The 144179-nt window shown below is 39.9% G+C and overlaps 2 protein-coding genes across 7 annotated transcripts in view; one reads left to right on the forward strand and one right to left on the reverse strand.

The window, feature by feature from the left end:
• myo18ab (myosin XVIIIA b) overlaps window positions 1-19857 on the forward strand; it is a 308092-nt gene extending 288235 nt beyond the window's left edge. For 4 of the 6 annotated variants that reach the window (XM_060848328.1, XM_060848329.1, XM_060848331.1 and 1 more), the window contains 6 exons: window positions 445-630; window positions 2209-2348; window positions 2998-3042; window positions 9486-9608; window positions 10151-11535; window positions 17868-17959. In XM_060848328.1, coding sequence (XP_060704311.1) covers window positions 445-630; window positions 2209-2348; window positions 2998-3042; window positions 9486-9608; window positions 10151-11534 — 1878 coding nt within the window. In that variant the 3' untranslated portion in view covers window position 11535; window positions 17868-17959. Of the gene's footprint in view, window positions 1-444; window positions 631-2208; window positions 2349-2997; window positions 3043-9485; window positions 9609-10150; window positions 11536-17867 lie in introns of all 6 variants that reach the window. The other 2 variants (XM_060848332.1, XM_060848330.1) reach the window with 2 other exon arrangements.
• Window positions 19858-35577: 15720 nt separating this feature from the next.
• Window positions 35578-94959, reverse strand: pipox (pipecolic acid oxidase). The gene is made up of 9 exons (XM_060847940.1): window positions 94548-94959; window positions 94199-94394; window positions 79285-79433; window positions 67979-68192; window positions 62065-62247; window positions 51152-51301; window positions 46690-46845; window positions 44441-44516; window positions 35578-37033 (listed from the first exon to the last, which is right to left on the reverse strand). Exons 2-9 carry the CDS (start codon window positions 94319-94321, stop codon window positions 36903-36905), a joined length of 1182 nt encoding a protein of 393 aa, XP_060703923.1. The 5' UTR covers window positions 94322-94394; window positions 94548-94959; the 3' UTR covers window positions 35578-36902.
• Between the last annotated feature and the right edge of the window lie 49220 nt (window positions 94960-144179).

Raw genomic sequence — 144179 nt, forward strand, 5'->3', positions numbered from 1 at the left:
AAAATCTATTAATGGCAGTTCCTATTTCCATGGAAAATTATCAGTGGTTGCATTACCAGAATCCTCATTCTGTTTTCTAGTTACCTTTGTTACAGTCTTTATATCTGAATGCCAAGGTACCATTTTCTAGAATACTCCTGTCTAGGTTCATACCCAGTAAGGCCGCTGAGAACTAGGGAGCGAGGTAAAACTGGCTAAATCTAATTTTTTAAATGTTTTTTTTATTTATTTATTTATTTATTTATTTATTTATTTATATATATATATATATATATATATAAACTGTGTTTAATTAAGATTTTCCCTCATCTTAACTAGAAAAATAAAATTCCTGAAGGTTTGAATGATTAGAGCTGTAATAGAATAGTTTTTATTCCCAGACATGAAAAGATGCTAAGAATATCTCTTTTTGTAGCTGCTTATATTTTTACTGTTGTTGCACAGACCCTGGTTAGTCGTCTCAAGGAAAACTTGGAAAAGCTGGGAGAAGAGAGAGATCAGAGGGCGGCTGCTGAAAATCGGGAAAAGGAGCAAAATAAACGATTGCAGCGGCAGCACAGGGATCTAAAGGAAGAACTGGGAGAAGTTAGCAAGAAAGAAGCTGAAGCCAGCCGCAAAAAACATGAGCTGGTATGGGAACATCTATTCCTCTGTAGGACAGCTGCTTGTCTATTCATTATTTTCTTAATAATATAAAGTAGTATTGCTGAGACTGTATTTTTGCAAAAAATAGTGATTTTTTTAAAATAACTGTCAAAATGCTATGTTCATTAGTAGTTTCTATATTTGAAGAATGTAAATTTTTAGCAATGCAATGCCTGGAGTTTTACTATTAAACAATATTAACAAAGCTATAGTTTAATTAAGTTACTTCTAAACTGAAAAGGAAACAATATGTGTATTTACACGAGTGGGCATAAATTTTGCAGAGCTATCTCCTATGAGTTCTAGTTAGTTTCCAGATACATGGGCAACTGTGCATTTACAGTCACTAAATCATGCAATTAAATGTACTGAAATTAAATCTATTCTGGTTTTATGTATATACATCAGAATTATTCCTTGTACGAAAAGGCGCTATTATGCATATTGAAAGGGGGAGAAAAAAAAACATTTGCAGGTGCTATCACCTTGCTAGGGCTATTGTTTTTTTTTGTTTGTAACATCATAGTAAGCTTGGATATATCTCTTTTGGCTAAAGAGAAAATTTGCTGCCTATTCTAAATGGCAATTTTTGATGTCAACCTAAATTATGAGTGAATTTGAATGACCCAACCTTGGTGATCAGAATCATAGAAAATGTAGAATCATAGAAAACATAGAAACAGAAAGTAAGAGTAGGCCATTTAGCCATTGAAACTCCCCCCATGTTCATGGCTGATCAACTCTGTGCCTTGTTCCTGCTTTCTCCTCATACCCTTTTGATCCCTTTAGCTCTAAGAAATTCATATAACTCTTCCGTGAAACATTCAACATTATAGCCGCAGTGCTTTCTGTGGCAGAGAATTGCACAAGCTCTCCTCCCTGGGTGAAAAATCTTTCCTCATTGACCTGAGTGGCCTACCCCATATACTTAAACTGTGACTGTCATTCTGAACTACCCTGGTCATCAGGAGCATCATTCCTGCGTTTACCAGGTTTAGGTCTGTTAGAATGTTTTGTTTCCATGAGATTCCCCCTCATTCTTCTAAATTCCAGAGAATATGGTCGTAACCGATCACTCTGTCATCCCAGAAACCACTCTGGTATATCTTCGTTGCACTTGCTCCGTAGCCATAATATCCTTCCTCAGACGAGGCCAAAACAGCACACAATATTCCACGTGTGATCTCATCAAAGTCCTGTGCAACTGGAGCAAGACAGCCCTGCTGCTGTAATAGAATCCTCTCGCTTTGAAGTTCAACATACCATCTGCTTTCTTCACTCCTGCTGCACCTGCATGCTTACTTTCAGTGGCTGGTGTACAAGGACACTCAGGTTTCATTGTACCCCTCTTCTTCTCAATCTATCACGTACAGATGACAATCTGCCTCTCTGTTTTTGCTAACCTCACATTTATTCTCAATATGCTTCAAATGCCATGAAGCCCAAGCCCTGTTGTATTCATGTGCACTTTGAAGACACTTATAGGTAGTAGGTAAGAAGGATTGTAAGTTTTTCCCTATTTAAAGATATTTTATCAATCCATCGCTTGGGTTTCTTTCACAGGAAATGGATATTGAAAGTCTTGAAGCTGCAAATCAGAGCCTACAGTCTGACCTTAAACTTGCTTTTAAAAGAATAGGAGATTTGCAAGCAGCAATTGAAGATGAAATGGAGAGTGATGAAAATGAAGATCTTATCAACAGGTATTTTGCCTGTCTCAAGTATGTTTTAAAGTTTCGTTTTCATATCTACCTAGGCAAAGGTTGTTTCAAAGATGCAAATATGTGTAAACAGCATTAAAAATATGACCTTTCTGCAATTGTCTGCTGTGACGTTTTGGGCAGACTTTTGTTTTAACACACACACGCAATATCTTTAGCCTCAGAACAATATTGTAGACAACCTTTCAATCATGCTTGGCTGCATGATTAAAACATCTCTCACGCTTAAAATTACAGGTGAAACTATAAGCTGTTTCTACTAGCAGTGTTGTGCTGTATTATTTCATAGTGTTGCTGTGAGAAGTTCAGGAAACAGTTTTCAGAGGTGTATATGGTAGGTGCTATTAATTTAGTCAATTTAGAGAAGTAGTGTCTTAGATATTCATGTGTATTTTTCTTTAGCTTGGAGTTTCAAATTTGTTTTATCTTTAAAATATTAGATGTAGTTTTTAAAACAAAGACCGTTTTATTTGAGCTATTGTTTGCAGAAAGTTTGTCTTCATTTTCTTTTTGCATTTGTCAATTTGTTTGTAATAGCATTTATGTACACTCTTTGTGTATCAAGTTATCTCCCCTTCTGCACCACAGACTTGTTTATTTTTGGGCATTTTGTGCTTACTTTTATTTACAGTTTGCAAGATATGGTGGCAAAGTATCAGAGAAGAAAGAATAAAATGTGAGAACCCTACCTGAATGACATATCCAAATCTAACCTCAGCATGAAGTTAACCTTGTTTCTTCTTGCATGACATCCGTTTAAAGCAGAAGCGTGCATGTGTCTATGAACCAAAATAATTCTACCAAATGCGATTCCTACCCTTTTCGAGAAGTGGTATCAGTTAGGCTAATTTATTTGGATTATACAATACTATAATTGTCAATATCAAGGACATCAGCTTGTGAAAAACAGTAGAACAATGAAGTTGAATGTACTTCTAACAGTGATACAAAGAGTATCTGTACCATGAACAATATTAATGCCAATATAAAACACTTTACAGAATTATAAAAAAGTATGCAGTTTTTAATAGGTTGTCAACGACATCATTAATTGAGTGCATCAATTACGTTTTCCCAATGGTGCTTGTAACTAAGTTTTTAAAACTGCAGTGACTAATAGGAATTCCAGTGCCATTATGCATGATACATACAATTTATTTTGCCTGGATATAGTATTTGTGCAGTAGGTACAGTTTCACAGTACATACTATAATTCTGCATTCTTTTATTCACACACAGGATGTGACCATAGTGTCATACAGCATGGAAAAGACCATTCAGTCCAACTAGTTTATGCTGACATGTTCCCAAACGTTCCCTGCACTTGGCCCATTACCCCTGCAAATCTTTCCTACTCATGTACTTATCCAAATGTTTTTTAAACATTGTAACTACACCTGCATCTACTACTTTCTCTGGCAGTTCAATCCATACATAAATCACTCTGTATAAAAAAAAGTTGTCCCTCATGTCTTTTTTTTAGATCTTTCTCCTCACCTTAAAACTATGCTCCCTAGTTTTGAACTCACCCACATTAGGGAAAAGACCTTTGCTATCCATTTTATCTATGCCCCTCATGATTTCTAAACCTTTCTAACATCATCCCTCAACCTTCTACGCTCCAGTGAAAAAAGTTCGCAGCCTATTTTTATAATTCAAACTCTCCATTCCCAGCCACATCCTGGTGAATATTTACTGAACCCTCTCAAGTTTAATAATTCCCTTCGTATAAGAGGGAAATTAGTGATTGTGTGTGGAATGAACTTCCAGGGGAAGTGGTGGATGCGTGTTCAGTTACAACATTCAAATTAAGTAATAATACTTTGGCTAAGTACACAAAGAAATGTTTGGAGGGATGTGGGTAGACAGGTGGGAATAGTTCCGCTTGGGATTATGGTCGGCATGGACTAGTTGGACCAAAAGGTCTGTTACCATGCTCAATGGCTCTATAACTGCACACAGTACTCCAGACGAGGATACTCACTAACGTCCTGTACAATCTCAAAATGATGTCCCAACTCCTATGCTAATAAGTCTGAGCAATGAAGACAAGTGTACTAAACATCATCACCACCACCTTGTCTACCTATATGCAAATTCCAAAGAATTACTTACCTGAACCCCTAGGTGTCTCTGTTTTACAACATTACACAAGGCTCTACTTTTAACTGCATAAGTCCTGCCCTTGTTTGTATTACCATAATGCAACACCTTGCATTTATCCAAATTAGACTCTGTAGAGTCCATCTGCCACTTCTCAATCTTAACCCTATTGATCAAGATCTGTTTGTAATCTTAGATAACCTTCTTCAGTGTTCATTCACTACACCGCCAGTTTTGGTGTCACCCCAAATGGCCTTACTTCCACTCCTATGTCTTATGGTCTTAAATTATGCCTGCTATATTCTCATCCAAATGGACATAGACTCAGAGAGACCATACAGCATGGAAACAGAATCTTCAGTCCAACTCGTCCATGACCTGATATCCTAAATAAATCTAGTCCCGTTTGCCAGCATTTGGCCCATATCCCTCAAAACCCTTCCTATTCACATACCTATCCACATGCCTTTTAAATGTTGTAATTGTACCAGCCTCCACCACTTCCTCTGGCAGCTCATTCCATACACATACCACACTCTGCATGAAAAGCTTGCCTCTTGGGTTCCTTTTTATATCTCTTTCCTCTTGCCTTAAACCTATACCCTCTAATTTTGGAGGCCCCCATGCAACACCTTGTCTATTTACCCTATCCTTGCCCTTCATGATTTTATACATCTCCGTAAATTCACCTCTCAGCCCCTGACACTCCAGGCAAAATAGCCCCAGTCTACTCAGCCTCTCCCTACAGCACAAACCCTCCAACCCTGGCAACATCCTTGTAAATCTTTTCTGAATTCTTGGATGTTTCACAATGCCTTATATCCTCTTCATAACCTACTTTTCATTGACCTTAGCAAATTTAGCTACGATATCTTCCATCCCTTCGTGCAAGTCATTTATACAAATTACAAGATCTTGAAACCTGAGTATTAATCCCTGTGCCCACGTACTGATATCATGCATATAGAAAATGACCACTTATGCCTATTGTTTCATGGGAGCCAATCTTCTTTCTCTGCCAGTATATTGCCCCCTTCACTACAAGGTTTTATTCTATGCAATGATCTTTGATGTGGCACCTTATGAAATAAGTTGTGAAAATTTAAGTACAGTACATCCACCATCCACCACCATTTTCCCGAACAGATATTAACTGGCCTGTAGTTTCATGCTTTCTGTCACTTTCCCTTTTTGAATAAAGGAGTTGCATTTGCTAAATTGCAATCTAATGAAATCTTCCCAACATCTAGGGAATTTTGGAGAAGTAAATTCAATGCACCAACAATCTCACTAGCCATTTCTTTCAAGACATTTCAATAAAATCCATCAGGATCCCAGAAATTGTTAGCTAAAGCCTCCAATAATTTGCACTTTTTAGTGAATGTAATTTGCTGGAGTACCTCCCTCAATTCCATTTCCTGATTGACCGCTTTCTCCAGTGTTACCTTGTATCCTCCGTCATAAAGACCGATACAAAAAAGCCGTTCAATTCATCTGCTATGTCCAAATACTGGTCTTGGTTTCACTTCTGTCTCTTTAAATGTAAAATTCAATCTTTTTTTTTTGGTCGCTACCACCTAGGGGCATCTTTGCCATAAGGTCATTCATTAGTTACTCCAGTCTTGTTGTATTGTATAACATTAGATCCAGTTTAGTTTGCTATCTGGTCAGCTCAAAAATATGTTGAAATAAGAAATATCCTGAAAACATTCCAGACTTCTGGTCTGGGCTACCTTTGCCCATCTGCTGTTTCCAGCCTATATGTACATTACAGTCCCTCCATGACTATCAGCCTACCTTTCTGATAAATAAACACAATTTTGGAGAATCTCAGCAGATCTGGCAATTCATGTGGAGAGATAGACAGTTGATGTTTCGAGCCCAGTTACAGATTCATACAGCACGGAAACAGATCCTTCAGCCCAAAATCATTTATGTAAATGAGAGACTCATCCCCCATTGGGTTAAGTGCCCCAGTTAAGTGTCAGCCACTTTGCTGGTAGTCTGGAGTCACATGCAGGGCAGACTAGGTGAAGACGACAGTTACCTTCCCTAAAGGATGCAAGGAAACTTCTTTGAACAAATGACAATGGTTTTATGGTCATCATTACACTCTTAATTCCAAATTTATTTTATTATTGAGTTCAAATTCCACCATCTGCCATGGCATACTTTGAACCTAGGTCTCCAAATCATTTCCTGGGATCTCTGGATTACTAATCCAGTGTCAATATTGTCCATCCCACTACACCATTGTCTCCCTATGAAACAATGCAATTGGAACATAATACCATGCCACTGACAGCATTTGTTTCCTTTCTGCCTGTGATCAGTATATTTTGTATGTGAGGTATTTCTTACTGTTAGAGTAATTGTCCCACTTTGAAGAATTTCAGCAGCAAGTTTTTTGAGTTTTAAACTAAAGACGGTTATATCTCATACTTGCCCCAGAGGTTTCAAAATGCATCATCACTTCCTCAACCCATCCGATCAGTCATCCCAAGAATGGATACAAATTAAGAAGACAGCAATATAATTACAGTTCATAATTTTCTCAGTCTTATCTGGAGCAAGCCTGTAGTTTCTTAGATGAGTTGCTCCTTTGGTTAGAGTGAAGGTCTTGGAAAGCAGACCAAATTGTGAAGCTGTCATTGAATTATACAGTTGTAGTTCACTGCATGACATTCAAGAAGGTTTGGAAGCTTGATAAATGCAGAGGAATATCACTCCTAATCAAAGATGGTATTGATGTGATAGTTAGAGATAACTTAGTTCAGGAGATCAGGATGTAGAATTATTTCAGGTGTACATTAGGAATATTACAGGGGGAAAAAAATCACTTTACGGTGTGATCCACAAAGCCCATAACAGTAATCACCGTGTAGGGAGAGGTATACAAGAAATATGTTGTGCACGTGGTAAAGGGATTGCAATAATGAGGTGATTTCAATTCTTACATTAACTGGAAAAATCAGATTATAAATAGTAACCTTGATGAAGAGTTTATAGAATGCTTTCAAGATTAGTTTCTTAGAGCAGTATATTCTGGAAGTGACCAGAGAGCAAGCTATAATTGGCTTAATATTGCAAAATGTGACAAGATTAAGTAATGACCTCAAAAAAAAACATCTAGGGAGAAAAGATCATAATCTGACTGGATTTTACATCCAGTTTGAAAATGAGTCTAAGATTAGAATTTTAAACAAGTAAAGTATGCGTTCATATTCAAAATTTCTTCCTTACCACAACCATGTTCTCAGCAATAAGATACAAATGAACTAGTTTAACAGTTATCTGCACTTAAAACTCCTCTTCCTTTGCTGTGCAAATTTTAGGCGTGACTTTTGTATGCACTCTATTTTAGGTGTCTTCAAAACTAATTGTCAAAATTGAAAGTTGAACCCAAGAAATAACTTGAAAATGATGATGAGCACTGGAAGTAACCAAATGATATCCTCAACTGTTACTAGTATTATTTTTCCAGAAATCTTTCATGTCAGGAAGTAGAGTGTGAGCAGGGCTATATGTTTAAATGTCAGAAATTTTATTGTGGTTGAGCATATTATCACAAATGCCACAAAACAAACTAAAATCATAAATGATGGCATTGGAATTTTACACTCCGTGTATCTGAGCTGCTGAAGTAGAAATAACCCAAAATTCAGCTTTGGCTTGTGATAAGCTATATGGATAATCGATCTCTGGATTAAAGTGGGCAACCTCACCCAGGTTATCTGTTCCAAATGGTTATTCGAGAAGAAGTGACTATAGCCCTACTGAACAATACATCTTCCTCAGAGACTACTGATGATGGTTTAATCCTAAGGATAACAATATTTCAAGCAAGGGCAAAAGTTGAAGAATCTTTCATGGTAACCTCCGCCAATGCAGAAGTTTAAACCATTCTATTGGTATCATTCTGCATCGCAAGTCAGCTGTTCAGACAGCTGGGCTAACTGCATCGTGTAGTTATTCGGTGACCTCTGCTGGACATGACCATGTGGACCTTGGTTGAGTACAGAACTTGGCTCAGCATTCATGCCCTAACACCCAAAAAACATGGCAACATTAGTATCATGGTTGACAAATGAATTCTCTGTGGAGAGCAGAAGTTAATACTTCAAGTCCAGTATGACTAGTCTTCAGAACTGGAGAATTTTGATTTCAGTTCTAAAGAAGAGTCATGTCAAACTCAAAAATTAACCCTCGAGTCATGAATGACAGTGTTTCAAGAGGGGAAAGGATAAAACATATTAAACAAAAATAGGTGCATAATATGAATGCTAACACGGCTGGAAGTTTATAGCTAAAATTTCATTAGTAGGGAAACAAATAATTGTGATCTGTTGTTTATAGTGATGAACTTTATGATTTTAAATATAACTGCTATTATAAGTTGTTGTCTTATTAGTAGTATGTTATTATCCTTTAAAGAGGCAGCATCATAACGTCAGCACTATATCATAGCGTGGTACCAGAAGATATAAAGGTCTCAAACTCCATCTTAATTTGGGCACTTTACAGCATAAGACTCTGACGGAATGACACTACTTTTCATAACCAAATATCCTAATACTAGCCCAGACACTTCTGTATCCGTGAATCTAAAATTTGTACATAAAGGAGCAGTAATAAACATCTGTTAGATTCTTCAATATCATGTTACCCACACCTAGTTCTTATGTTATGGTAGATAACACAAACATTGCTGTGTTGGTCACAAATACTTTGCTCGAGGCAAAGCCCAACCCTCTCATAACTATTAATGGGCCTGTTACCTTGGCTAACTGCATCTGCAAATTAAAAGTTAAAATATGACATGTTAAATAATGCAGAAAGCTACTAACCACTGCTGTGTGCTGGAAAGTAGCACAAGCAATATATATTTATAATTTGGACACCTTCTTACTGTGAGTGTTATATTCTCCCTTTTCTTTTGATGTGAATGCACTATCAAGCCTCAAAGGGAGATACATAAACATTAAAACATGTTTTTCACTGCATGTCTTGGAACAGTGAGGGTGATTCAGACACGGATTCTGAAGTTGATGAACGTGTCGATGACGTCAAATCCTGGCTGTCAAAGAACAAGGGCTCAGCCAAAACATATTCAGATGACGGAAGCCTAAAAAGTTCAAGGTTAGTAGAAAATCTGAATTAATTCAATAGTTTTTTTTGTAAATGGTAAATGCTTTCAACACCAACATTTAAGTAAATATGTATTAACTTGTATTATTTTAGCAGAATATAAAGTTGAATATTGATATAATTTAAAAATTATATTGCCGACCAATATTTTAATCTTAACCATTTTATATCTGTCAGTAAGTAATACTCCTTTTATGTATAATGACAAAGTTTAAAAGATACTTTATGGAAATTGCTCTGAATTGCTCTGAAATTGCTAACTTATTTACTTACTTGGACATATTTTCTTCAGTCACAGGTGGGACATTGGACACTCCTTAAAACCTTTATGCACATTTCCTTCTCCCTTGTCTCATAAATTGAGCTCATCACAACCATTTACTTCAAAGCTATTTTCATGTGCCTTTTGCTTTTATTTCCCCTTTTATTGTCTATTACTACCGTTGGTGTTTAATTTTTGTACAATATACATACTTTCTTTTATGATTAATTTGATTTTCTTTCTCTTTGTTTCCTGTTTGTCTATTAACCAGATTTTCTCTTAGTTTGGACCTGAAGGAGGGAAAGGAAGGGAAAGACTTAAAAGAAGGGAAGGAAGTGGAGGACGTTAGACCAGTTTCTGTAATGAGTTCTCTCAGCTATCGTAAAAGAGGGAATATGAAGGATTCTCTTAGTGGTAAAAGCAGTAATGATCCCCTTCTGACAGCACTCAGTAAGGAACGATCAACGTCACCAGATAGGTCTTTTCGAAGAATAAAGAAAACCACCAGTACAGACAATTTGAATGACAATGTCTCTGTTACTTCTTGGAAAAAGTCCCAAGGTGTCGAAGACTTGGATGATAAGGGATCTGTTATTTCTCAGGCATATTCAGAGGCCACAAATCGAGCTAGAAAAGGACTGGACAGGAGATGGGCCATGAATAGTCCTGACTTTGACAAAGCTTCTGCTGTATCAGTTCCTGTAAGTCGTATTTCAACATGGCGAGGCTTGGAAGCTGAGGATGATATCAAATCATCTGTGAGTTTTGCTATAAACAGTCCTTCATCTAGCCTGAGACGAAGTCTTTCAAGACTTGATGACAATCAGACTGACTTATTCAGTCCGGTTAGCCCATTGCTCAGCCGTAAGTCAGAAGTAGGAATGCAAAGTCCTACACTTAGTGGTCGTACAGCTTCAAGATTATCTTTCACTAAAAGTAGATTTGGTGAGATGGATGATGATGATGCTGCTGTCAGTGTAGTACAAAGTGAAAGATCATCATATAGTCAGCAATCTGTAGGGCGCAGCTTTAGTGTTCCTGCCAGACCTAGATCTTCTGCTTCAGATGATATGCAACTGGATAGTTCTAATATAAAACCTGTGGGCCACAGGAATTATTTGGATCCTGATTTAGAAGCTGCCATTAATGAAGTTCTGAATTATAAACCAGTTACATTCAAAAGAACAAGTCTAGACCCAGACACTGAAGAGGATGAGGAAAAAGTAAGTAAACAGCCATCCATCCCGTTAAGATCCTCTTCCTCTCTAGATTTCAGTAAGCCACAAAGTAAGAAAAGCAAAAAGAGCAGAAGTTTAGATTCTGAATCATCTGAATCAGAAAGTGAGCAAAGAAAGAAAGTTTCCAAGAAACACTCTAAGAAGTCTAAGAAGAAATCAAAGAAAAAGGAAAGTGACTCTGAGTCATCTGAATCTTCGTCAAGTTCCTCCACTTCAGGGTCCACAGTTTCATATCGAAGCATCAATAGTATCAAACGAGGTGCAAAAAAGAGAGAATCTAATTCAGAAGATGAATTGGATAAAGGAAGCAAAGCTGAGAAGTCTGGAAAGAAAACAAAGAAAAGCAGCAAAAATAAAATGAAGCAAGTAGACAGTGTGATGATGAAGTACTTATACAGACCAGAAAGTGACGAGTAAAGTAGGTCCATCTGAATTCTGCTTGGAATGTAGCATTGAAAATGCATGACTATTTTTACTTCACTTCTCTTAACTGAAACTTACTAATTGAAAAATTACGCAGTTTATACTTTAATCTCAAGCATGCTGTACTCTGTAGCAGTAATAATGTAATGCAGAACAGAACCGAGTGGTACATTGAATTGGGTATAGGACAGTATAGAAATTACAGCCTCCTTTATGGAATAAGTGTTGTTCTGGCAACTAAAAGTTCTAATGTTAAAGATGGTTTTGATTGTTCAATGGGCAAGGGTACAGCAAAAACCTAGCTATAATTTGGTTCAAGTTGATCATCTCACTTGTAGAGACTACTGAATGGCTGGTGTGGGAAATGGGAGAAATAAAAGTCTCATAGTGGAGGATGTTCTTCAGAGTTCAGGGCAAAATTAAGGGTCTTTGCATTAGTGTGCACATATGGAATTGCTTCATGTTGATTTTAACTGAAAAATGTGTTGCTGGAAAAGCGCAGCAGGTCAGGCAGCATCGAAGGAGCAGGAAAATCGACGTTTCGGGCATAAGCCCTTCTTCAGGAATGAGGCAGGTGTGCCAAGCAGGTTAAGATAAAAGGTAGGGAGGAGGGACTTGGGGGAGGGGCATTGGGAATGCGATAGGTGGAAGGAGGTTAAGGTGAGGATGATAGGCCGGAGAGGGGGTGGGGGCGGAGAGGTCGGGAAGAAGATTGCAGGTCAAGAAAGCGGTGCTGAGTCCGAGGGTTAGGACTGAGATAAGGTGGAGGGTGGGGAAATGAGGAAGCTGGAGAAATCTGCATTCATCCCTTGTGGTTGGAGGGTTCCTAGGCAGAAGATAAGGCGCTTTTCCTCCAGGCGTCGTCTTGCCATGGTCTAGCGATGGAGGAGGCCAAGGACCTGCATGTCCTTGGCAGAGTGGGAGGGGGAGTTAAAGTGATCAGCCACAGGGCGGTTGGGTTGGTTGGTGCGGGTGTCCCAGAGGTGTTCTCTGAAACATTCTGCAAGTAGGCGGCCTAATCTCCCCAATGTAGAGGAGGCCACATCGGGTGCAGCGGATGCAGTCAATGATGTGTGTGGAGGTGCAGGTGAATTTGTGACGGATATGGAAGGATCTCTTGAGGCCTTGGAGGAAAGTGAGGGGAGAGGTGTGGGCGCAAGTTTTGCATTTCTTGCAGTTGCAGGGGAAGGTGGCAGGAGTGGAGGTTGGGTTGGTGGGGGTGTGGGCCTGACGAGGGAGTGGTCTTTCCAGAAAGGAGAGGTCCTTGACCTCTTCCATCGCTAGACCATGGCCACACGACGTCTGGAGGAAGAGTGCCTTATCTACCTAAAGACCACTCCCTCTACGACTCCCTTGTCCGATCCATTCTCCCCACTAACCCAACCTCCACTCCCGGCACCTTCCCCTGCAACCGCAAGAAATGCAAAACTTGCGCCCACGCCTCCCCCCTCATTTCCCTCCAAGTCCTCAAGGGATCCTTCCATATCCGTCACAAATTCACCTGCACCTCCACACACATCATTTACTGCATCCGTTGCACCCGATGTGGCCTCTTCTACGTTTGAAGAGACAGGCCGCCTACTTGCGGAACATTTCAGAGAACACCTCTGGGACACCCGCACCAACCAACCCCAACCGCCCTGTGGCTGAACGCTTTAGCTCCCCCTCCCACTCCGCCAAGGACATGCAGGTCCTTGGCCTCCTCCATCGCCAGACCATGACAACACGACACCTGGAAGAAGAGCGCCTCATCTTCCACGGATTTCTCCAGCTTCCTCATTTCCCCTCCCCCCACCTTATCTCAGTCCCAACTTTTGGACTCAGCACCGCCTTCTTGACCTGCAATCTTCTTCCCGACTTCTCCGCCCCCACCCCCTCTCCGGCCTATCACCCTCGCCTTAACCTCCTTCCACCTCTCGCATTCCTAACGCCCCTCCCCCAAGTCCCTCCTCCCTACCTTTTATCTTAGCCTGCTTGGCACACCTTCCTCATTCCTGAGGCTTATGCCCGAAACGTCGATTCGCCTGCTCCTTGGATGATGCCTGACCTGCTGCGCTTTTCCAGCAACACATTTTTCAGCTCTGATCTCCAGCATCTGCAGTCCTTACTTTCTCCATGTTGATTTTAAGTCAAGTAGTTACAGCCAGGCAGTAAACAGGTGAGTTTGGGACAACTAGTCATTCTCTTACCCCCATCTGATTTTGCTTGCCATTTTTGTCAGTGCCAAACAGAGAAATACCTGACCATAGACACTCTAGTTATTGCCACAATTGAAGTGTTACTCTTTTCTGCCTCTAAAACAGACAGTGGGCTAACATGAAATGTAAAATTAATTGCATGTTGGGTGAATTCTTTTTCAATCAATACTAATCTTTTATTCCATGATGTAACATGCATAATACTAATCAATATTTTCTATATTGCATTCATGCTTCTTATTAAAAATAATATGTAATCACTGTATCATAAATCCTGAAAACAGGATAAGAACGGATGGCTGGTAGATATACCACTTTTAAAAAAAGGAATAGATCTAGCATTTGATACTAGGAGTCTAAGATAAGCTGCAGGGCATCATCAGCAGCAGATTTGTATTCAATCACAACCTGCAGTCTCACGGTCTGGCATTTCTCCCACTCTACTCATACCATCAAGCCAAAGGATCAAGCTTGGTTCAATGAGAACTGAAGGAGGACATGCTAAAAGCAGCAACGTACAAGACACTAGTTACTTGCAAGCCAGAAGGCATTAGGAACATAAGAATTAATAGCAGGAGTAGGGCATTCATCCCCTCAAGCCAGCCCGCCATTCTATAAGATCATGGCTGATCTGTCCCAGGCCTGAACTTCAATTCTTGTCAACTTCCCATAGCTCTCAACTCCTCATTTTCAAAAATCTATGTAGTTAATCCTTAAATACTTTCTGTGAAATAGCCTTCACAAATCTCTGGGGCAGAAAATTCTAAACATCCACTAAACAGCCAGTTGTTGACACAGCTAAACAATCCCACAACCAGTGGATCAGTTCTGCAGTCCTGCTAGTCATCTGGTCATGGATGATGATGTATAATTAAACAACTCACTGGGAGGAGATTCCACAAATATCCCCAACATCAGTGATGGGGGGGGTTCAGTACATCAGAGCAGAAAGATAAGGCTGTAACATTTGCAACATGCTTAAGCCAGATATTTTGAGTGGATGATAGATAGGAACAGGCATGGGTCATTCAGACAATCGAGCCTGCCTCTCCATTCATTTTCCTCATGGATGATCGGTGTCACCCCATCACCATAGCCCAATACACCAATGGAAATCAGAAATATATCAATCTCTACTTTAGACATACTCAAAGATTTGAGTGTCCACAGTAGTCTGTAGAGAATTCAGAAGATTCACAGCCTTCTGGATAAAATAACTTATCATCATTTCTGATCTAAGCTATCTATTGCACTTACTTTTAAGCCGTGTCCCCTGGTTTTAGATTCTGAAAACGGGGAGTCTTATTAATTGAATCCACCCTGTCTATCCCTTTTAAGTATTTTGTAAATTTCAATGAGATCACTTCTCATTCTTCAAAACTGTAAATATAGGCCCAAATTACCCAATCTCTATAATTGACTGTTCAGCAATCTTAGGAACAAATCTGATGGATGTTCATTGCACTCTGTGGCGATAGTAAGTTTCCTGAGATAATACAATCAAAACTACACAGTACTACAGTTGAGATCTATCCAATTGCTTATATAATTGAAGCAAGACAACTCTGGGTTACTCATATCCTCTTGCAATACAGGCTGACATTCCCTTTGTTTCCTAATTCCTTGCTGCAATTGCATATTAGCCGTCAGTGATTCGTTGGGTCCCTTTGTGCACCACACTTCCTGATCTTAACTATTTAAGAAATACTCTATACATTGGTTTCTGCTACCAAAGTGGATAACCTCTTTGCCCATAATATCTTTCCATATTATACTATCATGTTTTTGCCCATTCACTGAACCTGTCGAAATTCTTGTGAAGTGCCTTTACATTTTCCTCACAACACTCATTCCCACTTAGCTTTGTATTATTCACAAATTTGGGAATATTACATTTGGCCCACATCTCTAAATCATTGGTGTAGATTGTAAATGCTAGAAACGAAGTACCAATTCTTTGGTATTCCACAGTTGCAGCCTGTCAATGCAAGAATGACCCATTTATTCCTTCCTTCTGTTTTCTGTACCTTAGCCAATCATTAACCCTTGTCAGTGCCAAATTCATATTCTATTCTCCCTTCCTTCAGCAGTTTATTGTCCCTTTATCATATTCTGTAAATTTTCCGATTCACATGAACTTTCTTTTGTTAGCATCCTCTGGGGGTCTCCACCTTCACAGATGATTACCTTTTGTGCCATGTGTTTTAATCTTTCTAACCAGCCTCCCTGGGAGACATTACCAAAAGCCTTCTGAAAATTTAATTATACTGTATCCATTTTATTAAATTTGTTAGTAACCTCTTCAAAAAGAAAATTTCCAACTTGATTTCTCATTGACAAATCTGTGCTGACTATGGGGACAACCAAGTGATGGAGCGGCGCTCCAAAAGCTCGTGCTTCCAAATAAACCTGTTCAACTATAACCTGGTGTGTTTTTAAACAATTTTATCCACCCTAGTCCAACACCGGCACATCCAAGTCATTATGCCCAATCTGATCATTATAAACCTGATACCTATTTTCTCATCTGTAATAAATTCCACTATCTTTCCTATTACTGACGTAAGGCTAACAAGTCTGTAGTTCCTTGTTTTCTCTCTGGTTTCTTTCTTACATAGTGTGGTGACATTTGCTACCTTCCATAATCTATAGAATTTTAGAAGGTAATCGCCAATGCATTGACTATCTGTACAGCCTCCACCTTCAATACTGTAGGATGAAAACTTTCAGCTCTTGGAGATTTCTCAACTTTCAGCCCCTTTTTAATTTCTCCAGTACAGTCATCTTACTAATGCTAATTTCTTTCAACTTTTCATTCTCCCTAGCCACTTAGATCTGTACTTCTGGGAAATTTCTTGTAATTTCCTCCGTGAAATCAGAGACACAGTAATAATTTAGTTTCTCTGCTATTTCTTTATTCCCCATTATAAACTCTCCTGACATTTCCTTTAATAAACCGACATTTATTTTAGCCTAATGTTTCTTTTTTTACATACTTGCAGAAGCTTTTTCAGTCCATTTTTGTATAATTTTCTAGATTAAATTCATATTCTATTCTCCCTTCCTTCATCAGTTTATTGGCCCTTTATCATATTCTATAAATTTTCCGATTCGCATGAACTTTCTTTTGTTAGCCTCCTCTGGGGGTCTCCACCTTCACAGATGATTGTCTTCAGTCAATCTCATTCGTTCCATTGTTGGTTGAGATCTATTACTTTCAGGTGAGCAGTCTTTCTAGAAGTTCACTAAAGAAAATCTTCTCTAACGAGAGAATTTAACATTGCCCCTTGACTTTCAATGGCATTAATCCTGAATCACACCACCGCTTTCTCAAACGAAACTAGGATGCACAATAAATGTGGGCACAGCCAGTGAAAATCCCATTTTCTAATGGATAATAAGACAAAGTTGCCTCCAAGGCTTTGGGCCATGAGCTGGAAAATAACGTTAGGATAGTTAGATCTTTGTGACCAGCAGGGACATGATGGGCTGTATGGCCTCCTACTGACTGTAAATGTCCATGAATATCACCTGTAATTTCCTTGGCTCTAGCAAGCAAAATTTGCTCATTCTTCACATTGATGTCAGATGAAGTCCACTGCATAGCAAAACTTCGATTTGGAGAAAAGAAAAATGTAAATTCATCTCTCTCAATATTTGAACCAATCTAATCTTTGATCATGGTTGACCCTCATTGATAATCTCTAACTCAATAATGTCCTCTGCACTCAGGATTTTGTAGAAGGATTGATTGGAAATAATAGCTGCTGCTGGCATTTCTTTCATTAATTGTCAGCGAGAAAGAAAATTACTACTGCTTTGTTATAGTATTATTCCTGAACAAACTGTTTAAATGTATGTTGTTTGCTGGTATCAAAACAAATCTAACTATTTTAACTTGATATTTCCACTGCAGTTGTAGCATCTATGCAAAATAAACCTGAGAAGACGATCTAATTCTCCACTATTCTGGAGTCATCAGACCTTAGTCTGATCTAATTTCTGGGTGTTTCTTCAAAGCAAAAGCTTTTGCATTGATGCTAACATTCTAAATACAATATAAAAAATTGTAATTTTTGGTTAAATTATTGTGTTTATAATATAACGTTCTTTTCCATTCCTTTCACAGCCCTCCATTGTATCGTCGACACGTCACTGTCATGAATTCTGATGATGAGATGGGCAATATTGAAGATACCCTGAAGTCCAGGATATCAACCAGGCGACCACTAAACAATAGTGGCAGTGACACCAAAATTGTGGAATCCAATGCATAGCGAAAAGTGTAACTGTTATCTACAGGTTCCTACTTACCAAAAAAGCTCAGCACATGACATTTGAATTTCTTGGGATATTACTGTGGTGATGTTGGGTTTGATAACACAATAAAATTGGAAGTGGGATGAATGAAATACATAATGTCCTGATGCTTTGTCACCTTGGTAATAGTCTTGCATGGTATTGATAGGCTATGTTAATTTGAAATTTAAATTCACTACAAAGTGTACAATGATTGGTATTTCTTACAAGTATGGAATTTCCTGTTCTCATCTGCATAATTTGAAAGCCTGTAATATTTCAGGGTTTGCTTTCTTCTCTTGATTTGTTTTCTATTGCTATGGCTAATCTTTCTTATCAGCACTGCTTTCGAAATCTAATTCAAACTGACATCTCTGGTTGCGGTCTAAGGCGACCACTGACTTTTTCATGCAGTTATTTTTACCTGAGCCAAAGATTCATTTTTTTTTATTTCTCAATTCTAGACTGGAAAATTGACACAGATAAGAGCAAAAATACCAGAACTCTTTGGCTTCAGACTTTTTCTCAAATGATGTGTGTGTGCATATGTTAATACTTTTTGAAAATAAACAAATTTGGTGTTGATAGTTCACTAATGCCTATTCTTGCACAATCTGTTTACTTTGTATCTTGAAGCTCAAATAGTAGGATGTGTTTAATATCATATACCCTGCATTAGCTCTTCAAAACAAATAGTTTAAAAAAAAAAGTTGTATATGTAATCTTCTGTAGTCAAGATTTATAATCTAAAGGGACAAAGCGTAATTAGGAAAGGAGGGTATTGGAAAAAGCCAACCCTTTAGAAACAAAGTTTTGAGTTATTTTTATGTATACACTTGCTATTTATGTTTTGTTATCTCTTCACCATTGTGTTTGGTTATTCAATGGAAAAAGTGATAGTCCTTAATGTCAAAGAACCTGCTGCCATTTAATCTTGATTAAATCAAAATACAAAGTGAAATAAATAAATTGGATTAGTTTGCTTGAACATGATAACAGTGTGGAAATAATTTGGGAAGTTGCAAGGTCTGTAAATTCAAATGGCTGTGACTCTTAAAATACATAAATCATTTTCTGTCTTTGAAGTTTTCCAGATCACTCTGGAACAACCAAAAATGGTTGTTTTTGATCTTGGATATTTTAATTAAAAAATAGACATTAGTATTATTGTTTATTGTTCAAAATTAATGACGATTTAAATCCAGGCTGGAACTTCAAAATAAAATCATTTTTAAAAATTACATACACCCTCATTTTTTATCAAATTGCATGGATCATTTAAGTGACTCCCTGGAATATTAAGATATTTCTTTATAAAGTAATTACAGGCGCTATTCTGAGAGTTCTCCTCGAATACTCATTGACTTATTATGCCATAAGTGTTTGATATGAAGTATAAATGAAGACCTACTTTCCAGTATATAACTGTGCACTTTTCAAGAATGCAGACTATGTACCTCTTTACTCAGTACAGGTAATAGCAAACAGATTGCAGTTTTGCAAGGTTTATTAATATTTGTAATATGTTATTAAAATGGTACAATTTTATTCAGTTAGTCATAATATAGCACTGATGTATAAAGTTATGCAGTTAATTGGCAAATGGGATTATTGTGATATCAAAAGTTCTGCAGTGTAGCTTCAAAGATTTCTAATAGTGTAATGGAAACAGCTTTAACAGATGAATATGTGTCTAAGAGAAGATGGATTGAAATTGCTTTGAAAGATTGCAAACTTGGGAAAAAAAATATTGTCCTCTATTAAATGTACTTTTTGTTGACTATTTATGTGGCAAAATAAACTTATTGGTTGTCTTACAAGTTCCCAAATTATTTTCTTCTTTATGACAATTGTAGCACAGAATAAACAGAAAAATGACTTCAGTCTCATTTTTGTTTTCAGGTATGTTTTCTCCTAATTTAAGTTCTTAAGTAAATTCAAGTTAATTTACAGATCTTACCACAAGGAGCAGTGATGATTCATTGGTTACCTGCTAAATATATGTCATATTTTCAGTAAATCATGTTGAAAATGATTCTATTTTTTAAAAATTATATCCTTCATGATTGCAGCTATTAATTAATTTTCCTCAATGCAATTATATCTATTAAGTACTTCATTGAGGTTACATACATCTGAAAAGTGGGTTGTTCTCTGCATTCAGTAATAGTTAAAGTTTGAGAAATTAAGCTTAGTATTTGGATATTTTGTGCAATAGGAATTATAGACTTTGTACCAGGTGTTAATGGATAACTCCAACACCTTCTAATTCATTTAGTACAATAAATGTTTGTATTATTAAATGCATTTTATCATTAATCAAACATAAATAGGTGGTTCACAAATTTTCCCATCAAACAGAAGCTGAGAATGCTGCTTTTGTGACTGACTGAAGTAATATAATTCAATTTTTTGCCTGGGTTGTTTGCCTGTCTCAGTCTGAGGACAAATGTGATGATAGTGTAGTTTAGTGAGTTTAGAAATTAAATTGGAAAAAGTTTTGAAGAATGTGCCTATCAGTAAGTCAGTTGTGGTTACCACCAATCAAGTGTTTTTAATTGAGAGTTCCATCAACCTTTGATGTGCAGCTTTCAATTTGAAATTGAAATTCCTGCTTTATGGGCTGAATTCTTGGAGATTTATGGAATTCTAACAAAGGGTATCAGAAAAATTGGGAAAAGAATGAAAGGTTTTGAAAAATTCAACACTCCATTTGAACTTCAGACTCTCGTTGTGTAAACTGTTTCATAGCCAATTTGTGCCCAGCAACATTCTAGAAATAACGACCATTTTAATCTGTTTATATTTTTAATGATGTAGAACAGAGGGCAGGGCACTAGTAAAACTCCCTTCTCTTACCAATATACAATCGGAGGTTTACTATCCACCAGAAATGGGAGTCTACCTTCATTAAAATCTCATTTGAATTACAGCATCTCCAATTATATGCAATTATTCAATAACACTGCTATGGAGTGTTGGAGTGGAGTAAGTGTTTCTGAAATACTGTGAGATGCAGATTCTTGCTATTCCTTGAGTAGAAAATTGTAGGAATCAAGATTAGCTCAAGCTTTATTTAGTGGCTCCTCAATACTTCTAGAACAATGGTGATGGTGTCCTGGTTCTAGAACAGCGTGACCTTTATAATAGATACATAAACCTTGCTGTGATGACGCACCTATCCTTTTGGCAGTTTAAGAGAGTTATTTTGACATATAAATGATCAAGCATGAAAGGAGGCACAACTTGGTTGTTTTGGATTCATAAGCAATCAGATAAATATGGAGTTGTTTTTTATTTAGTGCTTCATGTGACGTGAGTGTCACTGACAAGGTTATCATTTGATACCCATCCCTTAATTGTTATTGAGAAGCTAGTGATAAATTGTTGCTTTGAAATACTGCAGTCCATGTGGTGATGGTACTACCACAGTATCATGACTCAGATTTTGAAGCAGTCCATGTTCAAATACCTGAAAACCTGAACATTATTCAGGCTTGGGTTGAAAAGGGGCAAGCAACATTTGTTCAATACAAATGCAAGACAATGACCATATCCAAAAAGGCAATCTAACCATTGCCCTTTGACATTCAATGGTGTTGCCATCACTGAAATTCAACTGTTAACAGCCTGAACATTACCATTGACCCCAGGACCTGAACTGGACTAGCCAAAGACAAGAGCAGGTCACAGGCTATGAGGAAGTAACTTGAAACGTGACTCTGAAAAGCCTGTCCACATCTACAATATCCAAGTCACAAATGTAATGGAATACTTGAAAATAAGTGAAATCTAACTAGCACTTCTGACCTTATCCATTCCCCTTCTTCTGACAATGATAGGGTTGCTCTTGTCCTTACTTTCCACCCCACTAGTCTTTGCATTCAAAGGATCTTCCTATTCCATTTCTGCTACCTCCAACATGATGCTGCTACCAAAACCATCTTCCTGTTCTCTCCACATTCAGCATTCCACAAGAACATTCCCTCTGTGCAACCCTAGTTTAGTCCTCATTCCCCAAGGCACCTTTTCATGCAAGGGGTGACCTTATAGAGGTTTATAAAATCTTGACAGGCATGGATAGGATAAATAGACACAGTCTCTTCCCTCGGGTGGGGCAGTCCAGAACTAGAGTGCATAGGTTTAGGGTGAGAGAGGAAAGATATAAAAAGACCTAAGGGGCACCTTTTTCACACAGGGTGATACATGTATGGAATGAGCTGCCAGAGGAAGTGGTGGAGGTTAGTATCATAGCAACATTTAAAAGGCATCTGGATGTGTATACGAATAGGGAAGGGTTGGGAGGGATATGGGCTAGGTGCTGGAAGGTGAGACTAGATTGGGTTGGGATATCGGATTGGCATAGACGAGTTGGACCAAAGGATCTGTTTCCATGATGTACATCTCTCTGACTATGAATGATTGCAGAAGGTATAACATTTGTCCATACTCCTTACCCCACTCCTCAATGTCCAAGATCCCAAATGCATTTTCCAGGTGAAGCAACATTTGACTTGTAATTACTTCAATCTCATCGACTGTATTCACTGGTCGTAATGTGGTCTCCTATAACATTGGTGAGACCAAATAGGTTGGAATGACAAGCCCCAACCTCTCCATCCACTCCCACCACTACCAATAGCCATGTTGCGTTTGGGTCTTGTTTACTTTGCACTTTATTAGAGAGTTCCACTTCTCTCACTTTCAAACTTAATTAACACCCATTTTACGTATTTTCTTTTTACTCCACTATTAACAGTCCTTTTGTCTTTTCCTGTAGGTCCCTAAATCCTCTGCCATCTTGCTGCTCCTCTGCCTCTGTCTAAATTATTTTTTTAAAATTCCGATACCTTTCAGTTCTGAAGAAGAGTCATACTGGATTTGAAATGTAAAGTCTGTTTCTCTCTCCACTGATGCTGGCAGACCTGCTGAGTTTCTCCAGCATTCTCTATTTGTTATGGCATATTCCCCATTTGCCTGGATGAGTGCAGCTTCAATAGCACTCAAGAAACTTGTCATCATCCAGGACAAAAATCACAAATATCTACTCCCTCCATTATCTATACACATTTGTAATAATGTACACCATCTATAAGATGCATTACAGAAAATCACAAATGCTCCTTCAACAACACCTTTTGAACCCACAACCATGTCCATGTAGAAGGACGAGAGCAGCAGATACATGAGACCACCATCACCAGCATGTTCCTATCCTGGCTTGGAAATCTATCGCAGTTCTTCTGGAGTCATTGGGTCAAAGTCCTGGAATTACCTCCCTAACAGCATTGTGAAACTACTGGTAGCACATGGATCACAGTGGTTCAAGAAGACAGCTCACCACCACCTTTCCAAGGGATGGAACTAAATGCTGACCAGCAATGCCTGCATCCTCTGGATTTTTTTACAAAATAGTATGAAAATATATTTACATTTGAGAAGAAATGGTTTTATGAGTTGTAAGCTGCCATGGTAGGATATATAGGTATCTTGAATACATTATAGAACCTCAAAGTGACTCTTGTTGAATATGAGTGCTTGACTCTTTTATAACAGCCAAAACCAAAAAGGAAAGTACATTCATTTGCAGTAGTGAATGGAGCATCTCAGCAACTTCATTATGGTGTAATTTACACAGAGTAAAAGGTAAATAACCACTTCTCTTAAAGTACTCAAGCACTTCAATCTGTCCTTATGCTGTCATATATGGAGATTTCTTTTTAATCCTCATGTCAGAATTCATTGGTATTCCATGTGTTTGTAACTTCAAATGAGCACAAACTCTGTTTTCCTTTATGGGAACTTCCAATGCTCCAGTAGCAACTATCAAGAATGATTCTTTTTACTGTCATTTTTGTGATTGCATAATTTACATTAGTCATTTTCTATTAAGGCATAAGGTCCCAAATATGCGTATAACTTTTGCTAACTGTGAGGCAGGCAGATTTATTCTTTAGATAGAATGACTTAGAGTGGAAATATGAGTTTTGTGTTTGTATGTAGAACTCCTTTTTTATCTTAGCATCAAGGAAGAAATGCTGGCCAAAATCATTGGAGTTTTTTTTATTGATGGAGATAAAAAGCAAGTCAACAACTTTTATGGATTTTATTACATTGACAAATTCAGTGATATTAAACACCTCTGATAAATGCGGAGGATCATTCAAAATATGCCAAAGATTTGATCTGGGTTGTTTTGATGTATGTTGAGTGCTGTTATGGAGTAAATTTTTAGATTAAAAATGTGTATTTTTTGAGTCCTATTTCTTCAAAGTCCAAAAATTCTAATTACAAATATTAGCATTTAATGTTTTGTACTAAATCTGACTTGACACTTAAAAACAAATTAAGTATGTAATTTCACAAACTGTCTCCTAAAACGTAAGTTGCATGATCAAACACGGACAGTATTTTGCTATGCAATTATCTACTAATATGCATATACTCAAGGTTTTATTGATTTTTGGAAGTATTGCAATGGTCAGTTGAAAATGCCAAAATTTACTTCATCAGGATTGTAACTCTAGGTTGTTTATCTTTAGGTATCCACTCTTCTGTGTTTCTCTGACAATGCACTTCTAAAGCTGAGAAAGAGAGATGTTCATTTCCTATCCTACTGCTAGAAGATGCTGCACGTCAACCAGCAGCATGCTCGAGAGTGACTGAGAGGCATGTAATTTTCACTGCATTGTCAGATGAACCCTGACCACTACTCAGCAGATTTCTATACAGGACAGCTGAATTCAGGAGCTCAGCAGGATGGCAGTTGAACTTTCTTCCTCCCTTGAGTATACAGTTGAATATCAGTGCTGAGTCAGTGATAACATAAACCTCTGGTGTATATATAGCACATAGAAGTAAAGTTCACAATTAATTGTTTGTTAATATGAATTAAAAAACTGATGTAGAGAAATAATTACTGATTCTAAAAGCCTATGGTTCAATTTTAGTGTTTGAAAGCTGCACAATTTTGTTATTTGCAAATGAAACAGAAGTTTTCCCCATTTTGAATAAGATTTCCAGAGAAAGAAAATGTAAACATAGAAATTGATACATCACCCCTTCCATACAGTGAGCTGTTTGCAGGCATCAGGCAAAGGATTGGGGATGAGGCAGTTACAAGACATAGCTACAATAACACATTGAGTCAGGAATTACAGAAGATGATAGACAACAAGAATGAGAGAGGTGGGAAGTCATTTAATCTCATAAAGTCGCCAAACCTTTTCTAAGAGCTGATCAATGTGAATAGAGGGAAGAACTGTTATGAAAAAAAAGACAACATTACCATGGAACATGGAATGTGAGAGAACTGACTAAATTTAGAAATTTAGTTGTAGGATGCATGAACCAGAGACTTGCCAGATTTCACATTGTGTCACAAAACACTGTTTCATAGTTTGGTGACACCTAGTTCTATGTCAATACTTGACAAAATTGCAAGGGTTCAACTTATGGGGGAGTGATCTTGCAGTGCAGTGGTGGTGCCCCCACCCATGATCCAGAAAGGCTATGTTCCACTCCCAATTTGGGTTTATGTTGTAAGTTATATTTATTGACTCAACACCGCAAAATATATCCATGTTATGAATGGCAAGATTCAAATCTCACTAGTGAGTGGCCCATTTTCCTACATTAGCATCTTTTTTCCTACTCGTGCTCCATTTAATTGCAGTTTGCTACTCTGCCAAGTGGCAAAGAGAAATTGCATGGCAATGATTCCTGACAAAAGTGAACAGGTACCTGGGGGCTCCAACTCACTGTTTGCTCCTCTGATCCTCCATCTTGGCCAGCATGTTCTATGGGTAGTGACTGCCTGCTGCCTCTGCCCATGGAGGTTGGCATCAGAAGTCAACCTCACCACATCATCATGGCACATCTCTGATTTACTTAGAATACAGTATGCACTTAAATGTTGTATTTTGGAGTCACTGACTCATTGTAATGTTTCCAGTAGTCTGCTTATTGTGTAGGAACAGTCGCCCATCTTATGCATCAGAGGTAGGGTGTACTTCCTTTGCTTGCTGTTGTGGCATTTCCTCCTTTCGCACATCTTTGGATGCTAACATCTCTACCTTGACCTGCCCTGCCCTTTTTGAGTTTACCTGCTCATTTTGAGTTTACCTGCTTCACAATACTTCTGCCTTGTTTTGCTTTTTAGTACAGGCACAAAACCAGGCAGTGTTTCAAAGTTGGCGAAAGTGAGAACTGCAGATGTTGGAGATCAGAGTCAAGATTAGAGTGGTGCTGGAAAAGCACAGCAGGTCAGGCAGCATCTGAGCAGGAAAATCGACGTTTTAGGGTGGCACAGTGGTTAGCACTGCTGCCTCACAGCGCCAGAGACCCGGGTTCATTTCCCGCCTCAGGTGACTGATTGTGTAGAGTTTGCACATTCTCCCCGTGTCAGCGTGGGTTTCCTCCCACAGTCCAAAGATGTGCAGGTCAGGTGAATTGGTCATGGTAAACTGCCCGTACTGTTAGGTGAAGGGGTAAATATAGGGGTATGGGTGGGTTGTGCTTCGGAGGGTCGGTGTGGACTTGTTGGGCCAAAGGGCCTGTTTCCACGCTGTAAGTAATCCAATCTAAAAAATTTTCAGGCAAAAGCCCTTCATCAGGAAAGTTGCCAGCAGTGATCATTAAGGGGGAGGATATGTTGCCATACAGCACTCCACATGTAAGTAACACGTACAGCATGTGGAAACAGTTCACGTGGCAAATGCTTCAACTAAATGACTTTTCAAAGTCTAAGGGGATTAGTCTGCAGTCAAGTGAAGGTGACCTGTCATCAGGAGATCACATCACAGTCAATCAAGGACAGCATCTAGTTTCACACCAAAGGCTTGGACAGAGTCAGTCATCCACTTGGAAGGATTATGTTCAAGGGTTCGGTGTCATTACAATGTGGAGAGTAGGCAATGGTCGGTCCTGCAAATCCAGTGCATTCAGTCAAGAGATTAGTCCAAGACTTGGTCATTAATAGGTCATGGTCGTTTTTCCAAGTCAGTGAGAGGAATGGGTCATGGTCAGTCCTGGCATCTATTTATTGGAAGTCCCCATGGGATTTAGGTGCCACCATTGTGGTAGGGTAGTTGAGAAAGTCAAGTTTTGGAGATGGTATGCTGGGATTCATAGGAGACAATAATTGTGATCAAGGCAACTCTGCATACAAGAATGCAGTGGAAGATGTCTGTTATTGCATTGGTGGTAGGGAGATGGAGGGTATTTATTGGTCACCAATACCTTGGCTTTGACAGGGGGACAGTGCATGGCTTAGCTGTAGACAAGGGCTCAGCAGCTATATTGGGTGATGAACACTTAATTGAAGGTGTTGGGTGAGAATATGTGGAAGCTCAGAACTGATGGGATTGTCATGGAAAGTAAGAAAGGAAGCAACGCAAAGCTTTATGACATCCATTTATATTAATGAGTAGTTGGCTTCCACCCCAATCTGAATTGCAAATATGCAATGGAAGTGAAACATAGCTACCACTGAATCCTAGGTGGATGGAGTAAGTGTTCTGAGGAAGGATCACCAGATGTTAACTCTGATTTCTCTTCACAGATGCTGCCAGACATGCTGAGCTTTTCCAGCGACTTGTGTTTTTTTCCTGTCTGAGCAGTAGTTAGTACTTCTGCTGAGCAAAAACTCATGTGTGGAATGCTATAAAACTGTGGTACAGAATGAATGATGCAAGTTGTAGAGAAGTGTTTGAGAAAAATTGCTAAGCCTTTCAAAGAGAAAACTCTATGAAAGTCCCTAAAATTAACACTTGGCCAATTTGTGGTATTTCTTAAAAAGTGAGTGACATTTGGGTGTCCTTGTTCATGAATCGCTGAAAGTTAAAGTGCAAGTACAGTCAAGATTTAAGAAGGCAAATGGCATATTGGTCTGTATTACTGTAGGATTTCAGTGTAGGCCAAAAGTGCTTTTCTTCAATTATATGGAGCTGTGGTGAAACCACGCTAAGAGTACTGTGTGTAGTTCTAGTCCAACAGGTTTAATTGGAAGCACACTAGCTTTCGAAACGTCGCTCCTTCATCAGGTGGTAGTCAGTGAAGGAGCAACGCTCTGAAAGCTAGTGTGCTTCCAATTAAACCTGTTGGACTATAACCTGGTGTTGTGATTTTTAACTTTGTACACCCTAGTTCAACACCGGTATCTCCAAATCGTGTGTACTTCTGGTCTCCTTACCTAAGGAAAGATGTACTTGTCAAAGAGGGAGTGCAATAAAATTTGCACAGACGGAGGGATTGTCCTATGAGGAAAGATGAAATAGACTGGGGCTGCTATATTCTCTGGAGTTTAGAAGAATGAGAGGTAATCTCATTCAAAGAAAAGAATCCTTCCAGGGATTGACAGGATGTTTACGCAGCCTCACTGGGAGTGGTGGAGGGGAGGATGGTTTGGTTTTGATTTATAGCTAGGAGACCTAGTCACAGAATAAGTGCAGTGCATTTATGAGGAATTTTTTTTTGCTTAAATAGTACTGAATCCTTGGAATTCTCCACCCTACATGGCTGGGGAGATTCCATCAATGAATGTTTTCAAGACTGATAACTCTTGATGTTTCTAATTTGTAAAAAGCTATAGGGATAATGCAGGAAAATGGTGTTGAAGGAGAAGATCAGCCATTAACTCATTGAATGGCAAAGTGAGCTTGAAGGGTTGGATGACCCACTCCTGTTATTTTGTGTATCCTTATGTTCTTACAGAGCTGCAAGCCTCTCCCGATGGAGGTGGAAGTCTTAATTTAGGCAATTAACATTGTATCGGCATGAAATGGTTTTTAGCAACCACATTTTTGAAGATGGGCCCCTGACTGTTGGGGGAGGTGAGGGTGGGAGAGTCAGGGGATAATGCCCTGTAAAACACCAGGCACATGTTTTTGGCATTGGTCATTTTAGCAAAATTTAGGCATGCTGGGAGTCTCCAATTTTACACAGTATCATTTCGATGCAATATTTTAGGAATATATATCAGCAATATAGCTGATAAAAATAGTGTAGTCTATCCAAAACAACCACAGCATTCTACTGAACAAAAAGTAACTTGAGTCTAACTCAACTTGAGTTGTGTTTTTTTTGCCAATTGTGGTAGCCATAGAATCGAAGAATTGATTACCCACTTTTATTCTAAAATTAAATATCTGGATTCCTGGGCATGTTGTTATGCTAAGCATCCTTTGAAATATATATCGCCTGTTGCCAGGCCAGAATGTGTTTTGAATTAAGAAAAATGCATTTTTAGTTGTAAGATATTAATTGAAACATTTATAGATCAATTAATAAATCTAAGGACCAACTAGTTTTTTTGAAAATAATCAACAGATCAGTGATTACAAATTCTTGTTTATATTGTGCAAGTTTGGGAAAAGATTCTTTTAGGTGAAGTAAAAATAAAATTAGTATTTTATCTACAATCTTGTCTAGTGAAATCATTGCCATTTACTGTGGAAGATAGAAGGTCAGGGTCTGATGTTTTAAAGCAGTGTGGAGCACATCTGTCAATATGTGAGCTGGAACTATTGAGTTTGAGCTTTAATTTGCTGGACGTGCAACACAAAGCTAATTCCCCTAATGAACATACTGATTTTATCTAATGGAATCAAACATAATAGAAAAGCAAATTAGGTCAGGTTTAGAAGTAAGGAGAAAATTAAATATTTACCTGCCCTATTCATTGACCACGAAAAAACATAAATTATGTGATTATACACATGAAAAACAGACAATGACTGCCTTTATTATCAATCAAGCATCAGAATTTGTGAAATTCTCTTCATTAAATCTTGCAGCAGACTGGCAAGTTATTTCCACAAACTAGAGTTTGTAGTGATTTTTAATCACATTTCATCAATATTGCTATTAGAATTAGCTAGTATTTATGTTGCAACATAGTCTGTTACAACCATCATGTGTTTGATGCATTTGAAAGAAAGAGGTTGCATTAAAAATTTGCCTTTCATGTCCTCGGAATGTCTGAAACTACCTCACAAAAAGTATTTTGAAGTGTTGTCACTTCAGGAAGTTTGGTAGCTATTGCCAGACAGCCAAATCTCAAAGCTGTAGTGAGTTAAATACTGTCAGGTAACCCAAAATAAGGCAAAGTATTGTGGACGCTTGAAATAAAACAAAAAGAAATGCTGGAAATACTCAACAGGTCAGGCAGAACCTCTGGAGAGAAACAGTCAGAATGTCTGCCTACAAGTACTGCCTGACTTGCTGAGTAGATCTAGCATTTTCTGTTTTTATTTCATATTGCCAGCATCCACAGTGCTTTACTTTAATAATCTGTTTTTGGTGTTTCCCCCAAGGAATAATAATCATCCAAGGAAGCAGTAGAACTCCCTCTTTAAATTGGCAGCATTGGTACGTGTGTGTGTGCGCGCGCGAATACTCTCCCTTGAGAGGTTTAGCAGTTCATTCAGAACCAGCACCTCCAACTGAGTATCATCTACTCAAATCTTTGGAATGTAGCTTGAAACCCTAAGCAGCTGACTTACGTGGGAATATAATTGAGCTGCAACTATCATCCTCCTGGATGAGGAGTTCCTGCTGAACTACCCCTCCCGACCCCAATGGATGCTCTGGTCTGTTACAGAAATCCAAAATCTGCCCCATCTGAGATCAGCCATGGGATTACAGCTGGAAGTTTGACAGTTAATGTTAGAGAATATATTTCTGTACTCAGTGCCTTGTCTTTCATTGTTTGTTTGTGCTGGAATTCCTGTCAATCACAGTCTTCTGGATTTTTCTTGGGGCAAACAGATGGTGGAAGTAAGAAAATTGTAGTTACATAGCGCCAATATTTTTTTTTAAAACTGCAAAACATTTTGACTGGAGGATATCGCCGATTTGCATATGAGGACGGGTTCTTGTGGCAAACTTGCTTATTTGTACAGTGTTCTTTCAAATTATCACTGGCATTGCACATTGGTTTGCAAAACAGCATGCTGAGTTATGGAATGGTGGGTTCCAAAACACCCCTACGCTACTGAGTGACAAATGTCCGATCTGTTGCCGGGAGGAGATACTGAGCAAAAAGCTTATCCCGGTAGGGGGGTGAGAGTCAAAGGAAGCTCAATCCCGATTTCATGGGATTTCTTTTCCAGTTGACTGCAGCCAGTTTAAAACCCACGCTTGCTGGACAAAACGAAATGATTCTGTGATTTAGTGAACAAAATTAATTCAAAAAAGTCTCAAACAACTCCTTTTTGTTGGAGTTGACATTAAGTGGTTGCAGCAGTGATTTGACCTCCTTCGCACCAGTTTCACCGCCCATTGTTCAATTGCGGAATGAGATACTTTGCAGCCGTTTCAGCAATTTTGAACAAAGAAAATCAAAATTTAGAAAGGCTTTTGGCAGTTTCCCTGCAAGGTTTAGCAATTTTATTCAGCAACGCTTTTCACTGAATGGATTTTTAAAACTAGATAGAAACAAAACTAAATAATTTGTACAAACATTCGATTAGATTCCCCTACAGTGTGGAAACAGGCCCACCGAAGCGCACCCACCCAGACCCATTCCCCTACACCTAACACGACGGGCAATTTAGCATGCGGACTATGGGAGGAAACCAGGGCACCCGGAGAAAACCCATGCAGACACGGGGAGAATGTGCAAACTCCACACAGACAGTCGCCTGAGGCGGGAATTGAAATCGGGCCTCTGGCGCTGTGAGGCAGCAGTGCTAACTACTCCAGCAGCATTAGTTTTTTTTGTCATTTGTCGATGCTTTCTTCTGCATGAACGCCAGACACTTAAATTTTCGATAGTTCCCCACCCCATCAAGTCATTGTCTATTTGAAAGCAGGAACGCTATACTGTATGCACCAGCAGAACACTACCGTAAAGTTCATTGTTACCACTGAACCCCTGAAAGAAATGAATGAAAACTGGTCTGAGATGCACCAGTTTACATTAGGTTTCCATTGAACACGCATGGAGACATTGGGAAAACAAGTTCTACAATAGTGAATCAGTGATCTCACTTGGACTTCTGGAGGGCGACAAGCAAACCTGAATCCTCACTCTTTCAGCAAAGTCAGCATTTTAATCAATCTGATCATGTATATTCAAATCTGGTTCTATTTTAAAAGAAAACACTGACAGTTTTTGTCATCAAGGTGAGAAATGCTGATTAAGAGACATTTTTGATAACTGCAGGTCTATGTCCTTGCATCACTCTGCAAATAAAGGAGGTAAAAATAAGATTTTGTCAGAGCTTTACAACATGGAAAGAGGATTTTCAGCCCATTAAAGCCAAAAGAACTGCAGATACTGTAAATCAGACAAAAATAGAAATTGCTGTATAGAACTAGTTTTGAGGAAGGATCACTTGACCTGATACGTTAACTCTGATTTCTCTCCACAGATGCTGCCAGATCTGCTGAGCTTTTCCAATTTCTATTTTTGTCTCTTTAGCAAATCATGTCTGTACAGGTCATTAAACACCGATCTATTCTAAGTCAAGATCAGAGTGGTGCTGGAAAAGCACAGCCGGTCAGGCAGCATCTGAGGAGCAGGAAAATCGACATTTCGGGCAAAAGCCCTTCATCAGGAATGAGCACCTCTCTAATCTTGACTGTAATCTGCAGTTGCAAATGTGTTGCTGGTCAAAGCACAGCAGGCCAGGCAGCATCTCAGGAATAGAGAATTCGACGTTTCGAGCATAAGCCCTTCATCAGGAATAAGAGAGAGAGCCAAGCAGGCCAAGATAAAAGGAAGGGAGGAGGGACTAGGGGGAGGGGCGATGGAGGTGCGATAGGTGGAAGGAGGTCAAGGTGAGGGTGATAGGCCGGAGTGGGGTGGGGGCGGAGAGGTCAGGAAGAGGATTGCAGGTTAGGAGGGCGGTGCTGAGTTGAGGGAACCGACTGAGACAAGGTGGGGGGAGGGGAAATGAGGAAACTGGAGAAATCTGAATTCATACCTTGTGGTTGGAGGGTTCCCAGGCGGAAGATGAGGCGCTCCTCCTCCAGCCGTCGTGTTGTTGTGTTCTGCCGGTGGAGGAGTCCAAGGACCTGCATGTCCTCGGTGGAGTGGGAGGGAGAGTTAAAGTGTTGAGCCACGGGGTGATTGGGTTGGTTGGTTCGGGCGGCCCGGAGGTGTTCTCTGAAGCGTTCCGCAAGTAAGCGGCCTGTCTCACCAATATAGAGGAGGCCACATCGGGTGCAGCGGATGCAATAGATGATGTGTGTGGAGGTACAGGTGAACTTGTGGCGGATATGGAAGGATCCCTTGGGGCCTTGGAGGGAAGTGAGTGTGGAGGTGTGGGCGCAAGTTTTACATTTCCTGCAGTTGCAGGGGAAGGTGCCGGGGGTGGAGGTTGGGTTGGTGGGGGGTGTGGATCTGACGAGGGAGTCACGAAGGGAGTGGTCCTTGCGGAATGCTGATAGGGGAGGGGAGGGAAATATATCCTTGGTGGTGGGGTCCGTTTGGAGGTGGCGGAAATGGCGGCGGATGATACGTTGTATGCGGAGATTGGTGGGGTGGTAGGTGAGAACCAGTGGGGTTCTGTCTTGGTGGCGGTTGGAGGAGCGGGGCTCAAGGGCGGAGGAGCGGGAAGTGGAGGAGATGCGGTGGAGGGCATCGTCGATCACGTCTGGGGGGAATCTGCGGTCCTTGAAGAAGGAGGCCATCTGGGCTGTGCGGTGTTGGAATTGGTCCTCCTGGGAGCAGATGCGGCGGAGACGAAGGAATTGGGAATATGGGATGGCGTTTTTACAGGGGGCAGGGTGGGAGGAGGTGTAGTCCAGGTAGCTGTGGGAGTCAGTCGGTTTATAATAGATGTCTGTGTTGAGTCGGTCGCCCGAGATAGAAATGGAAGGGTCTAGGAAGGGGAGGGAGGAGTCTGAGACAGTCCAGGTGAATTTCAGGTCGGGATGGAAGGTGTTAGTAAAGTTGATGAACTGTTCAACCTCCTCGTGGGAGCACGAGGCAGCGCCGATACAGTCATCGATGTAGCGGAGGAAAAGGTGGGGGGTGGTGCCAGTGTAGTTGCGGAAGATGGACTGTTCCACATATCCTACGAAGAGGCAGGCATAGCTGGGGCCCATGCGGGTGCCCATATCCGCCGCCCCAAGGGATCCTTCCATATCCACCACAAGTTCACCTGTACCTCCACACACATCATCTATTGCATCCGCTGCACCCGATGTGGCCTCCTCTATATTGGTGAGACAGGCCGCTTACTTGCGGAACGCTTCAGAGAACACCTCCGGGCCGCTCGAACCAACCAACCCAATCACCCCGTGGCTCAACACTTTTAACTCTCCCTCCCACTCCACCGAGGACATGCAGGTCCTTGGACTCCTCCACCGGCAGAACACAACAACACGACGGCTGGAGGAGGAGCGCCTCATCTTCCGCCTGGGAACCCTCCAACCACAAGGTATGAATTCAGATTTCTCCAGTTTCCTCATTTCCCCTCCCCCCACCTTGTCTCAGTCGGTTCCCTCAACTCAGCACCGCCCTCCTAACCTGCAATCCTCTTCCTGACCTCTCCGCCCCCACCCCACTCCGGCCTATCACCCTCACCTTGACCTCCTTCCACCTATCGCACCTCCATCGCCCCTCCCCCTAGTCCCTCCTCCCTACCTTTTATCTTGGCCTGCTTGGCTCTCTCTCTTATTCCTGATGAAGGGCTTATGCTCGAAACGTTGAATTCTCTATTCCTGACATGCTGCCTGGCCTGCTGTGCTTTGACCAGCAACACATTTGCAGCTGTGATCTCCAGCATCTGCAGACCTCATTTTTTACTGTAATCTGCAGTACCCACTTTTGCCAAATCCATCTATTTTCTAAACCTATTTTCCAGCACTTGACCTGTAGCCTTGTATACCATATTGTTTCTGGTGTTGATCTAAATAATACTTAAATGTTTTGAGGGGTCTCCCCTCTACCATCCTTTTAGGCAATACATTCCAAATACCCACAACTCTTTCCTGAAATCCCATCTAAACTCCTGCTCCTTACCGTAAAAGTGTGCCCCCTGATTATTAACTCCTCTACTGACAGAATAAGTTTCTTCCTATCTATAGCCCTTGTTACATCTAAATCAGGCTCCCCTACAGTCTGTTTTACTCGAAGGAAAACAAACTTAGGCCATTTAGTCTCTCTCCATAGCTGAATCTTCCCAGCCCAGCTCAGCCCACATCCTGGTGGATCTCTTCTGCACCCCCTCTAATGCAATCACATCCTTCCTATAAGTTTGGCATGCAGTCCTTTTGGGACAACATTAAACATTTTTGATTTTGTTACTTGCTATTTATTTCACTAAACCCTTAATAATTTTAAATCTCTCTATCTTAATCTCTGTTTCAGTGGTGTTAATGATTCCTCAGTTCGTCTTTATCATTAAAATTTCTCATCTTTGGTGTCATAATACCGAATCTTCTGCAACTCTCCAGCAAGAATCTTTTTGAAGTAGTATACTCAAAATATTCCAACTGCTGATTAGTGAATGTTTTTAACAAATGTTTATCAAGCTTTATATACACCATATTTAAATGATTACTTTTATTTACATAATCCGTAGTTATACAAACTATTGAATAAATGCATTCATATGGTTCCAGAATAGTTATATCCAAGCTACAAAGTTCTTGTTCCCTCATAGAAATGTAATTTCAGTGTACATTACTAAACGAGAGTAATAGAGATGCTTTGTGAAATCAAATTTCTTGTCAGAGCAAAAGTGAGCCTGGCCAGACTTCTAGATTGGAAAAAGCTTTTCTCGTGGACCTACTATTTAACTTTGTAATACCAAAGCTCCTTCAGAGAACACACATTTCCTTTTTGTTTCCAAATTTTATAGTTCAAACTCAGAGGCAACTGAAGAGGAGGCTTTTGTGTAGGAGATGTTCTTCAGTTTCATTGTGAATGAGGGCAGAGTACATATTTTCCCATTCATCTAAATCAAAGAAATTCTATTTAAACTTTCATGCACACCAACAAAAAATCTTTTCTTGTCCACTAAACTATATTTGAAACTAGAATGAAAAATCTATGCATTACACATGCATTTCTAGATCATGCTTCTTCACAAAGTTAATTATTTTACAATCTATAGGGATAATTTTCCACCAATATGTGCTTCTAATTAACTTAAGGAGTCATACATTTGTATAATTCTAGGTTTCAATTGACCAAACTATCTGCCTAAGAGTAAGAAGTTTCTAATTGATTTAAGCAATTAGACCCTACCACCTTAAAAGGGACAGGAATATACAGATAGCTTGATTTTTGGCACAATAATACATTCTAATATAGGATGTAATAATTCCGAATTAGAATTCTAATAATTCTTAAAAAAAATCCTCTGACCCATTGAGTAGCACAATAATAAAAACTAGGAGTGTCAGGGAAAATAAAGAGAAAAGGATAATCTGCTTAAGTATCTGTTGCTAAACTGAAGTTTCAGAATTTGAAAGAATTGGTAGAGAATTAGTAGAGTTCAATTTCAGCTGCTGCAGTTAATTATCTTTTATACACAGTACCCTGGCCTTTAAGTCAGTCTGTTGACTACAGCTGATTCTTATCAAGACTTTAGCTTAAGAAGGTTTTCATCAGCAGTGAAGCTCTTGTGTCCTTTTCCTCTGAACAATAAAATGCCCATAAACAATAGTGACATGACCAGCTCTCAGTTATCTTCTTTCAGAAAATAGGTAAATTCTAATTTAATGCAATCTTTATAGGATAAAAAGCTGTGGGTGTTCTTTGTGTTATGAAGGTGTTGGAAGAAACTGTATTAAATTTCTGTCCCCCAACCCAAGCATTATTATTTTCATTGATCAAAAAATTGTAGATGTCATATTCTTCGAACATAAAGTATTGTTCAAATCGTCATATCCTGGCTCTGCTGCCTTACAACAAAGACTTCAGATTTAATCCAAAACGATGCATTTTGAAAGGAGAAAGGTTGTAGGATGGTCTTTTTCCCAGGCTGAGTTCACAGAGGATTTTTCCAACCACTGGGGCAAGCTTGAAACCATGACCTAAAATAATAAATTAAATATACTTGTTATGATTTACTTTCTTCAAAATCTACGTAATGAATATAACTTATTCCCAAGAATGACACTAATTTTTACAGAGTTAACGCTAAATCAATTTTTCCAGAAGCCTTCTTTAACTCACTTAAAACTTAACTGTGGCATGGTGGCTCAGTGGTTAGCACTGCTGGTTCACAGCACGAGGGATCCATTTCAATTCCAGCCTTAGGTGCCTGTTTGTGTGGAGTTTGCATTATCCATGTGTGGGTTTCCTCCGGGTGCTCTGATTTCCTCCCATAATCCAAGTGTGCAGCTTGGGTGGATTGACCATGCTAAATTGCCCATGGTGTTTAGAGATGTTAGGTGGATTAGCCCTGGGAAATGTAGGGTTACAGAGATAGGGTAGGGGGATGAGTCTGGTTGGGATGCTGTTTGGAGAGTTGGTGTGGACTTGTTGGGCCAAAAGGCCTGTTTCTACACTGTAGGGATTCTATTATATTCTCAAGGAAATAAACCCAATGTAGATGCCATTCTGAATAATCAGCTTTTCTGATTTATGCATGTTCCTGATTTCTGGAGAGCTCTTACGGCACAGTAGTAATTCCACTACCTCTGGGCCAGAAGGCACTTACACTGGAAGTATGTAATGACATTTCCAAACAGGTTGATTAAGACCTTAGCTGCCATTCTGGAGTGAGTATACTTACTGGTTAGAGCTGCTTGCCATCTTCCAATTCCAGTAGACCCACCTTCGGAACTCTTGCTTTACTTCCTGTCTAGAGTTATCCAAAGTTCAGCATTCCAGAGCAGAGCAGAGGAAAGAATTTGTGACCAGATATTTATGTTTGGAGTTTGGAGGCAGACAGGAGGTGATTGAGTGGATGGGAGAAGGATGATAGATCAGCCAGGAGCTTTGTGTTTGTATTATCTACTGTCTTCCTTCAAAGATTTTACTTTAAAGTATTGGCTCATCTCAAAATCCTTTTGAAGAAATGCTGGTGTGTAATGTCTCAGTCAATTGCTGTCAAATGTTGTATTATGCCCACTATTGATAAATGAGTATCCCTGATAATTATCACCCTTACTATTCTAAACCCTCTTAACTCGCTGTAAATAACATCATTGTGGATTTTGAGGATTAAAAAGATACTGGCTCAATTATTCCATTGGTTAGTCATTATTCCAGCATTAATGAGGTACACATGGGGAAGTTATGGAATCCACATCATAGCAGATTTCCAAGCAATTGCCCTGGAAATTTTATTTTCCATTGGGGAATTTCTCAATGTCCGAGACTGTCTGCAAGTCTTCATTCAAATCAGAATTTGGATGGTTCTGACAAAGTTAATAGTTACTCAGGATAATTAAATATAGTTTAACCCCCGAGGAACTATTCAATTGATTCCACACTTACTTCACACGCACATTCCAACACAACTTCCTCCAGACCTGAAACTCCAACTCCACCTGAAACAGTCCTCTCTATCCAGGATTCCACATGCTGTCCTGATCAGAGCCCAACTGCCCCATTCATCTGCTCCAGATCCAATCACCCCCCTTTATCCACTCTGGACCTGACCCCACATTTTCCTTTCCCTCGCTTCTTATCTGATCTGCTTCTAACTGCCTACTCTCTCCCAAATGGGAACCAATCCACACCCTTCCCTTGCCACGGTACTAGTCCTGACATCCACCATCCCAATCTTGCTGAACCAGATGCCTCTGATTCACCCTAACCTACCCTGCTACAAGAACGGCATTATCATGTGAAAAAGGACATATTTGCAGAGCTACAAGCAAAATAGGGGAGAGTGTAACTGAGTGAACTGCTCTTACAGGCGCAGAAACGATGGGCTGAAAGGCTTCCATTTTGCCTGTGGCCATTCATCGATTCTATTCCACCATTCAATAAACTCATGGCCAGTCTATGTTGTAATTCCTGCTGTCGCTCCATTTTCCATTAAATATTTGGCTAGTAATAAATTATTGATAGAGTTTAAAAATAATTGTTACTATTTTGCATTTGTGCAAGCCTTTGTTTCATAACCTTTATTCTGAATGGCTTGGCTCTGATGTGAAGATTATCTCCCTTCCCGAGCATCTCCTCAGTAACAGATGTTTCTGCATAACCCATCAATTCTTTTAATCTGTAGGTAATGAAGGTTTCTATTCATTCTTATAGTGCAGTGTAAATTCCTTATATTCTATAAGTTAAAACACAAGTTGTTCCTTATCACACTTTCTTCAGGTTAAAGGGGTTGCCGTGGGTACCCAAATGGGCCCCAGTTATGCCTGACTCTTTGTGGGGTACGTGGAACATTCCTTGTTCCAGTCCTATTCCAGCCTCCAACCCCAATTCTTTCTCCAGTACATCGATGACATCAGTACGGCTTTCCCCGTTCATCTGGAATTGGAAACATTTAACAATTTCCATCCCGCTCTCACCTTCACTTGCTCCATCTCGCACTCCTCCCTTCCCTTCCTCAACATCTCTATTTCCATTTCTGAGGATAGGCTGGCCACTGACACACTACTACCCTCTGGCTCCCACAGTTACCTTGGCTATACATCCTCTCACTCTGCAGCCTGTAAAGACTCTATTCCATTCTCCCAGTTCCTCTGTCTCTGTCACATCTGTTTGGATGATGCCAACTTCAACAAGGGGACCCTCCAAAACATCCACCATCTTCCTCAACCAAGGATTCCCCAGTACTGTAGTTGACAGAGCCCTCAGCAGCACTTCAGCTCTCACCCCTGCTCTTCCTTCCCACAACAGCAATAGGGTCTCCCTTGTCCTCACCTACGAACCAGTATCCACTTCCAGAGGATCAATCGCTGCCATTTCTGCTGCCTCCAGACACACATTCCCCTCCCCTTCCCTCCCTTGTCAGCATTCTACAGGGACCATTCCCTCCAGGACACCCTGGTCCACTCCTTAACTCCCAACACTGCCCCCCACAGCCCATGGTACTTTCCCCTGCAACCGCAAAAAGTGTAACACCTGCCCGTTTACCTCCTGAGTAGCCAAGGGCCCAGACACATGTTCCAGGTGAAGCAGCGCTTTACCTGTATTTCACTTGATCCATTGTAATTGCTGGTCACAATGTGGTCTCCTCTACATTGAGGAAATGAAGCATAGGCTGGGTGACAGCTTTGCAGAACACCCACATTCTGTCTGCCAAAAAAGACCCAGAGCTTCCAGATGCCTGTGTCTTTAACTCACACGCACACACACACTTAGTCTCACACATAGGGATTTGTTTTGTCTCGTTTTTGGTTGCAGTGGTCACCCCGCTGACAGTGCAAGCTGATTGTCAGCAAACATTGGGCTTTGGCCTTCATCAGTTATACGTCATACAATGTAGTGAATCACTGGTTGTGCAGAAACAGCTCGCTGGTTTAATGAGGACCAACTTGGACAGATTACCTTGCCATTTTTGATCCTCAGGTCTATATGGGAGGTAGGTGGAGGCTAATGCATTAGCTCAAGGGAGACAACACTTTCTTCTCCCAGCCCCCAACCACTCCACCTACCTTGGACTCACAACAAGCTAACCTTAAGAGAAGATGCATCCTTTTTAGATGCAGGCTTCCTGTGATCCATTTTAAGTCCCACATGTCTGCTACTGCAGCAGGTAAACATGAGCAAGCACATAATGAATTCTCTGGAGTGAAAAAGAAACATGGAGTTCACCCTCCTAATGCAAATTTACAATGTGTCAAATGGCTGTTTAAGGTGACAGGAAGGGGTGCCAGAGTTTGGAATAATTACATCAGAGCTGTACAGCACAGAAACTGATCTTTCGGTCCAACTCATCCATACTGACCAGATATCCTAAATTAATCTAGTCCAATCTGCCAGCTTTTGACCCAAATCCCTCTAAGCCCTTCCTATTCATGTATCCATCCAGATGCCTTTTAAATGCTGTAATTGTACCAGCCTCCACTATTTCATCTGGCAATTCATTCCATACACGCACCACCCTCTGCATAAAGCAGTTGCCCCTGAGGTCCCGGTTTAATCTTTCCCCTCTCACCTTGAACCTATGCCCTCTAGATTTGGAATCCCCTACCTTGGGAAAAAGATCTGGGCCATTCACCCCATCCACGCTTCTCATGATTTTACAAACTTCTAGAAAATCACCCCTCAGCCTCAGACACGCCAGGGAAAAATAGCCCCAGTCTATTCAGCCTCTCCTTATAGCTCAAACCCTCCAACCCCAGCAACATCCTTGTAACTCTTTTCTGAACCCTCTCATGTCTGAGTAAGCTAATATTGATTTGGATGTTTTCCAGGCACCTGGAAAAAGGCTAAAAGAACCAGGGAACTGCTTTATCTCTGCTCTGCCATCCTGACTAATGCACCCTTTCCTAAAACTGAGCTCTCTAAGGAAAAGCCATTCTAATATTACACACAACATCCCCTCAGGGGTGTGCTCATAAACATCAAGTTCCCAAAGTAATACATTATGCATGAAATACCATCCTAGTTGGACAATTCATCACAATCAATTGTGTAATCCTACAAATTGAGCATTCTATGAATTTCACTGCTCCTGAGTGAAATAAATCCACACAGGCTGGTATCGTATCACCAAGTCATCCTTATCGAGCTCCATCAGAGCCAGGTGTCCGAGTGAACGGGATGGTTGACACACCTGTTCTTATCTGTCAGCCAGGGAGGACAACACACACTTCCCCCACATAGACCTGAGGACCAATACTGGCAAGGTAATCTGTCCAAATTGGTCCTCATTAAACCAGTGAGCTGCTTCTGCACAGCCAGTGATTCACTACATCATCTGAAATATAACTGATGAAGGCCAAAGCCCAATGTTTGCTGACCTTAGAATGCACTGTCAGTGGGGTGACCACCGCAACCAAAACAAGACAAAACAAATCCCTAGGTGTGAGACTGGAACAGTCCCAATCAGAAAACTCCTATTTTCTGGCTGACCTCGTTACAATCACTACACTGCATTCGGTTAATCAGTGTTTTTATGCCAAAACATTTTGAATTGCAATCTAACCTTGGTTAGATGAGGTGGTAGTGGCACAGTAGTTATTTCTAATTAGCTAGCTAACCCACTGGTGTCAAGGGTTCAATTCCCACAAGGTAGTTGGTGGTACGTTAAATTTAACTCATGAAACTGGAATTATAAGGTCGTCTCTTTATTGGTAGCCATGGAATTATCATCTGTTTTTGTAAAACAAAATCTGATTATTTATTGCCCTTCAGGAAAGGAAATCTGCCATCCTTACCTGGTCTGGCCTACACGTGACTCCTGACACACAGCAATGTGATTGGCCCTCAGCTGTCTACTGACCTGGCCCAGCAAGTCACACAATTTCGGGGTAATTAGAGATGCTAATTAAATGCTGCCTTTGCCAGTGAGGCCTATGTGAAGTAAGAATAGAATGTTGTTGCTGGTTTATGGCAGTTCTATGTTTTTTAAAATTCAGTCCTAAATGTTGCAGTATGAACGAAGCCATGAGTCTTTCTAATGGGTCCATTTCTCCACTGTGCAGTTTAGTCACATTCATGCTGATGAGTGGCTAAGCAGCAGTGTGTAAACCAAAATCAAAGTGGTTCTTCCAAACTCTCTTAGGCTTTCGTGAAATTGGTTTACAATTTATTTCGACTAAAGACCTGAACATCCACATTCTTAAGTGACATTTCTATTGCCTACATGGAATTTCCACCTGACTGCATCAACTCAGAAAGTTTCCACTAGCTTATAGGATTCACTGTCACCAGCACAAGGTTTTTCCACATTGACATGTCGATCTTCCAGTTTTGAGAGATTTCCAGGTCTAATTAAACACCCAAAGTCCACACAAACTGCTACATTCAAGCAAAAGTGTAAACTGTCCATCTAAATATCAGGTAGCAACATCTGATGACAGGCAACTGAAGTATCGTTAACTTAGATTCAAAGTAATGATCTGCACTGGATGCATGAAAATCCGTCGGATAGGTTTCAGTCGCAGCTATAAAACAGGTTGAATTGGCCATGTAGAGGTCATATTGGTCCAAATTATACTGGGTAATGTCTCGTTGGAATGTAATTTATGGTCACTTCTTTAAATGCCTATAAAATTTGTCAAAGCCATGGTCACAATTTCTTTAATGGTCATTTGTTACTTCCCAATGCAGTGTAATTTATAAATCCATTAGGCAGGTTGTTGGTCAGCACAGGAACAAAATATATTCTTACATATAGTAATTGTGCTGGTCTCAGCTGGCAGAGCCCTGATTGACATAAGGAAATAGCCTGGACGGGAAATCTTCAATCAAAAGTAGATTTTACTTTCGCAATGCTTTTACCTTTATTTAAATTATAAATTGGCTGCAGATTGGATTTGTAGCTTGAGGGCTTATTCAGTATTTGGCTTATCACAACAAAATGGATGTTACTAAATTAGAACTAGCTACAGGAACAGCCAATAAATTATACTTGGCTGTGATCAATTACTTCTAGATGGTTTGCTGATAAGAGACTGTTTGTGTGACATTAAGGAAGGGAGTTGAAAAAGACTGTAAACCAAATTCTGGATAAATCCTGGTTAGCTTCAATAAATAATCACCAATCTGAACTACATATTTAATGCATTGACACATGGCTTCCAAGCAATGTCAGGAGTGCAAGTAAGTCAGGCCAACCCTGTCACAATAATTCCAGCACAACAGGGGAGAGATAATAAAATTTCTGCCTGAGTTCTCCAGGCTAGTTTTCCAGTGTTTCTTTTCAACAGTATCATTAGCAAGATCACCAGCAAGGGTTTTGACTGATAACTTGTGTCCCATGAACATCTGGCCTGAAGGAATTTGAGGCTCAAATGGCAACGCACAATTCACACGAGTTTGAATAAGATTTGAGAATCTACGTTGGGCAGTTGCGATGCTGTCACTTTGACTTAATGGGAGTCTATGACAGATTGAAAGAAAAATCATGGCCACAATTTGTCAACTTTGGCCACCTTCTCTTCAACTTTATTATGCCTCCTTTTACATAGTCTTCCTAAGAGCTACTAGCTACTTCAGAAGTACTTTTAATACATATAGTTTCAGTAATATTTTAGTTCATGTGTGTACAGCATCTATTTTATTCCATCCTTGACACCCAACTAGACAATCCTCAGAGCTCTGAATTTTTCTTCAAATTAAAAGTATTTACAATATCTGTAAAATAATTCTTTTTTAAAAATTGTGAACTGCAACCAGAGATCTATTCTGTAAAAGTTGACTTTTATCAAAATTAAAAAAGGTAAGTCTTTCATGCTTTAAGACATATTGGCAATGAAAAGATTCACAATATTGATTTTTTGCAATTCAGTACAAGGAAATCATACCAAAGAGAATGTGATTTTATAAGATAAGCCGTCAGTTCATAGTGTAACGGTACCAACCTGAGAATCCAGCTCCAATGATGATGTTGCTGTGCTCTGGGTGATAATCCAGAATGAAGTCCGAATCCGGGGTAACCTATTAAATGAAAATGTGAAGATTATAGTGTGAAAAACAAAACCTCAGGTGTCATTTCTCCATTGGGCCTAACTTGACCAAAAATGCTTGTAAATAGAGGAGTCTATTTGAATGAAGCACGGATCAGTGCAGTTGAAGGCCAGGGTGAATGGAAAACCATCCAGTCCCATCCAACAAGAGGCTGTGGTTTTACCTCTCTGGTCCTTGCTGCGTGTTTGTTGTCAGCCCTTTAAACCTGTAGCAAGTACTAGCTGCCCAAAAGGCCAAATGGGGGTGAGAGTGCAGGCAGCATCGGACACCATCAGTTCGGACTGTGCCAGCAGGTTAAAAAGGCACTGAGATGATACCTAGGTTTCCTTGTGGCATCAAGGGGAATATATTCCTAGCCCAGAGAAACCAAATAGCATGGCATGAAGATGTCTGACCTCTGCAGATGCTGGCTCCGCTTTTCAATGTCCAGAGTCAGGCAGAGCAGCAGCAACAGGTTCCCTGCATAGTTCTGAGGTGAAAATTGCAGTCAAGTGCAAATAATGTAATCGGAATAGCTAGACCCTGCTGTAAATGTTGGGACCCATGGGAAGGCAATGGGACCAGTGCAAACAAATCATCCACAGCATTTGCCTACCTGGCTGCCTGCCCAGTAGAATGAGGAGTTGTGAGGGGGGTGAATGTTAACACTCCTCAACCTGCACTGCCTCTCCTACCATCCCACATCTTGCTTACATTTGAAAAGGCACATTTTTCAGCCATCCGATGAAGCGTGCATTTTAAAAAGTCGTTTCAAAACATTTTACATCAAGCCACATTTCTATTGTTAGAGGATTTCAGAATAAGGTTGAATTCATTTCCAGACGCAAGTCAGGTTATTTATGAGCTTTGCAAACAGGGGCTGACTCAGAAACACTGAACAAAAAGACTTTCAAAAAAGGAAACTGTCAGCAAATTGAGTTTGTAAACTAAATGGGTCCACAAGAAGCAGGAATGTTGATAACTGTGGAAAGTCAACCCTTAATACAGTGATTCCTTCAGGCTTTTCTATGAATAAATTATTATTGTTTGCCTTGAGAATGTGTTTATTTGACAAAAAATTATAGCCCCATGCAGGAAAATATTACCCTTGAAACAAACAGTCCATCTGAGTTACAATTCTCCCTCACCATCATAAATTAAGTGAGTAACATAGACCTACTGTATAACATTATGGTTCACATAGGCTCAATCAAATGATTTTTCTTTTTGCTGAAGTTGAATCAATATTTCAGTTTTGTATTAGCTCGCATCTGACAATTCATGCTGTACTGATAAAACTGAAATAGAGCATAGAATCAGCTCGGGGAAATATCCCTCAATTCTGCTTTATGTGGTGACTATAATATAATGCCATGGATAATAACATGATAGTGAAGGAATGTCAGAAACCATAAAATGAAGTGCAAGATGATTTTAAATACCTTCCGAAACCTGAGGTTAAATTATAGACCTTTCCTTACCTGATTCCATCTGTTACGTAATACTTTCATTGTGTTGAGACTATATTATAATGTAATAAGGGCTATGAGCAATTGTCAAGTTAATATTAAATTGATTAAAGGCTTGGAGAAACTGATAACATAACCAGTTCAGAAAAACGTTTCAATTAAATTGCAAGGAATGTACAGGAGATTGTCTTAGAGGTATAGGAAATATACTAAAGGGAATTAGGATTCTAGCATATATGGTATTTTGTTCTCATATGCCGCAGGTATTTATATGACTGAGGATTAAATTAATATACACTCACAATTCTTTAGTATATTTAGAGAAGATATTAAATAGAAAATATGCTTTAGGCTACTAAATATAATTGCTGTTTTAATACAATATTAAAAGTAACTAAAATATTATTTTTTCAGGAGTAATAAGGTAGGATGTACATGTAGATCTTGAAGGTACTAACATTTTATGTGCCAATTTTATTCAAAGCCCCTTTGATGAAAGTTTCAACACAGCCTAAAATACCGGAAACCGGTTTTACAGAGGAGTGATTCTGAAGAGATATTAATATTTATGAGGAATTATTCTTTCTTTCACAACTCAAAGAAAATAGATCCTAAGAAATCAAAGGGAACCAGATTTCCAGTATAGCTTTTAAAGCCTTTCTAGTTACATGAAGGCCAGGAGAATGATACGTTACTGTATACATGCAGTATTCAACAATCGCAGGCTTTGGATCCACGCCAGGAAACTCTTTAGACAAAAAGGTGCTCAGAATGTTCACATCCTGAGAAGGCTGCTGAAATACGATATCACGTTCATCTGGGTCAGCATCACTGCCACTGTGGTAGCAGACCTAAAAAGGGAATTTTTGTTCAAGATCATCTGCCATCTGTTATAGAGTACATTCTAGACATACACATGTTCTCACACACTCACTTTCTTATACACACATGTCCAGAAAAGCATATTCCTCATTCAAACCTAGGCACAATTTATGCCACATTATTAATTTATTTCTGCAATGTATTCACATGTATTATAAATTAGGTTGGAGCTACACTAACACATTTCCCTTTTGGCCATTAACGTTAGAAGGAGGAGATGACCTTTTATCTCGTAAGCACTGGCAATGTAGAATTACATTTTATTCTTTATGTCTCCCAATGTATTGTGTTCCCATTATGACTCACAATAGACTGCAAAAGCACAGCTATGTATCAAAAGAATCACATGCAATCATGTTTAAGAAAACAAATAAGATCTATGTTAAAAATCACACAACAGCAGGTTATAGTCCAACAGATTTAACCGGAAGCACTAGGTTTTGGAGTGCTGCTCCTCCCTCAGGTGGTTAGATCAAATAAGATCTAATTATTTTGCCCCCTGGCCTTACAAAATTGATGGGAAAAACAATCCAAACTGAACTCTTGTCAAATTAATACCACATTGCTGCAATTTGACCCTTCAGACTTCATGTTGGGGAGGTAGATATCTCAAAGCAACTTTTCACCTGTCATTCCCTATCACCATGCAGAACCCTGCTCATTGCCACAAAGGTACAAAACCAGCAAAGTCTTCTGTCTGCAGACTACCCACATTTAAATAAGATTTTCATTGCTTTAGGCTGGGAGTGGTATTTCCTTTCAACAGGTTTTTTTTAATTGAGGATGGATTACCCCATCCCCAGTGGAAGGGGACTTACAGATAATTGCATAAAACAATGACAGTCCCTCTAGAGGATAGACATGGTTGTTGCAATTTATTCCAGTACCAAGGCTAAGTGCTCATCAAGTCACTGCCAGATCAAAATGTGATCTTTTCAAGCCTAAGGCTATCTTCAGAATTCAGGACATTAGACTCCACAGAAAAGAGATTTTAACCATTTCCTGGCAATCTCTTCAAAATATTTTTATTCTTTTGTATTATGAAAATGATTTGTATTCCTTTTCGATATCTGATTGTCAAGTTGTCTCTCCAACCTAAGTGATAGAGTAAGGGTATCCTTTATGCCCTCTGTATAATGAAATGGATTATAAAGACTGAGCGCCTTGGCATTATTCTTGCAGTTTAGGTGATGTTCCTCACTACATGTTTCTTCACTGCTTGTACATATAAAAAATCTTCTACAATAGGCCGAATTCCAATCGCAGAATAGTTTTAATTCTTTCACAGGAAATGGATGTTACAGGCAAGGTCAGCACTTGTTGCCCATCCCTAATTGCATAGTCAGTAGTGACATTTTTATATCCCACACCAATTACATTTATTGCTTTTCAGAGTGAAGCAGTCAAGTTAATGTCCCAGTATGAAAAAAAAGACCTGTGCTGTGAAATTAGTTGAGACTACCTAACTCTCTTCCATTCAGGATCCTTGCAGCTAGCTGTCTGAGGACTTTTGTTGGTCTGCTTTGGATTTAAGCATTAATTCCAAAATAAAAAACACTCAAAGCCACTGTCTTTAATGATATAAAGAAATCTTTTCACTAGAAATTCATGAACATTTTACTACTGACATTAATTTGTGTATAGATTTTGCATAACATTGACACATGTATATAATTGCATGAATCACTCCTATAATGGTGGTATTCAGTGAGTCCAGATCGTATAAATCATACATGAATACGTTATTCAGCCTCTTGAGCCTGTCTCCTATTTGATAGAATCTAAGCTGAACTGCTTAAGGCTTCAACTCCATTTTCCCATCTATAACATTTGACTCCTTTTCCAGTCATGAATCTATCCAACTCAGCATTAAAAATATTTAATGTTCCTAATTCCACTTCAAAAACAAGTAGGCTTCAGGTGCATTACCTGAGGTTAGGTGCTGAAAATAATTGAAAGCCCACTTTAAAGTAATGAATCCTATTCTTGTTTTTGTCTGATTCTTGGTGTATTATGTATGGCTAGATTACAAAATGCATAACAATATGGGAAGCAGAGTCATGTGGGTGAGAGTTTAGCAAATAGGTTTTAGGACACCCAAACTGAGGCCATACAACATCATCCTCGTGGGTGGGATGTGTAACAGAAGCATGACAAGTCTTGTGCGTTTGTTTCCATTACGAAGGCAAACTGAAAAATTTATCATTGCACAGAAGGCTGACCGGAAGCTGGTAAAACTGTGACAAAGGAGAGGAATATTTTGCAGATGGTAATTATGAATACATATAAGACCTTAAACAATATTTTTGCATATATTTATTTTTCCATCTATGAGAAGACAATGTCAAATCTCTGCTGAAAATATCCATGGCTTTGAATTTAAAACTGCCTTTTCTTACTTTGATAATAAATGTGTGTCCAGGCTTTTGACATTGCCCTATTTTACAGGTGAACATTACTTGTTAATTTACAGTATGTATTAATATTCCTGCTCCTCAATTTATAATTTCTCTACTGCATTATTTTAACTCATGGGATATGGCCTTTGGCTGGGCCAGCATTTACTCCCCATCCTCAGTTGCTCTTAAGGTGATGGTCAGCTGTCTTCTTGAACTGCTGCAGTTCACGCACACAAGGCTATTAGCAGAGGAATACCAGGGTTTTGACCCAGTGATAGTGAAGGATATGATATCTTTCACAGTAAGGACAGTCAATGGCTTGGAGGGAAACTTGCACATGGTAGTGTTCCCATGTATAAGCTGCCTTTGTTCTTCGACATGGTAGTAGTCCTGGGTTTGAAAAATGCTGCTTAAGGATTCTTGTGATTTTTCTGTAGTGCCTCCTATGGATGGTAGACACAGCTGCTACTGAGCATTGGTGATGGAGGGAGTGGATGTTTGTGGATGTGGTGCTAATCAAGTGAGATACTTTGCCCTGGATGGTGTCAAGCTTCATCAGTGTTGTTGGAGTTGCATTCATTCAGGTAATATTCCATTATCCTCCAGATTTGTGCAGTGTAGAGGGAGACAGGCTTTGGGGAGTCAGGAACAACATTCCCTCTGAGCTGTGAGGCTGGCAGGTTCTGCACATGCCAATTGGAATACTGATGCATTGGCTTCTGAAACCAAAAGGCACTGCTGTACACTGAGTCAGGAGCCACATGCAGTGGCAGGAAAAATTATAGGGAATGTGTGTTAGGAGGTGAGTTACATGCTGCAAGATACCTAACCTTGGACCTGCTCTTGTAACCGCTATTTATATGGCTAGTCTACCTCATTTAGTCATGGAGTGACAAAGTCATACGACACGGAAACAGACCCTTCAGTCCATCTCATCCATGCCAACCACGTTTGTCAAGAGCCCCACTTCCCTGCACTTGGCTCATATTCCTTGAAACTTTTCCTATTCATGTGCCTGTCCAAATGTATTTTATTTGTAACTGGATCTTCATCCACCACAGAGGGTCAATGGTAACCCTCAGCATATTGCCAGTGGGGGATTTAGGGATAGTAATGCCATTGAATGTCAAGGGGCAGTGGTTAAATTTTCTCCTGCTGGAAAAGTGGTACAATTTCTTTCATGAATTTCTAAGAAGACTGTTCACCTGAAAATAATAAACCTCATATACCTGATTGTTTAATCCTTTTATATCTATGAAAGCACATGCACAACTTCCAAAAATATCCTTTTAAATCCCTTCACTATGTAGACTACTGTACTGTGGATCAAAATAAACATGCTTAAATTATCCAAAAACACACAAAAGAATCTTTAAAAGAATCCCTAAATATTTGATAACAGCAGGCATAATATTGTGATTCTCACTCATGAGAGAAATCAATATAATGACTGAAGTCTTGCAATAAACACTATATAACAAATGACCAGATCAAGTACCCATTTCTCTCTTCTCTGTTGTCTATACAGATAACACATGAAGTAGTGAACATATGGATTATCTATGCTATGGACACACATTTTCATCCATTCAAGTTTTAATATAATGAAATTTGTTCCTATTTTCTATTCCCTGCAGCTGTATAATTATTATTAACATAATTTGTGGAGAATCTGTCAGCCCAATCAATCAATCTCAGAGTGATGATCAAAAGTTGACTATAACTTCAATTGCCATTCAGAAAAACTTCCATTTATATAATGTCAATTGCATGATAAAATATCCAAAAGATGTTTCACAGGAATGTTATAAAAGCAAAATAATACAGAGCCACATTTGTACTTGCAGAATAAAGAACCTAATCTCCACATCCATACCTTCATAAGTCCCGGATATTCATTGGAAGGAAGACCATAGATATGATGTTCAATGGAGTCAGAAATTTTTATAAAGCAAGGATGTCCCTTCTGAATTCCATATGTTCCAAGGACTTTCTCCTTCCAGTAACAAACCACGATCCTCAGTGTCTAACAAAGGTTGTCAATTCAACAGGTAAACAGGTAAAAGATTAATTCAGACAATGAAAAATAAATGCACCTGTGAAGCACATGATATTCCAGCAAAGCAATGGGCAGTATTTCACACAAGTGAGAGGCCACTAACTCAGCAGTGGCAAAAAGCGAGGGAGTAATTGAGGTCTATTATAGTATATACACTCTGTCATGTAGCAATATTGCCAGACTTATGTAACTTGTTGCATCCTTAATTAAAGGTCACCCCAGAGAGGCAAGCACATCTTAAAGCTATTAATAGTCAGCTGCTTCGATGGCTGAACTGAGAGCAATGGTCTACAGATGCTGGAAATCAGTGTCAAAAGGTGTGATGCTGGAAAAGCACAGCAGGTCAGGCAGCATCCGAGGAACAGGAGAAATGACGTTTTGGGCATTCCTGATGCAGGGCTTATGCTCGAAACACTGACTCTCCTGCTCCTCAGATGCTGCCTGACCTGCTGTGCTTTTCCAGCACTACACGTTTTGACTCTGAACAGAGAGTAGTGCCTTTTAAAAGTAAATTTTTCAATTAACTCAAACATTACAACTTACACTGATGTAAACTAGTGAAGATGGATGGATTTAGCTGGCCTCCTCCATCCTTTCCTTGTGAAAATCCCCTGTTTTAAAGGACAATGGTAGCTCTCTACTGATAACATCTCCACTGGCCAGGCAGGGCGTGGTGTTGAGATACCGTGTACTAGTCTTTTCTCCACTCAAAGGACAGAATCCTGGAGGGGTCTGAGTGATGTCAGCTTTGGCAAAATGTGTAGCATAATCAGGCAATAAGTGTGGAGGCCCATCTTAATAGAGTCATAGAGATGTACAGTATGGAAACAGACCTTTTGGTCCAACCTGTCCACCTCAACCCGTCTTTTATACTTTTCACAGTTGCCATGACAATATGCTCACCAAGCAGTGGAGGGTTATAATTGACAGGCATTAAGACTTGTTAAATGACTTATTAATACCATGACTCAGCTCATTAATATCCAGCCTTCCATCTTATCAAACAAGCTCGATATTGAGAACATATGACATGGAAACCAGACCAAATAGCTGGCGGATTCAGCTCCCCACTTGCTTCGTACAACGTCCATGTTGGAGAGCGGGCACCGACATCTCAGGGCATGCTCCCACATCTACAGACACCAGCACCCAACAAATGCCAGCCTCTAAAGAACCCTCATCGTACATCTCCGACCCATTTACAGGACTCTTCTGTATTGCAGTGCTGCATCTCAAGCTGCACTGGCAACTCCCATTGTAACCCTGCTGTAAGGACATTGTGCTCTGGGTCACACTCATGGACTGGACCAGGCTGTATATCTGATGTGTTCACTTGCTCTCATTGCATTCACAAACTCTGAGCCTACCTGATACTCCCATCCCCCATGCCTGGCAGTGCCTTGCCCCCTTAGCCAGTGATATCAGGTTCAAATTACTGCTGTTTTGCTTAGTCATTCAGCACAGACACAAAGCCAAGCATCTTTGCATCGTTGTCAGCAGAGCTCAGTCAGGTCAAAGTGATAGCCGCCAGTCAGGAGTTCCCAGCACACTACATCAAGGGCTGCATCTGATGAGTCCAGGTCAACTGGGGTTGGTCAGAGACAGGATCTTCTCCTCAATCATGGTTAGGAGTTGAATGGCAGGGCAGCACATCACTGCCTTGACTCTTCCTGCCCCATCGTAGGTATGATGGAAAATGAAAGTGGGTGGCACAGTGTACCAGGTGAGTGAGTAAGCAACTTAGAGGGTGTGCCGGGTTAAGATCTTAGGTGTTGGAGTGGAAAGATCCCACCCATTCAGGCTGCTTCTATTGTTCCAAGGCCTCACAAGCTGTTCACTTTATTGGCTTTGGAGCAGACTGCTGTCTCAATTTGTCTTCATTAAAGAAAAAGGACAAAATGCACTTCTTCAAGCCATAGTATCATCACAGGGGCAGGGTACGTACTGAATGAAGCAAGTTCAATAAGACACCACCGTGAGAACTCACTATGCCTCGTCTTAACCCTCCAAAAAGCTCAACTCAATGCAGACTCAGAAAAGAAAAAGTAAGGCTCAGCCCACAGTCGTTTCTACAGCTGTTGGAGCTCTGGTTGGCTTGTAGGCTGCTAATATTTCTGGCAAGACAAGGGCGGTTTGTGAAAGCTGGGACATCACAACACAGAACTGGGTGGGAGGGTGAACCATGAGGAGGATAGATAGATGCTTCAGCGTGATTTGGACAAGTTGAGTCAGTGGGTAAATGAATGGGGAGACGCAGTATAATGTGGATAGATGTGAGGTTATCCACTTTGGTTGCAAAAACAGGACAGCAGTTTATTACCTGAAGGGTGAGAGATTGGACAAGGAGGGAGGTGTAATGAGACCTTTCATTGAGAGTAAGCCTGCAGGTGCAGCAGGGGGTGAAGACCACACACGGTACGTTAGCCTTCATTACAAGAGGCATTCAATACAGGAACAGGGATATCTTGCTGCAATTGTACATGACTTGGTGAAACCACCCGTGGAGTACTGTGTACGGTGCAGAACTCCAGGAAGGATGTTCTGGCTATGGAGGGAGTACAATAAAGATTTCCCAGACTGATTCCTGGGATAGCTGGTCTGATGTTTGAAGAGAGACTGGATCAGTTAGGACAATATTCACTGAGGTTTAGAAGAATGTGTTGGGGGAGCAATCTCATAGAATCCTATAAACAGTCTAATAGGATTTAACATGGTAAACTCAGAGGGGCTGTTCGCAGTCATTGAAGCAGAGTTGCAGCCTAAGAATATGGAGTAGGACATTCAGGATGGAAATAAGGAGAGATGTTTTCACCCAGAAAGTGGTAAGCACGTGTAATTCTCTGCCACAGAAAGCAGTTGAGGCTAAAGTGTTAAATTCTTTCCAGAAGGAGTTAGATTTAGTTCTATGGGCTAAAGGAATCAAAGGGAGAGAGCAAGAGGAGGATACTGAGATGGATGATCAGCCATGATCATGTTGAATAGTGGAACAGGCTTGAAGGGCTGAATGGCCTACTCCTGCTCTGATTTTCCATGTTTCTATCTTTGTGGATCTTGGATGGTTTTAAATCTCCTAAATTAGATCACCAAACACCAACAACAAAACCCTCATCAAACTGGCATTAAACCTGGGACCTTCAATATTAGAGTGGCGCTGGAAAAGCACAGCAGGTCAGGCAGCATCCAAGGAACAGGAAAACAGACATTGCGGGCAAAAGCCCTTCATCAGAAATTTTGCCCAAAATGTCAATTTTCCTTCTCCTCAGATGCCTGACCTGCTGTGCTTTTCCAGCACCACTCTAGCATTGGCTAGACCTGTTGAATGATTTGGGATAGTCACAAAATTGTTTCATTCTCCACGTTTCTGGGCTTTAAGCATTAAATAATGGCAGCCTTCTGGCAAGATATATTAATACAGTGATATGCTACACTATAAAGTAATGGAGCATAGGAACATCTGTTGTTTCCCTAATATGATAAAGCCTTGATTTGGAGCTGCATTATTAAATGGAGTACAGTACTGAAAACAGGAGCTTCTCCAGATGGAGAAAGATGGAGTTCAGTCATCCGTAATTCCCAGATCACTTTGGGAACAGTTTTGTGAGACACTGGAGAGCAATTTGCAGAACAGCCAGTGGCTTGAAAAATAATCATACAGTTGAAGGCGTGCCTATCTCTGCACAAGAAACATAACATAGCTGTACCCCTAGAAGGATCTCCAGCAGTTCTCGGTGAACATGTAGTCATCAGAAATAGGAACAGGAGGAAGCCAAAATCTCCTTATCCTACATCAACCTCACTTTTCCAACCTATACCTAGATCCCACTATTCCTTTGACTATCAAAAATCTATTGATATCACTCATAGGTATATTCCATGACACAGCATGTCCCTTTGAAGTTGAGAATTCCAAAGACTTACACCATGAAGACATTTTTCTACAGGTCTATCCCAAATGGCCAATGCCTTAACCTAAGATGATGAATCTCCAGCCAAGGTGAAGAACATCAATATCCATTCCGATCAGCCATGAAGAACATGAAGGTAGATGTATATGTGAAAATGACTGGCAACTCACATGAGAAACAAACTGTGTAAATCCTGATATGTTGTCTAATCCTTCTCCCCAGGACAATACTAATAATAACACATTTTTCTAGTTCTCTTCCAAAATAAAACAGCTTTGCTGAATAAAAACTGATTCTTTTGCACGGTCTCTCCCCCATCCTTTGCAGCATTTGTAACAGTATCAGTCTGTAAATCACAAAAAGGATTTACAATCCAGTCCCTCTTAATCTCTGTTGAAGGCTCCTGCACAGAGGAGATAGTCCTTTCAGAGAAATAGTGTTTCAAATGTAATCACATATGTTTCCTCAAAAAATGAAAAATATTGCCTCCATTTGTCATATGTGCAAAAATCTATGGCCTACACGACTGCTTTAAAAGAAAACTAATGACTTCAATAAATATCTCAATATTAATGTGATTTTCCCCCATAAATATTTTAAAACTGAAAGCACCATTTCACAGGTTAATCAGTGAGATCAACATAAAGAGTGTTAAAGAGTGAGCGTGTGGGAGGCAGAGGGATGGAAAAAGCAGAAGAGGAAATTCAGCCTTTTAATCTTCTCCAGAGCACTCCCACGCCTGTCTGAATGAAAGCTATAATTGCAAATGGCCGTCCTATTATTCAAGAATCCAAGAAGCTTTGACTGGTGGACAAATGTGTGAGGTCATGAGGAGGAATGTAGGTTGGGATTATCCCAGAGCCTAAACAATGTGGGCTCTGGCAAGAACCTTGGGAGAATTGATTGAGAATTCAAGCAATTCTTGACGCCAGGATCATCACGTTTCACAACCAACTTCCAGATCGCGAGGTGACATTCTCACTTGTGAGCAGTGAAAGGCCTATTAGCGTGGATTGTTGCTTATTATCCCCCTCGTACTACTGAACCTTGCCTTATTAATATTCAGGCTCCCACTGTCTGACCGACCATGTTGATATGGAACACTGGGTCTTCCCAACGTACCCATCAGTGTGTACCCAACGACTCCAGCATTTTGCTTGCTCCTCCAGCCTTCCATCATGGTTACCTGGCACCAGCATCTCAGGGCACCCTCCACTGGCAGCAGCTGCACACTTTGCTTGTCCACGGACAGCAGTACTGGACCCATGCCAACCTTTTCACATCATCATGGGCACATCTGGATTCAATGCAGTACCCTTCTGCACTGCCATGCTCCAGACCGACAACTATCACTGCATTGCTACTACACCAACACAGGGTGCAGGGGCTGGCATCCAGCTCACAGACTGCAACTGGACTAGGCAACATGGGGCAGCACGGTGGCTCCGTGGTTAGCTCTGCTGCCTCACAGCACCAGGGACTCAGGTTCAATTCCAGCCTCGGGCAACTGTCTGTGTGGAGTTTGCACATTCTCCCCATGTCTACGTGGGTTTACTCCAGGTGCTCTGGTTTCCTCCCACAATCTAAAAATATGCATGTTAGGTGGATTGGCTATGCTAAATTGCCAATAATGTTAGGTACATTAGTTAGTGGTAAATATAGGGTAGGGGAATGGGTCTGGTTGGGTGTAGACTTGTTGGGCCGAAGGGCCTGTTTCCACACTGTAGGGATCCTAATCTAAACATCTCTGAGCCGCTTGCTTGCCCTCTTAGCACTCTCTCAGCATCCAGCTCAATGCTTGCAGCATCCCTGCCTTGCCTTCCCCCCCCCCTCAGTCTCACTTTAAAGATTCTAGTCTTTCTGTATTGCCTTGCAGTTTAGCACAGACACAAATCCAGGCAACTTGTCCTGGTTGTCACCAGTGATCAGTCAAATGGTTGGATATGTTACTGTACAGCACAGTGCTATATTAATCTCATACCTACAGCATGTGCCAGCAGCCTATGTGACAAATACACTGCGTGTATATCAACCAAATGATCACACCTCAAAGTCCTTAGTGAAGTCACGGTGGATTGCTATCAGGGGTCCTGGTACGGTCACCATCAGTCCAGGGGTTTAGTCACGGTCAGTCGTCTGCTTGGAGCAGTCAGGACCAGGGGTGTCCATCATATTAAAGTCTGGGTGGTGGGCCACGGTCAGTCCGGCAGTGACTGGGTCAGGGATTAGCACAACACGAGTCACAAGGGGCATTACAGGGCAATGGTTGGTAGTTTCAATGTAGCTGGCACCTTGACAAACACCAGGATAGGACTGCCAGCCAGCCATTCATGTTTTACATCCCAGCAGCTGGCATCATTCTGTGACAATGTCTCAGTCTGCACTGACACTGCACCTTGCTCGTCTGGAGGAAATGGCATAGAAGATGGTAGACCCTGGGTTTCCTCTATCTCTTGTACATCCTGAGGACACTTCCAATTGTGACCTCTTCATGTGGAAGCTGTTCAGCCTCACTGGTGGTAGCATGCATGTGCACCACATCCCAAGTTGCTGCCTCCTATCCCCAGTGCTGAGATCTCCCATTTTCCTGACTATAACAATGTCACACCTTGCCCACAAAACCCATAGCACAGATATGCTCCCCCCAACTCCCACCTTACTGACTAGGCTCGACGGCTCCAGGTGATGACTGCCCAGACCCCTGAATGCACTCAGTGATCTCCCAACCAATGCTCTGCTAATCCCCTGACCATACAGCTGAGGACTGACTGTGGCCCAGCAACTGGGCTTTACTAAGGTGGACCCTGACCCGGCCTGCCCTAATCAGATGATTAGATTACTTACAGTGTGGAAACAGGCTCTTCGGCCCAATAAGTCCACACTGACCTGCACCCATTCCCCTACATTTTCACATGCACCTAACACTACGGGCAATTTAGCATGGCCAATTCACCTAACCTGTGAGAGGAAACCCACGCAGACACAGGGAGAATGTGCAAATTCCACACAGTCAGTCGCCTGAGGCGGGAACTGAACCCGGGTCTCTAGCGCGGTGAGGCAGCAGTGCTAACCACTGTGCCACCATGCCACCCAACTTTTGTCTAAAATCTGAACCGTCTTATTGTGCCTGGGTACCCCCTCCTGAAGGCTGCCTCTCTTTACTTAACAGAGGGCTATCCTCAGAATTGGGGGTGGAGTCTCTGGAGGCTTGAAGCCTACTCATTGTGCTTGCAGTGTAAGCTACTGCTGGGGGTTGGGCCGGGGGAACTGGTGAAGCACAGAAGCAACATATCCACAACTTTTACACTGGCAACTGCTGATGACCATGAGAAGCTTGCTGGTTTTGTGTCTGTGCTAAAAGGCAAAACCAGACAGGAATATCGGTCACCTGCTCACTCTAACTCAGGGGGGCAACGTGTTAAAAGCCAAGGCAAGGCAGGGATGCTATGAGCACTCAGGTAGGAGTGAGGTGAGTGAGCTCTAATAGACCAAGGGAGCAGTCTGGCACCTGGTGCAATCCATGAGCAGGGTACCCCTCCCTGTACATAGTCCCCTTGCGACAGCATTGCCATGATAACTGATAGCATGTCCCAGAGTGCAGGCTGGCAGTGCAGAGGCATGTGTCCAATGTGACCATGGGTTGTGTGAAACTATTTCCCTGAAAAGTTGATGCCAAGCATCCGAGGTAGAGATCTGAAAGTTCAAGCTGAAAGCTGGAATCACTATACCCAGACTGACTTACATGTCAGGAATTCTCAGCATCTGCTTTCTCTGCAGCAGGCGGTAGAATAGGGAGTTGTGTATCAATAAGACAAGATTCAGTCAAAATGATGTGTGATAATGACCAATTAATCAGCCTTTCACTGTTCACTAGTGAGAATCTCCTCTTGATGTCCAGATTTCTCTTGGAAAATGTTGCTTCCGGCACTGAGAAAGACCTTATCTGACTTTTAATGAGATTCTCTCAATTTTCCCACTCGTTCAAGAATTCCAAACATCAATTCTGTTATTTTCACCACAGATGCTGCCTGACTGAGCAACTGAATATTTCCAGCATTTTTTAAATTTTAATTCAATGAAGGTGTTAGTTAACATTAAGGAAATGAAATACCTCTAGGAAAATTTATAAGGAATCAATCTCTAATTGAAGCATTAATTGCAAAAATGAAGCTCAAGTGATAATTGTCACCTAAACCCTAAGATGAGGCAACGGTTTTGCAATCTCTTTCTCACTGAAACGTTTTTGTTTTAAATACTGAGAAGCTGAATCCTGGTGGGATCAAAATATAAAAAAAGAACTTTGATTTTAATGACTCTTCAAAAGAGGTTGTTTAGGTCGGTTTATCAGATGCTTTGGAGATTTGCTAAGTAATTCAAAAGGAACAGCTCGGATTTTGTTCATGTAAGCTTAGGATCAGGGTTGACTATAAATGAAATTGAAAAACATCGAATGGATTACAGGATTCACGTGTACATGGCTTTCATTCAATTTTTATCAGCCTTTAGAGTCAGGATGTAACCAAATGTTAGATTAAATGACACGCAGGATGCTGCAATCTGAAATAAAAGCAGCAATCGCGTAAAATACCCAACAGGTTAAGCAGCATGAGTGGAGAGAGAAGCAGAGCTAACATTTCAGGGCAATGACCTTTCTTCAGACGGTGCTGAAAATCAGCTCTATCAGTTTTATTGGTTTTCTCTCTCCAGCAATATCCCTTTCCGAGCCTCTTGGCTTTGAAGTTAGATTTTATAATCTGGCATTTTTGATTTAGGCCTTTCATGTTACGGTGTCCCAGATGGGAGGTCATGGAGGTCGGAGCTTCCTCTGAATTACATTACTGCCTGCTTGCTTTAATAGATCAGGCAACTGACTCCACAAACCACTTCTCTGGTTGACATGCCTATCATACAAAGCTTTAATAAGAATGCAAATTTACAAAATCTCCTTTTTGCTTTAACTTTTCAAGCTGTGCTAATATTCTCTGGACTTGGGGAAGTACGTAAATCCATTGGCCAGAGTGTCAGGCATCGGGAAATGATATTGTTTCAAAAGCACATCTGCATGGTCATAGGTTTCTGGGCATCTGGCTGGGGTTACCAACTCTGGTTTGACATATTCCTAGAAGTCAAATCATGTGATATTGGATCACTGACACTGCTTCGGACTTTCACACCACATGATCAAAACCCACATTGAGGGAAGGCACTCACTGGCCTCAACAAAAAAAAAGCTGCCTGATTCCTCAAACAAAACACAAAACTACACTTAGCACATGAACAGTGTCTCTTCAGTCTGTCTGTCTGCCTTTTCCCCTGTTTACCTCCCCACTTGCTGCTACATCTGCCCACTCTCCCTCAGTGTGCTCAGCTGAAGGTTTTACCTGCAATATGCCATTTTCACCTGACGTAGCGATGCTGTTGTTATTTCTAATAGTGTCAGAATCCAAATGTGGGTAACTTTTAATCCCCACAGTGTAGGAGCAGGCCATTCAGCCCCACTGAGTCCACAATGACCCTCCAAAGAGTATCCCAACCCCCAGACCCATCCCCCACTACCCTATCCCTGTAACCCTGCATTTCTCCATAGCTAATCCACTGAGCCTGCATATCCATGGACTTTATGGGGCAACTTAGCATGGCCAATCCACCTAACCTGCACATCTTTGGACTGTGGGAGGAAACCAGAGCACCCAGAGGAAACCCATGCAGACTCAGGGAGAATGTGCAAACTCCACACAGTCGCCTGAGGGTGGAATTGAAACCAGGTCCCTGGTGCTGGGAGGCAGCAGTGCTAACCACTGTGCAGCCCTTGGTATCGAAACATCCAGCGAACCCTTATTACAGTTCTCTATTATGTACATTTACATTCACAGACACTTCAGTACCTAGAACTGTACATTAAACTTTCCGTTCCAAAAAGCAACATTCTTTAAGTTAAGATAGAGTCTGAGACCCATATACCCTCAGGTCACACGCCCACGACCATGTCTCTTGCAAAGCATGCTGACACACTGTGTTTCTTATAAATATACCGACACACTGACTGTGAGGCTTAATACTGCTTTTCTCTTTCTCTTTGCCTACCCCCCCCCCCCCCCACTTGCCCCAGAGTTTGTTGTCTCTCTCTCCCACCAGCCCCAATGTGTGTTGCTGTTTCTCTCTCCCCTCCTCCTCAGTGTGCGTACCTCTCCTTCCAATTATTCTCAAGAGTGCTGGATTTCCAGGTGATTTTCATTGGCCCCAGTGCCACCATCACCAACTTGCATTCAAATGGTGCTTTTAACTTTGTAGAAACCTTCAAGGTGCTTAAAACATCGCAATAATGCAATGCTTTCCAAATATTGGGGAGAGAAAAGGTTGGATCAGACAACACAGTTTGTTTGCAAGCTATAACTGTATAAAAGTGAACCATGCATTCGAAGGGTAAGGTGCAGGGGAGAGCTTCCCTTCAGCTCAATTGCCTATTCCAGTAGATCAACAGAGAATGAGGGAGCATGAAGTTTGTGCAATGAGGAGGGCTCGGATTGGGGCAAGCAGAAAATAGGAAGCAGCCTGACTTCCGTTAGTAGCATCTGCGGAAGGACATCTACAGTAAGGATTAATGATCGCAAAGCAATTACTGTGAAGTTTATTGAGTGATAATTCCCCATTGATTACCAGGAGTACAACACTGTCAGTATATATTACACCCAAAGAAAATTCCTGGAACACTTTACTATAATGCAGCTTTGATTGTATTGATGTATTTGGAGGTCATTTTAGACTGAGCCCTATGACAGAACGATGTTACTTGGCTATGAGTAGGATCCATTAAATCCCCTGTACCTTCAGAGGAAGTTGCAGTCCCACGAGGTTCAATAGTTTATTCGACCAAGGCCCAGCTGTAATCACTAGACTCTTCGCTCTGTAAATTCCTGCAGTGGTTGTCACGGTAACTGGCGATCCAGGTTGTATATCAACAACTTTTTCACCATCACAAATGGTACCTCCAAACCTCCGGAACAAATCCTGCAAAATATTTAATTTTGCCTTGTGAAACCACGTAGAACACACCATTATTTCTAGTAATTATTTCTCCACGATCCAGAAGATATATTTCTACATATCAAAGGAGCACAAGTGATCTATTTCTTATCCTCACACTGATTATACGTTTCCCTTTCCTATTTAAATGATTAAACTTTACTCATTCTCCAGTCGTCTGCTAATCAGTCCCCTAGACATTTTATTACTTTAACACACTTTCCTAGTGGAACAGAAGTAGTTAAATGCATCACATATATATTAATCTGTTTTATATATAACTTCCACTTCACAAGCCCTGCTCAAGCAGGGGAAGATTTCAAAGAGAAAAAGCTACGATTGATGTTTAAACATAGTCAGGTTTAGGTGTCGCCTCCAGGATATTTTTAGCACGTTTATAAAAGCCTCAGCTCCAACACATCAAAGTATTAAAATTATCCACCTAAAGCATACTCGCCCACTCAATGTTAAAACTGCGGGATGAATCGTCATGTTTGATTTCAAATTGTTCCTAACCCACATTTTGCCAGGAGGTGGCAGTAGACTGAGTTTTCTTCCACAACCACTACGTTTTAGCTAATTAGGCCAATAATACTTTAACTATAAACATGTACAACTGCCATCTTAAAGCTTGTTCAATCCTTTAGTACACTTCTCCCACCCCTCAGTGGATGGCCTTCATCCTTCCCGATACCCAGAGACCATGGAGTTTGTTCTCTTACCTTGACATCTCAGAAGGAAAAGCCAGTAAAATGTTTGAATGAGACATACTAATCTGATTGGTCTTATATACTTCCACGTGGAGCTCCAGTATGACCAGTACATTAATTTCCAAAAGACTACTTTTAAATTGGTTTTCCCATTTAGAATTTATGCATTTGTGGAATCACAGAAATGTTCTGACGTAGAATGATCCCATTCAGTCTATCATTGCACACATCCCAATGCACCACTGAAGAATTCCTAATATCCAGTTGAGGCATTTAACTTGCAATTCCTTACACCATATTGGGTTTGACCTCTTGCTTCTTCTTTCTCGCGCTATGGTATTTTTGTAACCCCTTTGTCCTCACACATCCTTGTCTGCAAGTCCTCCCCACAAACCAGACTTGATCTGAAAACTGCAATTAACTCCGTTTGCTATACCATAGGAGCTTGATTGGTCCTCTCACCAATACAAGGTTCAGTTGTTGTCACTACCTTCACCACCCCCCCAAACCCACACCAACACCGCGAGAGCCCGCAGCTCTTAAATCCAGCTCTGACATCAAGCAAAAAGTAGTTCAGGCAGCTTAATGCAATCACGTTAACTCGGATTGGTGCTGATGTATGGGGGAATTGTGTTAGTTCTTATTCTACATTGAATCAGCAGCAAGAGCATCAATCAATGGCTGCTTAGATGCCACAGAACAATAAATTTTATTATTCAAAGCAATGTTTGATCTGAGCTTGTTTTAATCATTGTTTGGAATGAAGTGCTTTGAGAACAGCATTGGAGGGCAAGCTTCATTCTCTTAAACATTTTTCACCTAACCCTCAACTTTCCAACTATTGTTTGACCTGAACAACACAACCCAAGCCCTTCTCACAAAATAGGAAAACCAGCAGACTCACTTTGTAACACCTAGTGACTGAAGGACTCCATCAGTAGATCTTCCATTGCACACTGTCCCTGTTCCCCCATGCTTGGATTTGGGAGGTCTAGCCTAGCAGAAACTCTAGAACATAGAGCTCAAGAGAGGAGGCAAGAGATGTTTCATACTGTCTGGTCATTGCCTTCATATTAATACATATCTCTGGACAATAAGAAAACAATGCTTTCAGCACTGCCTCAGAATCTGTTCCTGTACAAAACATTGCAAACTGTACTTTTAGGTTGGAATTCCTCATTACACATTAAGTGTTAACAGGTGTCGACTTCACAAAATGAAGCATTGAGCACCATTAAATCTGTATCAACAATAGCTTCAACCAACCTAATTTCAGAATGCATTGAAAAGTTGAAAAAAAATCTGGCTAATCTGTTTATTTCGGATAAGGTCTGGCATATATTCTTTAATAGTTTAATAGAAGCAGCAGTATGTGGTGCCTGATCTTTATTATGCTTTGCCTGGCTGATCAAGAGTTAAGTCAGTCAGTATCCCGACTGGAAAAAGTGGAATCCTGATGAAAATGTACAATGAACAGTAGAAAAATCAATCATTCTTTAGATACTTACTCACTGCATGAACCAAACAGTATCTTGATAGTGAATAAATCAATACACTGTGTTGAGGTTAATCTCTAGTCTTAGTTAAAATGATAAGACTCCTGTAAGTCTAGCTGACCAATTTTAAAACAAACACAGTACTAATTTACTCACTTGTGCATGCCTATGTGAAAATTATGTTTGTCATTGCAAAGTTGATAAAACTAACCTTTTGATTTCTCAGCACCACTGAACCATTAATTAAAAAATAGTTGCCAACAAATTAAAGGAAATAGATAAACATTAACCTCCCACAAGCTACTAAACAAATCTTAGCCTATTAACCTTTCTATCTATGATACTATTTTTAAATGAACAGAGGACTGAATTGCACCATGTGTGAATATGAAGTTTTATAATAGGGTTATGTTTTAAATTGTCTCCTTTAATTCAAGCAAAATGGAATAGTGGAAAGTCACATGTGGCTTCCCACTAGTTCGGTCCAATGATGAACCTGATTGATGTAGGTGCATAGGGGATTGCGGCCCTAGGGTCAAGTCCAACTGAAATGTGGAGAAAGTGAGGACTACAGATGCTGGAGATCAGAGACAAAAGTGTGGTGGTGGAAAAGCACAGCCGGTCAGGCAGCATCCCAGGAGCAGGACAGTCGATGTTTCAAGCATAACCTTTACTTCAGTCATGTGATTCCTGAAGAAGAGCTTATGCCCAAAATGTCAACTCTCCTGCTCCTCAGTTGCTGACTCACCGGCTGTGTTTTTCCACCACTACACTTTTTGACTTCAACAGATTTAAGATCAGAATATAAAAAGAGATGCAAATATTCTTGCTGCTTGCAGATTTACTGACTGAAAGACCCTGAATTGATGCAGAATGTGAAAGAGAGAGAGAGAGACAGACAGACAGACATAGTTAGCCCCAGACAAGAGCAGGAAATAAAGACCAGGCAGAATATGTTGGGAGCACATTCTCTGGTTGATGACACCAGTGGTAACTTCAGGAAAGTGAAACTTCACCCTAGGATGGCTGGAAGAGAAAGGAGTTATTGGAGTGAACCTTTTTGCTGGAAGTCAATTTGGGCAATTTCAGAAAACCAAGGGAAACAAACTTATTTCTCAGTGAAACAGGAAGAAAGGCATCCTGTTAGAAGTTAAGAGAATGCTGTAAGTAAGATCTAAGCATTACCGTAGCAGGGTTGGTCACTTTATGGGAAATTAAAGGGGGTATCCTTCCTGTATTTTAACGTATTAGTTGCCTACCAAGTAATGTTTAATTCGTTATTTTTACAATTACAGTAAGACTTTGAAAATGCAAAATCCTATCGCGTGGTCCATTGAGTTGGACACTAGGAATTGAACTCTCTCTTTAAAAGTACTGAACCTCTGAGAGGACCATAATAGCTTCTGCGTTTGTTATTTTGTTTGTTTCCAGTTTCCTCTTTAGTCATTATTTCTTTCCCTTTCTGTCTGAATTCTGTCCATTCTCGTTAAAAAAAAATGCATTCAATATTAGTTTCTAATCTAGTTTTCTTAATATTGGACAATGTTTCACTGCATTCCCTGGTTTTGCCATATTTGTGTGATATCCCAATTCTCCTTGGGACTCCATTAGAAGTGTGCACAACTCTCTATAGATTTTAAAGCAAAAAGTCATGAGATGCACACATTTTTTTTAAAAAAATGATGTTCCACAAAGGTTTCTTCAAACACATGTGCCCTGAGGTGACCCGACCCTGCTCACTCACCTCCAGATTCTAAATGCTCATTAAGGACAGGGATGCTGTTCCAGAGAATGAGACGTCTTCCATTTCAGATATTCTGGCTGGATATTAACACCCCAAAATAGGTGTGTTGGGGCCAGGTCAGGGGCTAAAACTATACCCACCTATTTTGCAATTTAATGGAAGCGGGTCTGGTAGCGGCTTAGCAATTTACTCGGTTATGATGAGTCTGGTCTGCCCTTAGTTGACCTGTTTAACCATGTGATAGGAAAGCCAGTAGCTGACAAAAGGCGGGGGGGGGGGGGGGGGAGACAGCTTCAGGGAGAAGGTGAGCACCTTTACAAGCCCCCTATGAGATCAAAGAGTGCTTCTTTTAAGTTAGTCGAGCAGATTCTGCCAGTTTTTCAGAAGAAGTCACATCATGACTCAAAATGTTAATTATTTTTCTCTTTCCACAGATGCTGCTAGACCTGTTGAGTTTCTCCAGCATTTTTCTGTATCTGTTTCTGACAGAATAAAAGCAAAATTCTGTGAATTCTGGCAATGAAATAGCTCTGCCTTTCATACTGAACTGAATCAGGTCTGCAGACAGATGGGAGCCTCCAAAGCAAGTGTGCAGTGGTCCTTTGTGAGGCCATGAGTATCAGGAATACTCCTTCCAGCACACAAATTGTTTCTGTCCTCCTGACCACTCCTGCATGACCTCCTGGAACCTACACCTTGTGACTGGTCTGTGAGCATTCCATTAGAGAAGCAACTACCTTTAAATACCAAGCATCCTCTTCCAGACAACTAATAACCAAGGCCCAGGAACAAAAGCATTCCAAACTCAGGCCATAAGTGGATGTGCTCATCTCACCTGCTGCCTCATCTCAATGTCAAGGAGCAGTGAAGGAAGAGTAATTTTCTGTATTTTTCTACTCAAGGCAAATTGGGTCCAAAGAGAGTTTTAGAATGTGAATGGTATAAAATCTCAGTGAATGCAAAATAGAATCTTAGCATGCTTCCATGCTAAGATACACACACTAATAACTAAGTCATAAGCATCTAAATTAATTCATAAGCATACACTTGTGTAGAATATAGTTACTGCTGAATTAGTATTGAATCATCACCTGAGTAAGTTTACTGGAGATCAATATCAAAAAGTTGCTGTTCAGAATACTTCAGGGTAACGCCTGTTTAGCTAAAGCAGATGAATTTTAGTTTGGAGACTGCTAATAAGATTATCTCATGAATTCATAGTAATGGGATAAGGAAACAGTCCAATAACTGTGACAAATCTCAGAAGGCTATTCAATTGTGTTATATTACGTAGAGGGTAGTGATTGCTTCCCATGGTAATTCATTGGATAGAGTGAGGGTGAATTGTATTGGTGAGTTTGAGAGATTTTGGATAAATATCCACCAAAGGAATCGATCAAAAGGTATCATATTTCCCCGACACCCAGGTAAACTACAACTGGCATATTTGAACTTTGTACTACTAAATCCCCATGATGTTCCTTCCTCTCATTTCTATTCTGTCGCTGTCCCAGTATCATGAAGTCTGATTAGAGTTGGAAATTGTGGTATGAAACAATGCTCAAACTACACAAGGTAGGGGCAGGGGAACACACTCAACAAAAGCCACAAAAATGCTCAAGAAAACATAATCACCAGACGGTGACTAATTAGAGAAATATCACCACTATGAGCAGGATGGTCCGATTCTGCTTGATTTTTGATTATGTTCAAACAGTGGGAATGATTTTAGCTGATTTAGTATCCTGTGAAAGAATGTACATTACCTGGACAGACTTCAACGCTCGATCAGCATACAAGATCCCAGCTGATTTATCAAGAACAGCAGATTCTTCTTTTGGAAGGTTTACTGCTGGAAATCTCCTTGAAAGTTGTTCAGATGTGAAACTCTCCATCGGAATCTGGTTGTTGACCAATGTTGACTTCATGGCTCGAAATTCTGGGTTCCCTTCTTTGCCTAGAACCAACAAACCTGTTTGTCTTCAGATAAAGACAAGATTAGTCACATTATAACAGAAGTGTTCATTTGTCTCCTTTACTTGAACATTAGTCTGGTAATGCCAGTACAACTAAAGCAGAAGTTTTTGTCCTCCTCTTTGTTTTCAAGAGGATGTTGATGCTTGCTAGTGTACAATTGCAGGCAACATAGATTCTAGACCTAAGTGTTGACTCTTCATATCGGAGTCTCCACTGTGCGTGCTAATGGAGTTGAAAGATCAATGATCTCAGCCAGTGATCAAACTGACACTTTCGGGCAAGCTCAGTCCTTGATGAATGAATGATAAATTAATTTCATTAATTTTAATAGAATTTCCCTATTGCAGTAGAGAGATGTTACCCTATGTGAGATCAGCTAGCAGCAGACACTAGGGATTAAACCTGGGAACCTTTCAGTTGCAGTGCATCAACCACTCAATCTTTTAACCAGCTGAGGCATTAGGGGAGCTGTGGGTACATTTGATTTGCTTCCTGTTCTATTCCTCATCCACTCATTTGGTGTGCAGACTGCCTGGAGGATAAAGGGGGGGGTTGGTATTCTTTCTTGGCAACTTCAAATAAGTCTTCCAGGTGGAATTGCCTGGTTTCACCCTTGGCCTTATTCAGCCCACAAAAATCCTTGCTGGATAATTTGTTTTTTCTCTGGTTGCAGTAGCTTAAGGTGGGAATGCCTGATCATGGAGGAAAGAAAAAATTGTGGAGAGCCCTTTACTGCTCTTTAAAGCAGAGCTGTATTGATAACAGCTATGAATATTTGTTCAGTACAGCACCCATCAGGGCAGAAGCATGAATGCAATAAGTCTGAACATGTTATACCATCCTGCCTGCTATTCAGTAAAACCAATATTGGCACTGGCTAAGTTTTCTTTGAGAAAGGTTAGCTAACAAGGAGAGAAAGGAATCACATAAGGTGTCAAAACAGAAAAAGCAATTTATGAATGCAATGTGAATGTGATATGAATTGACTGAAGGTGATAAAAAAAATTAGTCAGGATATTTACACCCAAACTCAGTATGAAGATTTTTAAAATTGCATCTATGTCTTAATTGATATAATTTGGAGGAGCCGGTGTTGGACTCGGGTGGACAAAGTTAAGAATCACGTAACACCAGATTATGGTCCAACAGGTTTATTTGGAGGCACTAGCTTTTGGAGTGCTGCTTCGTCACAAACACCTGATGAAGAAGCAGCGCTTCGAAAGCTAGTGCTGCCAAATAAACCTGTTGGACTATAACCTGGTGTTGTGTGATTCTTAACTGACATACTGCTATGTAGGACATGAACATACAACATGGCCTAAAACAGGCAAAATTAGAAAAGGTCTGGCATTTTGAGTTTACATTATGATGAGCCGTAACACAAAACATTTGAGATTGCAGTGACAAATTCATCATATCAGTGCAGAAAACAAGAACTTTAATCCATTGTTGTTTGTCACAGATCCATTTTGGATAAAGAGTTGTTTGCACCTGACAGAGAGATGGAGAGGTCTTCACTGTGGCATGCTTCACTTAGGATTAGATTAGATTCCCTACAGTGCGGAAATAGGCCCTTCGGCCCAACAAGTCCACACCGACTCTGCGAAGAGTAACCCACCCAGACCCATTTCCCTGTGACTAATGAACCTAACACTATGGGCAATTTTAGCAAGGCCAATTCACCTGACCTGCACACCTTTGGACTGTGTGAGGAAACCTGGGGCACCCGGAGGAAACCCACACAGACACAGAGAGAATGTGCAAATTCTACGCAGTCGCCTGAGGCTGGAATCGGACCAGGGTAACCAATCACATTTTAACCACTGAGCCACCGTGCCACCCTTTATGACATTCACCAATTGATTCCATTGACACAAGTATTAAAATGAATAAAATTCTAGGCACCATCCCCTCCATACTCGCACCTAACCCGAGCCTTGTGGAAATATTTGTGTTGCCACCACTGCCTTTTGCTAACTTTTTCATCTGTCCATCCATCTTACTGAAGTAAAAGATTGCTCGATAATTAACAGCCATCTACAACATGAGTCAAGCTTTAATTAAACTTGGTCCATTTAAAATGTTCCTGTGAGGGTTATGGACACTCATCACTGACATCAAAGAAAAAGGTCAACAAAAATTTAGCCATCACGTTAGCAAGAATTTCATCTTTCTTTCCTGCATTTTCTGTAGTGAATCTTGGACATCCAACAACCACAATATCATTCGTAACCAATCACATTGTCGTCTACGAGAAAATATCAAACTAGAAAGAAAAAGGCACCAAATTTAAAATTTACATAGTGGAATAAATTCTTTGGCTTTAAATGGGATAAAGCTAGAAATAGAAATAGCATAAATAGACTTATGAGATTAAGTCTATTTAATATCATAAGTCTAATTTTAATTATAAGAGAGGAATGTGACCTTTCATGATTATAAAATTAAGCTTCCGTGGCCACCAAGGCTGTACAGCAATAACTCTGAAGTCAGGACAATATTAAAAGCCCAGTTACAGACTGTTCAACCCAGCGTACCTTTTTCAATGGGGAGAAGTTTAATGAAGATTAAAATCCTACCACAACAGTCTAAAAGGATTCAAATCCCACCACTACTGAATGACCTGGACAGAGTCAACATTGGGAAGATGTTTCCAATGGTAGGAAAGTCTAGGACCCGACGGCACAGCCTTAAGGCAATTGGAGGATCTCTTAGAATGGAGAGCGATAAGGGAAAACTTCTTCAGCCAGAGAGTGGTGAATCTATGGAATTCATTTCCACAGAAGGTTGTGGTAGCCAAGTCATTGAGTATACCTAAGACAGAGATATATAGTTTCTTGATTGTCAAGGGGATCAAGGGTTACAGGGAGAAGGCAGGAATGTGGAATTGAAAAAATTATCAGCCACGATTGAATGGCAGAGCAGATTCAATGGGCTGAATGGCCTAATTTCTGCTCCTTTGTCTTATGGTCACTAAGTGGAATCTAATGTTAATTGATATTAGATTAGATTAGATTATCTTACAGTGTGGAAACAGGCCCTTCGGCCCAACAAGTCCACACCGACCCGCCGAAGCGCAACCCACCCATACCTCTACATTTACCCCTTTACCTAACACTACGGGCAATTTAGCATGGCCAATTCACCTGACCCGCACATCTTTGGACTGTGGGAGGAAACCCACGCAGACACGGGGAGAATGTGCAAACTCCACACAATCAGTCGCCTGAGTCGGGAATTGAACCCGGGTCTCAGGCGCTGTGAGGCAGCATTGCGAACCACTGTGCCACCATGCCGCCCATATATCTGGACTACAAAGATAGTTGCAGTAATGGTGACCAATTATTATTTGTCATTAAAAACCCATCTGGTTCACTTAACATCCTTTACAGTGTTGGATGACCAGCCATGCTCATATTGACTAGCCTACTCCTGTTTTTCTGTGCTTCAGAAGGAATTTTGCCATCATCATCTTGTCTGAAAATTGGACATAAAAACAGAAAATGCTAGGGTTGTTCTGTCAGAGGGTCACTGATTAGAAACCTCTTTTTCTATGTACTGCAAGCCCTGCTCAACATATCCAGCATTGTCTTACGTCCATTCTAAAATCTACTGCCCAGATTAGGCATGATGTGACAAAGGTGGACAAATTACTGCATTACGTAGGTTTAGTTTAATTTCTTGGCTTTTGTCTGTGTTGCCAATTGTAAAGCCCAGGGTCCCATGTGTGTTATTAAGTGCTTTGTCAATTTATTCTGCCATCTTCAAAGATTTCCGCTGAAGCTCCCTTGAGTCTCTCCTATTTTACAGCTCCATTATATTTGTATATTTAACATGTACTTTCTTTCCTTGATCGTACTACCACAATGGCTCAGTGGTTAGCACTGCTATCTCACAGCACCAGGATCCCAGGTTCGATTCCAGCCTCAGGCAACTGCCTGTGTGGAGTTTGCACATTCTCTGCATGGGTTTCCTCTGGGTGCTCTGATTTCCTCCCACAGCCCAAAGATGTGCAGGTTAGGTGAATTGGCCATGCTAAAATTGCCCATAGTGTTAGGTTCATTAGTCACAGGGAAATGGGTCTGGGTGGGTTACTCTTCAGTGGGTCGGTGTGGACTTGTTGGGCCAAAGGGCCTGTTTCCACACTGTAGGGAATCTAATCTAATCTAATCAACTCAACATTACCTCAAACTTCTCAGCATTGACTTTCACATATCATGGTCTCACCCATGTTACCTATCTAACCGCCCTTGGTGTCTATTTTCCTCAGAGTACCTTTAAGAGACATGGATAAGATAAATAGACACGGTCTTTCCCATGGAGTAGGGGAGTCCAGAACCTAAGGTGAGAGGGGAAAGATTTAAAAGGGACCTAAGGGGCAAATTTTGCCACACAGAGGGTGGTGCATGCAAGGAATGAGTTTCCAGAGGAAGTGGTTTAAAAGGCATCTGGATGGGTATATGAATAGGAAGGGTTCAGAGAGATATGGGCCAAATGTTGTCAAGTGGAACTAGATTAATTTAGGATATCTGGTCAGCATGGATGAGTTGGAGCAGGGGGTCTGTTTCCATGCTGTACATCTCTATGACTTTATGTCATCTCTTTGACTTTAAACTTGAGAGTCGGGGGTGGAGAAGGGCAAGCATCAGCAAGTATGGAGTCAAGTAGAAAGATAAGCAGCAGGTTAGCATGTGTGCAGGGTTTAAGTTCAAGGCAGACTAGGAATGAAGTAAAAAGGAAGGATAACTTAGGACATATTACTGGAATGATGGAAATCATGAGGATAAGAAAATTAGCATTAAGGTGCTTTACCTGAATGCTCGTAGTATTTGTAACAATAGATTAATTAACAGCACAAATCATTCTGAATGATTATGATGTGGTAAGCATCACAGAGACGTGGTTGCAGCAGGTTCAGGACTGGCACTTAAACACCCAAGGATTTACAACTTATCGAAAAGACGGAGTGGACAGAAGGGAGGCATGTTGCCTAGTTAGTTAAGAATGAAATTAAATCTATGGCACTGAATGACATAGGGTCAGATGATGTGGAGTCTGGGTGGGTGGAATTGAGGAACCAACAATTAAAGAGAGTCAAGGGACAGAGTTGAGTATTTGAGGCCATTACAAAGGAGAAAGTGCTAGAAAAGCTAAAAAGTCTAAAAATTGACAAATTTCCTTGGATGGGCTACATCCTAGAATTCTGAGGGAGGTGGCTGAAGAAATAGCGGAGGCAATGGTTGTAGTCTTTCAAAAATCACTGGAGTCAGGGAAAGTCTCAGATGATTGGAAAGTCACTGTTGTAACTCCCTTGTTCAAGAAAGGATCAAGGCAAAAGATGGAAAATTATAGGTCGATTAGCCTAACCTCAGTTGTAGGTAAAATTCTAGAATCCATTGTTAAGGATGAGATTTGTAAATTCTTCGAAGTGCAGAGTCAGATTAGAACAAGTCAGTACGGATTTCATAATGGAGGTCATGCCTGTTAGAATTCTTTGAAGAGGTAACAAGTAGGTTAGACCAGGGAAACCCAGTCGATGTTATCTACCTAGATTTCCAAAAGACCTTTGATAAGGTGCCTCATGGGAGGCTGCTGAGTAAGGTGAGGGCCCATGGTGTACGAGGTGAGTGACTGGCATGGATTGATGACTGGCTGTCTGACAGAAGGCAGAGAGTTGGGATAAAAGGTTCTTTTTCAGAATGGCAGCTAGTGACAAGTTGTGTCTCGCAGGGTTCAGTGTTGGGGCTGCAGCTGTTCACTTTATATATTAGTGAGCTGGACGAGGGGACTGAGAGCATTCTGGCAAAGTTCGCCAATGATACAAAGTTGGGCCAACAGGCAGGTAGTTCTGAGGAGATGGGGAGGCTGCAGAAAGATTTAGACAGTTTAGAAGAGCGGTCCAAGAAATGGCTGATGAAATTCAACGTGAGCAAATGCGAGGTCTTGCACTTTGGAAACAGGAATATAGGCATGGACTATTTTCTAAATGGTGAGAAAATTCATAAAAGTACAAAGGGATCCAGGGGGTCTAGTCCAGGATTCTCTAAAGGTTGACTTGCAGGTTGAGTTTGTGGTTAAGAAAGCAAATGTAATGTTGTCATTTATCTCAAGAGAATGTAAAAGCAGCGATGTGCTCCTGAGAATTTATAAGGCTCTAGTTAGGCCCCATTTAGAATACTGTGTCCAGTTCTGGGCCCCACACCTCAGGAAGGGCATACTGGCACTGGAGCATGTCCAGCGGAGATTCACACGGATGATCCCTGGAATGGTAGGGCTAACATATGATGAACAGCCAAGGGTCTTGGGATTGTATTCATTACGGTTTAGAAGGTTGAGGGGAGATCTAATAGAAACTTACAAGATAATGCGTGGCTTAGAAAGGCGGATGCCGGGAATTTATCTCCCTTAGGCGGGCAGACTAGGGCCATGGGCACAGCCTTAGAATTAGAGGGGCTCTGTTTAGAATGGAAATGAGGAGACATTTCTTCAGTCAGAGAGTGGTGGGCCTGTGGAATTCATTGCCACGGAGCGCAATGGAGGCCGGGATATTAAATGTCTTTAAGGCAAAGATTGATAAATTCTTGATCTCGCAGGGGATTAAGCGCTATGGCACAGTGCGGGTAAGTGGTGTTGAAATGCCCATCAGACACGATTGGACCGAATGGCCTTATTTCCACTCCTATTGTCTTATGGTCTACTCTGACTCTAATTGACTTCACTAGATAGGAAATGGACCGTGGTGTGCAATAGACACCTGAGCTGCCAACCAGGTTTTCATGTCCAGAATTAATTACATTAACATCTACCTAGTACCTTATAAATACATCATAAACCTGTAGCCAATGATACCTCCCCAACCTTAACTTCAATGAGCTCTATGTCTTTTTGTGAGCAGGTAATATATTGGGAGGTGAAGTATAATGTGGAGAAATTCAAGGGTATCCACTTTAATAATAAAAAAACAAATGTACAGCATTTCTTAAACAGTAAGAAGTTCAGAAATGCTGAACTTCAAAAAGACCTGGTGCCCTTGTTCAAGAATCACTGAAAATTACAGGAGTCCGACAAGCAATGAAGATGATAAATGCCATGTGGTCTTTTGTTACAAGAGGAATTACGTATAAGAGTAAAGATATATCTAACTGTATAAACCTTTGGTGAAACTACATCTGGAAAACTGTGTACTGTCTTGGCCTCTGCAACAATCTCTGTCATGGGGAGCATTGTTCTATGAGCATAACTTAAATAAAGTGACCCATATTCTCTGGTGATTATAAGAATGAGTGGCATTGTTATTCAAACGTGCTAAATGGGCTCAAAGGGGGAATGTACAAGTATGTTTCCACTGGTTGGCTGAGTGGGGTTGGGAGGGGCAAGAAAACTGATATCAAACCAGTCCACATAAGGGTCAGTTCACATAGGATGGAGATGAGAAGGAGCTTTTTTTTTAATTTAGAGGGTAGTGGACATTTGGTATTCTCTGCCTCAGAGGGCTGTGGACTCTTAGTAACTTAGTTTGTTCAGGATGAGATTTATATATTTCTCTATATTAAAACCATCAAAGGTGTAGTGCAGGAAAATGCTGTTGAAGTAGAAAGTCACCTCATTGAATGTGGAAAGGTTCAAAGGTCTGGAAGCCAACACCTTTCTTATGTTCTTTCGCTGCCCCCTGGAAAACATCAGATCTCACTCAAATTACATCATTGCTAACTGAGCCAACAATAACTGCCTTCTCTAGTAATCTGCACCACCTGTCCACTATTTCATCCCCAAAACTGTTCATGGAGTGTCTGTCATGGTTTATCAACGTTTCCAACACTCTACTGAAACATTGTTGCTATTGTCTCTTGTATACTTGAACAGATACCGTCAGCTTTAAAAAGAATGACCTGACAAGATGTCCAAGGCAGGAAAGTCTCAAAATAGATGTGGAGCCAAAAGGAGGGAAATTCACTCCACTTTGATCCAGAACAAAAAAAAATTTAAAAACAAAACTTATCAATCACTTCCCTGAGACATCATCAGGGCCCTTGGTTAAAATGACATGTGCATCTAAAATAGATCCCTCAATTCATGGGCCAGATAGCCTGGTCCTCTCCTCATGATATTGGTGAACCGGATGGTTTTTACAACACTTGATGGTAGCTTTACAGTCATTATTACTGAAACTGTCTTTAAGTTCCTGATTGAATTCACTGAACTTAAATTCCACCAGCTGCTATGGACAGAGCAGAGCTAATGACCCTAAAGCATTAACCTTGGTTTACGGATTACTAGCTCGGTGGCATTACCATTAAATCACAATCTTCCACTCACAAGCACACGTCTCCTAACCAGCATAAAATGTATCCTGATCCCAATATCTGAGGCACTCACTTCAACCTACAGTTGATTAATATGGCATTGTAGAACTAGGGGATGGGGATAAGTATACCAATACTTAGAAAGAAACATTGGGCAGAGACTATGCTGGCAGTTCCTGTGATTTTGACTAATATCCCTTTATTTAGGAGTCTGAAACTGTTTAATGAATGCAATTCAAAGCAAGTCAAAATTCTGTTAAGAGTATTACATTTCTGTGGTGTACAATGAATAATGCAGCCCCGACTGCAACTGTAGAAATCCTACGAACACAATTACTGAAGATAAGTACTGAACAGTGAGATAGCAGGCAAACTTAATTAACCAGGGGAATTGAACAATACTGGTGGTGTAGCTGCATAATTAGAAAACATGGGGTTTATTTTGTAGGTCCCTTGCAATACCAGCTGCCATTACAGGATGTATTTCTCTGGAATCAATGAGCATCTACCTACTCCTGTGAGATAACATGGTGTCCATGAGAAATTTATTTCTGGTCTGTTGCATGTCAGGCAGCCTTGGGTGTTTGTGACTGCAAGTTGAACTGTTCTGAGCTTTTTGAAAGAATTTTTTAAAAAATGAAACCCCAATTTGTTGAAAACTCATGAAATATACTCTCAAAATACATTAAAAAGCTATTTAAGTGGGCATTCAAAGGGTTTTACCTACTTAAATATTAGCCTCAGTTGTTAACATGAAAGAAATATATTCACAAGGAACTCACATTCTGGTACATGATTAATATTTTCAACAGAGAATTTAATAGAACGTGAACAGTTACTACTTTCTACAGAGTGAACAATAGTGATTTAAGTAATACATCAAGCAGAAAGTGAATAAATTTATTATTTCCAGCCTGATGTAGCCTATTTAAAATTAAAAAAAACTAAATTTACAGCTAACATAAACAAATTTTAAAAATGTTAAAGGCTGTTGGCTGAAAAGAATGAGTTTTCCATTCTTATTTTACAGAAACACTCATCAATATTCAGACTGGCTACATGGTATAATATTGTGCAATGTAGAAATAAACAAAAAAAAGTACAACTGGAACACCTAGGATTAACTCAGAAACTCACTGAGCAATAGTATGTAACTCAGTTGGTTTCACTAGAACCTACTCCAAATTAATATGATCTGCATTCTTCAGAGGAAAAGGAGCTAACTTCTAAATTGCTCAAAACGTAATTGAATAAAGGAATGCGAATCATAGGACTACATTTGCCCAGACTAGAGAACATATTTTCCAACAACAAGCATTGTGAAATGATTGAAGGAGAAAATCTATTATATTTTTATATTTCAATGCAGAATTTCTTGCCAAAACCCCAGAAGGATAATGTTTCTGTAGGGTTAAAACCACTTGTGCAGCCACTTCTTGCTGTGCATGTGTGATTGGTGTCTGATTTGCCCTATATTAACAGTTAGCCTCACCAATAAGCCTACCTCAAAATTCAGATAGTCCAATTTTGATTTTTGCCATGGCTATATTGTATCATGTTTTTGTTCAGTGATGCTATCTCACGGTGAACAAAATTGATAATGCCCTTGCTTCCAGTGAACTGGGATCCTCAGCAGAACGCCCTAATCTCTTATCAGGTTGACTTTTTAAAATTTATTATGAGTTTCAAAAATCACACACAAAGTTTAGGCTGCAGTGAACACATTAGCACAGTTTTGAGAAGGGAGGATCTATGACTATTCTTCTGATCCATACAGACATTCACTTCATTCATTCAAAGTAATTTCAATTAAGTACATCCATACAGGAGGTTTGGCAAGATAGTGAATTTGCATTTATAACAATAGGCACTACACTCCAAATGTCATTTTGTTTTAATGTTAACTACTTTGAGAAGTAATAAATTTGAAGTACAGAAGGACTGTCTATTAATAGTTCACAGTTGATTCCATTACAATTATGATCTTATTTAAACATCAGTGAAAACTATACGTACAAAGTCCAACTGATTATCTGATGTGTTATTGTCATTTGAGTAGAGGGTGTGACCCACTCCTTGTTTCTTGTATTCATTTACATGTCTACGGCGCATCTCTGTCCTTCCTAGTCCTTCTACACTAAGAAAGACCGAAACATACCAGGATACATTTCAAAAGCTAGAACTGCAAATAAATCCATCTAGTCAAGTGCACAGCAAATGCTACGGTCAAATACAGGATTGCTCCATTTTTAGACTTGACACAAGCAATTTCTATGCTGATTTACTGTTTTTATGGCTAAGGACAGAAATGTGGACTGTAAGGAGACAAGGAGTTCTAACTGCAAAGTAAATTTAGGTTGGAACATTTTCCTAATTCCAACCAAAGAAAACTACAAACTGAAGTTATTAACCTGTAGATCAGCAACCTTGGAGTGCAATCCAGCAGAGCTTCACGTGAAAAAACAGTAAAAGGGGGAATTTGTATTTAATACTTTGAAAATGAACAAAGTCACAAATCCCACAGACACAGGACAAGTCAAAAATTAAGGCTATAGACAGAAGTAATTGATAGTGAATCTGCCAGATATCAACAGGCCATAACTGTGCAGTGAGATTTGCCAGAAAAGTACCGTAATAGAAAAGTTTAGCGCCATTTAACCCTTGCAATGCCTTTTCCCCTATTATACTCTGAAAAGCTCATTTTCTTATTAAAAAAAATCTGCTGTATAATTTCAAACATTTTGTTTTATTTCTGAAATGCCCCAATCTGGGAATATTTGGTGCTTATTTACCTGAATAGTTCAACATTAGCTTCAGCTTCCAGTTGCTTCCAGAGTTGGAAGCATTCAGTCATCATCTCTGTGTAATAAGGTTTGGAGTAGCTTTTCCGGATAATCCGAGTTTGCCCATGAGAACTTCCACGGGAATGTGGCAGGATAAACTGGAAGCAGAGAGATAAATCCACACAAGAATAAAGAGTTGTTTTTTAAAAATATATAGTTATCAGATCAAAATGGAAAATAGATACCTCTAAATTTGGGATGACCGCAGGTTATAAGTTAAATCAATTGATCATTTAAATCTATTCCTCAGAGTACAATACCACAACACACAGTTTAGAGACTAGTTGTGCATTACCACATCAAGCATGAAAGCATGTTGACGTTTTTTAAAGTAGAGCAGAGTAGAACAAACATGTTTACATTATATGATCTTTCTTGTTGGCATGTAAAATTTACAAATGCTGTACTTTTACAATAATTCATTATGCGGTTGGAATGTTTTCATTTTCTCCAATAGGGATGGAAGTGGTAACTGTTGAGAGTCAACAGCCACAGGGTTATGGAACAAGCTGACACGAGAACGCCTTTCGGACAAGCTTCATGCAGTGAAGAGTTCTCAATAAACAAAAGTCTCCTGAAATTACAGCCGTTTTATTTATACGATAGTTTCAGGAAGAATTGGCCTTCTGTTTCAACACGTTTATGTCCCTTGTGTCATGATTTTTGTCTTGTACACATCCACAGAGAAAATAAGGAGCATTTAGGACTGAAATGAGGAGAAATTTAATCATTCAGAGGGTTGTGAATCTTCAGAATTCTCTGGCCCAGTTCCTGAGGAGGTTCAGTCACTGAACATGTTCAAAACAGAGATTGATAGAATACTACATATTAAAAAATCAAGGAATTTGGGGATAGTGCAGGAAAATTGTGTTGACCTAAAAGATCTACCTTGAACAGGTTTAAAGGGCTGGATAGCTTATTCCTGCTCCTCTTTCCTATATTATGTTAAAACAATTTTAATTTTAACACTGAGCTCTGGTAACCTTGTACTTCCCACATCAATCCATTCTGTTGACCCCTGGACAGATTATATCCAGTTCAGGTGGGCACAACATACTTACAGAATTCTGGTCCACAGTCATCCAGGGATCCCACTGGACTCCTGTGAGCACTAAATCCTTCATAATTTTTAATTCTCTTACAGCTTTGTCAGTCATCATAGTGATGTCCAGCTAAGTTTGGAATACGGCAAATTGAATTATATACTGCATTGTTATAAGATGGGTGAAGATTGTGTGGTGTGAATAATTTGCAGTAGGGATAGGAGTGGTAAATAATGCAGGTTTTAAAAAGTAAATAAGTTTGTCAACATTCTCTTACAGAATATTGTAAAACCTTAAACTATTGCAACAATTTAAATACTAACATACATCTGGTGCAAATCATCTTCCAAAAACTAACAATCTTTTCAAAATATGCTTCTTCATTTATTATGTGTTTTAAACATTGCCGGCACATTTCAGGAATGTTACATTTTCACAACCTTTAACTGTGTGACCGTGAGCTGTTAAATGTTCAGCAAGTCATAAAGGTAGCTTTTGTGTGTGATTAAAGATGTTCAAAGTAAATGAAACTTAGGATTTACATCATTCATCTTAAACTTTTTTTTGAAACGTGGTGCAACACCAACATCAATAAGTAGAGTGCTGCTCTCTGTTAGCCACGATGAAAATGTAGGCATTGTTGAAGTTTGTACTGGTCCCCATGTGACTGGATCAAAATGATCCAGAGACATAAAATGATTTAGGCTTGACACCCCTGACCCATAGAGCTATGATGTAACATTGTTATTGGCTTGTGCTTTCTGACAAATCTCTAAAGGATGTAATGGCTTCTGAAAATTCACTGAAATACATCTAAAAATTACTTTTAAATCAGACATCTAGATAGAGAGTTTGTCAGAAGCATCGATAGTAATATTCCCTGAAGTGATGGGGTGAAATTGGGTCTATTTACTTGTGTTAAATATAAATGTTTGGCAATATTTTCCCAAGTTGATGGAAAAGAGAAACTGAAGCGATGAAAATTCTGCCATTGCTTCACTACTGCAAGCATGGTCCAATTTCACTCTTACCGTTCTAAACAAATGAAACTTTTCATGGAATTAACCACCCTCAAATCATATGAGATGATTCTGGAACTGTGCTTAAATTCCTGCTCCTATAGGCCGTCTATCTGAGGAATTGTAGCGCATACCATTGAGCTGTATTGAGGAACTGACGCAAAACTCATGATGCGCACATAAAACAAAGAACTGCAGATGTTGGAGTCTGCAACAAAAACAAAACTTGCAGGAGAAACTCAGCAGGTCTGTCAGTATCTGTAGGAAGAAAACAAAGTTAATATGCTTCTGATGAAAACTTCTGATGATTTGAAATGTTAACTCTGTTTTGTTCCCACAGAGGTTGCTAGAATTACAGGGTGTTTAGAGTGATCAAATTAGGTTTACACAAATGCTGGTGTCTTTATGTAAAATAAAACAAAAACATGACTGCCACTATTTAGTGTGACAAACATTGATAACATTAATAACTTTTGAGGGGAAATTTTATAATTACTTATTGTTACAATTTTTAAAATCATATTATAATCAGGGAGAATACATAATGTAAGATGATAGGTGTTGTTTAGTTTTGTTTTAGGTAATCAGTAGGTTACAATGAATTCACAAAACTCACATGTTTGCATTTGGCAAGAACATGGAGTAGAGCTAATAATTTGCAAATGATGGGTTTGAGTTTTAGCTGTGCTGTTGGGAGACATCTGCCAAAAGGGATAATGAGCAACTTTGAGACAGACCCATTGAACTCTAAAAATTGACAATGGATTGGCACTTACAGGTGCCAGGAAATAGGTAACTACCTCCCAGCACTGACATTGGTTTTGAATTGTTCATGGTGGGTAGAGAAAATAGCATAAACGCTATGGACTCTTCCTTAAAACAAAAGGTAACAAATTAAAAATGGTATTCATAAACTGCCATTTCCCATGTGTGTGAATATTTCTGCATTTTTGTAGAAGAATAGAGACAAGCACAAAGCAAATTAAAACAGCTGGCTGGATGTATATTGCAACTCATTCTGAAGCCACCAATCTGACATGTAAGTCACTGTGAAATACAATACTGACCATCATTATTTTCTTCACCACGTACTCTGCACAACGGGAGACAGCTCAGTTGGTTAGATGGTGAGATGGTTCAGAATAACAATGTTGATTCAAACACTATTCCAGCGGTAGTAGACTTGAGACCTGCCTCCTCTGCTGGTCACTGAGAAGAGGCAGCAATGGGAAATCACTACTGGCAACAAAGTGGCCAAGAAACCAGCTCAGGACGAAGCATCAGCAAACGGTGAGGCAAGGAGCTGCCTTCAGGCAGAGCACACATGGTGTAAATCTACACAAAAGGTCTGCTCCCAAGATCAAATATTTCTTTTGAACTGCCACCTCTTGCTCTCCCCCTTTTCACTGTGGAGAAACACTTTGCATTTTGTAACCACAAGAATGTAACCACAAGACACAGCAGCAAATTAATATCAAATCAATACTCTGAAATTTGTATGATTTTCAATGAGAATGTTGCTATGGGATTGTTTAATCGACAGTATTTTAGATCAAATTGAATATGAAATTATCTTTTCTAGCCCCTGTACTGAAACCAGCAGCAGCAGACCTGGAGAAGGGGAATGGTATGAATCTTTTTGAATGTTTGTGTGCAGAAGGAGCTGGTGGCCATAATGTCAGGAGTTGTAATGCTACCTCTGGGAAGACACCGTCTATTTGTGAATTGTCTTGGGGACATACTGGAAGTGACAGCTAACATAGGGCCATGGAGATTGTAGCACTGATAATCATTAAGGCACTGCAAAACATTTTGACTGCAGGCAACTGCTGGAGCCCTCTTGTTTCTAGCCATCCTCTGACATCAGTGTTTACTCCCTTGTCATGCTACACGTTCTTATCAAATTGTGGTTCCGTTCTGCAGAGCAAAACTGTGCAGTACTCTGAAAGTCACTGTCATTTGAAAATCTCTCAGTGACCCAGCACTGGTCCAACAGTGCAATCATCTCCCTGGTTTTCTCAGGGAGAATCCTAGCTGGTCATTGGATCTGCTTGTCGGCTAGAGTTTTGACAGGAGAATCAACGTTTCAGGCATAGGCCCTTCATCAGGAATGAAGGTCGATTCTCCTGCTCTTTAGATGCTGCCTGACCTGCTATGCTTTTCCAACACCACACTCTCGACTCTGATCTCCAGCATCTGCAGTCCTCACTTACTCCTAAACAGACATGAGGCAAGCTAATGCAAAGAGTAAGCAAGCCAAAGACAACAGATGCTAAGAGTTAGTGTCAGTGTGTCAGAGATGGGTTGTGGTAACATAAAAGTGTCTACGGTCTGTTCCCCGGGACGCACACCGAGACAAACATCAACTGTGCCTGGAGGACCATCAACTCAGTGAAAGATGCTCTTTGGTCTGTCCGAAATCTGTTGATCTTCCAGCTGGAGGAGTTGACCCCGAATGAGTGTTGCAGACTGGCACATTCCAAGGTCCAGGTGAGGGACGCGCTGAAGCTTGGAGCAGCTGCCGCCAAGGCGCGGTAGGGAAAGACCACTGTGTAACATCTGCCTGCCTAAGAAGAACAAGGGTCCCGCGCAGTCATTTGGGCTCTGCTGTCGCCTCAGCAGAAGAGCTGGATAGTAAATGTACAGACTTGTGTATAGGAAAAATAAATTTCGATGTCTGAAAGTAAAGCAATGTAATGTGTGCACAAGAATGGCATGACCAATTGTATAGAGATCCAAATAATTTTATGAATAAAGTATATTTTTAAAATTATAAAAAAGTAGTGATATATGTAAATTTATCATGGTTAACTTTGGAGAAGTAGTTTAGGGAGAAATGGGATATAGGTTAGTGGTTTTGAAGGTATTGATGTTACATTAAGCTCCATCAAATCTGGTAATGACTCTCCTCCTCTGAGTGGAGGCAGTGAACATCTCTATGTGTTCCTGACAGGAGCAGATGAGTGTTGCACAGCTCCTAGGTGATTATGCCGAGCAAGGAAATGTAAACGGTTCCTATTACTATCATGCAATTGTTATGCAAGACATATTTCACCTCACCAGTAATCCAGCCTATACCACAGCTTAAACAGGCCCTAGATACAGCATGGAGAAAGGAGAATTGATGCAGCAAATTGCCCAAACCAGAATACAACATGAAAAAAAAGAACTGCAGATGCTGGAAATCTGATATGAAAACTACGAATACTGGAGAAATTCTGCACATCTGGCTGGATCTGTGGAGAAAAAGCAGAGTCAAAATTTTAGGTCCATTCCTGATGAAGGGCTTATGCCCGAAACATCAATTCTCCCGCTTCTCAGATGCTGCCTGACCTGCTGTGCTTTGCCAGCACCACACTCTCGATCTCCAGCATCTGTACTCCTCACTTTTTTCTAGACCAGACATGTTTGGGTAGAATCCTGAAGGTATTACTTGTTGTTGAGAAAATTCAGGATCACTGTGGGGCTAATTAAGAAAAAGGCTACCAAAGTCACAAGACTAGAACTGAAGAAACCAATAAGTCAAAACTAAATATGACAGAGAAGGGAACTCTCTCAGTCTTTAAGTACTGTAATGTGATGGTGTTGGGATAGATACGATTGTATTTTCTTTTATGCTTAAAAATTTTCAACTTGTGTAATATGTAAATAGTTTAATATTTTTCTATTTTATTTTTGTTGCTTTTAATAAACATTTAGGAATAAACTTCTGCTTAATTGTTCAAAATAAATCTGCATCATTGCATGCTTGTGTTTCTGTGAAAGATCACAATGTTAAATAAAAACAAAATAAAATATGATCTATCAAGACAGATTTCAGTCAGGGGTCTGACTCGCCCAGTAATAACTACAGCTACATTTGTGGGATTCCCTGCAACAGTCAAATATGTCTCAGGAAGTTGGGATGAGGAGCAGTCCTGCTGGCAGGATTGGTGGTGGGTATATCTTGCAGCTACAATTGCCCTCCTTAAGCCACAGCATAGCTGATCAGGAGAGATCCATATGGAGCCTGAAAGGGCAGACCCATTGGTCTTCCCACATTGTGAAGTGATCATCTGCCACTCCCCAGCCCTTAATGACCATGAGGTCCTCAACTGGCCTAAGGACGGGAGGGTGTCCACCACCATGCCCGCTGCTGGCAGTCAGTATTGGTGGGAAGGTGGAAGGCATACCTCTCTCCACCAACCCACCCAATTTGATGTTTGCTTCTTCACTCTACTCCTCTCAGCAAGTTCCCTACAGCTTCAAAATCTCAGCACAGATCTCATTCACCCAACTCTCCTATCCTCATTGACCCCCACCCCCACTCTCCCAGTGCCTCAGGTTTAAATGTCTCTTCCTTATGCTTAACTCCCTTCACAGTTTTACGCCTTCATCCCTCAAACTCCAATTACTTCCAGTGCAAAATATTCTATCCTCTTTACAATGGCCTTTGCTGCAATCTGCCCTCCCTTCACCTGCCATTGGTGGATGTGCCAACTGACATGACAAATCGAAAAAAGCCTGGAGAGGGGGGCATTGATTCAGGACATGGCTTCCTAGACTTGGGAGAGTTAGAACAAAGAAAATTATAGCACAGGATCAGGCCTTTGGGCCCTCCAAGCCTGTGCTGATCCATATCCTCTATCTAAACCTGTCACCTATTTTCCAAGGATCTGTATCCTCCTGCTCCCTGCCCATTCACGTATCTGTCTAGATACATCTTAAATGATGCTATCGTGCATGCCTCAATCGCCTCTGCTGGCAACACACTCCAGATCAACTAGGAGAAAGTGAGGACTGCAGATGCTGGAGACCAGAGTTGAAAAGTGTGGTGCTGGAAAAGAGCAGCAGGCCAAGCAGCATCCGAGGAGCAGGAGAATTGACGTTTTGGGCATAAGCCCTTCTTCAGGATCCACAGATCCAGCCAGATGTGCAGAATTTCTCCAGTAATTTCTGTTTCTTCAGGAAACGTCGATTCTCCTGCTCCTCCGATGCTGCCTGGCTTGCTGCGCTTTTCCAGCACCACACTTTTCAACACACTCCAGATACCAACCATCTCTGCTTAAAGAACTACTGATGCATATTTCCCTTAAACCTTTCCCCTCGCACTGTGAACTCATGACCCCTAGTAACTGAGTTTCCCACTCTGTGAAAAAAAGTGTCTTGCTAGCCACCCTGTCAATACCTCTTATGATTTTGTAGACCTCAATCAGGTCCCCCCTCAACCTCCGTCTTTCTAATCCTAATCTGCTCAACCTCTCCTCATAGCTAGCACCGTTCATACTAGGCAACCTCCTCTGCACCCTCTCCAAAGCATTCCCATCCTTCTGGCATTGTGGCAACCAGAACTGTACACAGTATTCCAAATGTGGCCGAACCAAATTCTTATACAATTGTAACATGACCTGCCAACTCTTGTACTCAATACCCCATCCAATGAACTGAAGCATGCCATATGCCTTCTGGACCACTCAACTGACCTATGTTGTCACCTTCAGGGTATAATGGACCTAAACACCCAGATCTCTCTTTAAAAAAAAGCCATTTTCCCCATGGCTTTTTCATTTACCATACAGTTCGCTCTTGAATTGGATCTTCCAAAATGCATCACCTTGCATTTGATTACTCTAAGTCAAGTCGGCATAAGGAGGGAAGAAGTGCGGGTATTCTAACAGCCATTAAAGTGGACAAGTCCCCAGGTCCAGATGGGATCTATCCCAGGTTACTGAGGGAAGCGAGGGAGGAAATAGCTGGATTTGCTGGATTGAACTCCATCAGCCATTTCTCTGCCCAACTCTCCAATCTATCTATATTCTGCTGTACTCTCTGACAGTCCCCTTCACTATCTGCTATTCCACCAATCTTAGTGTTATCTGCAAACTTGTTAATCAGACCATCTATACCTTTCTCCAGATCATTTATGCATATCACAAACAGTGGTCCCAGCACGGATCTCTGTGGAACACCACTGGTCACAGGTCTCCAATTTGAGAAACTCCCACTACTACTCTCTGTCTCCTGCTCCCCAGCCAGTTCTCTATCCATCTAGCCAGCACACCCTGGACCCCATGAGACTTCAATGTCTTCATTAACCTACCACTGGGAACCTTATCAAATGCCTTAATGAAGCCCATGTACATGTCATCTACAGCCCTTCCCTTATCAATCAACTTTGTCACTTCCTCAAAGAATTCTATTAACTTGGTGAGACATGACCTTCCTTGCAAAAAAATGCTGTCTATCACTGATAAGTCCATTTTCTTCCAAATGCAAATAGATCTTATCCCTTAGTATCTTCTCCAGGAGCTTCCCTACCATTGATGTCAGGCTCACAGGTCAATAATTACCTGGATTATCCTTGCTACCCTTCTTAGACATGGGGATAACACTAGTAATCCTCTGGGACCTCACATGTGTTCAAAGATGCTGCAAAGATATCTGTTAAGGCCCCAGCTATTTCCTCCCTCACTTCCCTCAGTAACCTGGGATAGATCCCATCTGGTCCTGGGTATTTGTACACTTTAATGGCTGTTAGAATACCCACACTTCCTCCCTCCTTATGCCAACTTGACTTAGAGTAATCAAACATTTTTACCCAGCCTCAACATTCGTCATGTCTCTCTCCTCGCTGAATATCGACGTAAAGTACTCATTAAGAATGTCACCCATTTTCTCTGACTCCACACATAACTTTCCTCCTTCGTCCTTGAGTGGGCCAATCCTTTCTCTAGTTACCCTCTTGCTCCTTAGATATGAATAAAGTCTTTAGGATTTTCCTTAACCCTGCTGGCTAAAGATATTTCATGACCCCTTTTAGTCCTCTTAATTCCTTGTTTCGGAGTGGTCCTACTTTCCAGATATTCTTCCAAAGCTTTGTCTGTTTTCAGTCACCTAGACCTTGCATATGCTTCCTTTTTTCTCTTCGCTCATTTCACAATTTCACCTGTCATCCATGGTTCCCTAATCTTGCCATTTCTATCCCTCATTTTCACAGGGACATGCAAGTTCTAATCAACCTCTCTTTAAAAGTGATAAGAGTTTAAAAAGTTCATGCACCTCTGATGAGTTTATAGGGAAAGTGGCTTTTGCAAACCCAACAGCAGCTATTCAATATAGACATGAGTTAATACTTAATCCCCTGTGATAATCTGGAATGAGCCAGAGATATAAAGGCTGAAGGCTGTCGTGACCTTTATTGCAGTATATAGTGCTGTTCTCACAGCAGCAGTTCACTGTGGTGATGTAAGGTTGTTAATTCTGAAGTGGTGTCACAACTGTCTAATCACCCTCACTAGCGAAGACCAGTCTCCATATGCACCCTCATGGAAGAATGGAGACAATGTCATTCTGGACGAGTGAGCGCACCTCACTTCTTTCCCTCTCCCTCTAGTACCTGCTGCATCTGAGGCTCTATCTCAACTTGTTGCCAGGACGGACTTGCTGATAGAGGAAAAGTATTCTGTTACCAGGCGTCAGTACAAAATCTTCAACAGGCACTACAAATATTTTGGAGAGAGTCTAGCTAAAAGCCAGAAAGTTACAGAAGCAAATGTCTCATTGAATCTTGCAGCATTTTTCCCAGGTAGAAGCAAAGGCTGTCAAAATTGAAACCCACTTGAAAATTAAATCGGACAGAAAACCAGTATTTCTTTTACTTTTTAATCTGACTACAGCCCATACACATTGTTTCATTACATTTCCCTGTCTTCCAAAGATCAGCTCAACAGCATTGTCAAGTATCCACTATATTCAAAGGTGTGCCTTGGAGCCATAATCTACATACATTCCTTCTTTTGGAACTGTGGGCCAGGAAGAGAAACCTGTCAGAAAATGATGGCACCCTTTATCCTTCACTCAAAAGGAGTGCACGTTACAGCTACTTGCTATCTCTTTCCATGAAGAAAATGTTTTGATTGGCCTGATTTGAATCCAAAGTGGATCGCAGGAGTGGCATGTGGCTCAGTAGTTAGCCTCCCAGTCCCAGGGACATGGGTTCCAGCCCACTCTCAGGTGACTGTCTGTGTGGAGCTTGAACAATCTCTCTGTGTCTGCGTGGGTTTCTTCCGGGTGCTCCGGTTTCCTCCCACACTCCAAGATGGGCAGGTTAGGTGGATTCGCAATGCCAGATTGCCCGTAGTGTCCAGGGACGTCCTGGCTGGGTGGCCTGGCCATGGGAAATGCAGGGGTAGAGGGATCGGGTGGGTCTGGCATTGGATGCTCTTTGGAGGGTCAGTATGGACTTGATGGGCCGAATTACCTACTTCCAAACAGTAGGGATTCTAAGAGCAGGGAGGTCATTGCTGGAACTGTGCAGAGCTTTGCAGCTGTGTACAGGTATGGCCAGTCACCACACTATAGGAAGGATGTTGTGCACAAGAGATTCACCAGGATCTTACCTGAGATAGAGTATTTCAGCTATGAAGAGAGGCTGGTTAAGTTTGAGTTCTTTTCTTTGCAGTAGAGATGGCTGATGGGAGAACAAATTGAGGTGCATATGACAATGAGGGGTATGGACAGGCTGCAAGGAAAGCAATAACGAGGTCAATAACGAGGGGGCATTATTTTCAAGGGAAAGGCAAGAGGTTCAGAGGGGATTGGAGGAAAAGCTTTTTCTCCTAGAGGGTGGTGGGGGTCTGGAATGCAACAGTGGGTAGGGCAGGGGGTACACGGGAAGCCTCACAACCTTTAAAAGTACTCGGATGAGCACCTGAAGTGTTAGAACATTTCAAGACTATTGACCTATTGCAGGAAATTGAGACTGGTTTAGATAGTGGTATATTACGGACGGTACAGGCTTGATGGGCTGAAGGACATTTTCTGTTCTGGAGATTCTATTACTCTATGACCTTGCACTTCTCACATTGACCTCCAAAATCTTGGACTGTATGCCCCTTTCTAACACACTGTTCCCATCTACACAATCTACTGTGCCTATGAATGTACTGTCATTTGTAATTGCCATACGGGTATAAACCTCTCAATGCTTTAATACCACCCTGGCCCCAGTACAGCTGCATTAAGGGAGCAGCACTTGTCATATCCCACCAAAAAGGGAATGTTCCCTTTAACAAGACCTACCCTCTGTCATTAACCTCCCGACAAATTATCATCTGAAATATTGGCCTTAATTTTGGGGAAGGCAACAATGCAGTCACATAGAATTGTATTATGACTGTTCAATGTTAAAGAAGATTAAAGGGATAGCTATGCTGACCTATGCTGATAAATGATTACTGATAAATGTGCAATTAGCACACAGGTTGACACTGCAGTTAGTTCTTCCAGGAGTAAGTGAGAACTGCAGATGCTGGAGATCAGAGCTGAAAATGTGTTGCTGGAAAAGCGCAGCAAGTCAGGCAGCATCCAAGGAGCAGGAGAATCGACTTTTCGGGCATGAGTCCTTCTTCAGGAATCAAATACTGCCTAAAAAAAAACTCTGATTAATAAATTTATACTTAACTCGCTGACAATCACAAAACCCAATCAAATTTTATTTAGATGCTTTGATTCCTGAAGAAGGGCTCATGCCCGAAACGTCGATTCTCCTGCTCCATGGATGCTGCCTGACCTGCTGTGCTTTTCCAGCAACACATTTTCAGCACTGCAGTTAGTTCCCAATCTGGAATGCAGCATAAAATGAAACATTGAGGCAGAGGTGACCCTTCATTACTACCGGCAGTGCTGGCCCTAAGGTACAGGTTTCAGAGACACCATGCAGCCCTGTAACTGAGGCCATATTGGCCCAGAGCCCATAAAACCATTTCCTTCAGTCATTGTCAGGTCGTTTGGATCTGATGAATGCTGACCTCCTGATCAGGCTTCTTCAATTTATGCCCTGCAATATTGCAAATGTGCAAATACTGCCTAAAAAAAACTCTGATCAATAAGTTTAAACTTAACTCGCTGACAATCACAAAACCCAATCAAATTTTATTTAGATGCCTTGATGTTTTCTCGAACATTTCGATGTGCAATTCTTTTTACATTCTTCTCCTCTTACGAATGTTTCTGCCTGACCTGAGCTTTGTAACACTTCAATGTCTGTCAGTTTCTGGTGAATTAGCAGACAACATTTGACTATTTTGAGTTAGATATACATTAAATTTTAATAGATAAAACTAAGCTTTCAGAGAAATGACAAAGCAACTTAACAGAAACTACTATTGAAAGTGTTCTGTAAAATGGGAGAAATAAAAATAAATGGCTACAAACCCTCTGTACCTATTTACAGCAGATTCACATAGGGGGTGTGCCTGAAGTCCCCTCTAACAAGGCAAAAGCAGCAGACAATGCAATCCTTCTTATGAAGATGGGAAATACCACTTAAATGGAGACTGTTACGAATATTTGTTTCAGAAATATAACTTGCAGTTTTTGAAAATTACATTTTTACATTAAAATGAAAATCCTGGTCTTGAGGAACTGGAAAACATCCCTAAGATAATTATATTCAAAGGATACTACTTGTTTACGTCAAGATGCTCAAAGTGGAAGTGAGTAAACATAAGCAATTGGTGACCCCCTTCCTGAATTTCTTGGTAGAGCTGAGTTTAAAATATTGATGTCAGTCCCAGGTGAAAGAAGGATTTGAAAAGCCAAACATAAGCAAGTCCTTAAACTATCCATGTATTTTTAAAGACAGGTTTGTAGATTATGCATGATTGGTTGGAATCTCTGTTTGAAAAATCCTAATGGTGCCACATTGATGTGGGGATAGGTTGCCAAGGAGGTATATTTTTGTACTGGGTTTAGCTGTGTGGTTTTGCACAGACAGACAGAGAGAAAGCTGCCAGCGGTGTCAGCTTGAAAGACTCTAGCAGTGGCATAACTGATGACAGATAGAAGCAGCAGCATTGAGGCCATTACGAACCAGTGGTGTCCCTGAGCTGGGGCCCATGCTTGCAATGAAAATGTCAAATTCATGATGAATTAAATTTGTCCAATCTGCCTGGTATAACCAGCGGAAACGTTTGTCAAGTTAGCATTTGACGAGTGAGGCACCATAGTTAATGAGCTGAGTTCTGAGGATAGCTTGAGAAAGCTCTGTGGTCTCACAGAAGGCAGCGCCTTCCCTCCCCAAAAAGAAGGGAACTAGACAACTACGACAATTAGCTAATTTCTGGCAATGTCCAACCCTTTGTCTCCATAAGAAAATTGTAGTGATCACTCCCACCAATACTGTAACAGGGAATTTGGTAAGGACAAGGTCAATTTGATTTTTCCCTCATGTTGGATTTCTTTACCACTGCCTACCAGCCCATTTGTCCTTTAGGACTCAGCCAGTTCAGTCAACAATAGTGTTACTGATCAACCATTGATCCTGAACATCAAAGTCCCCCATTCAGTCTAAATTGTGTGCCTTTGTCACCCTGAGTGCTTCTTCCCAGTTATATCTGACATGAAGGAGCACTATTCAATAACTGACTGTGCGCTGACATTAATAATCATCAACACTTCCTGACTTGTGTTTGACTAAATGTTTCAGGTCAATGGTCTTCTGTGAAAACCAAAGTAAAGATAAACTGATTTAAAATGTTTACTTGACGCCTTCCACGGCTTGTCCTTCTAAGTATTTCTGGTACATTCAGCTGAGATTTCAAATGTTCAGATTTTGCCTTACTGCCTTTTCCATATCAGCGTGACTGCTATCTATCCTTTGAACCCTTGTTGTTTGTGAATGTGAATATCTTGTACTTTTGGACTTTACAAACCATTGCTATGGTACATGGCTCTAAAATCTACATTAGACCTGGCCCTTCAAATCCATAACCTCTTTCACAGTAGCTAAGTGAGGAACCAGTGAGCCAAAGTTGGCCTTTGAAAAAGACAAATTTAAATGTATGTCAAGTAAAGACACGGGTTATGAATACGCAGGTCTTTCAGAGAGTTGGTGCGTTTGATGGTCAGTCATCAGAACTAGAAATATTATTGGTAACGGCAAAAACCCCTACAGCGAAGACAATTAAGTGACAGTCTGAAGTCACTGGTTAATCATTTGAGAATGGGGAACAGAATTACAGGATACAACCATCAGAACAAATCTAATGAACCTTCCATCCCCACATTATAGAAGCTGAATCTGACCCCTTCAGAATCAATATACAGCTCCCACCCACCCACTGTCCTTTCCTTTGTGCGTCAGCAGGCCAACAGAAGTTCAAAATCTGCCTGTTCCAGAGGTGTGTTGCAAGACATCTGAACAGGTCCATTAAAAAAGAAAAAACATTTACTACTCCCAAAGCAATGGTGACCTTGATGGAATTCCACCAACAAAATACAGGCGAAAGTGGGTACTGCAAATGCTGGAGATTAGAGTAGTGCTGGAAAAGCACAGCAGGTCAGGCAGCATCAGGGGAGCAGGAAAATTGACGTTTTGGGCAAAAAGCCCTTTCCTGATGCTGCCTGATCTGCTGTGCTTTTCCAGCACTACTTTAGTCTCAACCAACAAAACACAGTCAATAACCCAACTTTATGCAAACCTCACCATGCTCTGTTGCAGCCAATATAACAGCTGTGAAACTCAATATTTATCCGATTTACCTCAGTGCACGTTTACACATACTTGTTAAAATAATTCATCTTACTCTCTATTCAGAGTGAAGATAAGGTGATACAAAAAAGTTCAATTCTCTTTCTGACAGCTGCTGTTGAAAAAAAATTGTACATTTGAATTCGCAGCTTAAATTGAAGTTACAATAGGTTTCTCGGTTACTTATAAACCCCTGCATTGGCAATTGGCCAGCAACTGACTTAAGCTGCTGAATGTCACGGGGATGAAATTTCAGACCTCAGCGAATGACTTCACTTGAACATTCATACCTGATCTATTAACAGCGTCTTGTTATTTCTAGCGAGATGATAAGCAGTGTAAGATCCCTGGATTCCTGCTCCAATGACTATCGTATCAAAGTTGTTGTCCATACCATTTCTCTGAGCAGCCATCTTCCCGAAACTTTGACAAATGTTTATGGAGTCACGTGTCTTCTCAAAGGTCACCTTATTAAAATGGTCGTTCCTGATGAAAGGACAGAAGCAATTACAATGTCTGTCTAAAAATAACACGTGACGGAGTTATTTACAGAATACAGAATTTACGGAAAGGCAACTGTGCGTGCTCTGCTGGCAGACCCTGAGCATACATTTCTCTGTAAATTACTAACTGCCTTACCCAGCAAGTGATCTTGCCACTGATTAAGGATGATATTGTGTAGAATCAGCAGTATGATGCTGTGGTTCGCTTTCTGGGCTAGAATTCCTTTCGAATTCCTCCCAAACACCAGCCCGTCTTTTCCAAGGGGGCTTGTTCTGAGCAAGATGACTTAAAACACACACAATTTCTGTAGTAGTTCAGAGTCTATTCACTGACAGCAGTGGGAAAGAGAGAAGTTAATATTTCTTCGTGTTTACAATCAGGCGAGTTGCATTCTCTGTCCTTCAGATTCCAAGCGTTTGCAATTATTTCCCCTTTTTGGCTTTAGATTCAACTCCTTTTCAAGTAGGCTGGCTTCTCTCATTTGGGAACCGGCTTAAACACACGCCCTTTCTGGAAAGCGAGAGCCACGATGACGATTATTTTGCTCATATACGGAACTTCTACACAGCACAGTCTTTGAATACACTTTTTAATAAAGGGGGAGGATTCCACGGATCACTCTGATTGGGAACTTTAGTTTCAAAGTATTATTTCACCTGTGGTTCACGAAGGGCTTTTAAAATGTAGAGTGGGTGGCTGCATTTGAAACCCTGGGTATATACCATCCCGCTTGCTGTTTGCAGTGAGACAGTATAATAGGTTCCGTTCGTTTCCAACCATTCATGGTTTCCGCTTTATCATTGTTGGAGATAGACGTTTTATTATCATTGTGGCGAGACTCTGTGGTAACCTCTTCATTTCCCCCCTCAATGGAAATGAAAATACAAATTAGAAGTTGCAGTTGTGTGTTCTTACTGTCACTTCTTGTTTAAACAAACACCTGCAAGTTTCTCGTTATAGGACCATAAGACATAGGAGTGGAAGTAAGGCTATTCGGCCCATCGAGTCCACTCCGCCATTCAATCATGGCTGATGGGCATTTCAACTCCACTTCGGTCAAAGTGACTCCACTTATGTCAAAGTACTTTTCTGCCCACTTTCAAGTTTATTTACCGTAAAGCACAAAGTCCTCAAACTATTCCAAATGAGCTTGTTCTTCAAAACAAAATTCTGAGAGACAATGTCTCCCAAAACGTGCCAGAGAAATGGGTATCAGAGCCCCTTGGGAAGAAGTTCTGAGTGACCATGGGGTTCAGGGCCTGGGGTGGAATTTTTTTTGGTTAAAAAACTCTTATATGTTTCAAATATACATTTGCCTAACCTGATCCCCTCCCCAAAACCTAAGGTACTAACACCAACACCTGCGGATACTGGAGAGAGACTGAGGGGTGACCTTATGTAGATTTATGAAATCTTGAGGGCCATGGATAGGGTGAATAGCCAAGGTCTTTTCCCCAGGGTAGGAGAGTCCAAAACTAGGAGGCAAAGGTTTAAGATAAACAGGAAAAGGTTTAAAAGGGAATGAAGGGGCAACATTTTCATGGAGTGGGTGGTGTGTGTATGGAATAAGCTGCCAGAGGAAGTGGTGGAGGCTGGTACAATTACAACATTTAAAAGTTGGCTGGATGGGTATATGATTAGAAGGGGATGTGGATCAAATACTGGCAAATGGGACTAGATTTATTTAGGATATCTGGTCAGCATGGATGAGTTGGACCAAAGGGTCTGTTTCCATGCTGTACATCTCTATGACTCGATGACTCTATGACTCTAACTGAAAGAAACCAAAATAGAAATTGCTGGAGGAACTTCCAGGTCTGGCAGCATCTATGGAGTGAGAAAAAAAAGTCAGACCTGCTGAGCTTTTTCCAGCAGTTTCTGTTTCTTTTGTAATAATGCTAGTTCTTTAGCACACAAAACCTTCTAACTTAAATAATAGGTTAAATACTTGCTGCAAAAATGTGTGTGTTAGCCTATACCAGTCCCACCTGCTATCAATAGAAAAACACTCTTCTACTTTTTTGTTTATTCGAGAACAATGATGAATTGAGGTACTTTGGCTGAAGTAGTATAATGGGAAATGAATATGTTAAAGATGATGATGCAAAATATGACACTAATGCAGAGCATGGAGAAACAATTAGAGTCAAAGAGGAGAAGAGAAAACTGCAGAAGGGAGCTGAATTCAGTGCAATGTATATCTTAAATCATTGTGTGTTGAGAGAGAATTACCCTGAAACGACAAGCCAAAGATGGAAAGGAAAGGAAAATGGAAGTTAATGCAGCCTCTAAGAGTGTCATTTAGAAATCTGATGGGCTAAGGAACCCGGGAGTTTAGAAGCCAGGACAAGACAAACATTTGAGTTTATATCTGTGGGTGAAGTATAATCCATAAGTGTAGCTGCAGCAGTCCAAGACATGTTCATAACAGAGCACTCCCATGACAGATAAAACCATACTTTCCAGAAGATTTCTTATTGTATCTAATGTTCTTGAATATAATGGTGGGGCAAGCTTGATGGGTTGAATGATCTCCTCCTATTCCTACATTCTTATCTGCCATTTCTGTACAGCTTTCCTGACTGCTTACAATAAATCTGGCAGTAATTCAGTGTGAATCATTTCCCCTGAGCTTCGGTTGAAGATCCATCAAAGTTACTATGGGAGATCCGACAAACTCTGAGCATTGTTGGTGTTTCTTTCAGAAAATTATTTTGAGCTCATTGCCTGCTCTTTTAAGGTGCTGCTTCTGCAACAATTTGCAGGGATCCTAGCCCTCACTAATGTGTAAGCTCTCACACAAAGCTAGTTAAAATTATGTAAAGCATCCACAAGACATTCAAAATAGGCTGGCTCCAGAATCAAACACAGGGTATGCACAATGGAGCTTTGACAATAATGAGTTAAAAGTCCAGAGTCTATTTGCTCAAACAATGTTGTCTAATCTGTGCTCAACTGGAAGTGATTTGATACAATGGCTGTGATTATTGCTGTTTGCTTTTCGTTCCTTTCTTCCTTACTGTCTGTTTGTTTACTTTAGCAAATGTGACGTGTCTTCATCCTTTTAGATTGCTTTTGTTTTGTATAATCTTGTGCTCACTCCAACTGTCAGGTTTTCAGAGTGCTTAGTAGATGCTGACACAAGCTTTATGTTGGAAAATGCTGAATGCTAACTTCATTTGGTTGTGGATGGATAGGTCTGTAATTAAATTTGTCCTGAGTAGGCTGACACCCAAAGACTAATGGTGATTCGTCATGCATTTCTCAAATTATATTCATAACCTCACAGCGAAAATATTCGATTTAAGGATTATTATTTCTGCTCATTTCATAAATCAAAACTATCATTAATCAACATTTGGGTTAAATCATTATTGAGTTAGAAATTTAACTTTTAATACAAATAAGGTCTAACTGGAAGAAGGCTGCACTGCTTTTACTGTTAAATTCTGCTTACTAGTACCCTGAACAATTTTCCTTTCAGTTAATGAGCCCTTGCAATACCTTCTAGAACATCTGTTTGGCCAGAACATTTCAACAACATAACAAAGTATGTTTCCAGGATTGAACTTTATCCACTTATCTGATTCAATTATTGACCGCTCTCACCAGGGACAGGCTTTTCTCTTAATGAAGTGAAGATCTGGTAACATGAAGAAACAATACTCCAATCCATTGTTAAAGAAACAATACCCCAATCCAATGTTAAAGAAAGAATACAAGAATATGTTCAAGATTTACATTATCACTTGTCATAGGAAAATAACAGGAACATTGAAAATATAGAAACAAAAACAATAGGAGCAGGAGTAGGCCTTATGACCCTTTGGGCTCGCTCCACCCTTCAATATAAACACGGCCAATAATCTAATTTAGTACTCTATTCCTGCTCTCACCCTGTCTCCTTTGATCTCATTAGCTCTAAGAACTCTAACTCCTTCTTGCAAATATTCAAAGATTTGGCCTCAACCAGAGAACTACACAGGCTCATCATTTTCTGGGTGAAAACATTTCTCCTCATCTCAATGGCTTACCTTATATACTTTAGATTGTGACCCCTGGTTCTGAACTGCATGGTCATCAGGAAGATCCTTCCTGAGTTTGCCCTAATCCTGTTAGAATTTCATAATGAGATTTCCCCTCATTCTTCAAAACTCTACGAAGTATGGTCCTAACTAACCCAATCTTTCTTCATACATCAGTCCAGCCATCCCAGGAATCAGCTTGCTAAACCTTTGTTGCACTCCCTCCATAGCCAGAACATGCTTCCTTAGATAAGGAGACCATACAGTACTCCAGGTACTCCTAACAATTGTTGATCTTTAATCCCTCATGCATTTGGCCATAATATGTCAGAATTACAGATTTTATTCATTTTGACAATAAAGTTGACATTAGTTGCAAAAAGGGAGTTTTAATATTACTGTGATCATTCCTACTTCTCCAACAATGGAGGATAAACATTACTGAGAAGCTTGATTTAGAAAAAAGTTGCTTTTTTGCTTGTGAAGATTGTAATTGAAATTCAAATGAGATGTTTTGCTTCTTTGCAAACCTAATGTTAACTCAATGGGAAAACATTGAAATATCGACATAGGTAGAGACCATGGATCATTGTGACTGGACAGAAATGGTACCACTTTGGGAATTAGGAAACAGAAAGGACAAACTGATTGAATTCAGACAGTTAGTACATTGCTGTCCTGTTTTTCCAACTTGAAGAACAACTGCCTGGCAGTGGTAGGTATGGATTTCTTTGAAGAGAGTATAAGTATTGAAAACACAATTAATTCTCCAAGACAATTCTGAAGTGGTATTCTAAAAACAATTATTTTGATCAATTGTTTTTTAATTTTTATCATTTTTATGGAATCTCTCCTTCCCTTTATTGAAAGGTGAAGAAAGTGCATGTTCTCACTTGTCCCCATATGGTTATGGAAGGAATAAAATCAGATTTTTAAAAGAATCAAACAGATAAAGCAAATCTGGGTATTTTTGCTCTGTTCCTATATACAATTGAAATGAGTCCAGGAAAACCATATTAACACGTATTTATGTTATTAGTAAATATTCCCTTTATAACATGACTTTCACTCCAGACAGAAACCTATTTGGCACTTTCTTATAAGTATCCAGCTATATTTCTGACCTCAATTAATTTGTCCTAAATAAACATGTCTCTAAAGTTATATAGCTAAAGTGTTTTAGGTGGGAATCATCCTTATGACTTTCCTCTGAACATTTTCTAAGGCTTCAATATCACGCAATATGGAATGTTCTAAATGGGGTCTAACTCAATTTTAGTCTAACCAGTAAGGACTACATGGTATGTTTTGTTTTATAATGAATAATCTTGTGAATTCAGTTCAGACAAAGGATGAATTGAATATTATTGATGGGCACCTTATATTCTTACATTAGCACCAACTCAGAAGTGCTGGTGAACATCACTATCTACTGTCTTTAGGTTCATGCATTGGAATCAAGTATGGAGGATGTTTGACAATGTTCTCCTGCAAGTCAATCTTCTAATCTACTGAAGGTAGATTGCATTATTTTTGATTTGAAAGGAGAGCATATGGTACATGATGATTGAATAAAAAGAATTATCATTATGTGCTCTGCTACATTATGTAGCTGGCTACAGTCACTGTGTACAATAAACCCATGGGTCAGAATGTGCAAGTTATAAGTTATCTGATTAGCACTGCTGCCTCACAGGGACCTGGGTTCAATTCCAGCCTCGGGCGACTGTCTGTGTTGAGTTTGCACATTCTTCCTGTGTTTGCGTAGTTTCCTCTGGGTGCTCTGGTTTCCTCTTACAGTCCAAAGATGTGCAGGATGGATGAATTGGCCATGCTAAATTGCCCATAGTGTTCAGGGATGTGCAGGTTAGGTGCATTAGTTAGGGGTAAATATCGAATAATAGGATAGGGGAATGGGTCTGAGTGGGTTATTCTTCGGGGCGCCGATGTTGACCTGTTGGGCTGAAGGGCCTGTTTCCACACTGTAGGGATTCTATTATTTCTATGCACATTGCATATGACAAATGCTTCAATCTCCATGTTACAACTTTAATTATTTCAAGCGCTTGTGTGGTAGCTTCCATGTCGTAGATTCAATTAGATGTTCAAGAGGACCAGGGCAATTAGAATATGGTTTAGTTACCAATTGCACTTTCCATCTTGTATTTGTTGTTTTTATTAACTTTGTCTTGAAGGGTTTAGATCAGTTACGTGACTCCTTGGACACCTTAGAAAAGTTAAAAGCTCGAAAGTATGACGGATTTTAGTTTTGTTGATAAAATTGTGTCTTTGGAGTTTCAGTGGCAAACATTCCATTTACTTCATTTACAAAACATTCATTTCCTCTTTGGCAAAAGAGGAATGTTGTCTAGAGTATTGACCTGGTCTAATTTCAAACACTAACCAGTGATTCCCCAGCATGAAGACTGATAATTGCAGGAAGAGGTGAATTATTCACTTCTCATCACATGCACTCATCACATCCATCCACTTTTCTCTTAAGAATATGGGAATCAGAAAGAAACAGGAAATGAAGTTTGTGTTTGTAAATTATTGTAGTCTTTCACTTGAGTAATAAAATATAATCTGGTCAGTAGGTATGTAGTACCACATATGACCTCTTGATGGCCAGCTTCTTCCAGACAGCCCTGAATAAGTAAAAGCAGTACTACATATGTTCTGGGGCCTAATTAATCTAACAACTGTGCAAAATGTGTATTAATATTAGACACACTGAGTGGTGGAAAATCAGTACCTACTCATGAAAATTTCTGATGTGAAATTATCAAATTGCTTGCAACCAGGACAATATCTGCAAATTCTCCCACTATAATTTTAGTTGACACTAACAAAATGGGCACTCTAAAACTTTGGGAAGATTTTAAAAGATTACATTAATGTTTAAGCATAGTGCCGAATATTTGCATCCATTGATCGCTGTTTAGTTAGATGAAGAAAAGGGGATTCTGTGAATTAGGGGGTAATTCAGTCTCTTGACATGAAGTACAAACTGCTTTCGGGCAAATCTTAAAGCAGACAACATAGAAATATTCTGTTCAAGATTAGCATCAAGACAGATACTCAACAGATGACATGGATAACTAATTAAGGAGATTCATACACCGTACAATGTGACTGAGACTAAGTAGGTGTGTCAATCGCAGGACTCCAAACACCTAAGTAGATACAGCGGTTTAGATTTTATTATCAGGATATGTATGAGAGAAGCAAGATGCGGATAAATTTCCAAACAGTACAAGGTCTGACAGGGTCGGTAAAATCAATTGATTTGTACATGTTTGGAGCCTGTTTTGGAATAAGATGTAGAAGAGGAGCTTAACAGTGATTAGTTTTGAGAGATAAGGGACAAGGGAACAAGTGTTTTGCAACTGTATTCAATCTAGAGAATACAAGTAACATCATAGAAGCGGCAATAAATTAGGAAATAGACAAGAGAGAAGAACTCAAGAAATTCTCAATCTCACCAGAGAAGTTGTGCTTAGTAAATTGTTGGAGCCGTAGGCTGAAAATTGCCCTGGTCCTCTTGAACATCATTGAAGATCATTTAGGAACTGCATTGGTTTTAATTTTAAAAAATCTCCCTTGATTTAGGGTCCATCCTATTAGATTGGAACATAGCAAATTTAACTCCTTTATTTATAAACGCAGAAGGCAGATGCAAGGGAGCAACAGTCAGTTAGCTTAACATCTGTCAAAGAGGAAATGTCAGAAGCTATCACTGGAGAAGTTATAACAGGGCACTTGGATAAATTTAAGGTAATCAGGGAGATTCAACATGGTTTTGTGAAAGAGAAATCATCTTTTATCAATCAGTTGGAGCTCTTCGTGGAGGTAACATGTGTTGTGGATAGAGAAAAATGTTGTACTTAGATTTCCAGGTGGTATTTGATAAGGTGTCACAAGGAAATTGAAAACTCAAAGGTATTGGCAGCATATTGGCATGGATAGAAGATTTTCTGGCTAACAGAAAAAATATTGGGAAGATACAACAAGTGGTATTGCACAGGAAACATGCAGGGATCTGGAATGTTTATAAATGACATAGATAATGGAACAGCCAAATTTGCTGATGACACAAGGGTAGGTAGGAAATTAGGTTAAGAGGAGGACATAAGGAGCCTAGAAGAAGACAGTGTAAGGGAGTAGACCAAGATGTGGCAAATGGAGTATAATGTGGGAATTGTGAAATTATCCAGTTTGGCAGGAAAAATAAAAAAAGCATATTATCTAAATAGTCATCTAACAGAATGAACAGGAATAACAGGTAGAACTATAATTTGGTAATGAAAAATATTTCTGGTAGCAGAGAAATGTATCTCTTTTGTTTACTCATTGTTCTAGTGGAGACATTATGACATTATGAAAACAAATGTTCACTCATACCCATGGTAAGATGTCAATAAAATGTCATGCATGCATTATGTGTAGTATTTCAGGAAATATGATCATTAGTGATTTCTAAGACTAAATGCAGAAATGAGTCCTTTTCTAAGTTGAGGTTGCATGCAGTGCATTGCGTACTTGGCGAGATATATCTCATCAATCCATGTTTTTTTATTTTCATCAATAGATGTTTATATTCAAAATGCTTATTGAACTACATCTGTTTTGTATTCAATTCATGACCTAGCCAGAAGTCAGAAGTTAATTTATGGTGAAAACGGAAGGAACTCTTAAGTGTGGATCCACAGGCAGATTTGTGGTGTACAGGAAGCATTTGTTCAAGACCTTGTATAGAGGTTAACAATTGAAAAGTTAGAATCGATGAGAGCCTCTGCTAAATATTATTCTGAGCACATATTTTTAGATCCACATTGGAACTAAGTGCATGTCAAATGAATGCCAGCAGCATAGAGTTTAGTGATTGAGAGGACCACAAAATTGCATGTCTAGTCAGGTGTTAGTTCTTCATATAAACATGTCCCCTTGTGCAGGTTTGTGCAGGTTTGGTAAGATTATTAGGAAATTACTTTGCACATAGCACTGAAAATTGAAGGCTGTGTGTATATAGTGATTGGCAGTTCATCTTAAAATGGATGGATTCCTGGAACAAATGGAGCAAAAGCCATAAAGTAGAATTGGAATTGGAACAGTGATTCACTTCTTGCCAGCAGAGGATTGAAAGAAACCTGTCAGCAATACTATTTATGGCAAAATAGCACATTTACATCAAATACATCAAATAGAATATCACATTTATTTAAATGTCAATTGTTTGACTGTTATACCAGTCCTGTCGAAAGGAATGAATTAATGGGGGAGGAAGTTAAACAAATTTTATAACCTAAAAATAATATGAAATATGAATAACAGTTTCTCTTTTATACATTTGCATTATCCCAAGATTTCACTTGCAATGGTCTTTGTTTGGATTTCCGTATTTTTCTCAAGATTTTTAATCTCTTATCGAAACAATTTACCAGAATTAATTGACCAAAACTTTAGAAGTGTACAGATTTGTTGGAAATATGATCTACTAGCAGCCAGTCTACTATTAAAAATTATTAAGGGCATCAACAGCTTGCAAATCGAGTGTGTGGGGCAAATTGGAATAGAACTGATAGCCAGTCACGCAGAGAAGATAATGGGATGAGGTTAGACACTAGGGCATTTTATTATTTTCAGAGATTGATTAACCTGTGAGGTAGATTCTGAAATTCATAACATAAACTGATTCTTCACAGACCCTCAAGACTGTGCCAGACTCTTCTTTGAAAATAAAGTGATTGCAACAAAGGAAAATAATACTAATTATGCCACTAATACAAATTAGTGGCTGTAGTTCACAGAAAATACATTGAATGAATCCAGTTTGAAACATTGCTCGAGCTTTCAGCTTCTAAGTGTTTCACCCATTTCATGCCTGTCATAGAGTCATAGAGTCATACAGCATGGAAACACGCCCTGTGGTCCAACCAATCCATGCCGAACATAACCCCAAACTAAACTAGTTCCACCTGCCTGCTCCTGGCCTGCACCCCTTCAGATCTTTCCTGTTCGTGTTTCCATCCAAATGTCTTTTAAACATTGTAATTGCACCCACATCCACCACTTCCTCATGAAGTTCATCCACCCTAAAACCACCATCTGTGTAGAAAAATTGCCTTTTCTGACTCTTTTAAATCTCTTGCCTCTCACCTTAAAAATGTGCCCCCTAGTCTTGAAATCCCCTATCCTATGGAAAAGACGACCACCATTAACTCTATCTATACCTCTCATTATTTTATAAACTTCTATCAGGTCACCTCTCAACCTCTTATGCTCCAGGGAAAAAAGCCCCAGGCCGTCCAGCCTTTCTTTATAACTCAAACCTTTAACAAATGTCTGCCCCAAAACATTTGTAATATCTTGTGCACAAAATCTTTTTATTAATGGAGATCTTGACACTGAAAACACACGAGAATTTATTGCATTAGCACAAAGATTTACTGGTTTAACTTGAGGGCATGCGATATTTAAATAATGAACACTATTTCTGTGCTAGCACCTATCCATTCTTTCCCCATTTAAATTTATTTTATTTAACTTGATGTTAACACCTCGTTTCAGTAACAAAGTTTTTTTTAAACTGGTATGGAATTCACACAATTATAGTTAATTCAGAAAATATGACATACTGTTTCCTGATTTCACATTCATGTTTAGCTTCTGAACCTTTTTATGTACCAGCCAGCAGTCTTACACTTTTGCCAAAATAATTCTGTTCCATTAGTAGGATGTGAAAGAAGGTGTTAGAATTGGATAATATTAAGTGTGAGGTATTATATAAGATAATGATTGTGATGTTGTATAAGTAATGGCTCTGAAGAAATAATATTGATATTACATTAACCTTCATTCAAGATGAAGATGTCACACAGCCTTTGGGTGGAAGGAAATGAAATTTGTATGAGTTCTGAGATGTGAGCAGATGTGTTCTGTATGCTCCTGATAATATAAGTAATTATACTCAGCAAGTTAATGTAAATTATACATTACTTTTTATCATGCAATAGATTGCTCTGTTATGTAAGAGAAGTACCTCTTCTGTTTAGCCTCATCAATGATCCAATCTCAACCATTGTTAATTAGACAGGCTGAAGACTCATTCTGGATTAGTGGTGCTGGAAGAGCACAGCAGTCAGGCAGCATCCATGGAGCAGCGAGATCGATGTTTTGGGCAAAAGCCCTTCAGCATAGAGAAAAGAGGACTGGTGGCGACAAACTACCCAAAACAAGATACAGTATGTGATCAGTAATGGACAGGCAGAACCCATTTCTTCCTGAAGAATGAAGAAAAACATTTTTGAAGAAAAGTGAATTTACCACTTTAAGAGTTTACTGCTTTAAGGCGACAAGGTCAATTAGCATGTGAAATATATAAATGGCGAAGTAGTCAGCAGCAGATGTGACAGCAGCAACAGAGAAAGTTCAGCTCTCCAAAGACAAACTTTCATCAAGAAGCTGGTAAGAGGTGCAAGGAGAACATTGTGGGCTAAGGAAAGAATAAAGAAAACACATACTTTGAGAACAAACAGAGTTCTTAATGAAGGAGATTCTGTAAGGAGCAAGTGAAGGCTTCAGGAGTAAAGTTAGGTATCCCTGAGAGAAAGGGGGAAATTGTGCACTGATCAGGAAGGGTCGAAGGTAAACAAGTAAAAAAAACTTACCTCTCAAAAATAAGCATTACCGATATCTGCATAGGCTTCATCAGGTTCAGTTACAATGGATAGAAAAAGGACCAGAAAGGTGATTTATCTGAGGGCTGCAATATTGGGAAGGCAATTCAAATTTATTTCAGATGGAAAAGAGAAAATTTAGGGAAAGAGTCTAGGAAAAAAGATGTTAACAACATAAGATTTTATAGGACCAGAACTCAATAATTCAATTGGGATTTCAATGGGAAGACTTATAACGATTACAGCTAGAAAACCTGATTTAAAAATATTTGCAAAAGTAAGTGTATCATGTTTGCATCACGTTAAGGTGGGAAAACCTCCATTTGACTGAAGAATCAGCTGTAAATTCCATTTTACCAACATGAGGTGGGAAAGCCCTGTAAAAGTTTGAGAACCCAATGTTTTGATCATTAAATAGGTGTGAAAACCCAACAAGCCAAACAGAGAAACAGTTTGGATGGAAACAGAATTTACAAGCAATAAGATGCGATTGAATCACCAGATAATGTAATTTAAAGCTTTACTGAATGATATCATATAGTATTACTGCGATACAGAAAGAATCAAAGACATTATTATAGTGTTGTTGTAGTAGAGTTCAGGAAATTTCAAAGCAAAAGAATTGAAAACAGTATTGATTAATCCAAGAATATAAGTTTAAAGGACAGCAGATGACAAGCAGTATTGAAGTGCTAAAGATTTATAACAGCTTTACAGTAATAAGAATGAATTGGTACACTGCAAAGGAACAGAAGGAGAAATACAACTTTCACAAAGATTTAATGTCAGAGGTGGACCGTGCAGAACACAAGACTAGGAATTCTGGAGGAGGTAGATCTTAATATTAAAAATTGCCTCATAATTAAACACTAAAGTTTGACTCCTCTCAGCCCCAAAATAACATGGGCATTGGTGAACATGTTGGGAGAATTGTGTGAGGTTGGAAGTGAGGCCTTTGCCACACCAGAGCAAACTGTACCCATTTCCAATCAAGCGTTGAAGGCAACCATTGATTCTCACCAGTAAGTGACAAAAGGCCTATTTCCATGCAGTACCATCCATTAATAGTATTATTATGATTGTCTCACCTCATTGATATACAGTTTTCTATTCTCCCAGTTACTGGGTAGGAACATAATGGTGACAATACCTGACGTGAATGTTAGAGGGGCAACCTGGTGAGTCCAGCTCATTGCTTTCTGCTCAGGACTCCATCAATCATCAATATCTCAGGGAATGCTCATGATCAATGACCATATGTGACATGCATTCAGATTTCTTTTAAATGTTGTAATTGTACCCACCTCCATCACTTCCTCTGTCAGCTTGTTCCATACACACACCACCCTCTGCTTGAAAAGGTTAGCCCTCAGATCCTTTTTAAATCTTTCCCCTCTCACCCTAAATTACGCCCTCTAGTTTTGACCTCCCTCACCCTACGTACATTTCTGGTAAGGTTCTGCCTTAAAGCTAAGGCTGTACAAGTTTTCAGTATTCCCACAGCAAAACTGTTATTGATTGCCAAGACATTATAGAGAGTGCAGATACTTTTGTTGGTACCCAAAAGCTTTTGATGATTACTTCAATCTGAAAGAGAACAATGTTTCAACAAGCAGGATTTAACAAGGAGAGATCAGCTTCCAAGGAAATCCGTTGAACGACTTCATTAATGATCTCTGCAGATGAATAGAAAACTGAAATTATGAAACATTGAAATAAGAATTCATTAGGAACAGAACTGTTGTTGGAATTCTTGGTGAAATTTTGCCAGACCTGTTACAGTCCAAGGAAAATGTATCTTTGTTGGAAGCAGAAACCTGAAAGTCTCAGACAGATCTGAGAGGAGAGGAACAAATCTAGAGCACCAGGGTCTATTCACTTTCTAAGGTATGGACACTCTAAAGAGACATGAGTCAAGCCAATGCAAAGAGTAAGCAAGCCAAACAACAGTTGCTAAGAGTCAGTGTCAGTGTGTCAGAGATGGGTAGTAGTAGCATAAGTAGTGATATACGTAAATTTATCATGGTTAATGTTGGTGAAGAAGTTTGGGGAAGAGATGGAATATAAGTTAATGGTTTTGAAGGTGTTAGTGTTGATGTTGCATTAAGCTCCACCCAATCTGGTAATGATCCTTCTCCTCTGAGTGGAGGCAATGAACATCTCTATGTGTTCCTGACAGGAGCAGATGAGTGCTGCGCAGCTCCTAAGTGATTATGCCTATTACTATCATGCAATTGTTATGCAAGACGTATTTAGCCTCACTAGTAATCTATCCTATACTAGCTTAAATAGGCCCTAGATTCAGCATGGAGAAAGGAGAATTGATGCAGCAAACTGTCCAAACCAGAATACAACATAAAAAAAAACAAAGAACTGCAGATGCTGGAAATCTGAAACAAAAACAGAAATTGCCGGAGAAATTCTGCACATTTGGCTGGATCTGTGGAGAAAACGCAGAATCAAAATTTCAGGTGCACTGATTCTTCTTTGGAGTTCTGAGTTTTTTTTGATTCAGAATACAATGTGACTCACCATATACAAGCCATTATTAATGTAAAAAGTATAGTGTAAAACTTTGCATACTGTACAAGTGTGTTTCATGACGTATTCCAACCAGACTGCAGTAACAACCATATGATTACACTCTTCTCACATTGTTTCCTTAAATTTCAGGACAGCTAAATTTTCTGCAGATTAAATTTGGTACACAACTATTGTTTTAGAATCTGCTTTGCTTTGTAGCTTAACTGATGGGGCAGCTCGATTCCAATTTACTCTGAAAACTAAACTGCAGGACAGCCAGCTTGCGGTTCACCAGCCTTGGTTGGGTAGCAGTATACAGGTCTCTGAGTCAGAAAGTTGTGGGCCTTATAAGGACGTATTACAGGTGAACATTTCACTGCATGCTGTGTTGCTAAGGATTGCTTTAGTGATGTCCTTCAGATGAACAGTGAAGGTGTGGCCCAATTTTCCACCTCTGGTAAACCGAGAAAAGTCTATGAAATTATTTGAAGAAAAGCCGATATTTCTCCTAAACCTAATCTACATTTATTCTCTTGGCTAACATTCCTTAATTGGGTTTCTGTAGTGATTGTAATGAGGTCAGCCAGGTGGATCTCATAGAATATGAGTTCCTTGATTGGGGCTGTTAACCTGCTTCAATCAGGGAGCCTTGGCTGACAGATATAAACAGAAGTGTCAGACATCCTGTTCCCTCTGAGAGTTGGCTCTGAAGGAGCTGGATCATTGTCAAGGGTTCCCCATGCATAAATAAAGGGTGACTTGGTGATGGGATATGGACATTTATGGAGTTATTTCAGGATCCTGAATACTTTTTAAAATTTCTGTTTGTAAAACTGTACTATGCAGCAAATTGGTTGCCACTTTTCCCTACAACTGAAAAATAACACTTTAGAAGTACTGAAATTACTCTAACGTGTTCTGAGGCACAATGAGGTCATGAAAGTTATCACATACATATCGTATAATATATATTCTTCCTTGTCACCTCTGGGACCGCATTCTTGCTGAGTGCACTTGAAGCTCCAAAATTCATGGAATACCTTCAGGATAGGAATAAGGATTTCTGATTTATGTAACAGCAGTAACTTTGCATAGCAGTCAGTTGCAACAACACAGAAGTTACCTTGAGATGGATGGATTCAACAGTTGGGTTCATTGACTTAACCTGCTCAAAAAGAATTGAATGTGCCAACTAATTTGATCACTGGTATCATATTAGGAATGCCATTGCAAATAAAATTTTGGTGAGGAAGAAGTCTTCGGTGGTTGAACAGATTCTGAAGTGGAACTATGCGTTAGCAAAAACTTATTAAAGCAAACCAACTGGAAAATCATGTTGTGGCATGTAAAGACTAAATACAACATTAGATTTATTGCACATAGCCACTTTGGCTAATTAATAAATTAGTAGTAACATTATACCATGTCATTTTATTTTATGCTTTTTCTTCAGACATGGCATGTGGGCTTTGCTGGTAAGACCAGCATTTATTGCCCATTACTAACTGCCCTTGGGAAGGTGATGTTTAGCAAGTAGTTGAGCAGATGAACAGAATTAATTGATTCATTAATTGACTGAGGGGGTATAAAAGGGAAATATTTGGGATTGCTATGTGGCTGAAGCTGTAAGACTGAGGAGTTAATAAACACTATCCACAGAGAAAAGGGTGTCTCCTGTCACCCCTGAAATGTCCACATTGTGTCTGCAGAATGTTCAGTGCATGCACTTGTTGTAAAATTCTCTGCCAGTAAAAATATGACAGCACCCAAATAAGCACAATAGATATTAGCAAACAGCACAGAATTACATCACTTGCAGTATTGACAGAGGTTCTACATATGTGTACTGAGACCATTTTGGGAACATCAGCAGACATTCTGCACAAAGAATGTTGTCTGTTTCTTTTTTATCTTATTGACTGGCTTGGATATAAATCGTCTGTGTTGGGATTGCCTCTTGAAGAACACTTCTTCGATACATAGAAGCAATTGGAGAAGATCTCTGACTTACGACTTGTGGATGATAAGGAAGACTTTGAGGAATCACTTAGTGCAGAATATCCAGCCTCTGATAATATATATGTTGCTGATCCTGTTAGATTGGTCAATACTGAACCATTGAATGGTTATTATGGGAGATTTGGAGATGGGGTATGCTGTTGAATGTCAAGGAGTGTGATTATATATTTTCTTATTGGAGATGGCCATTGCTTGATACCTGTATGGCATCAAAACTATTTTACATTTAACAGCTGAAGCCAACATGTTGTCCAGGTCTTACTTTGTACAAGCATTAAACGCATCATTATTTGAGAATGCATAAACAGGCTTAAACATTGCATAAACATTAAGAAACATCCCAAGTTTGGATCTTATGGTGGAAGGTGGGCATTGATGAAGCTACTAAAAATGGTTTGGTCTTGGATGTGATCCTGAACAGCACTGTCAACAGTATCCAGGAGCTTGAACAGCTATAACCATCTTCCCATGCCAGCTCCATCCAGTTAGTAGAGATTCACAATGAGTCAATTTCATTGGGACTCCTTAATGTCACATTTAGCTAGCTTTATGGCCTCAATGGAAACCTGGAATTCAGCTATTTGTTCAACCTTGGAACAAGAAGTGTAATGAGCCAAGTGGTCCTGATGGAACCCAAACTGACCATCAGTGAGCAGCTTATTTTTGAGTAATTGCCATTTGATAGCAGTATCAATGACCTCTTTGTTCACCTTGCTGATGTTTGACACTGGTGTTTAACCTCAGTTTTATCCATTGCACAAGGCTGCTTCATGATATCCTATTGAATGAATCAAATTGACTGAAGACTGATAGCTGGGATGATGGGTACCTAAGGAAAGAATTGTCCAGTTGGGATTTCTGACTAAAATGCTGTAAACACTTCCATCTTGTCTCTTGGACTCAGGTGCTGAACTGTGCTATCATTGTAGATTGAGGATGGAAATGTTTAGAAGCCTCCTCCTCTGATTATTTGTTCACCAAAGCTGGGTGTAGTAGAGTTCTGCTCTGATCCGTTGGTTGTGTGATCACTTAGCTTTATTCATATCATACTGCATCCATGGTTAAAAATGTATGTGATCCTTCTTAGTTAACCCTCCGGATTGGCATATAATATTTCAGTATACCTTATATTGTTCCCAGTGCATTCTCCTCCACTCCTCATTGTTCCAATTTTCATGGTAACCATACAGTGAGGGATATTTTAGACCAAGAGATAAAAGACTGTGAAGAAATACATTCCTGCTGCTGATGGTTCACAAGGCTGCTGAGCCTAATCTGAAGCTACCTCATCCAGGACAATGTAATGTCAGGTGAGGATATCTTCAGTATGAAGACATTAATTGGATGGTGATTATTCCTATAATAATGTCATGAACATATGGACCTGTAAGAGGTAGGTTGATGAAAATGAGCTCAGGTAGGCTTTTCCTTGGTAAAGCTTGTCTCACCACCTTCTACAGCACAATCTAGAAACTTTGTCCTTCAGAACTCAACCACTTTACTCAGTAATCATATTGATGAACCACTCATGATGATGGATGATGAAGTCCTTCCTCCAGAGTACAGTCTATGCCCTTGCTATGATCAACATTTATTTCTTATCACAAGTATGGTAGGGTAATGGCTATGTACATGGAATAATCATCCATAAAATCAAAATTAAAGGGTGATTGAATTGAAGCTTTAACATTGTTTCTTTTTTCATAGCTGCTGGCAAAACTGCAGAGTTTTGTTATGGCTTTCCGTTCTTATATGCGTAGTAAACACCTGGCCACATTATCTTGAGACATGAGTTAATATCCAAACCTCATTCCACATCTAGTGGAATTGAAATGTAGTTGATTAAATAAATAAAAAGTAAAATCTGAAATTCTTAATAGGGTCAATTAAGCTACTCAATTGTCACAAAACCCATCTGGTTCACTGATGTCCTTTAGGGAAAGAAATCTGTTGGATTTACTCTTTGTGGCCAACTTGTGGTCCACAGCAATATAATTGAGATTTAAATGCCTTCTGCTGAGAGAGCCATTCAATTGTATCAAACTTCTTCAAAATGAATGAAGAGTAAAATCAGTCTACCCAGCATCGACCTAGGCACTGGATGTGAAAAGTGTATGTTCAGCCTCGGCATCCCTGCGAAGAACTCCCTGAAAAGATATGGGGACCTGCACCAACATTGTAAAAGCTGAGCAGCAGGCTGAGCACGCCACAGCCCGACACAATAACATTGACAGAATCATGGGTTTCACCTGATGCCCCAGATTCCCTCGTTACCATAGCAAAAGTAAAATACTGTACATTCCGGAGATAAAAACAGAATGTACTGGAGGACATCATCAGATTTGACAGTGAGAACATTGCATTGTGCTAAAGGAGAAATTGTTCAATGAGAGAAGAAGCTCAGTCAGACAGAGAAGGTTATGGTAGATGGAGGCTGTTCACTCAAGGAGGATGTGGAGAGCCCTCAGACTATCATGATAGATGATACAGAGGGATTGGATGTCCAGAGTGAAGTGGATGTGGTTAAGGCCAGGAAATGGGAAATTGTTGGAAAGCTGTCCGAGGAACCATGAATGTAGGTAAGGAAGAGATGGGTCAAGGGAGAGAAAATAATGTGAAATCAGGAAGAATTAAAATAAGTGGTGTGGGAGCAGGCTGAAATGATGGGTTTGCCATGACCGTCCTACAGCTGGTTCTGATATAATGCGATAGTTCCATTCCCATGCGATCTCGCATTATAAAAAGAAAATCATGCAATAGTCGTGCCATTTAAACAAATGGGGCCAGAATTACATTATAGCCAATATAGGTAGGGAAAGTTCACGTTTTACAAATAACTGTCTAAATTCTTCAATTGAATTAAAGCCAGTTTAAGGAAGACATGTTATAGCAGAACCAACTGTTTTTAATTAAGAAGATATAGGGAAGATGTGCAGGCAAGATCTCCAACAGGAGAGAGGTCAGTGACAGTTCTGGAACAATATATAGCATATCACAGCCCATTGGCAAATAGCCCATTACCCATGACACTCAGCCTCTGTAAATTAGAGATTGGCTTGTCTGATGACAACAGCACCACCTTCATCAGCAAGTCTCATAACAAAGTCAAGGTTAGACCTGAAGGAACAGAGATCAGCAAGTATAGAAGGAGATTGTTTGGAGTGGGTGAGGGGAGTCCACTTGCAAGCTGTTCAAAGCTCTAGCCATAGAATAGCCTGTGGTTGGAAGAAAACAAAGAAAACAAACAAAGAAAGCCTTCCTGCAATCTTCCCCACTGTAAGAGAGCAATCATGGGAGTCCCCAGTAGAGATTCAAACTACTTATCCACATTCACAATTTTTAAAAGTTTGTTCAAGTGTAGTAGGCTAGGTCAACATTATTGCCCATTCCTAACTACCCAAGGGGTAGTTAAAAATCAACCACATTGCCATGCACCTAGAGACACATGTAGACAAGACCAGGTAAGGAGGGCCGATTTCCTTCCCTGAAGGACATAAGTGAATCGGATGGGTTTTTACAGCAATTGATGGTGATTACTTGACCAGCATCGCGCCAGCTCTTTATTCCCAATTTTATTGAATTCAAATTTCACCACCTGCATGAATGGGATTCACCCTCAGAACTTTGGCCAGGGTTCTGGAATGCTAATCCAGTCACATTATCATTATACTAGTTCTCAGATTTCAACATTAGCTCTGTTTCTCATTGAATGTAATACTCCTTAATGAAAATGGTTTGCACCCTCATGCATAACGACTGAAACAATTTCTTGTTTGTACTGATTGTATATACCTGCTGTTTAAATTACACAAGCTGATGTGAACTTTTCGATTGCTATTTTATGTAATTTTAAATACAGCAAAATTATTGTATCAACTCTTTGGATTCAGTAGGGAATCTCCTGGTCTTTCCAAGTTCAGAATAATAACTTCAGTATATCAGCGGCTGTTTTGTTGTTGATCTGTTAGCTGCATTGTGCCTTGTCAGTATGGCACTGTGCAGGTGTTTGCTGATAAAGCAGTCATGCTATGAGCTAGGATTTCATTGAGGCAAATATTCCAAGTCTGTCATTGCTCACAGCCACAGTATGGAATAAAGCAACTCAAAATACCATGCTCTGAATGGAGAGGTTGCAGAAGATTAGAATGTAATAGCCTTGGCATGGGAGGAACATGCAATAGCATACTGATCCCTAATTGTGTACAGTCCACCAACTCCATGGCAGCCTATGGAGCAACGCAAAGTGGCTGCAAGCTACTCTTCAGATTCTGGAAAGTGAATAAATCTGGAAGTCCTCATAATCAGTGCACCTGCATTCTGTTCAGATTAATGAAAAACGAGATGCCAATGTAATCACTCCCTTGTGCCTTGAAAGAATCTGCAGCATAAAACTCAGAATTGCAGTTAGTCCTGCAGCTTTAGCTAAAACTGAAGCTATTAGAAAGGTGGTTCCAGGTCAGCACTTTAGCACATAGCAGAAATCAATCAGAATATGTTTTTACTGAGATGGAAGGCACACAAATAGTATAATACTGAAAATGTTGATGGTTTACTAACTGTTTACTAACTAATACATACAGTTTGCTGTCAGAGATATCTCTCCATCTGCCTTCAGTTTCTTGCTTTCTGCTGTGATAAAGAAGTGAGGCTAAAGAGAGAACACTTCTCATTTAAGGCATTCAACAGTTGCTTATGCCCGAAATGTCGATTCTCCTGCTCCTCGGATACTGCCTGGCCTGCTGTGTTTTTCCAGCACCATATTTTTCAACTCTGGTACTCCAGCATCTGCAGTCCTCATTTTCTCCTATTTAAATATATGTCAATCATGATTTAAAGTATACTTTAATCACATGATTTCTCATGCAGGATGTTAGATTACTTTCGCTTGGTCATACTTATGCTCCTGTAAATTGTTATATCACATCAAACAGAACTTTTTGCACTAAGCAGCAAAGATAAGGTAGAACTAAATGTGGAGAATCAGGTTTGATGCAATTATTGTACAGTAAGTATTGCCATCAGTGGACAGATACCACTGTAATCGGTACATTTGTGGACAGGGAAAATCATGCCACTTATTTTATTCTAAAACTTGCGTATATAATTATGTTTCCAGATGGATTTCAACCTTATTATATTAAATATAGTCAAATGACTGAATAAACTTACAGGTACATGGTTTCGGGGCAGCATTAGGAAAATGCCATTCCACCCCTTTAGCCTGCTCTACCATTCAACAAGATCGTGGCTGATCTGTTATGACCTTGACTCCAGATTCCAACCTACTCATGATAACCAGAAACATCCTTGTTAGTTGACAATGTATCTGTTTCTGCCTTCAAAATACTCAATGATCCACCTCTACCCTCTCTGGGGAAGAGAATTTCAAAGTTTCACAACTCGCTGAGACAAAAGAAATTTGGCCGCATCTCTGACTTAAATGAATTCAGGTCAAGGACATCAAAGTCTTAAAATCTGGATGTCCACAGACTTCTTTTTATTCACAGCACATGTTACTTCTTTAAAGAACTCCAATAAATTTGTTAAAGATCATTCCTCTTTCACGAAACCATGCTGACTTTGCCCAATTATCTTGAGTTTTTCTTAGTGCCCATCTCTAATCTCTGTAATGATAGATTCAAGCATCTTCTCCAAAACAGCTATTAGGTTGACTAGCCTATAGCTTTCCTGTTTTCTACATTTGTCCTTTCTTGAATAATGGATTCATATTTGCCTTTTCCAGTGTAACTTTTCCAGAATCAAGTACATTTTGGAGATTTGACACAAACACATTTGCAATCTTATTAGCCACCTCCTTTAGACCCTTGGATAAAGTCTATCAGACTTAGGACTCATCAGACCATTGTCATATTGGTTTATGCAGGATTGCTTCCCCAATTATTGCAATTTCACTAAGCTGTCTCCCTTATATCTCCTGACTTACAGCTATTACTGGAATGTTTTCATATTATTTTGTAGAGAAAATTGGAAACAACTATTAATTTTATCCACTACTTCTTTATTAATTACTATTAAATATCCATTCTTACTCTCCAGACCATCACTCCTTTATTTACTGTTTTCATTTTAAAATATCTGCTATTAAAATATCTGAAATTCTTGCTATCTGCCTAACATTTCTAGCTAGCTTTCTCTCTACTCTAATTTCATTCTCCTGATTAATCTTTTAGTCATTCTCTTCTGTTCTTTATATTGTGCCAATGATCTGACCTGCTACTGAACTTAGCATAATTATATGCTTTTCCCCTAAACTTGATGCTTTCTTAAATTCTTTAGTTTACTATAAAAAATGAGCCTTCTGTTTAGAGTTTTTCTTTCTAGTAAGAATATATGTATGCAGTGTATTCTGAACCATCTCCTTAAGTGTTTGCCCCTGCTCCTGTATTGATCTGTCCCCTAGTCTCATTCACTGGCACATCACTGCAACTTGCTTAAATTGAAAGCCAAATAATTGCCTTTATCTTAGTTTAAAATGGTAGTCTTAGACCCACTTTTCTCCAGATCAAACTGGGTGTAAAATTTAAGATTGTGGTCGCTGTTATCTAGCAATGCCTTTATTCTGATGAGTGTCATGGTGGCTCAGTGGTTAGCACTGCTGCCTCACAGCACCAGGAACGCGGGTTCGATTCCAGCCTCGGACGACCGTCTGTGTGGCGTTTGCATATTCTCCCTGTGTCTACATGCCTTTCCTCTGAGTGCTCCAGTTTCCTCCTACAATACAAAGATGTTTAGGCCAGGTGAATTTCCCATGCTAAATCACCCACAGTGTTCAGGGATGTGTAGGCTAGGTACATCAGTCAGGGGTAAATATAGCAGAAGAGGGTAGGAGACTGGGTCTGGGTGGGTTACTCTTCGGAGAGTCGGTGTGGGTTTGTTGGGCCAAAGGGCCTGTTTCCACATTGTAGGGATTCTATGATTAATTAGTCCTGCTGTATTATACAAAACCAATCTGCTCTTGAGCTGTTTCCAGAGTATACTACTCTAAGAAACAATCAAACACACTCTATGAACTCTTAATCCAGGTTACCTTGTCAATCAAATTTTTTTTTCTATTTTTATGTGGATTAAAATCTCTTATGATTAGCCTGTGTTTGACAATGATGTGTCGAAATAGTTGTTTTTATAAAACTGCTCTCTCATACTAGGCCTTATATTTTAGAATACAGACTCCAAACAGTTCCTTCACTGATAACCAATGTTACATTTTTAAATTGAAAAAAATAAAGCTACTGATAAAGGATCCTTCTTCTAGAAAATATAGAGAGTAATCTGACAGTTTGGCAACACTTCTGCTTAAAAATTCTTAGGTCTGCCACATATATACAAATTACCATTCTATTTTATACTTAATTGAGTTGAGTCATTTTTCTATAGACATGAAACGAGAAAACCTGAGCTGTTAAACTGTACTCTTGACAGGTTATGCATCCAAGCGGAGTGTTCTGCATTTTAACATTATAGATGTTACACAAAAAATGTTTAATGAGTATTTTTCATTTTAAACTGTAAATCATTACTCACCAGATTGACACAGTTTAAACACAGAATTTTTGTTAACAGGCTTTCACCATTTCATCTTAACGGACTTCAGAAAAGTGATTCTATAATTTTATCCACGTTTAAACCAGGTAACATATCGGTATGCCATTGTTCATGCTGGGCCACATATCCTCAGCATATGAGGGCAAGAACTGGGCTGTTATAGTGACATGACTCACATTTCTAATTTACTCTCATTTCCTCTATTGGTATTCACAGGGACTCGAGCAAGGTTTCTGATAGAACTAAGACTTGGTATTCCTTGTACATTGTAATTCCTTTAAGGTTATACACTCTGTGAAAAAAGTTTAAAATTTCTACATTTTGAAACATAGGGCTGCAGCTACCAGATACTTTCCATTCATTCCTGGGTGAAATTAGGAAAGGTAAGGAGGGACCATTCTGTTCACGGTCCTGCCTGTTATTCCTTCTCTTGTGGAGTTGATGATAGACACTGACTGCCTGCTTATATTCGAGATTTAGAGATCATTCTGATCAGAATTTGATGAAGAAAATATGTCATTCAGAAATTGTAATTACATAATGTTAGAAATGGAATATAAATAAAAGGTAAAGTCACTATAGTCATATCAGTCCACAAGGCTGCTCTCTTATCAGAGAGAGACAATTGGTGATGGTTTAACCTAAAGGTCACCATGCCTCAGGCAAGGGGAGAGGCTGAGAAGGAGAGTCCTTCAGCCAGACAGGGAATTTAATCCATGCTGTTGGCATCACTCTGTTTTGTAAACCAGCCAACCAACCAACTGACTAAAGGAATATAAGAGGATTGGAATATTAAAGCACCTTTGTGTTACTGAGACTTTATAAAGCTCTGGTTAGGCCCCATTTGGAGTACTGTGTCCAGTTTTGGTCCCCACACCTCAGGAAGGACATACTGCCACTAGAACGTGTCCAGAGGAGATTCACACAAATGATCCCTGGAATGGTTGGTCGAACATACGAGGAACGGCTGAGGATCCTGGGATTGTATTCATTGGACTTTAGAAGATTAAAGGGAGACTTAATAGAAACTTACAAGGTACTACATGGCTTGGAAAGGGTGGACGCTGGGAAATTTTTTTCTGTTAGGCGAAGAGACTAGGACCCGTGGACACAGCCTTAAAATTAGAGGGGGTCAATTCAGAACAGAAATGCGGAGACATTTCTTCAGCCAGAGAGTGGTGGGCCCGTGGAATTCATTGCCGCAGAGTGCAATGGAGGCCGAGACGCGAAATGTCTTCAAGGCAGAGATTGATAAATTCTTGATGTCTCGAGGAATTAAGGGCTATGGGGAGAATGCTGGTAAGTGGAATTGAAATGCCCATCAGCCGTGAATGAATGGCGGAGTGGACTCGATGGGCCGAATGGCCTTACTTCCACTCCTATGTCTTATGGTCTTATGGTCTTAATTACATAGAACATAAAGCATAGAAACAGACCATTTAGCCAAACTAATATTATCCAACTCAAGTTTCCTGCCATCCTTTTTGTGATAAATAGAGTTAAAGAGTTGTACAGTACAGAAACAACCCTTGGTTCAACTCATCCATGCCGACCAGATATCCTAAATTAATCTAGTTCCATTTGCCAGCATTTGACCCATATCCCTCTAAAACCTTCCTATTCATGTATCCATCTAGATGCTTTTTAAATGTTGTAATTGTACCAATCTCCACCACTTCCTCTGGCAGCTCAGTCCATACATACACCACCCTCTGCATGAAAACGTTGTCCCTTAGGTCCCTTTTAAATCTTTCCCATCTCACCCTAAACCTGTGCTTTCTAGAATTGGGCTCCCCACCACAAGAAAAGATCTTGTCTATTTACCTTATCATGCCCCTCATGGTTTTATAAATCTCTATAAGGTCGCCCCTCAGTCTCTGTGTTTCAGGGAAAATAGCCCCAGTCTGTTCAGTCTATCCTTACAGCTCAAATCTTCCAAAGCTGGCAACATTCTTTTCTGAACCCTTTCAAGTTTCACAATATCCTTCCTACAGCAGGGAGAGTAGAATTGAATGCAATAGTCCAAAAGTGGCCTTATCAATGTCCTGTACAGCCGCAGCATGACTACTCAACTCCTATACTCAATGCATTGACCAATGAAGGCAAGCATACCAAGTACCTTCTTCACTATCCAGTCTACCTGGGACTCCCCTTTCAAGTAACTATGAACCTGCACTCTGAGGTCTCCTTGTTCAGCAACACTGCTCAGGACCTTACCATTAATTGTGTAAGTCCTGCCCTGATTTGCCTTTCCATAATGCAGCACTTCACATTTATCTAAATTAAACTCCATCTGCCATGCCTTGGCTCATTGGCCCATCTGATCAAGGTCCTGTTGTACTCTAAGGTAACCCTCTTGGCTATACACTACAATTCCAATTTTGGTGTCATCTGTAAACTTACTAAACATACCTCCTGTGTTTAGAACTAATAGAATAACCCCATTGTTCTTCTCTCTCGTGTGCTTATCTTCTATTTTCCAATACTTGAGTTGTTGGGATCTCTGATGATAGTCATGCTGCACAATGTGTATCCCAGAATGAAACTGGATTGATCATATGTTTAATTTTTGCAGTTGATTATGGTGATTGTTCGTCATAGCAACATAGTCCCACAAGGCTGTGAATGTCATTAACAACACAACATAAGGCTAAGCAAAGACAATTGCATAGATCTTAGTACAAGCAGCAAAACAATATTCTAACCCAACACTACCCTTTTTTCAGATACTCAATACCAGGGAAATAACGTTCCTCTCAATGCTTTAATTTCTTTATTAACCTTCTTTTCCCAGTATCTTTGCCTTGGGCTGTTGAGACAATTCTATGATTCCTTTCTGAGTACAATAGCCTAAACCTTTTAAGTTCTAACAACATGGAAACCATCTATACTGACTCTCTCAGCTTGCAAGCTTCAAAAAAGGTACTTCAATTAGAGTGACTGTTTCCCACCGACTGAAAACTTGGTTCCCTGCTAGGGAAAAAAACAATTGCCCCTTCTGAGCTGAACTCCTGATTCTTCCAAGTTGAACTCAAAAGCTAACCCAACAGTCTGTAATCTATCATAAACTCAGCAATATAAACATTCCATAAGATTGTAAGATATAGGAGTAGAATTAAGCCATTTGACCCAGCGATTTTGCTCTGCCATTCCTGATATGTTTCTCAACTCAATTCTCCTGCTTTCTCCTCGCAACCCCCTTTTCCCTTATTAATCAGAACATATCCATCTCTATCTTAAAGACACTGATATGCTCCACACACAGCCTTCCACAGATTCACCACCCTCTGACTGAAGAAATTCCTCTTCATCTCAGTTCTAAAGGGCCATCCCTTCATTCTGATGCGATGGCCTTGAGTGCTAGTCTCCCCTATATGTGGAAACATCTTCTCCACATCCATTCTATTCTGTAAGTTTCAATGAGATCCCTCTTCATCCTTCTAAACTCCATCAAGTACAGACCCAGACTGCTCAAGCACTCCTCATTTGCCAAGCTCTTCATCCTTGGAATCATTCTTGTGAACTTCCTCTGGAGCCCTCCTGTGCCAATACATTCTTCCTTATTCATTGTGCTCAGAACTGCTCACAATATTCCAAATGCAGTCTAACCAGAGCCTTATACAGCCTCAGGGTATATCTCTGCTCTTGCATTCTCGCCTCTCGAAATGACTGCTCAATCCAGTAATGCCACAGGAATCCTGCCAGGCATTCGACTAGAACACATGCTATCTTGGAAAAATGCACTTAAATCACTTTTCCAATTATGTTCCTGGCTGTTTAAATAAGAATTACCTTCACAGAAGTGACTAACATCCATCTAACTCGATTTTAAAGTCTTAATCCTAAATGATAATAATATGTAATATAAATAATCATTTGTTCACACAGAACTTGAGTATTATAGCAAAATGATAAATTTTGTCAAAGCTGAACATCCTCCACTCATCAGAACATTTCACAAGAATATCAGTTCAGTGGGAAAGCCTATAATAATTATATGAGACATTTTTATCAAAGAGTTTTCTGCCTAACCACAACATAGTTGCTTGGGTAATCAATGGCTGATTTTTCACCCTAAGCTGTTTTCCCTTGTAATTTTTTTCTCTCAGTGGTGCTTTGTCATTGCCATTCAAACCTCAGGGCAGTGGGAGGAGCCAGGTTTCAAGACTACCTCAGCAGGAACAGGAATCAAACGTGCATTGTTGGTATTATTTTGAAATGCATGCTAGCCAACTGAGCTGACCTTCTTCCTCATGATAATGTAGCTTCCCCTTAATTATAATCCTGAAGATTGAAGACCCATATCCATGTCTTCCAATATTCTTAGTTTTAATGTACACATTAATAATGTGACTTGTACCTGATTGTCATCATTCATTAAAATACAACTTGTTTAAGAGAAGAGCCTTTTCTCATTAAGACTGACTCACTACTTTCCTCTATCACTATAAACCTAGTAGGTGCTCAAACCCAGTCAATAAAAGAGGATGGTAGCAGCAAATTAGCTGAACAATAAGCTGATGTTGCTCAAGAAAATCTAAAGCGAGGAATTTTAACAATTTTGGCTCCTTCCTCCTGGATCCACAAGTTATTGCAATCTACAGTTCATTTGCAATATGCAAATTACTATTATAAATCCAACAATAGAAAGGGGAATGAGTGGAATTATTAATAAACTCTGGGTTTTTTTATCCAACAATTGCCAAATTCAGATTTGTTTAGTTTAATTTCTCTTCAATGATGTTCATTCATTCAAGGGACGGGGTGCGGGTGGTGGGGGGGGTCGATCATTTGATCATTTTAACACAATGACCCACATCTCTCACTGTTTTTCTCTGACAGTTTCTCAGGAATTAGACAATGGGAGTACAGAGTATACATGCTAATACTATGTACCTGGCAGATTGCCTGTGGCATTGCTGACAGATAGCCTGGGATCTGGAATATGATTTAGAATCATAGAATGGAAACAGCACATTTGGCCCATTAAACCTCTGCTGATACTTTGCAATGGCAATTTCAATAAACTCAGTTCTTCACCCTTTCTTTATAGCGCTGCACCTTTTCACACCGTTCAGGTCTTTAGTTAACCTCCTTTTGAAAATGAAAACTGAACCTGTCTCCAGGTCATAACCACTCACTGCCTTTGATTCTTCTGTCAGTTACTTTCAATCTGTCTTCTCAGGTTCTTGACCCTTCCACCAATGGGAGCAGTTTCTCTCTGTCTATTCTGTTTACACCCCTCATGGTCTTGAATGCCTTGATTCAAATTTCCTCTCAATTGTTTCTGTGATGTTTTACTGTTGAAATAGAGATGTGTAAAGCTATTTCTTTAAAAGACAACATTCAGTTTCTTCATGTAAAACATGTCTAAGTAGACAAATCCCAAGGTCAGATAGGTATTATTAATTTATGTAGGCTGACATCTATTTGTAAAAGCCGACCTCATGCAGTTGAGGAGTAGCCAATTCATGAAAAACAAGCAAGAAATGGTCAGCTTTCTTTCTCCATTGTTTATATTAAAGCACATTTAGGTATATGCTAGATACAAAATTTATACATAAAGCACATTAAAAATGTATGTCTCAGTGTAGCATTTGTCAAGTTCTTTTCCATTATAACTTCCTATATCTTCACTTACAATGGAAACTGGCTGGGTAAACTTGTGCTGTAATTACTCTGTCCACCGGTGGGTATAATGCATAAGAATGGTTCAAGGAAAGAAGTTTCATTATGTGAGACTAAGTATGGGACTGGTGTAACACCAGATGGACTTCCACTTGAGCAGTGGAGGTTGACCATGCGATTACATCCTTCAGTTCATTACGTGTTCATGCCGAGCTAAATTGCCAAATCACTTGGGCAGGAAGTTTTAAAGTCCTGTCGGTTCGCTCCGGATTCCAACATCTGGGTGCTTGATAACACCTGGATAACACATCACGTTTTCCAATCTGTGTGCTTAATTCAGTCTCTGCTCATCTCTCCCAGACCCCTTTGGAGATGTCAGAGACCAGGCATTAGCAGCATTACATTTGAGTGGTTCCTCCCTAGAGTTTCTCCTGAAGGCTGTTCGGGAGAGAAAGTGTGGTATTTTTACTCGAGGTGACCACAAGAGGCCATCCCAGTTGTTGAAGGCAGCCTGGGCAGTGATGACTTCAGAGGTTGAGTCCAGTGGGTAATTCAAGACAAGGTAGTTCCACTGCTGCAAGAGGATGAGTAATGGACTGTCTGCGGTAAAACTGTCTGCACAATACTTTCTGCTGCTATGAGTGTGAGCTAGCATTGTTCTGTTGCTGCTGTAGAGGACTGTCACACAGGAGGTGGGTGCCAGGCATTTCCATCAAATGCTTCATATCAATCAATGTCTGTTACATCATTGCAGCTACCAATTGACTCAATGGGCCCATGGGCTTTTTCTGCGCTGCATGAATTAATGCATGCAATGTTCATGGCACCACAGTGTCATGGCCTCTTACACATCTGCCAGAGTTCATAATTACAACAGAAAATAAGCTCAGACACTCGGCAGCTCACGCACTATTCATTCACTGACCTGTCATCACAGCTAGGCAAATGAACACATCCAATAGCTTTTCACCAAAGCCTTGCATAGAGCAAGGGCACGAACACAAGAAATGGTCTTTTGAGTTGAGCCCTCTTTTTCAGTTCAGACCATCCCTTCCTCTACCTTTCGTGTCTCCATCAGGTTTTCTGATATCAGCCAGTGTGGCTGCCTTGCTTTGGCTAGACTTGCTGGTCCAGTTAGGCTTCAGTCCTAATACTGCAACACTGCAACATTACTACAGCCAGATTGCACATGACTGAAATTTGTCATAAGATGATGAACACGGAGAACCTTTGACTCACTTGGAAGGACTGTTTGGTTGAGGTGGATGGAGGTGAGGTACTGACAGGTTTAATATCTTTTCCAGTTGCAGGGGAAGTACCCGGAGGCTCAGGTAGGTTGGTGGGGAGAGTGGCACAAACCAAAGACTCCCTTCTAAGTGAGACAGAGGTTTATCTGTTTCTCCTCCAACCTAGGTTACTACATCAGGTGCTCCCGATGTGGTCTTCTCTACATCGAGGAGACCAAACATAAACTTAGGGAATGGTTTGCCAAGCATCTCAGCTGGGTCTGCAGGGGTGGACTGGACTTCCCAGTCACCGCCCATTTTTAATTCCACTTCCTACTCCTTTTCCGACATGACTGGCCTTGGCCTTCTCCATTGCCTGGTCCTCACCCTCAATAACTTCTCCTTCAAATCTTCCCACTTCCTCCAGATGAAAGGGGTAGCCATGGGCACCTGCATAGGCCCCAGCTATGCCTATCTCACTGTCAGCTACATGGAACAGTCCATCTTCCACAATTCCACACCTTTTCCTCTGCAACATAGATGACTGCATCGACGTCACCTTGTGCTCCCACGAGGAGGTTGAACAGTTCATCAACATCACCAACACATTCCATCCCAACCTTAAATTCACCTGGACCATCTCAGACACCTCCCTCCCCTTCCTTGACCTCTCCATCTCCATCAACAGTGACCAATGCTGACATTTTTTCAGGGAAAAGACCTTGTCTATTTATCATATCCATGCCCCTCATGATTTTATAAACCTCCATAAGAGCACCCCTCTGCCTGCAACATTCCAGGGAAAACAGCCCCAGTCTATTCAGCCACTCCCAATAGCTCAAAACCTCAACGGCTGGCAACATGTTTTTAATAATATTGGCTTTGAACATTTATTGTTTGAATTGTCCTCAGTTATTTCTGATACTTTTGTCCATAGCTCAACCATTCCAAGTGTAAGTAGCCACATGAAACAACATTGATTTGTTTCCTTTCAGGTTGAACTATACCCACATTTATTTTCTTGTTTCTAACCACCATCCATCATTAGTAATTAAGAGAAAGCATTTACGATCCTGCTTACAAATCTTTGCCTTGGAAACCCTGAACCCACTGCTAGTTGTACCCAGCAATCACAAAGGCCATTACCTGCTGCCAGTTTTTCATCTCTTTGGGCATGTGTCTGGCCTCCGTGTATGATGAAGGATCTGAAACTGCAGCCTTAGCACCATTGAGGAATAAAACGCAAGTATTTACCGAACATTTAAGAGTTAATAAGAACAAAATTCAGAAAGTATCTGCACAAAATCCTCCATGCTGCAAAACCTCATTTTGGCTTGGGGCAAATTCTCACAAAACTAAAATGGATGACCTTCGTACCCACTGGGATAAAAGCATTGGCAGATATCCAACTATGAGTGGCAACCTATCCAGAGTTAATTTTGAGCACAGCTATTTTTTTAAATAGGACCAATTCCTGTGGTGAAAACCTATTTTCATATACATGTATGTTCATTGACGAAATCAGTAATAACTAACAACAGCTATACAAATCTTAACACAATCTTATTATCTTTAGATGATCTCCTGACAATCACAGTTACAAATAATTCATATCAATATTTTTATTGCCTGTGGCAAGGTTGACTTTTTGTTAGTTTATGTTTACAATGCCTCTTTGCTTATTAATATGTCCATCTCGTTTTTTAAAAACTATGCTGGCAAAATAATTAAACTCTTAGCATTCAAATGTGCATAAACAGTGATCAAAAATGGAGTTGTAATTTGGTATAAAATGCTGCTGATGAGGCACATGTGCACACATACACACAAGCCTTGATTCTATTTCCATTCTTTTATTGAGTCTCTCAGGAGCACCTCCAGGAACTACCAGAGCACAAACTCAGAATTCATTCAAAATGAATACTGCATTTCTTTCCAGAGCTACAAACAAAATTATAAACAAGGTGTAGCAGAAGAATACAAAGACCTTAAAGGCACAGAAGCTAGAAATTCAGGTCCGATAACTCAATGAGTCTGCTGCCTTTTTTCTTTGTTTCTTCACTTTCATTTCAAAGCATTCCAACTGCATTGTCTCTCTGTCAGTTGCTAGAAAAGAATGTGTAAAGATCCCATTCACTGCTGTGATTTGGGAAACAGTTACAAAAGCAGATGTCATCATAATGTCCTTCACTGATTCAATCAAATGAAGAACAATAACAACTGTTCTTCTTTTGCGAGCAATTCATGAGAAAGGATGTTCAATTACTACTAATTATTTAGACCATTACCTAATTGAATCTGATAGGCATTTAGTATGGATTAATTTAATTTTACTTCATTGTACAAGTATGAAATGCATCTCACTATTAAATATACATTATGAAGTACTTTGCAGTGCTGTATTCACTCATGTGGATCGGCAATTTTCTGTGTTTAATGTACTCCTTCAGAATTAAAAAAAATCAGAACTGGTATATCCTGAAGCAACTCCTATTTTATCATGGAGGCTGTAATGTAATGAGAAAAGGATTACCTAAGATTAAATAAGGAGGATATTGAATATACCTCAATAATAACAAGATAATATCAAGCAAGCTATAAATGTTGAAATTTTTTGTTCAAAGCTAGTTGGAACCACTAACAATTTTATTTTTCTTTTCAGACATTATATTTTCACGCTCAAACAGCAGTCGAGTTTTTTTTTAATTTTCACAGTTACTGACTTTTTTTGATGTGCCTGTTCCCCTGAAAGGAATGAACAAATATCACTCAAGACTTCAAAGCTAACACACGCTGTGGCCAGAAAAGAAATTCAAACAAATATTGTCAGCTTTCAAATATTGCAATGAGAGAATTTGTCAAAACAAAATGATAAAATCGTTGCATTCTTATTGTTGCTTTGTTGAAACAAAATAATCTTGAAGCTGGTAATAAACTTTGAAAGTCAGTCATTGGTAATACATTGTGTTAGATTTCTGGATTCCCCCAAGGGAAATGGGTGCTGGAGGTTAATTTTTCTATTTATTCATGTAATGTGGGCATTACTGGCTAGCCATCATTTATTACCTATCTATAGTTATCCAGAGGGCAGTTCAGAGTCAACAGTACTGCTGTGTGACTGAAGTCACGTGTAGACTAGACCAGGAGAGGTTGCCAGATTTCTTTCTCTGAAGTTAACCAGATGGGTTTTTACAATAATTGACACTGGTTACATGGTCACCATTAGGTCAGCTTTCTAACTCCAGATTTTTAAAAAAATTGAAAGTTTTTTCATCTATTTTAGTGGGATTTGAACCCATATCCCCAGAATATTAGCCTGGGGTTCTGGAGTATCAGCCATATTCTAATATCACAATATCTCTGCTTCCTCTTATCAGAGAGGAACATGTTTATAACCCATATGCAAAATCTTAGCTTTCCAAAGAAACATGAGTATAGTCTATTTGTATGTTTGAAGTAGTTTCTTACCAGAGATCGCCCTACATTTGGTTCATTTATACTGAATGAAACATAAGCTCGCTATCCTTGAAAGGTACTCCAGTGGGAATGTGTAAAATCAAATTTAAAGATACTATTGCTATTTGCATAGCGTCGGAATCAGCACTGAAAGAACATAACCACTATTGATACCTTGTTAGATCATGTGTTTACCTTCAGGTCAAGGGAAGTTGACTTTGCTGCTTTAAATTGTTAATACTGGTGTTAGAAAACAGATTGCGTTAAACAAACTTTACAAGACTAGAAAATATTTCAAATAATTCCAGGCAAAAAGCCTAATTGCACTTTTTGGAAGATAAAGGGAAATGTAATCATTGGCATTGTAAAACAATTGGCACATGAAAGAGATCATGTTGAATGAGATTTTGATGATTTATTGTTTTGTTTGTAGTAATATTCTGCCAGCTTCATATTTCACAAGCACCTCTTATTCACTACTCTTTACTGGGAGAATCAGAAATGATGCTTACATAAGGATGTTTGGCTTGGGGAGATATCCCGTTTGAGAGCATCATGGGCATGAGCTCAGTATCTGCCACCTAGAGAAGCAGCCTCCTAGTTCACAGCCATTGTTGAACACACGGAATTATGACTGAGTAAATATGGGTACTATCTTTATTTCAAAGTTCAGTAAGATTAAAAGGAGAACAATGAGATCCAGCTTAAATGTCCTTGACTGTTTGGAAAGCCAAATTTATTCCCTTCAGAATAGCATGGACTTTGATGTTATTTGTTAGAGGCATACATAATTGTATGCATGAAATCTAGATGGATTATGGTGAAAAGTTATTGGCTATGCATTGTTAAATGTTAAACAGTTATGCTCCTTCTCATCAATGTGTTTATTAAGGTTTGTGATCTGCAGTTAGCACATACCATCAGTGGACAAGAAAAGGCCAACTAATTCATCATGCCTAAACACAACCATCATGCCTGGAGCATTGTGTTTAGGCACTCATCCTTACCTACCATCAGTCATGCTATCTCCTGAGAAACATGAGAAAAAGGGAAAATAATTTCAAGGCTGCTCGGGTGGGATAATTGAGAGGAAATTCTGCACAGTTCCTTTAAGTTATCGAAATTAGTTCTGGAGACCACATGGACCATGTATTACATGATGTTGCATTTTTATAAGGTACGTTCTGGTCCAGAGCTCACTTTCTACTCATGGGAATGTGGGCATCACTAGGTGGGGCAGCATTTACTGATTGTTCTTGAAAGGCTGGTGAACTGCCTTTTTGAACCTTTGTGCTTACTGATCATTTCCACTCACTATAACTTCCAATTAAGCATTGCCAATCATCTCTTTTCCACCCACCTAGAGTTCATTTTATATGCCTTTTACAGATCCACTCCAAAGTCTCTGCTTTTCTAAGCACCAGCCTTTCTGGACAACTTAGGACGTTTAAGGTTCCTCAGCAGCCCGCTCCCACTGTCGCAGCTTGTCAGTCTTAATCACATCCACCTTTCCCTGCTCCAGTTCAGCACAGCACTACATGCTAGGATTATGTGACACACTCTGACTAGCCTGCACAGCAAAGACCCCCCCAGACTGATCAAAGCATCAGAACTTCATCTTCAGCAGGCACATCAGCTGCTCCATGATGGCATTGGCTAAAGAATGGGCTGCGTTGTAACTGTGCTCATTCTCAGCCAGGGGTTGTGTAACGGGAACCAATTAGCCATGGTCACAGAGGGTAGACACTGTCTCCTAGTAACCATCCTTATAAGGCATCTGGACTCTTCAACACAGCAGGAACATAAGAGTTTTCAAAGATATAGGTATCACAGCTTGATACTGATGATAGTCTACTGATGAAGTCAGCTGTGTTTTGATAATGGCTTTCTGAACACAACGTGCGTACAGTCTGTTGTGATTCTGTTCGCCAAGCTGGGAATTTGTGTTGCAGACGTTTCATCCCCTGTCTAGCTGACATCCTCAGTGCTTGGGAGCCTCCTATGAAGCGCTTCTGTGATGTTTCCTCCGGCATTTATATGGTGTGTACAGTCTGTTACACTCTGCAGCTGGGAGAAGCCAGTGATGTTGTTGCAAAAGCTGACTGCCCGGGCTGCAACACTGATCACCTTAGGCAGAACCGAGATGCAATGGTGTGAATTGGCACAAGTGGCATCAGTCAAAGCCTTGATAAATCTGTGAGTTGGGGATGGAGAGGATGCTAGGGACTCCTTGGAAGGAGTCAGTTGTGTAAAGGTTCAACATGACAGCTACCAGGATAGAATGGGCACCCTTCTGAAATGGTTCCACAGAAGCCCATAACCAAGTTACCCTTTATTTACATGTGCAAACTCACTGACACTGATCCAGCTCCCTCAGAGCCAGCTCTCAGTGAACAGAACCTCTGACACTTCTGTTTATATCTGTTAGGCAGAGCTCCCTGATTGGACCCAATTAACAGACCTCATATTCTGTGAGGTCTACCTGGCTGATCTCATTACAATCACTACACAGTCCCTTCCTGTCATAGGTCAACTCCATCAACTGGCACTGTCTGTGACAGTGTTCCAGGATATCCACATTGTGTTTACTCATCCAGAGGAAATGATAGATTCTGAGAGGGTCTTCAGGTGTGACCGCTTTAACAAAGGCTAATCAGTATTATCTTTTCTGTTTAAACTATTTTTCCACTTTTATTGAAATATTCCCAATTTTTCTTATTATAGTGCAACTGGATCTGTTATTTCAGGCAATGCCCATTTGAATAATATCCGTACTGTGTCTGAGTTTACTTCCGACTTAGTTTACTCTCCTATTGAGGTCTGCAGCATTTTTCGGAAGCATTCATCACCAGTAGTGTTTGAGATACAAACCCTTGTTTCTTTTTAACTTATTGCTTTGATCAGGTTTTTCTTTCTGTTTAGAATTCAGTAACTGTTGAAACAAGGAGAAATTTTTCTCATCATCAGGGACATTTTATATTTGCATTTTCATCAGGATTCTACTATATTGTGCAACATAAACTAGGATAAATCTTTGATCAAAAGGATACAAAATTAATCTTGATTGTTCTCTTAATTTACTATTTATTTGAAAGTTTCATATTAACAGAATGCAGCTAACAAAATTGTTTAAGCAACATCATTCATATTTGGTTAAAAATTGTTAGATCGACTAACAGCTAACTGTTTTGTAAATTATTTGTAATATTTTAATAATCAGAGCTGCATGAAATGTTGAAACTAAATTAATACAGTTAACCTGTTGCTACTGAATGCAAAATAAAGAGTTTGAATTTGATGTGCCTAGGAATCATCCAAAATAAATTTAGAATTAGAATTATGTATTATTGTCACATCTACTAAGTATATTGATTCAAGAGTACAGTGAAAAGTGTACAATGTCACCATTCCCAGTGTCCTCTTAGGTACAAAGGAATCCAGGTTCAAAATCTTCGGTACAATGTAGAAAAAAGAAATCAAATTAAAGGTTTGACATTTCAGTCCTTATAAAGTAGAAAAATAAAATATATGGCCTTGTAAGAAAATTAACATTGTGCTTCTCAAAATGAAGGATTTGGAACTTGTAATTATTTAATTTGTTAAATGTTCTCATTTTTTTCAAGTTTTGCTGTTTAATTCTGCTAAACCTACTAAGGCATTAACTTATCCTGCATTGAATTGCACTTTGCAGCTTGATCTATGATTTTCTGAATGAACTTGGGGAATAAGTGTGGAAGGCTAATTTGACTGGGAGCACACCAAAGGCATCTGTGTCTTTCCCAAGATCTACATATGCACAGCAGAAGACAGTCAATAGTTCCCCACCTTCTCTTTCCTACACAGGGTATTTTGAGGTCAAATGTCACACCTCCATTGCTATACTGACTGAAAATAGTTAAATTGAAACCAAACTTTCTAACTTTATAAAACAAAACACTGATATTTAACCTTATACCCACATGGAGAATGAAAATACAAAGATTAAAGCAAACAAAATAAGCAGCAATTTCACAGACAATAACACTAACAATTATAACCTAATAGCAATGACTAAATCCCAAAGTAGTGACCATCGACCCAGAAAAGTATTTTGTCAGAGGGGCCTGTACTAACAATTGCCTTTCATACATGCACATGGGTTATACAGGCTTTATCACAAGCCTGCATGCTTAGCCAATGGGTAAGGTTTAAAAAACATTAATTCTAAAATTTGACTGAAATCAATTAACCAAACCAACCTCATACAATATTTTCTTTGCAAAATGAAACAAGAGAGAATTCTGATGATGCAGCAAGTATTTGTGTGTATCTTATTGCTGGAATTCAAATCAAATAAGTTTTTTGGTAATATAGAGAACAATGATTCCTGACAGTAAGTTGCAATCAATATCGTACTCAAGTAGATCAGATGACTTCATAAGCAGTAAATAAAGCTAGAGTGGTTCATGTTAGTCATCAGAATCCAAGGATTAGATTATTGTCTTAGATTCATTGAGAGTGATCCTTTATTACTTGTACAAGCTGCAAATACTCTTTTTAACCTTTACAGTGAATCATTTCCATTGCTGTTTAAAGATTAAAGCAATGTCATGTGACATGGGACAAATGCTGTTATTGATTTTCTGAAATAGGCACTTCACAGTATTTTGTACCAGCAACAAACGGTGTAAAAATACACCAGACATATGTGAGATCCACAATATCACCAGTTAAATTGTGCTTCCACAGCAAGTTCTGGAGTATGTACAATATTTTATATATTACTGTTATGAATGCCAACCACAGGCCTCTCTAACTCACCCTAAAACCAATTTCAATCAATATTAATGCCTTTGAAATAGAATTTGTAGTTGTTTCTATTTTCCTTTTCATGTTATGCTCAGCAAATGAGCTACTCCCGTTGAGATTTTTCATAGACAATGGACTTTTCAGTTATCATTGGCAATGGAATTTGTAATTTCTTCTGTGGGAGATGGGTGTGGCTGACAAGGCAGGTATTATTGTCTATATCAAGCTTCCCTTAAATGGATTGGCTCTCGAGGTCATTTCCAAGGACAGTCAAGAGTAAGCTGCATCACTGTAAGTCTGGAATCACAGGAAGGCCAGACCAGACAAGAACAGCAGATTTCTTTCCCTAAAAGACACAAATGAACCAGATGAGGTTTTACGACAATCATTAGTGGTTATGTGGTCCCAATTAGACTAGCTTTTTTGTTAAATTCCTGATTTTTTTAATTCAAATTTCACCAGCTGACATAGATTCAAAGTGTCAAAGAGATGTACAGCATGGAATCAGACTCTTCTGTCCAACTCATCCATGCTGACCAGATATCCCAACCCAATCTAGTCCCACCTGCCAGCACCCGGCCCAAATCCCTCCAAACCCTTCCTATTCATCTGCCCATCCAAATGCCTTTTAGATGTTGCAATTGTACCAGCCTCCACCACTTCCTCTGGCAGCTCATTCCACACTCTGTGTGAAAAAGTTGCCCCTTAGGTCTCTTTTATATCTTTCCCCTCTCACCCTAAACCTATGCCCTCTAGTTCTGGACTCCCCAACCACAGGTAAAAGACTTTGTCTATTTATCCTATCCATGCCCCTCATAATTTTGCACACTCCTATAAGGTCACCCCTCAGCCTCCGATGCTCTAGGGAAAACAACCCCAGCCTATTCAGCCTCTCTCTATAGCTCAAATCTTCCAACCCTGGCAACATCCTTGTAAATCTTTTCTGAACCCTTTCAAGTTTCACAACATCTTTCTGATAGGAAGAAGATCAGAATTGCATGCAACATTCCAACAGTAGCGTAACCAATGTCCTGTACAGCCGCAACATGACCTCCCAACTCCTGTACTTAATACTCTGATCAATAAAGGAAAGCATACCAAATGCCTTCTTCACTATCCTATCTACCTGTGACTCCACTTTCAAGGAGCTATGAACCTGTACTCCAAGATCTCTTTGTTCAGCAACATTCCCTAGGACCTTACCATTAAGTGTATAAGTCCTGCTAAGATTTGCTTTCCCAAAATGCAGCACCTCGTCTTTATCTGAATTTATCTAACCTTGCTGACTAGTCTTCTATGAGGAATCTTGTTGAACGCCTTACTGACGTCCATATAGACCACATTTACCACTCTGCCCTTGTCAACCCTCTTTGTTACTTCTTCAAAAAACTCAAATCAAGTTTGTATCCAATTCTGCAACAAATCTCACCATAGCTCATGTTGTTCAGACCTCTTTAAGGTTCCTCCTGGGTTTTTGGATAACTCGTCCGGTGACATTACAATTACACCTCTATCCTCCCCTGATTGTATGTTAAGCCAGATTTGCTACTTGGTGAAATGAAGCAAAATGAGCAAATATTTCTCTTATCATCAATGATGAATCACTCAATTACTTCATGATGATATATTCCAATCAATGATGTGCTACCCTTTTGTGTCAAGTCACTTGCAACATCACTGTGAAATAATATCTACCTTTTCTATTATGAATTCCTATGCCAATATTATTAATAATAAGCTCCCCCTTCAAGCCATTCTGGTTTGGATATCTATTGTCATTCTTCAGAGCCATTGGAACTCCCTGTCTAATGGCATGATGGGTCTACCTACAGCACATGGACTGCAGTGGTTCACAGAATATGTTGGAAGTTCACAATAGGTGGAATCTCATTGGAGTCTCAGCAACATGGGCTACATGAGCTTTGAGGCAGAATTGGATGAGATGTCTGACAAGGCCTATCTAGACATTGAGAGCAACTCACTCCATCTTTTATACTTGGGCTAAGCAGTGAGGCAGGTTTCTCACTCGGCAGCTTTCTCACTCGGCAGCAGTGAGTTGCCAATTGAAGAGAATTATAGCTTGCAAAAAGTGCTACTAATGCCACAATGCGTCTCATTAATATTCAACTTTCTATCTTATCGAACATCCAAACAAGTGAGGACATTGAGAAATCTCAACTTTGAAATCACAGTGGACCCCTGGTGACCAGCTTGCCACATGCTCCAAAAGGACTTTTCCATGTTGGACATTGGACAACAGCATCTCAGGACATGATGGTCACAGGCCATATACATTCATGGACATTGGCATCAGACGTGTGTCAGCCTCTAAGAGCCTTTGTGGCACATTGTCAATCCATCTGTGATACGCTTCTGCATTTTAATGTTGCACGGGCAACTATCATTTTAATGTTGCAGCAAAGATACTGTGAGCTAATGGATATCATAGCTCCTAGTTAGAAAAAAAAGCTCCTGCAAACAAAAGGGGGAGAAAGAATGCTGCAGAAGGTGCTTTCTACAATAAAGTGGCTCACTTGTGTCTATCTGTCAGTTGATTCCATTCTCTTGTCTCTCAGAACAGTTGTGAAGATAAATGAAAGGTGTGCATGTGCACCACCCACAGGCACATGCTTGCTACTACAACAAGCTTGTCACTTCTAAAGGTACTGAAAGGAAAGAAAAAGACAAGGCAACTGCTATTTATAAAGCTATCGCAACAAGAAACAGAAGCACTTGTAAAGCCAATGACAATGTTAAAAAATAGAAGAAGCACCACTTTGCTATACAGATTTTTATGCTGACATTTTAGACAGCACAAAGCTACACGAGAAAAATAAAAGACAAAACATCTCAACATTGACTGGTAATCCAATGGCATTTTATCAGAACTTCAGTCATTAAAAGAAAAATACAACCTCAATTTCCCAGATCAGCAGAAGACTGACAAACAGCAAAAAGCTGTAAAACTTGTATTCGCTTTGGGCACTGAGGGTTAAGAAAAATAAATTCCTCCAGTATTTCTGCGAATGACTATATCTTTCAAATTTTAGAACATCAGTTGAATTTTGAGGCAAATTTAAGATGCACAGGCTGAAGTTTATGGAATACTGACAACAGGCAGGTGAAACGATTAACCCATTCATCTTCAAGTGTTGACTCAACAATACAAAATACAATTTCACCAAAGCTAACTTAGCTGAAAGGCTAATGGAACTGATCATTGCTGCTAAACTCATTAATTTCTTCAGAAAAGCACCCTAGACTAGCACAAAGAACAATTTTCAATGCTCTGCTAAAGAATAGATCAACTTTGAAGCAACTGTAGTAGGGCAGCAGCATCTGCAAATACTTGACTCTGCAACAACTATTGCAGCCATCAGCAGATTCAGTGATGCATCTTGTTTGAGGTATGGCTTATCTCACCCAACAAGACAGTGTCCAACATTCTGAAACATGTACAATATTAATTTCACAACAGGTTTATCAGCTAAAATGTGTAGGAAGTCCGAATGCTCAAAGAAACCCAAAGCACAGCACAATGCTCCACAGCAGGATGTGAAGAAAGGCCAAGAAATGAACAATGTCTGAGAAACTTGCAAAGTTCTGTCTGTGGCTTATGAACAGGTCAACAAAGTTCAAGAGGTAACAGCAGTGTCACAGCTGGCAGGCCTCAGTCAGACAGTACATGCATAAACTTCATTCACACAAGGACACTGTCAGAAAAGCTGAAGCCCCGTTACCACCATCCATTTGACATATCCCAAAAGGAATGGTATGTGTGTATTATACCTCAACATCGATACCGATTCACACTCAAATACCATCTCTTTTAGAAACTTCCGGAGAAATTGAATTGGTCTAGGAGATTCTGTGGAGAGGTAGCCAAGTCAATGTTTCGAGTCCAGTGTCCATCCTTCGGAAGTTCTGCCAGATGCTGAGTTTCTTCAACCATTTCTGCTTTTATTTCAGATCTTCAGCATCCACATTGTTTCATTTTATAATGAATTAGTTATTGTCGAGAAATTCAACTATTATATTTTATATTCCTATCGCCATTGTGAGATAACCTCACATTCATTCAACTGACAAACCTCAGTCATGAAAGAAAAGGAAATATTTCTTTTTGGTTCATTTTACTTTCATGACTCTGAACTCTAACTACACAGTCTTGAAATTGAGACTGGAATCTCAATGTTTGTTTCACAGTGAAAATGAAACTAATTTGATATTTCTGTGATGTGATTGCTTCATCATGTATTAATCTTTTTATTATGTTATTTTGTTAACAAATACCTGCCATTCCTTTTGACATTGTTTTCTAAAGCATCCTTGTGTTGTCTTTAGAATGCAATAGGCAAGATTGCAATTGTCAGACACCACGTGGAAAGTGAACTTCGTTTCTGGTTTGTTTTTTGTGTAGTAGACTAATGTCAGTATTTTACAGAACTGACATCAACTTCATTACAATTAGAACTAATGATATCTAAAACTGCACCTTAGAAAATAAATGAGGATTAAAGCAGGAAGATGCAAGTTCAGTAAATTTCAGGACCACAGACAATGGCTCACTGCTAGTAACATTACTCTTTTGGACAGGATTCACCACGCTGCAGGAATCTTGCTCTTCCCAAGCTAACTGACTTCCACTTACCTCTTCATTTATCATGTGCTAATTGCTTCTTACGATTTATCCATTTTATCTCTTCACACACCATCATAGAGGAATACCAGGATTGCCTTTTTTTTGCAATGTGCACCTTGCTTTCAGAAACATAAACATCTTCTGGGTTGGTTTTCTCATGGATCTTGCAAACCAAAATCTATAAATAATCAAACAACACAGCACATGGACACACTCATGAAAACCACCTTACAACTTTAACTGTTACAGTAAATGGTATCATGGTTTTGATAAAAACAGTTTTCTGACTGAAATAGCAGATATTATCTAATGCATTGAGACAGTGTTCTTAATCCCCTATGTCAGCAGAGTGTTAAATGCATTAATGCTCTATTCTAAAATAGCAAACAGAGCAAGAAGTGATGCTTTTGCTATTAATGTCACCAACAGGCAATTTTAGGCTGATGGTATTGTTGATTTGAACCACCTGCCTCGACCAGAAGGACTTTGTAAAAGATATTAGTTGATAGCGCATAAAAAGGCAAAGTTCATAGAAACATTCATATTCTGTATTGTTTAAAGTTGTTAACAACTTAATGCATTGGTTCAGGAGCCATCCTCTCCATGGTGAAAGTTTAGTTTAGATATAAGCCAGAGAGATGAATGGACCTTAGCCTTTATCCCAAAAGAACCTCTACATCTGGCAAAAAAAAGGGTACTGAGTAAATAACACATTTTTTAATACAGTCTCTTATTGTTCATTGAGGGGAGAATAGTTTTTAAAATACCAATTGTGCAACAGAATTATGCCTTTTGAGACAAAGAAGTCCATTCTAATTAGATATGCAAAATGTCCCATTCATCAATTCCTGGGACGTGGCTCATCGCTAGCTAGGTCAGCATGCATTTTCCATCCTTACTGGCCCTTGGTTTGGTGATGATGAACCATCTTTTTGAACCTTTGTAGTATATGTGGTTTGGGTACACGGTGCTGTTAAGAAGTTCAGGGTTTTGATGCAACGACAGAGGGCGATGACAATTGTTCTTTATTCCTTTTTGTTGTGCCTGTTGGGAGAAACAATGACATTTTAAAAAGGCTTTTTAGCTCGCAGATTTAATTTAGGCTGTAGAATGTTGAGAAGAAAATGTTGATTGATGAATCCTTTCTCACAGACCAGCTGATTTCCCATTGCACCAATCTTTATTCTGGCAGGGTAGATGACTTTATCAGAACAATGCAAAAAAAACTGCATGAATACCTTTTTCTCCTGCACATATTAAACACTCCATTATATCAATGTTACATAATACATCTAACATCTACATTTGTTTGATGCTTTGAATAAAGCTAGCGTTTAACTGAATACAGATCAAATATTTCCAATACTAATTACTCGTGTATTGCAAGGTGTTTGCAACCTCTGTTGTCATTTTTGTTAAACAAAAGCATTTAGGCCCTATTTCCATGCCACACATGTTTAAAAAGCTGTGGTGTGGCCAGAGCTGCAGACCAGTGCTTTACTTGGGTACAAAATCTAAAGGCAAGGTGGTTTGTCAAAAATCACTTCCTATGACTGAGATTCAAAAGTCATGCACTGCAGCATTAGCCCATGCTGAGTTTCAATTCATCGGTGTATCATTGTCTGACGACACCTGACTGTCAAGAAACTGACTGACAAGCTAATTTTTAAAAAATTCCCTGGGCATCCTGCATGATTGACATTTAATGACTGTGATTGAATCTCAAGGACAAGACCTGTTGGAGCAGACAGTAATAAAGAAAAATAATCTCGGCTGAAACATGGCTGTGGGTTTCATATTTTTTTTTAAAAATGTATTTACACATGAGCCAGCATTATGTAGAAGTGCACAGCTAATTTGTTATTCCATTGTGTGATCCTTTTGATCCGTGCATATTCCCATTCATTAAAGGTGAGGTTTGCTCTGGGTTGCCATACATAAGCTGAACACATGCATTAATAAAAACTGAAGTGACAGAATATACCTTCCTAGGCCCCTGCAGGCATTGATTCCAAACTGTTGCACATGGAGATACCACAATATTATTTTTTTGATGCAATTATCATTTAAGAAGTAATATGCTGTTCCGTTAATCCCTGCGTTATAGAATGTCAATATTTTAGTCATTATTTCCCACTAGATGTTGATATATCTAATTTATATTATGAAAATATTATTAAGAAGAAAATCTAGACCTTGGATGTGTTTTCTTTTAGTGAACTTATTAAATTATTTTTCTGTTGCTATGGCTTTTAATCATCATTAGAGAGACAAAGTAGTTGGAGTTTTATACCATACAGGATAGCATTGCAATTAATAATTTTCATTTAGTGAGACTATCTGTGAAAGACTGAAGGTAACAATGTACATATTCAAAAGTAAGTGTTTCCGATGGTAACTAGGAGCTTCTTAATAGAAGCTAAGACACAGACAATTCGATGCAGTAGAAAGGATGAAACTGAATGTGGTAGTGCTCTGGTTATGCACTGGGAATGAATGCCAGCTGTTCTGAGAAATAACCTTGACTATTCTTCTTTTTGTTACAGGGAAGATTGATGAGGGGAGGATGGTGGATAGTATCCGTAGGGATTTTAAGGAAATGTTTGACAAGGTACTACATGAAAAGTTGGGCAACGAAATTGAGGCTCATGGATTAGGAGGCTCAGTGTCAACTTGGACAATAAAAAAAATGGCTTAAGGGTAGAAAACATTGGTGAAAATCTGCTGGGCCAACCTGGACTGGGTGAAAAGGCAAGAGGAGCAATTTAATTGGGCAGGAGGACAATACTCAGACTCCCAAGGGTTAGTTAAACTTTGGCATTATAATAGCTGAAAGTTTCAATGGTGTTCGTCAGGTTGCCTTCATATGCAGGCAATTAATGCTCCTTAAACCCCAGCTCAGTACAATTACAATCACAATCGTGTTGATGGAAAGTGAGAAAAACAATCTTCACAACACAGAATTATATATGAGTGTGCTCTTGCTGGGATGGAACTCTTCATGGTAACTCTGATGGACATATAGCTCTTCAATAGTCTGCCTCCTTCATTACAGGTCTTGCAAAGCTTTTCTTCACTTTCCCACCTCAGGTACTGAAGCAGTTCCTCTCCACACACAACTGTCCAGGCTCATTTCCGAATGTTAGATCGAGAACTGCCCCTACCCTTTTTTTGGGGTTTCTATACACTGGCTAAAAATATATCTCCTGGGTGTAAGTTAAGAAAATTAATCACTCCCTACCTTGCACATTAAAACTATCTTGCACATTAAAATTATCCAGTTAATTTTTGGACAGTTAAAATCACCAACTAACATTGCCTTATTATCCTTACATTTCTCTGAAGTTTGAATACATTGTGATCAGTCATCACTCACCAACTGAGCTAGATGCCTGTCCCTTCAAACAAAGTATCCACATGGCAATATTCCAACAACAGGGGCTGACAAGGTCCAAGGTGCTGCATTAAAGTATTGAAGTGTACTGTTTGGAGATGTGCCATAATAATGTGGAGAGGCTGGCACGTATTGTTTGCCAACACCTGAGGTGCATATGCCAGCTGTCTGTGGAGTATGCCCTTAATCGTTGGTAGCTGGGGTAGGAGGAGCAAGCAGTGACCTGGGTAATCTTGTTAACTTTCTGATCAGGAATTCTCTCAATATCTAGTTTCTATTTGTTGTGTGGTGCACTGGGAGAGTGCACATTAATCAGGTGACATTGAGTGTTAATGAGGTCGATAATGCCCGATAACCCTTATTAAATCAACTCCTTGCCACTCACTGGTGAGAATCTCATCTCCACATCTCCGGAAGTTCTTCGGAAAATGCAGCTTTATGGTCCCAATCTCCCAGCCTGCTAAGAAAGTGAGTTTGTGGTTTAATGTAGGTTATGTTAATCCTTGATCCACAGAAGAGACTCACTTGACTTCTCACACGACCCTCACAAATTTCTCACATTGTTCTGGAAAGATTCCACTCATTATGTTTGATTTTGGTTGCCATTCTAGAAAGAATATTAGGGTCCTTGAGAGGGTACAGAGAAGATTGACCTGAATAGCTATGGAGATGAGGGAGTTTAACTCCAAGGCTAGATTAGAGTGGTGCTGGAAAAGCACAGCAAGTCAGGCAGCATCCGAGGAACAGGAAAATTGATGTTTCGGACAAAAGCCCTTTATCAGGAATGAAGGCAGGGAGCCTCCAGGGTGGAGAGATAAATGGGAGGGGGAATGGGGCTGGGGAGAAGGTAGCAAAGAGTACAATAGGTGGTTGGAGGTGGGAGGAAGGTGATAGGTCAGAGAGGAGGGTGAAGTAGATAGGTGGAAAGGAAGATAGGCAGGTAGGGCAGGTCATGAGGATGATGCTGACCTGGAAGGTTGCAACTGGGGAAAGGTGGGGGGAGGGGAAATGAGGAAACTGGTGAAGTCCAGATTGATGCCCTGGGGTTGAAGTGTTTTGAGGCGTAAGATGAGGCTTTCTCCTCCAGGTGTCGGATGGTGAGGGAGCAGTGATGGAGGAAGCCCAGGACCTGCATGTCCTCGGCAGACTGGGAGGGGGAGTTGAAATGTTGGGCCCAGGATGGTGTGGTTGATTGGTGTGGGTGTCCCAGAGATGTTCCCTAAAGCACTCTGCTAGGAGGCGTCCAGTCTCCCAGTGTAGAGGAGACCGCAACGGGAGCAACAGATACAATAAATGACATTGGTGGATGTGCAGTGAAACTTTGATGGATGTGGAAGGCTCCTTTGGGACCTTGGATGGAGGTGAGGGGGGGAGGTGTGGGCACAGGTTTTGCAATTCCTGCTGTCACAGGGGAAGGTGCGGGGAGGGGAGGGTGGATTGTTGGGGTGCGTAGTCACGGAGGGAACAGTCTTTGCGGAAAGTGGAAAGGGGTGTGGACAGAATATATCCCTGGTGGTGGGGTCCATTTGGCAGTGGCGGGAATGTCGGCGGATGATGCGGTTTATGTGGAGGTTGGTAGGGTGGAAGGTGAGCACCGGGGAGGGGACGGGTTCTGTCCTAGTTATGGTTGGAGGGGTGGGGTTTGAGGGCGGAGGTGTGGGATGTGGATGAGGTGCGTTGGAGGGCATCTTCAAACACATGGGAAGGGAAATTGCGAACTTTAAAGAAGGAGGCCATCTGGTGTGTTCTGTGGTGGAACTGGTCCTCCTGGGAGCAGATATGGCGGAGGTGGAGGAATTAGGAATACAGGATAGCATTTTTGCAGGACATAGGGTGGGAAGAAGTGTAATCCAGGTAGCTGTGGGAGTCGGTGTTTAGTTACAAAGTCAGGCAAAGGTGACTGAGAGGTGTACAAGATTATGACAGATAAGGTTAACAAAAAATAGCAGTTACTTTTAGTTGATCATAAGAGAACTAAAGGTCCCAGGTTTCTGGCAAAAGATAAGTCAGGATTTGATGAGGTGTTTTTTTTACTTAACAAGTGGTAATGACCTGGAACCTGCTGTCTACAATGGTGAGGGAAACAGACACGATCAATGATTGCAAAAAGAAACTGAAAAATGTGCTTGAGGGAAGCAAGTTGCAATAATCAGAATAAAGAGGGTTTGAATTGTTCCACAAAGAGGTGACATGGACTGGATGGGTCAAACAATCGCTTTCTGTTCAGAAATGTCTTTATGACGACAATCCTGTAATACAAGGAAAAGGATCAATTATTGTGCATGTTAAGATGTTATACCTTGGGCTTAAACTTTAAAATGATTATGGCTGCCAACAATGTAGTTTATAAATTATTTCATTTTCAGTAAACAGCAAAATAACAATATTACAAATGTTTCTCATACTTTACATATGTAGTACCTACCTAATGAAGTCATTTGTGTTTGATTTATTTGAATTGTGTGTTCTAGGTTAGAGCTGCGAAATCACATTCAATCAAACTGATAACTTACAGATTGTTGCCAAGAAAACCAAATAACCATAACAGCTGCACAAGTGTTGTAAAATCAAAATTATTCACTGTCACCCTTATCCAATATAATCTATGCACTAACATTAGGACCTTGATATTAGCCCTCACTGGCAATACCTGATTCTGATTCCAGAAGGTCAGCGTTATTTAACAAATTTAGAATGGCGAATAAATCCCATACATGTACAGTAGCGGTGTCTGTGCTGTACAAGTATCCCACCCTTAGAGATGGGCCACTTTGTTTATTTATTTAAATCAGTAGTGTTGGGAAATATTAAGAACTATCATCCA

Source organism: Hemiscyllium ocellatum, chromosome 31, assembly GCF_020745735.1.
Source record: "Hemiscyllium ocellatum isolate sHemOce1 chromosome 31, sHemOce1.pat.X.cur, whole genome shotgun sequence".
NCBI lineage: Eukaryota > Metazoa > Chordata > Chondrichthyes > Orectolobiformes > Hemiscylliidae > Hemiscyllium > Hemiscyllium ocellatum.

Bases quoted from the DNA above. Each gene is read 5' to 3' on its own strand.
- pipox (XM_060847940.1), bottom strand. From the start codon at position 94,321: ATGGCTGCTCAGAGAAATGGTATGGACAACAACTTTGATACGATAGTC. The intron at 46,846-51,151 runs GTATGGATGTGG...TTCCCTTTTTAG, and splicing joins AATATCCGGGACTTATGAAG to GTCTGCTACCACAGTGGCAG. The intron at 44,517-46,689 runs GTAACGTATCAT...TTCATTTAATAG, and splicing joins TTGAATACTGCATGTATACA to GTTACCCCGGATTCGGACTT.